The sequence below is a fragment of the Clytia hemisphaerica genome, unplaced genomic scaffold (assembly GCF_902728285.1).
Source record: "Clytia hemisphaerica strain Z4C2 unplaced genomic scaffold, Clytia hemisphaerica genome assembly, whole genome shotgun sequence".
In the NCBI taxonomy this organism is placed as follows: domain Eukaryota; kingdom Metazoa; phylum Cnidaria; class Hydrozoa; order Leptothecata; family Clytiidae; genus Clytia; species Clytia hemisphaerica.
Window position 1 is genome coordinate 1,087,900 of NW_027103595.1, and position 143,071 is coordinate 1,230,970.

At 36.1% G+C, this 143,071-nt stretch overlaps 11 protein-coding genes across 13 annotated transcripts in view; 8 read left to right on the top strand and 3 right to left on the bottom strand.

The window, feature by feature from the left end:
- Positions 1-204: 204 nt before the first annotated feature.
- LOC136801629 (armadillo-like helical domain containing protein 1) lies at positions 205-8,782 on the top strand. The gene is made up of 12 exons (XM_067058268.1): positions 205-434; positions 698-766; positions 1,287-1,368; positions 1,830-1,914; positions 3,698-3,786; positions 4,143-4,250; positions 4,342-4,549; positions 5,168-5,216; positions 5,645-5,690; positions 6,445-6,528; positions 7,864-7,941; positions 8,501-8,782. The coding sequence occupies exons 1-12, from the start codon at positions 250-252 to the stop codon at positions 8,588-8,590; spliced, it is 1,173 nt and encodes a 390-aa protein (XP_066914369.1). The 5' UTR covers positions 205-249; the 3' UTR covers positions 8,591-8,782.
- A 643-nt stretch (positions 8,783-9,425) lies between these two features.
- Positions 9,426-44,228, top strand: LOC136801631 (serine/threonine-protein kinase Nek8-like). Its single transcript, XM_067058271.1, has 18 exons — positions 9,426-9,567; positions 26,885-27,090; positions 28,391-28,452; positions 29,149-29,322; positions 30,504-30,553; positions 31,654-31,735; positions 32,571-32,779; positions 34,220-34,404; positions 34,904-35,082; positions 35,813-35,966; positions 36,692-36,847; positions 38,021-38,059; positions 39,227-39,377; positions 39,944-40,107; positions 41,579-41,737; positions 42,181-42,342; positions 43,219-43,281; positions 44,141-44,228. The coding sequence occupies exons 1-17, from the start codon at positions 9,509-9,511 to the stop codon at positions 43,254-43,256; spliced, it is 2,229 nt and encodes a 742-aa protein (XP_066914372.1). The 5' UTR covers positions 9,426-9,508; the 3' UTR covers positions 43,257-43,281; positions 44,141-44,228.
- A 1,474-nt stretch (positions 44,229-45,702) lies between these two features.
- LOC136801634 (fatty acyl-CoA hydrolase precursor, medium chain-like) lies at positions 45,703-48,230 on the bottom strand. The gene is made up of 2 exons (XM_067058275.1): positions 48,161-48,230; positions 45,703-47,513 (listed from the first exon to the last, which is right to left on the bottom strand). Exons 1-2 carry the CDS (start codon positions 48,174-48,176, stop codon positions 45,802-45,804), a joined length of 1,728 nt encoding a protein of 575 aa, XP_066914376.1. The 5' UTR covers positions 48,177-48,230; the 3' UTR covers positions 45,703-45,801.
- Positions 48,231-51,617: 3,387 nt separating this feature from the next.
- On the top strand, positions 51,618-61,555 carry LOC136801632 (uncharacterized). Of its 2 annotated transcripts, XM_067058272.1 has the most exons (12): positions 51,618-51,734; positions 52,063-52,282; positions 53,035-53,147; positions 53,938-53,967; positions 54,441-54,628; positions 55,009-55,159; positions 56,304-56,478; positions 57,319-57,440; positions 58,013-58,045; positions 59,582-59,617; positions 60,827-61,085; positions 61,422-61,555. In XM_067058272.1, the coding sequence occupies exons 1-11, from the start codon at positions 51,683-51,685 to the stop codon at positions 61,072-61,074; spliced, it is 1,368 nt and encodes a 455-aa protein (XP_066914373.1). In that variant the 5' UTR covers positions 51,618-51,682; the 3' UTR covers positions 61,075-61,085; positions 61,422-61,555. The 2 variants fall into 2 exon arrangements, with proteins under 2 accessions (XP_066914373.1, XP_066914374.1); XM_067058273.1 differs by lacking the exon at positions 58,013-58,045.
- Positions 61,556-65,415: 3,860 nt separating this feature from the next.
- LOC136801630 (uncharacterized) lies at positions 65,416-80,096 on the top strand. Its single transcript, XM_067058270.1, has 4 exons — positions 65,416-65,692; positions 70,775-72,967; positions 73,395-73,589; positions 78,270-80,096. Exons 1-4 carry the CDS (start codon positions 65,650-65,652, stop codon positions 79,817-79,819), a joined length of 3,981 nt encoding a protein of 1,326 aa, XP_066914371.1. The 5' UTR covers positions 65,416-65,649; the 3' UTR covers positions 79,820-80,096.
- Positions 80,097-90,075: 9,979 nt separating this feature from the next.
- Positions 90,076-103,140, top strand: LOC136801640 (cystathionine gamma-lyase-like). Of its 2 annotated transcripts, XM_067058282.1 has the most exons (15): positions 90,076-90,298; positions 90,833-90,914; positions 91,580-91,675; positions 92,250-92,362; positions 92,535-92,618; positions 97,851-97,898; positions 98,163-98,220; positions 98,810-98,887; positions 99,390-99,542; positions 100,121-100,242; positions 100,772-100,824; positions 101,552-101,618; positions 101,990-102,064; positions 102,684-102,757; positions 103,050-103,140. In XM_067058282.1, exons 1-14 carry the CDS (start codon positions 90,140-90,142, stop codon positions 102,720-102,722), a joined length of 1,227 nt encoding a protein of 408 aa, XP_066914383.1. In that variant the 5' UTR covers positions 90,076-90,139; the 3' UTR covers positions 102,723-102,757; positions 103,050-103,140. The 2 variants fall into 2 exon arrangements, with proteins under 2 accessions (XP_066914383.1, XP_066914384.1); XM_067058283.1 differs by lacking the exon at positions 102,684-102,757.
- On the bottom strand, positions 93,209-96,988 carry LOC136801770 (neurofilament heavy polypeptide-like). Its single transcript, XM_067058437.1, has 4 exons — positions 96,614-96,988; positions 95,803-96,112; positions 95,195-95,382; positions 93,209-94,639 (listed from the first exon to the last, which is right to left on the bottom strand). The coding sequence occupies exons 1-4, from the start codon at positions 96,914-96,916 to the stop codon at positions 93,209-93,211; spliced, it is 2,232 nt and encodes a 743-aa protein (XP_066914538.1). The 5' UTR covers positions 96,917-96,988.
- Positions 103,141-107,075: 3,935 nt separating the features above from the next.
- On the top strand, positions 107,076-108,014 carry LOC136801791 (trace amine-associated receptor 9-like). Its single transcript, XM_067058457.1, has one exon. It carries the CDS (start codon positions 107,076-107,078, stop codon positions 108,012-108,014), a length of 939 nt encoding a protein of 312 aa, XP_066914558.1.
- A 3,869-nt stretch (positions 108,015-111,883) lies between these two features.
- On the top strand, positions 111,884-130,512 carry LOC136801641 (glutamyl aminopeptidase-like). Its single transcript, XM_067058284.1, has 21 exons — positions 111,884-112,537; positions 113,263-113,388; positions 114,825-115,164; positions 115,849-116,125; positions 116,400-116,520; positions 116,837-116,991; positions 117,750-117,863; positions 118,421-118,555; positions 119,249-119,314; positions 119,651-119,716; positions 119,841-120,025; positions 120,574-120,683; positions 121,279-121,406; positions 121,908-121,963; positions 122,940-123,093; positions 124,243-124,316; positions 124,433-124,537; positions 126,187-126,354; positions 127,681-127,824; positions 128,642-128,717; positions 129,470-130,512. Exons 1-21 carry the CDS (start codon positions 112,339-112,341, stop codon positions 129,623-129,625), a joined length of 2,955 nt encoding a protein of 984 aa, XP_066914385.1. The 5' UTR covers positions 111,884-112,338; the 3' UTR covers positions 129,626-130,512.
- Positions 130,513-138,363: 7,851 nt separating this feature from the next.
- LOC136801792 (peptidyl-prolyl cis-trans isomerase G-like) lies at positions 138,364-141,680 on the bottom strand. Its single transcript, XM_067058458.1, has 2 exons — positions 141,093-141,680; positions 138,364-140,943 (listed from the first exon to the last, which is right to left on the bottom strand). The coding sequence occupies exons 1-2, from the start codon at positions 141,678-141,680 to the stop codon at positions 138,364-138,366; spliced, it is 3,168 nt and encodes a 1,055-aa protein (XP_066914559.1).
- A 331-nt stretch (positions 141,681-142,011) lies between these two features.
- The window catches only part of LOC136801643 (uncharacterized), a 3,884-nt gene continuing 2,824 nt past the window's right edge, over positions 142,012-143,071 (top strand). Inside the window, exon 1 of the mRNA XM_067058285.1 lies at positions 142,012-142,187. Coding sequence (XP_066914386.1) covers positions 142,025-142,187 — 163 coding nt within the window. The 5' untranslated portion in view covers positions 142,012-142,024. The remainder of the gene's footprint in view (positions 142,188-143,071) is intronic.

Genomic DNA, 143,071 nt, shown 5'->3' on the forward strand with positions numbered 1-143,071 from the left:
AGATTTGATACCCTATTTTTTCGTCTTTTTTCGCTCTTTTTGAAAAAAGATTTTTTACTTATTTTGTCATAACTTTTGGTCTAGTGAAGCAATTTTAAAGTTTGATACATAGTTTGATAGATTCTCCCCAAAAATAGTTCCCTTATTACGGTATCCAGAAAATTAACTTTAAATTCTGAAAATTTCTACAAATTTGTTTTATCCAAGATTGTATAAAAGTGATAAGAATATGGTTTTGGCTGATAAAGAATGACAGGTGTGGATGTGAAAAGGTTTCTTCAGAAATGGGATGATTCATCAAAGCAAAGTCGAGTTGAAATTTTGCAAGATTTCAATAAAAAACATTGCAACAAAACAGCTCCTGAATTAGACCAAGTGCTTGGAAATTGTGCTAGTTTGTTTTTTACACGCATCACTGCTTGGCTCAGATTATCGTATCCTTTCAATTTATTACTTGTGATAAACAATCTTTAGCTTTTGTTAATATTATACACAGGAAACATTTTAGCAACTACCATTATATGAAATTTTGATGAACCAAATAGATAGATTTTTTTTAGTAGATTAAGTGATGGTTTCTGGGGTAAAGTAAATGAACAATCAAAAGCATAATTGTAATTTTGAAAACCCCAACTGTACATTTTATTGTTTTGTATTTTTTCTTTGACCATAATACACATTTGGATATATTTTGCAGTTACATGAATGGATCATATTTAGATGTTCAACTGAAAACATTGAATGTGTTTTTGAGTGCATCTAGTGGGTAAGATTTTTCATGGTTCCGCCCCCCCCCACTTATTTTACACCCCGTAAATCTAAAATCGGCCTAAAAGTGGGTGGGAGCTGTCTCAATTTTTAAACTCAGCGGGGCCTAAAAAAGTGGGGGGACCTGAAGGGCTGCACTAAAGTCCTGGGGGCTAATTACAATAATTAAGAAATTGTAAAAATTCCTGGGATGATCTAATAAAAGCAGATGCAAAAGAAAAAAGATTTCAACTGGGACCTGAACCTTACTGAAAAGTGGGGGGACCTAAACCTTAGGGGGACCTAAATTTGTTGGGGGGACCTAGAACCCCATTCGGAGATTTTTCATTTGCATCTTGCATTTTGACATGAGATTCATAACAATTTTCCTGTGAATTTATTGAGTCATCGTGAGATTTTTTTTTACAATTTTAAAGTAAACGGTTTCATACTGAGTCATCATGAGATCTGTATAAAACAGTGCAAACCTGCACATGGACTAGCTATTATAAAATTATTCTTTTTTTTTGCAATTTAAGGCAGAAGTTCTTATCTGAATTCATCGAAGTTGGTGGGATACTTACACTGCTTGAAATCATTGGACTTCCAAAAATTAGTGAAGTAATTTGTCAGTCAAGGATTATTAATTTGTAAGAAACAATAAAAGAGAACTAGAAACAAGAGATGGAAGAAAGGGCAAAGAACTTAATAAAGATGGTGGTTAAACCTCAAAAGAACCCTCCTCTCGCCAGTCCGAATTTCCTCTTCTTACTTGTTTAGATTAGTTCATAGCTAACCACCTGTCTAGTCCAGATATCCAAGTTTAGCTTTATTATATAATAAGTAGTGACTAAAATTCTGATTCCAATCTCTGAGTTGCATGGTGCTTCCATACCAGTCTTCAGTGAAAAAAGGTTGGTATGGAAGTCTTTTTATGATACTACTTGTTTAAATTATCAAGCATTTATGGAGAGATACTGAAATGATTTAATGTCAAACAGATAGATCTTTCATGTTCCATTAAATAAATAGTGAACTTAGACAAAAAAGGAAGAGAATTAAATATTACTTTTCATTTTTAGGTGCACAAGGAGCTTACCTTAAAACTTTTGAATAATATCGCGTCAACTGGTAGGAAGTACAAAGAGCTTGTCTGTGAATGTTATGGTATGTATTGCGAATAACAAGGGTTGTTTTGCAAGTGATTATTTCAATGATCTTTACAGGTGAAACTTCTTTAGCGCATTGTAGAACTTTGAGTGGAGAGCTTCCAAGGGTATGTACTTACTACCGGGTGCGCCACAAAAAAGTTTCTCTCTTTGAAACTGATTTTCTCGAAATCGAAAGATTCTAAAAGAATTATTCCTATTCCATTGGAATAAAGGAAGATAAACTTAAATTTTGATGGGTCATTTAATAAATTCGGTTCATTAGATCAAAAGTTGTGCTCAATTGAATAATAAAAGTTACTTTCAGAAAGTGCCCGAAAACGTTAAAAATCGACCTATCAAAATTTTATTTTAAAACTAGCAATCGCAATAGGCTTTACATGATTAAGAACATTTTTCAATAATTAAACACATAAATTTTGAAACTGATGGGTCAAAAGGGTTTAGAATCTTCATCAAAATCATTTTAATTTACTTTTACCGATATTTTCTTCAGATTTTTGGTTGTATGTAGACTGGATAAAGTCTATGTAAGGCTTGATGTACCTCGAAACCCATATTTGATGTATTTTTCTGAATTTTACAAGATTTTTGGGCTTTTTTCGACAAATTTTCTTCCTTTTAATGTAATTCAACCTTCCTTTATATAACAACAGGTCATGTAGACAACTAATTATCATTTTTGATAATAAAATACTGATGCATCATGTAATTATGCTTCTGTTTGATTTGATAGGTCGATTTTTAACGTTTTTGAGCACTTTCAGAAAGTAACTTTTTTATTCGATTGAGCATAACTTACGATCTAATGAACCAAATTCAATAAATGACCCATCAAAATTTAAGTTTATTTTTCTTCTTTCCAATGGAATAGGAATGGTTCTTTAAAATTTTTTAGATTTAGAGAAAATCAGTTTTAAAGAGTGAAACTTTTTTGTGGCGCACCCGGTACACTACTAGGTCAAAAAACATTGATTCAATGCTTTTCATTGACTGTCAGCAAGTTTTATTGACTGTCAAAATCAAATTATTGACAAAAAGTACTTAAAGCTGACTGTCAATCAATTTTCTTGAAAACTAAAAGAATATATATATTGACTGTCAATATTGGCAGTCAATTTTTTGTATTGACCGTTCATATACTTACATTGACAGCTGGCAACAAAATAATTGACAGTCAATAAAAATCAATGACTATAAGAAAGGAAATATTGATGTTCAATGTAAACAATTTTTTGTCAATAATTTACAATTGACAGTCAATAAAACTTGATGACAGTCGATGAAATACATTGAACATGGGCCTAATCAATGTTTTTTGACCTAGTACTTACTTGTACTTGCATCTCATGTGAAGCATACATAGTTGTTTCTCCATTTTCCACATGGCTGTTGTGTTGTGAGATCTATCTATGCCACAATGTTAGGTCTACCAACTCGTCTATCTTCTTGGGGGGATACAGCTCAGTAGCTTTCCAGTAGGTTCTTCGTGTCTTTCAAGGGTATGATTATGAAATTCCTGAGTACCAGTATTTTTATATGAAATACCGGCATACCAACCAAAAATTTCTCAAATTAGCAGATTCTTAGAACCTCAAACTTACATACAATGTGTACCGGGCTCATTTAAATATCTTCAAGTCAAGCAAATCAAGGTGCTCTAGTTATTTTAGAAGCCATAGGACATGATTAGGGTTTGAATATTAAAATTATAAATCACATTGTACTTTAAGTATTTTGAAAAAAAGTTCTTTTTTAAAACTTCAAAATTTGATTGTCAGGAGTACGAGCAGTTTGCGAATGTCTTGGGAAATCTCAGACTCTTGGATGTCAAGAAGCATGTCGACTCATAATAATCAACCTTTCCAATGTAAGTATCTAAAAAACATATATATCAAAATTCACGAAACAGCTTATCCACAAAACTATGAACAATACACGCTTGTTTTTTATACGAACCAGTAAATTCTACATCAGGCTTGGCTGTGCTTAACCTTTTGAAATTTTCAGTGCTTTCTTAGTAATTTCTGAAATCTGAGGCTCATATTGTTCTTAATTTGTTCCTGGATTTTGGCCAATTTTCAGCTTTGTGTTCTTATGAAATTATTCTTATAAAAAAGTGTGTATTTAAAAAAAAGGATTCTTTTCATTGTTTTTATAACTTACCAAGATTAGATATATGTTACAATTAGATTTGGAATTCAAACTTTCTCTTTTTCTTGACAGGGAAATCCCAGATACCTGCAGCAACTTTACAAAGCTATGATCATTCTTTTGAAATCTGCTTCTCCTGAGGCACAAAGGATTGCTGCACAAGCCCTCCAAAAGATTCAGGTGAGATATTTTACTATTCATGGTCTCAGACAAAATTTCTTCTCCTAAAAGTCTTCAGATTACCAACAAAAAATGTTCTTCGTTTTTTCAGCCATCATTAGATACAGCAAGTCTTAACATAGTGGATCCTACCTTAATGTTATTGAGTTCATTGCATATAGAGGTTCAATATGAAGGTTGTGTACTGGTCAGAATGTTGATTCAATACCAGAGTATTCGTCAAGACATACTGGTGGGATTAGTTGCTTTGTTAAAGCCATCACAAATGGAGCTGCTTGAACAATCAGATGTCGTGTCAGGTTAGCAAGTTTTTAATCTTTTTTTTTAATGAATAGGCCATTTCACAGTCGCAAAGCGTAATGTGTAATCAGGACCACTGCGCACCAATAACGACTTACTATTGGTCCAATGTTTTAAAAATTTTTGAAGATTTTTGCATCTAACCAACGGAAAACGGTTATCATGGCGCAATCAGTCCTGATTACCCATGATCCATTTCACTTTGAAATGGCCTATTGTCTGTAAACGAAGTAAAAAAGAACGCCATGTTGGCCATAATTATTTTATATTTAATTGCCATTCATATTTTCTCGCTAGTTCCAGACCCTTTTTGTAGATATCGTGTGAGCACGTCTTTAGCTCATTCCCGTCTTTCTTGGACTAGGGACATGTTCAGACGTGTTTAAAACTTATATAAATTCTTGTGTCTTATTTATTTGTCCTGATTCCATCTATGTCTGACAAAGATTAAATTGTCACTTTAAAAAGCTTGATACTGTATTAACTATGGTTCTATGGACATGTTAAAAATTCTGTTTGCTTTCGGAGAGTCTCTGAAAGCTCAAAGTCACCATATCAAATTTCCACCATGCTAGTACAATTATTCGGTTTGTTTTATAAATTTTGATTTTTTTTAGCTCAAGTTCCTGTTTTTATACAACAGGCAGTTACAGCAAAACTAATCGGGTATGCTTTTTTTCGTTAATGGCTCCTTCCAGATTGTTCTTTCATTTTCTGTCAATAGATCTTCTGGGATTGTTTCGGGGGTATTACTACAATAGAAATGTTTTAGGAATTCCTCGACGGAATTCTATTGTAATACCCCCGAAACAATCCCACAAAGCATCGCTGTTTTAGAAAAATCAAAAACTCCAATGAGGTCTATTTTTCATTATTTTATGTCGCCTTAATGAAAGGCTAAAGTTTCTTTGAAATGCAATTCATTTGTTAACAATACTATAAATTTTGGCTATTCCATAATGTAAGCTTCTAATTTTAGACTGATAACCCCCTAACTTCCCCCAATTTCTATTTACAGACTAAAAGATTAAAAAGACCTGGCAGTAGATTCTTTGTCCAAGTCATCTTATATTGTTTTTTTCTTCTATTTCTAGAGTTTTGTCAAAAGAAGATTTTGATATTGCAAGAAACTTTTTAGAGGTTTGAGATATCGCTCCTTTGGTGATTTTGATCATGACTTTAAATTATATCAACTAAATTAAGAAAAACAATTTTCTCTAGAAGTTACAAGTACACTTTTTTTTTACAAGAACAAACTTTAAAGAACATAAGGTTTCGATGACCAAATTGCTAAGAACAAGTTAAGAACATTTTAAGGCTTTGTAGACCCTAGAACACTCAATCTCTTAGGAAAATGGACAAAAACACTCAAGAAATGGTGAAAATAAGAACATGTTATAAGAACATTTTTAGGCTTAAAACTCAAAAAGTTAAGAACTTCCGAAGGCTTTTTGGATGTTCTTATAAAAACAACGTGTATTTGTATTCATGGAGAGTCTTTTAAATCAGGTCAGTTTTTTGCAAGAGTTTCTTTCTGCATCATTTTTAATAGTGAGTTTATTTGTGATGTGTTTCCGCGACCGTGACGGTTAGATACTTCCCGACTGAAGACGAGATGGAGTTTTTACAAGCTCTCTTGTTTTATTTGGTTGGTCGTTCACCAGTAAAAAAAACAATTTTGTTACTTTATTATTACACATTATTTTTATAACTTCTAATGACCAAAAAGTAACTTATAAAAACTCCATCTCAACTGATGCGATAGTGAATCAGCACTTTTGCAGTTCAGAAGTGCGGGATTTTCAAACTGTTTCAGTCACTCATAATAAGAAAACTTTAATGAAATATTATATTATTAGTACACTAACTTGCAGTCTCCCACTTTTACTTTTAGCTTGATTGCATCACAAGTTTACTTTTTGCAATGTCCAACGAGAAATATGCGGACAGTCAGAAGCAAGCTGGTATTACGCTACAAGTAAAGAGTTAATTTGTTGTTAACACACTCAGGCTTACGGCCGGTCTCCACTTGCGCGCGCTACGATCGCACTTTTTTGGCTTCAATCATTTTTGTTTTGAAAAAAGATTACGTCCTAAAAATGTAGTGCGCGCTCGAAAAAAAAGTTGAACACATTTCAACTTTTTTCAACCGTTACCGTCAGATCGCGCCAATGGAATTACTTCATTTTTCTCTTGACCAATAGCGTTGTAGCTTTGTTCGAAAAAGTGCGATCATAGCACGCGCAAGTAGAGACCGGCCTTTACCCTTTCAATAGAAAAGTCGCGAGATATACGTTCTGAAACTGCCGTTCTTTTTCACGTCATTCTGAAGTAGACTGTCGTGCGTATGAAAAAAGTACGTTGATATGTATAAAAGATTTTCAGTTCATTACATTATACTCACTATGTGAAAAATGACACCATAAATTGTATAATTCTGTAATGTTACAATAGTACTACTTTCCACAGTACATGCGATGAGCCTTATGTCTGAATTTCTCAGGTGTGGCAACTGACAATCATTGTTGTATCACAGCGAGACACACGTTCACTTCAGAATGACGTGAAAAATAACGGCAGTTTCAGATTGCAACTTAGCTGGAAATTCCCAAAAGGATTTATCAGTGAGGGTATAGTTTCGAACATGTATGTTCAAGATTTTCAATGTTTGTGTCAATAAAAGGGTATAGCTTTCTGTTGAAACTTTTGTCATTTTTAATTCTTTGAACTACCACGACCCCATGGATATCTGAGTTTTGGGGGAATTACTCCCTGGATATTCACAAAAAATAACTTTATTTTTTGAGTAACACACCCTAAGCGTCCGTTTCTAATTATCCCCCAATAATTTTCTTATTTGAAAAAGCCCATAATTCTTTCAATGTATACATTAGATAGTAAGTAACATATTTCGTTATTTTTTTCAAAACTTCATCAAGTAGTAAATTCTTCACGAAACAAATAATACATAAATGCATGTATGGTCAGAAACTGTTTTGTAGAATATGCATTAAACTTATAATGTGAAATAATTATGTTAAAAAAATAACTATGTTATGTACTGTAGAATAGAGCTTTTCATAAATTACGTCACGAACATCACTTACCTCGTATTCAAACAATTTCCATGGTGATCACATCCCATTAAATGATATTTTTATGAATAGAAAGTAGTTGTAATAAAATCTGCTGTGAGTTAATCACCATATCAATAATTTCAAAACGAGACAAGTAATGTTCGCGACGTAAATAAAAAGGTCTATTGTTTCTGTTTTTCATAGTCATAACACAATAGTTTGATTTTGTCTTTCAGTATTTTATTCATACCTTCCAAGAAGTGGAACTGGGTGTCAGAGAAGCCATTGGACAATCCTTCTTCTTTGAATATATGGTGAGTGATTCAACCCAGCATTAAGCATAATCTTATAACGCTCACGTTTCTTTTATCTTTCCTTTTCATAAAACAATGAACCTTCTGAATATTTGCCCACAAATATATTGTCAGGTTAATTAACAGTATTCCAACAATGGGCTCTTCCAGAAAAAATTTGAATATGGGGGGTGGAGGATATAACATTTTTTGGAAATTTCCCCCGGATATTGTGAACTTTTGACCCCCCAGACAACGTATCTCACCCCCGGACAAGGATTAGTTTACCCCCCGGACATTCAAAATCACCCCTATTCAGAGCAAGTTTGTCCTTAATAAAACAAGGCAAATTTTGCAGATTTTTCTCTACCTCCCGGATAAAATATCCAATATATCTTCCACCCCCCCATGTACAAAAAATTGCTGGAAGAGCACGATATAGGAAAATCGTTTTCAAACAGGAAAACTTGGCCCTATCTTTATAAGCAAAGTAGAAAATTACAAGCACTGGCCATTTGTTCTGAAAAAACGTCGGTTCATTGTTTTATTTGACAATAGAATTTCTTATTTTACCTTTCAGAATGATCCATCAGATTTTTATCTGAAAATGACATCTGTGCAAATTGATATTCTCAAGGGAAGCAAAGTGAAAATACATCAGAGTTCTTAATTTTTTCATTTAGTGTGCTCCTAGTTGTTCGACAGTAGTTCAGTTGCACTGTCGAACAATAAGGTTTTCTTACACAATTTGGTGTGTTTATTAATATATATTTTATCATGTAAATAGTTAATCTGTAAATTAAAAATTTTAATTTATTTTTAAATCTGGTGAATCTATTTTTTTAAATAGTAAGGTTGTAAACGGAGTGTCCATGATATTTTGTGTTGTTGTTATTGATAACAATTTTTTGTTTTGAAGTGTAGAAAATTTTAAAATTCTCTTGATAGGATGAAGTCATAGGGGGTCTGCCTTTTCAAAATTTAATATCAAGAGGGTGTATAAACCTCCTCCACTTTAGGGGTATAAAATCGCCAGAATCACCCAGCGGCATGAAGGCCCAGCGACAGTCGAATGTTTTCGCAATTTTACAAGGGGCCGTTTCTTCCTGAATGAACCCTGAAGCGCTGCTTCTTCCAAAAAAGACATAAAATTCTGATGCTGGGCCAATTAGCCTTATGTGTCCACGAAACAAAACTTAAAATTGTCATTTAAGTTCACATCCCTTTTATACAACTTATAGTTTTCACAATCGGTGAATTAAATTTTCTATGGGGGTAAAATTTATAAAATGGGGTTAAAAATTTATATTTCTTTTACCCTGTCCTCAACTAAGACTGATTTTCGGCGTTCAAAATACTCTCGACCGGTCAGCATTTTTAATGTTTCTTATTCCTTTTCTATCGTTTTAGAAGAAAAATAAAGAAAAATAAATTGAAAATAATGACTAAAAGTAGTTTAAAAAAGGCTGGAGAAAATGGAGTAAACTTGACTTACGACAAAATGACAATCGAATGAAGATTATTCTCGATTATACAAACATACATTGTGGTTTATGAAGAAGAATTTGATAAATTAATCGAGGCAAAAATGGGAATGGAAAAGTATGATAGAGAAACGAAGAAACTTGTTGGGCGTGGCGCTTTTGGGTAAGAATCGAAGGATTTTAAATCATTTTATTCTTTTTTAATGAATTCCCCTTCGCAGGCATTGCTGCCATTCCGAAAAGATCTACAATAAGGTTGCTTAGAAAAATTCATTATGTTAAGTCCGGACTTCCAAAGTTCTCTTCTATCCCGTTTGGTTGCTGGAATCTTTGCGGTCTTTCTTTCCATGCTTCGTCCAGGTTAACCTTGAATTAGAACACCGTTTTAGATTTATCGACGTCAGCTGGTAGATTATTCCAAGTTCGATAATAAAATGAATTGAACTGCGCTCCTCTCACACCATCTTTTGGGATTCGCTTAACGAGTTAAAGGTCGTGTTCTAAAGATTTTAAATCATTTTATTTTTGTTTTGATTTTGTTACTAAAGAAATATGCCTCAAAACTACATCCTCTTTAGCAATATTTTGACAAGTGGTTTTAGCATGAAGGTAGAGTATTCAACTACAATGCGCAAGGTTGTGGGTTCGATCCCCAGCCGGGTCATACCAAAGATTTCCAGAATCACCTAAACGAGACGGATCAAGGGTAAGTGGAAAAATCCAGGGAAAGGAGTGGCGCCCTCTCCTACCTTCGGGTAGACAGTTAAAGAAAAGGGAGCCTTCGGGTACTTTCGTTGTCTGTACACAGACCCGATATCTACGGCTAATTTCAAAATTCATTGCCGTAGAGGGTCTGTTATCATTGTCTTTTCTCAGTTGAGCTTTTTCTCATTTGAGCTTTTTCAAACCGACCGCTGCGATGGAGTGTTGGTAAAAGAGGTGAGGCGGTGAGAGAAGTGTTGCTATTTATAAATCATACTTCATCGCAGAGGTCTCCGTACGGGAATTTTTTTATCAGACAGACAATGCGCACAGAGTGTACTAGATAGATAGATATAGATATGAGCCCCCGAATGCATTCGGGATGGGTCCTACCCACGAAAGAGTAAGAATCACGGCGCTGACAGACACTGCAACTTGACAGACGCGAGCTGCCAATCCATGGCGTCTACCATGACGCTCGAACGACACTGGGAAAGCGATGCTCACGCGAGGCTGAACCTTGTGAGTGCCACGGCACGTCACAATGTCTGTCTAATCTACACACACTCTTGTATCAGAGTAATGGTACCCAATTCCCCTCACATGGCATGGGTTGACCCGGGCGACACTTGCTAAGTGAATCGTAGAGACACGGTGGATATCGATCTCGGGCCTTCCAGGCGAGAGTCAAGGATTATAACCACCATACCACTACGCCTAGTAGTGCACAGAGTGTACAACAAAGCGATAAACGTGAGATACACTCTGGTACAGAGTAGTACTTTTGGGAAGGCTACTTTCTGATAAGCAGGTTTTTCGAGTTGACCTCATTATTGACCTCACCAGAATGGATACTATCGATGTCTTGATGTCAAAAATATAGTACAACTCTCACATCGCAAATTGTCTACACTGTGGAACAATTTCGGCTATCGGTGGTTTCGGCTAACCAGTACACTTTTATATAAGAACAATTTTATAAGAACAACGAGGCTCAAAATCTGGATATCTAAGCTCAAAAATTTAGAAAAAACAAAATTTACCTTATCATACTTAGTTATTCAAGAAGGCAGTGTCTTCGAATTAATGGTATACCAAAAGCGCCAGAGAGGAATCTAGTAAGCAATGTGTTGATAAGGTAATCGAGGTATGTAAAGAATCTTTGAAAATTGAAATCAAGAAAGAAGATATTGACAGGGCTCATAGAGTTGGCAAAGAACGAAAAACTATGATTGTGAAATTTTTTTCTTTTGGTAAACGCAGTAATATCTATAGAGCAAGAAAAAATGGTGGTGATAAAGTGAAGGTGTACTTAGATTTGACAACTAAAAGGTTAAATCTTCTTGACAAGGCTCGTGAAAAAATCACGCCAGATTGTTATGTTGAATTTGTTTTCTCAGATATAAACTGCAACACTGTGGCTAAAATGAAAGATGGTGGGTTCCGATTCTTTGACAGCGAAGAAAAGTTTGATAAGATGATTGAGTAAATACGCCTTTACGCCTTATGCTTTTTTTTTTCTTCTTTCACTTAAATAAACACACTCTTTAACCTTTGAAATCTCGTTTTCCAACAAAAATCAGTTTTTTTTTCTTTTTAGCAAACTTAACTTGATATAATTAATCGCCTTTTTTTTCCCTGTTCTTAACAACTTGTAACAACGTTTCGAGTCCTTTGTTTGATACATTTTTCGTGTTTTTTTGCAAATCATCTTTTCTGAGATGATTTGCTTTTCAATTGTTTTTGTCATCTTTTTATGTTTGAATATAATTAGTGTATTGAGCTTTTATCTCAATAATGGTTCTTTACGCATTATACACTTCTTTTCTTGTTTTACAACTTTTTTCGGAATTATCTTTTTGTTTTTTTGTTTTTACTTTTTCGGCTTAGAGAGCATCGAGAGCAAATTTCCTATGTCATGTTGTTTGATGGTTGTTGAAAATAAGAGTTTGTCATGGGGGTAAGTCTTAGTCAATACACGTTTTTTTTTTTATAAGGAACATGTTTATAAGGAACTCGAGGCTGAAAATAGTTAAAAAAATAAGGAATTGTTAAGGAACTGCTCAGGCTGAGAATAAGTGGATTTGAAAATAATGTACCTTATTGGGACTAATTTGACCAAATTTTGATCTTTCAAGGGGCAAAAAGTTCAAAATTTCCTACGTAGTAAGGAACTCGATAAGGAACTTTGAGACTGAAATTTTCTGTAAAAATAAGGAACTCCAGGCTCAGAGCAAAGTTAAGGTTCCTTATAAAAAAAAAACGTGTACAGAGCATGCATCGGATTTTTCAATATTTTATGTTTGAAATATCGTGAGCCTAACCACTCCTTTAGTTTTTCCATCCTACAAAATTTTCTTTTTACACTTATGCTTCTATGCCTTCTTTTGTCCGGAGATATTGAGGTTAATCCTGGGCCGGAGAGGGAAACCACGCTTAGTGTTTGTCATTGGAATCTGAATAGCGTTTGGGTTGAAGATTCTATGGGAGATTTTATTAAGATTAAACAACTTTCTGCATTTCTAAACATTCATAAGTTCGACATAGTCTGCTTGGGTGAAACTTTTCTTAACTCTGAGATAAAAGATGACGATCCTAGGCTGGTTATTGAAAATTATGAGATCAAAAGATGCGACCATCCCTCTAACAATAAGAGAGGCGGTGTTTGTATTTATCATCGAGACCACCTAGGTCTTGACGTAAAACCACAACTCACTACTTTAGACGAATGTCTTGTAGCTGAGATGAAAATCGGTGGGAACCGGTTTTTTCTTTGTGTCTGTTACCGTTCCCCCAGTCAGACTTCTGACGAATTCGATGTTTTCTCTCGTAAATGGGAGGAGACTATAATAAATATCCAAAATTTTTCTCCTACTGCTACACTTTTTCTTGGGGATTTCAATGTTAAGAATTCTGATTGGTGGAGCGGTGACGTCACTGATCCTAGAGGTAGAGAAATTCAAAACTTAGCTACCCAGCATGGTCTGCAACAATTAATTGATGGGCCTACTCATCTCCTTGATAATTCAACTTCTTGCATTGATCTAATTTTTTCATCAGCTGATCATTTTATTCTGGATAGTGGTATCTTTCCATCCTTGAACCCTAAGTGCCATCACCAGATAACCTTTTGTCAACTAAATTTTAAAATCCCCTTCCCACCATCTTACAAACGAAAGGTTTGGGACTTTTCCAAAGCAAATCCCGATCTTATTCGAAGGGCGGTGGACATGGTTGACTGGGATAGGTTTTTTGAGGGAACTGATATGGATGGCCGGGTCTCCTTCTTGACTGAAACCATCATTAATATCATGTCAAACTTTGTGCCTAATAAAATCATTACCATCAGGAATAAGGATGCAGTATGGATGACAGCTGAGATAAAGAGATCCCTACTTGAAAAATCTAAAGTTTATGAGCGGTATGTAAAAAATGGGAGGAGAAAAGAAGACCTCAAAATCCTCCAAGAACATCAATCTAGGTGTAGAAGGGCTGTCAGAGATGCTAAAGAATTTTATTTCTCTCGCTTAGCAAATAACTTCAATGATCCAAACTTGGGTTCTAAGAAATGCTGGTCTATTCTAAATCAATTTCTTCATAGGAGGAAGTCACCAAGGATTCCACCTGTTCGAGATGCCAGCAATATAATCTTATTGCTGATGTTCCAACGAAAACAAATATTTTTAATCAATTCTTTGCAAATCAGTGCTCTCTCATAGACACTGATAGTGTATTGCCGCAACAAAACTATGTAACTAATCTCAGAATAAACAATATACCTCTAGATCAAGTCAAAATTTTAGCCCTCATTCGCGGACTTAAAACTAACAAAGCGCATGGTTGGGATGACATCTCTATACAGATGGTTAAGATCTGTGACGAATCCTTGGTTAAACCTCTTATGAAGATCTATCAATATTCTTTAGATTCATGCATTTTTCCATCAAACTGGAAAAAGGCTAATGTTGTTCCTATATTCAAAAATAAAGGGGACAAGAGTGTAGTAAAAAACTATAGACCAGTGTCTCTCCTGCCTATTTTTGGAAAAATCTTTGAAAAGTGTATCTTTGACTCCGTCTACACCTATTTCGAAAACAACAATCTTTTCACAAATTCCCAGTCTGGGTTCCGCAAGGGTGACTCCTGTGTGTCTCAGCTGTTATCTATAACACACGACATTCTGAATGGTTTTGATGTTGATCCACCTCTAGACACTCGTGGAGTATTCCTTGATATTTCAAAAGCTTTTGACAGAGTTTGGCACGATGGTTTGTTATTCAAACTCAAGTCATATGGTGTTTCTGGCCCCCTTCTTTCATTAATCCAGAATTTTCTTCATGGGAGATCGCAGCGGGTGGTTCTTGATGGTCAGGCTTCTGATCGGACAGAAATCTTGGCCGGTGTACCCCAGGGATCTATTCTCGGACCCCTCTTTTTTTTTGATTTACATTAACGACCTCCCTGAGGCAATCCTTTCCATAATCAAAATTTTTGCTGATGACTCGTCCCTGTTTTCACTCATCCTAGATCATATTCGCTGTTCTCAAGAGTTGAACAGTGACATGCAGAAGATAAGTGAGTGGGCTCATCAATGGAAAATGTCCTTCAACCCTGATCCTTCTAAACAGGCAGTTGAAGTGTACTTTACCAGGAGGCTAAATCCACCTGACCCCCCAGAAATTACATTCAATAATGCAGCCATTGCAGTTCAGGATCATCAAAAACATCTTGGTCTCATACTCGATCAAAAGCTGGCCTTTGACCGTCACCTTGATGAAAAAATAAAAAAGGCTAATCAAGGTATTGGTCTTATTCGCAGACTTCGCAAGTTTCTTCCCAGGGATTCTCTTGTCACTATATACAAAACCTATGTTAGACCACACTTAGATTATGGAGATATCGTATATGATCGTCCTGGTAATTCCTCATTCTCTGAAAAACTCGAGTCTGTTCAATATGATGCTTGTCTTGCAATAACCGGATGCTTCAGAGGAACATCCAGAGAAAAAATCTACCTTGAGCTAGGATTTGAAAGCCTGGCAAACAGGCGGTTAACTAGAAGACTCGTATTTTTTATAAAATAATCAATGGCTTTGCTCCTGCTTATCTTACGAATATTCTTCCTCCCCAGAGAGGAGAGGAAGAGCGCAATGCAGGGCGAAGGATAAAACCACCACTCGAGGCACCTTTCTGTAGAACCGAGCGCTATCGTGCCTCTTTCTTTCCTTTTTGCATAAATGAATGGAATAACCTCGGAGATCATATACGGAATCTTCCAACTATTAAGTCCTTTAAGCAAGCAATTCTCCAATTCCTCAGACCCAGTGCTAACTCAGTTTTCAAAGCTAGTGACAACAAGGGCGTGGTTCTCCTTAACCGATTAAGGGTTGGTTTCAGTCATCTTCGTGAGTTGAGTTAAGTTCAGGCACAATTTTGCTGACACAGTCGACCCTTTTTGCAACTGTCGACAAAATTCAGTCGAAACAACACAGCATCTTTTGGTGCATTGCTCTGATTACTCTAACGACAGACTTGTTATGTTTGACAGCCTTCTTCAACTTGACATAACTTTGTTTCCATTTAATCCCAGAACATTGTGTAGAATACTTCTTTATGGTGACCCCGAATTTAGCGTTGTCCAAAATCATGATATATTGAGCATAACGATAAAATTCATCTGCGATACTGGACGTTTTGGGGGACCGTTATTCTAGGCTTATACTCCAAGTGCTCTCCTAGCTCTTTCTGTTTATTTTTATTTTTGTTATCAATTATTTTCTGTAGTTAGTTTTTGTTGTTTTTTTCTTTTTATATATATTTTCTTTTTATATATATTTTCATTTCTTAGTCATTATTGCTCATTTTGTAAGCTCATTTGGGGTTCCTTCCTCCTGGCGGTATGATCTGGTGGTCCTTTTGCGGGAGGATAGGAACCTTTAGATGTGTACTATTTGTTCGTGGGACTATACTATAGATAAAAAAAAAAAAAAAAAACTTAGTTCTGAAATTATAGAGCTTGGCCTCCCTAGAGAATGAAAGTGAAAACCCATGTTTCCAAAACTCTTCATAGCCAACCCAGGGCAGACCAAACAAAAGTTGATAAAAAGGAGCCTTACAAGATCTAAACCCATTTAAAACATCTAAAGATTACACCAAAGTCCATAAACAAGTTTGCATGTATCACCATGACCAACCATGTTTTCTTGGAAAATGAACTCGCCTCTGTTTCTTCTTTTTCATGTTTTCATGTAACAGAAAGCTGTATGTTCACTTAGCAAATAGGTAGTTACCCTATTTTTGTTGCAGAATTTCTCTGTGCCATGTAGATCAGCCTTTACGGCTGTAGCGAAGTGAGCGCAAGCAAGCGGACTGCATTCTGATCTGAGAATGCAAATTGTTCTAGGGAGACCAGGCTGTAAACCAGAACATGAAATATCAAAAACTAGACTGTGAAATATATTACAGCCAGGATGATATCCAGGTTAGAGTTAGCGATGTGAGTGGAGGACGCATATGTTTTGAATAATATCTCAGCTTTATGGATAAAAAGGAATCCAAACAGAAAACAGAGAACAAAAAATGTAAAAGGAAACACCAATTCTTGAACTTAAACAAACCTAAAATGTCATCAAACCTAACTTTAGTAAAACGCACCTCTCCCACACAAGTCTAGCCAGGATATCCAGACCGTAAACTATTTCACCGTCTAGTTTTTTATAATCTTGTCTCTGGTTTACGGTCTGGTCCAAGTAACTCATCTGCAGGGATATCTGTCCCTGCATATGCGAATGTCTCTAATTGGTCAGTACGCGCCCAGTCACTGAGCAGAATTTTCGCGGGGTTTACAATCAGTAGCGGCGTGGCAGGGGGGGGGGGGCAAGGGGCAATGCCCCCCCCCCCAGCGAGAAATTTTTTAAGGGGGTGCCAAAAAGGATGGGGTGCGAACGAATCATTACAAACAAGAAGCCGCATCGGCGTGAAGGCCCAGCTGACGTGGCAATAACTGATTGTTCATTCGTAGCGAGTACCGGTAATGTTGGCGGGACTAATTTCTGCGTTTTGGGTTTTGCGAAAAGTACCAAATTTATACTCTCGAAGCGCAAAAATGAAAAGCTAAAAATGTTCCAAACTTTGCCGAACAAAATATCAAAACAAAAGAAAGCAGATGCGCTAAAAAGTCAGAAATGGTAAATGAATTCGATTTAAGTGTGAAATGATGGATGTGACCAGAAGAGTATTTTAATAAAACAAAAAAGCTATGCAACCGGCAATCATATTGCTAGAAATGGCCGAGAAAAAAAGCGAGACGCTTCTGTATGACCACCCAACGTTCTAAATTTCCTTCTTTGGCTATCCAAAAAGTTTTTATCTTTTTCCGTTTTCAAGTGGCAAGTGGAATTATAGTCCGGGAACCGGAATCTTATGCAATTTGACGGTAATATGAAAGAAAAAAATTGGTTAATAAATTCAAACTTCCCATGTCACTGACCTTCAAAATGATCAAGAAAGGATCATCATTTTCACACGCTAGAAAATGTTTCAACCTTATTCAATTTAACACATGAGCTGCATTTTAGTATCCATTAATAAATTCCTGAATCAGTTTACTTAGAAAAATTCTGTGTCGAGCTTGAAAAATCCAGTCACCGAACGTTAAATGTAACAGATCTAGAAATGACTATTTTCAAGCTTAGCATCATGAAAAATATTCCGATCTTTTTCAAATTTACACATGAGCTGCATTGTAGTATCCATTAACAAATTCCACAATCAGTTTACTTGGAAAAATTCTGTGTCAAGTTTGAAAAATCCAGCCACCGGCTGTTAAAATGCGACGAGGAGACAGCATGCAGACTGGCAGATCCAGAAATGACCATTTTTCAAGCATAGCACCATGAAAAATCTTCCGATCTTATTCAAATTTACACATGAACTGCATTGTAGTATCCGTTAACAAATTCCAAAATCAGTTTACTTGGAAAATTCTGTGTCAAGTTTGTAATAAAAATTTCAATCCATCTTGAAAATAACCATGTTTTCACTTCATCTCGCAACCAAAAATAAAAGAAATTTGACTCTGTTACTAAACTCCATCCCATATGAGACAGGCTGAATATCACGCGGGTAGACGAGACAAAAAACGGGCGGTCGGGCGGTTGGGCGTTGTTTAGCCTGGATTCGTTAACTTATTGCGCTCACAGGCCCCGACAAAGCCAAAATCTTTTCGTCCAGTTGCTTTTTAAAGGCCCACTTGCGCTGCGTGGCTGGGCCAATAAAATACTTTGCTCTTCTCTCGTACGTATAAGGAAGTACGCTCATAGTGGCGCTTAAAAGTTTGAAAATTGATAAACAGTTTATTATGAATGGGAAAGTAAAATCCATCAGGTGAGCCAATTACTCCTTTTCTCAGTACGTCGTTTGAATGATACCAGTGACAGTGGGTTAATAAAAGTAAATAAATGCTCACAAAAACAAACAGTTGAGTGTTTCGCGCCCTTTTGCTACCACCTTTGGAAGATCCACAGTGCTCAACTTATGTGGATTCTGAAATTGCGGTTTCTATCTCCATTAGACGAGGAAGAGCAAAGTGCTTCCGAAATGATTGACGTTGAGGAGAACTATGACATTCCAAATCCTAACGCTAACATACCGGGTGCGCCACAAAAAAGTTTCTCTCTTTGAGACTAATTTTCTCGAAATCTAAAAGTTTTAGAAGAACCACTCCTAAATCATTGGAAAGAAGAAAGATAGACTTAAATTTTGATGGGTCATTTATTAAATTCGATTCATTAGATCAAAAGTTATGCTCAATTGAATAAAAAAGTTACTTTCTGAAAGTGCTCGAAAACGGTAAAAATCGACCTATCAAATTTTTACTTTAAATTTGGCAATTGCAATTGCATTAGCCTTTACATGATTAAGAGCATTTTTCAGTAACAAAACACATAAATTTTGAAACTGAAGGGTCGGAAGGGTTTAAAATCTTCATCAAAATCAATTTAATTTAGTTTTACCGAAATTTTCCTCAAATTTTTTGTTCTAGACTGGATAAAGTCTATGTAAGGCTGGATCTACCTCAAAACCCATATTTGATGTATTTTTAGGAATTTTACCAGATTATTTGGCCTTTTTCGACGGATTTTCTTCCTTTCATTGAAATTCAACCTTCCTTTAAATAACTAAAGGTCATTTAGACAGCTAATTATCATTTTTAATGACTGTAACGAAAATACTGATATATCATGAAATCATGCTTATGTTTAATTCTATAGGTCGATTTTTTACCGTTTTTGAGCATTTTCCGAAAGTAACTTTTTTATTCAATTGAGCATAACTTTTGATCTAATGAATCGAGTTAAATAAATGACCCATCAAAATTTAAGTTCATCTTTCTTCTTTCCAATGAAATAGGGATGGTTCTTTTAAAACTTTTAGATTTCAAGAAAATTAGTTTTAAAGAGAGAAACTTTTTTGTGGCGCACCCGGTAGATGTTCTAGACGATGTTTCATCTGCTATGTATACTTAAGAAACATTTACATCAGAAGGCCATTCCTTTAAGCGCATTAAAACGAGATTGAGATCCACTATGCTTCAGGTCAGGCTAGAAGGACTTATGTTGATGTCTACAGGAAAAAAAGATCTTATTACAAATTGACACTGATAAAATAATTGACCTACTCGAAAAAGTTCTCCAGAGCTTTCAAAGGCGCTTAATTTGTAGATTATTAGGGCATTTATTTCATACCTTAACTTTTCCATTTTTAGAATCGAGTTAAAGCGTCCTCTGCCTTCGCATATTTTCTCTACGTAGTTCTTAGATTTTTGCATTAAGGTTGATTAATCATCATTCATCAATCAAGTTTAAGTTCACAGAAAACTAAACTAAAATGCATATCCAACAACAAAGCGTGGAATAAAAATCACAGGTTTTCCTAGAACATCTCAAACGATAAAGAAGGGTTTTATTTGAGGATTTTATATGTCTTATGATAGAGCGTTACGTTTTTACCGTGTAAACAGTAGATTTTTTAAGAAAATTTATTCTTAGGATCTTGAGAAAATAATCTTCATTCGTATTACCTGCATTTCCTACTCCAACAACTGAACAGGCTTAAGACAGTAAGAAATTGTCTTAAAGTATGAATAAATCCGTTGATCAAGTACTTAAAGGGAAGGGTCGAATGGGGCGGGCGCCTAAAAAAATAGGGGCGCCAAAAAGGTCAAATGAGTTTTGTCCCCCCAGCTCTGAAGCACCCACTCCGCTACTGTTTACAATATTTTTCTATGCGCGCGCATAATTTATGGAAAAAAGCTGACATTGCAAAATAATATAAAATGAAAATGAAAACACAGGTTCATTTCTAAACAAAATGGCCGCTGGAAAGGAGCCTTTATAAATGTGGCTGATGTTTAGCTTAAAGTAGTTTTGAAAGTTTATTGAGTTTGTAAAAGAGGTTTTATGGTAAGTTAATTATGTGTGTCTGCCTGGGTTTCCAAAGTTTTGATAGTCTGTCAACAAGGGTTCACTCACATACAGTATCAAACAAACTGTATCAGACTTTTTTAGTTGCACCAGACTCTAAAATTTTAGAAACTTTGTATATTGAGGTAAGACTTTTTTTTCTGAAATTTTGAGTCTGGAGATCAGATTGTGATTGTTTTCTGCCCACCACGCTGAAGCTCTAAAGGGATGGGTGAAAACATACAATCTGACGAATATGCTATCTCAAAATCGTAAGGATCGCGTTCGTCTAAAAGGACTGGGGATGACAACAAAGTTGCGTGATTGTGTTTCCGAATAGGGCGCCGTATCAGTTTTTGACTTTCTGGCGCACAACAAGATTCTTGTTGTAAAATTTTCCGCGGGAGGACTATTTTCCTCAGATGTATAATTTTCAAGTGCCTTCAGAGGTTTACTGTGCACGTAAGAAAATTATGAACAGCTGTTATCAGGTTAGGATACCCAGGCTAACACAAGTCACTCACTCACGTCTCTTAGTGTTGAACTGATTTTTATGTACAAAACTACAGTTAATAAACATAACCTAATTTTCATAGAGGAATTACAAATGACATATAAAACGCAATTAGGGAATACAAAAGACACTCAAAAGAAAGAGGTCACTAAACAAAAGAGGACTCAAGAGACACATGGAAACTAAAAGACTCTACAGGGAATACCAATTAAACATCTAGAAACATAAACAGAACGGGCAATTAAATGCTCACGTTAAGGACTGGCATATTTCAATTTGAAGTTCATGTATCAAAAAATCTAGACAATGTGATATAGCATTTTGTAGACTGTGAAAGTGTTCATAGGAATTGGGCTTTTCCAGAAAGAAATTTTGCCCCCACTGTTGAGGATATTGATTTTTCGAAGTATCGAACCCCCTGGATATCCTACTTTATTAGTTAGGACCTCTCTGGATATCCACTCTTAAAAAAATGCTCAACCTCCTGGATATCCTCTCTTATAAAGACGCTTACCTACCCCTGGATATCGTATTTTTTACTTGAAAATACACTTTGGATATCCGCTCCTGTGTAGATATTTAACCCCTTAGATATCCACTTTTAAACAAAAATCGTTAACCCCCTGGATATCCCATATCCTCAACAGGAGGGGGCACGGACTATTTCTGGAAAAGCCCATTGATTGGCACTCTTTTTCATGTGTTACACGTTTTTTTTTTATAAGAACGTCAAAAATTTTCGAAGCCTTCGGATGTTCTTAGTTTTTTGGATTTTAAGCCTAAAAATGTTCTTAAAACGTTCTTATTTTCAGAATTTTTTGAGCATTTTGATGTAATTTCTTAAGAAAATGCATGTTTTTAAGTCTCCAAAGCCTTAGAATGTTTTTAGAATGTTCTTAAATTTTTGGGCCTCGAAGCCTTATGTTCTTATATAGTTTGTTCTTATAAAAAAAAACGTGTATCATGCTACTGAAATTCGACACTTTTTAAAGTGTTTTTATTGCAGATTACATTATGATTTACAGTACTTGAGTATTTGAAAAGATGTTATTGACTTTTCATAATATCTTTTAGTGTATTTTTAGTACAAACTCTACATACCTTCTCAGTGTTATAAATTGTCACATGCAGTCAGTTTTATGTTCTGAAGCAGAATTATTTGGGTTATTCATCGTTAACAGAATCAAAAAAAAATTCAGCCACATTTTGGACAATATCGAAATTTCAATCTTACCTATAACTGGATCGTATTAAGTTGGGAAACAGAATTTTTTGGGTTATTCATCGTTAACAGAATCAAACAAAAAATGAACGAAGCACACAGCTCAGTTGACCGCGAACGAACGGTTCACGAAGAAAATCGAAAACTGAAGCAAGAAATTGCTGAATTGAGGACAAAATATGAAAAAGAGACTTTGGAAAACAAAATCAAGACTCTTGAAATGACAAATGAGATACAAACACTCCAACACCAAATGGAAATCACCAAGTTAAAGTCGCAACAGGAGAGAAACGAAGCTGTGAGCTCATCGGAAAGCGCTTTAAAAGAAGAAAACTTACGTCTGAAAGAGGAGAATGGATCACTGAAACATCAGATAGAAATCACCAACGTAAAGATGCAGCAAAACGGACAAAACAACCTTGACAATGAGAAAGTGAAGGAAATTGACTCACTCAAGAACGAAATCAAATATTTGAAGGACCAATTTCAAGCTCTGGAAAAGGCAACCCCAAAAGGTGATTTGGAAAAGAACGTTTTAGCTCTTGGTGAAGAAATGGATAGATTGAAAACTCAATCCAATGATACCATTAAACAAATTCAAACACAAAAGAGCCAATCAGATGCTGCATTCCAAACTCTAAGGAAAGAATGCGAAGATTTAAAACTTCATTTAAATATCCTCGACCAATCACGCAACAACGATGATGATATGAAAAAGGAGGTCCAAACTCTTAGAAACGAGTTCGCGATTTTCAATGCCAACATCGAGCGAAAACTGTCGCTGGTAAAAATTCCTGATCGATTTTTCGAAGGAGCTGAAAGGTTTTTGGTGAATTACAATACAGATGACGGAGATTTTTCCGGTGAAGATTATAAATTGTGGTATGAAGATATGTCACGTTCTATGGAAAATCGTAAGCAGTATGCCAATGAAAAGTTGGTCTTGATTCGTAAAGAAACAAAAATAACTTCATCTCTGTGGTTTGCATCGAAACCAAAAGGTGTTGAACATGGTGAGAGAGATAATAATTTGATAATTGAAGGGTTGTATGAAAAAACACCTGCTGATGCAAACGTTTTTCTTCTCCATCCAAGCGATTATAGAAAGTGCATGAAGATGGTATTCTGTGATACTAGCACTTATATCGGATGGTGGCATTCTGGCGGAAAGGCAAAAGATTTCAGTTTTGGAGATACTTCTTCAGTTATTATGCTTGCTGAATTTAAATAACGTACAGGTTTTTTTTATAAGAACATCCAAAAATTTTGAAGCCTTTGGATGCTCTTAACTTTTTAAGTTTTAAGCCTAAAAATGTTCTTAAACTGTTTTTATTTTCACATGATCTTATCTTGATCATATCTTATCTTATAACATGTTCTTATTATTTTCACCATTTTGTGAGTGTTTTTGTGCAATTTCCTACATTTTCCTAGGAAATCGGTTGTCCATAAAACCTTAAAAAGTCCTTAGCTTTCAGTCATCCAAGCTTTATGTTCTTATGTAGATTGTTCTTATAAAAAACATGTAAATGTGAAAAGCCTATACCTTAGTGATAACATCGAGTGTTTCAGAGTCCATATATAAGCCTTAAAATGTTCTTAACTTGTTATCAAGATTTTGGCCATTGAAGCCTTATGTTCTTATATAAAGTCTGTCTCAAAATAATTTGCAGCTGAGACAAAAATGGCTGTAACTTTTGATAGAATTGGAATCAAGTTGCGATTTTGCGGAAAGTTTGTTATTGGTTGATCGACAAAACGCTGTTTTTTGTCGTTTTTTACTACTTTATAGAGTCAACCAGCAATAAACTTTGTTTGATATCTTTTGATTGAATGAATATTTTTGAAAATTTTTTTCACAGTGATGATGATCTAAGATTTACTCTAGGGGCTGAGTTAGGTCTCGTATGCACATCGGCGTATAGTCATTTTTTCTTTTGATCATGAAAGTATAGTCCTTGAAGAGTCAGAAAACGTGTGTAGCGTTATTTGGATCAGGCACAAATTTCCATAATGGCGGATTTTAGATTTTCAACCCTTTTTAGCCCTCTTGCTTGAAAAAATTTTTTTTTAAACAACATAGACATATTATGCTGATTAAGAAAAATGTCAGAACCATGGTCTGAAAATTTCGTTATCTGGAGATATGAAGCACTTTCGATTTTGATTTTTTGAAATGACTACTTTTGGTTCCAAATTTGCGTGGCTGTAACATTTGATTGGCTTACTTGATTTACTTGAAATTTTCGGAGGGTCTTGCCTACCGTTCAAATAATAAAATTCAGGAAAATTTATTTTTCTACATAAATTTCGAAATCCATAATGGTGGATTCAAAACTTTCTTTCGTCACATGGGCTCTTAGGCTCTGCTAGCCTTTTTTGAGCTTAAAACCCTGCATACTATATACCAATCGATCAGAAATTTTATGCTGATTAAGAAAAAGGTCAGAACCATGGTCTGAAAATTTTGCTATCTCGAGCTATGAAGTACTTTCGTTTTCAAAACTTAGAAAACGTAATAAGTACTTCGTATCTCTTGACAATTTTTTCAAGCAAGAGGGCTAAAAAGGGTTGAAAATCTAAAATCCGCCATTATGGAAATTTGTGCCTGATCCAAATAACGCTTCACACGTTTTCTGACTCTTCAAGGACTATACTTTCATGATCAAAAGAAAAAATGACTATACGCCGATGTGCATACGAGACCTAACTCAGCCCCTAGAGTAATTGAAAAATCACTCCTGTGAAAATGATAATTATACCACATTTCTACAAGAAGTTGATTTTTTTCTTCTTCATTTTTCATTTTCATTTTTCTTTTTTTTTCTTTTTTTCTTTTTTTGCTTGATAATATTCCACTCACAAATATCTTTTGAACAAGCACAAAATCGCAACTTGATTCCAATTCTATCAAAAGTTACAGCCATTTTTGTCTCAGCTGCAAATTATTTTGAGACAGACTTTAGTTTATTTTTATAAAAAACGTGTAACATGATATCATTTAAATTTTTTTTCTCTCTATGTTTAAGGAGATTTGTTATTCGTCTTGAACGTGAGCCATTGAAATTGTAGTAAAAAATTTTTAAATTTGCCCCTTAATAAAGTGATAGAAATTATTAAATGTGGAAAATGTGAGAAAAGAAGATTTTAAGAAAAGTTTGTACTTTGGGAAAGTAGTTAAGCTGCGAATCTCTCAAACCGAAAGTACTCTCGGGTACCTAATAGCCGTCCCCCCCCGCTAATTAATTTTTCGAAAATTTTCCACCCAGGACATTCTTATTCCAACCCCCCCCCCCCGCTTATTAATTTTTGGGAAAATGTTTTTGAAAATTCCCTTTTTTGTCTTAATTCTGCTGTATTAGCCTCCTTTTCAAACATTTTCCACCCAGGACATTTTTATTCCAACCCCCCCCCCCCCGCTTATTAAATTTTGAGATTTTTTCCAACCCCCTGCTTATTCCAACCCCCCCCCCCGGCTATTAGGTACCCGAAAGTAGTCAGTCTTCTTCACGGCGTTCCAGCTTTACACTTCAAACAAAGTACAATTTAAAGGTCATGCATATTTTAGATTTTTTCTTAAGGTCAAAAATAAGTAGACTCTGGTAGCCAGTTGACGTGATAACCAAGTGGGCTTGAATTTCGACTTTGAATACTAATTGAACAAAATCTATGGCGTTTCAAAGAAAAACAGGTTCGGAGGCTTAAATGGGTATCTTTTAGTTGCTTATAAAGAAAAAAATAGGAATAAAAATCCACCATAGCAGTTAGGTGTGCACAATTTTTTAACAGTAATTTGAAAAAATGTAAATTTTCTCAATAGTTTTTATTTTTTCTACTTTTCTATAAAACTTCAATTGTAACTTTTTTTTTTCCGAATTTACTATGAATTAATTTTTTTGTATTTTTAAATCGCATTTTTTAATTAATTTGCAGTGTTTTGGAGCTTAAATTGAAAATAATTTCCATTAAATAATAACCAAATAAAAGATTATCGTTTGCACACAGTTTCATCGCCGAACCTACCATTAGATCCTCTATTGAAAGAGTTTAAAATTGCACTCCGAATTTAAAATCAATTTTGGAGTGAAATCCCATGCCAAGTAGATAAAAGCGAATTTAGTTATCTGTGTTTTTCAGCGACGGAGATGGTTAGCTTTTGATAAGTCAAGATCCTGATTGACTGAGGACAACTGTAATCAGCAATTTTTCCATCTTCGATTTTACAGGTTCTTCCCAATCGCTTCAGTTACTCCGTCGGTCTTAAAAGTGTAAATACATAAGCTCGCTAGGAAACGGAGCCGTTCCGTTCCGATGAAAAAAGTAGAGCGAAACTGTTTCGATCTGTTTTGCTTTGTAACGTCTTCTTTTTTGACGTTTCGAATTTTGACGTTAACACTTGTTTCGGAACCGTTTTGGAAGGGAACGGAACCTTGACGTCTGAACATGGTCTTAGCATGAACATGCACTTAAAACTTGAATTTGTCCAATAGAATGGCTTCGTTTCGAAACGAAACGGAAAGGAACGGAACCGTAACGTGTGAACATAGTCTTATAGTTTTTCCTCTCCTTTTTTCCACAGACACGTGTACCTGTACCAAAGCCTTTCGGATCGAAAAGAAATCATTATCAAACAAATCACAATAGACGATTTGACCACGGACCAACGGAAGGGTGTTATGAACGAAATTAATTTATCTAGTATGTTTGACCACCCAAATATCATTAAATACATGGAGTACTTTTTGGAAGATAATGTTTTCAATATTGTAATGGAATATGCAGCAGGTAATCTATCAAATCGGGCTTTGGATTGGAAAAATCGGGAATTTGTCCTTCAAAATTTTTAAATCGGGGAATCAACGTAATTCTAACATCAAAATAAAAGGGCATTTTTTGGAAGGTGATGTTTGATGTTTTCAAAATTGTTATGGAATAAGCAGAAGATAATCAGTCAAATCGGGTTCAGAAATCGGGTGCATTTGGGAAATCAGGAAATTTATCTAAAAAGTCCATTTGCTTTAAGTGTGCACAATCTTTTACTATCTGGTGGAAACAATGTTAGCGTATAGGCTAAATCCCTTGAGAATGGTTTTCATGTGGTAGTAAAAAGAATGCACGCTTAACCCAGAAAATGCCATCACTCTATAAGTTCAAATTTTTAAATTATTTCGGTTTTCAAATGCTGGAACACCCTAAATGGGCTTTTCCAGCAGAAAAAAAAACCGTATACCCCATGTTGAGGAGGTTTATTTTCGTTCCAAGGGGGTAAGGTTTGATATGTGGCGGAATTCCACAGGAAGAAACAAAAATCTGTTAAAAATAACTGGAATTCCATGGGGTAGCTTTTTAAATCCTACTAAAATTCAGAATTCCAGAGGGGTTTTAACCTGTAATTGCCTGGAATTTCAGGGGGTTACAGCATTTCCAGCCACAGAGGGATGGACCTCCTCAACAGGGGGTATACGGTTTTTTTCTGGAAAAGGCCGATAAGAAAAAATGCCACTCTCAACTCAGAGCTATATAGGTCGCGGCACTTCTTATGACCCAGACCTACCGGCACAGGACCGAAAAATATGGTGATCCCATATGCTCCCATTGGCACATAATGGGCAATGGACTTTAATATGTTTGGCCACCCCACAATATCATTAGGCTTCTGGTATACACGTGCTCCTTATACTACCTTTTTGTTTTTGTTTCTGTTACACGTTTTTTTATAAGAACATCCAAAATTTTTGATGCCTTCGGATGTTCTTAACTTTTTGAGTTTTAAGCCCTAAAGATGTTCTCAACATGTTCCTATTTTCTCCATTTCTTGAGTATTTTTGTCTATTTTCCTAAGAAATTGGGTGTTTTAGAGTCAGCGAAGCCTTAAAATGTTCTTAACTTTTTTTTAATATTTTGGCCATCGAAGCCTTATGTTCTTATATAGTTTGTTATTATAAAAAACAAACGTGTACGCGGTTTTTTACAGTGCGACTCATATGCGATTCGGACTACAATATCTTTTAAAGTACATGGGGCTCTGGTTAAAATGATTTACTACGGCACAAACATATGATGTATGTATTGCTTCCTATTTCAGGTGGTAATTTATACGATTATTTACATCAAAGACAAAAAGAAGACAGATTTCTAGAAGAGGAGGTATTACAGACATTATACTCTTTTACACACTAGAAAGGCTCAAAGGTTTCCCGATGAAGTGTGTCCAGTTTTGTAGTCGACTAGTCCGCCGTGTTGTTTTCTATTTTACCCTGGATTTTCGAACGTTCGAGTTTCAAAACATTCGAATCGGGCTGTTGACGACCAGAATTGAAAACAAGATGGCGGACTAGTCAGCTCTAAAACTGGACACGCTTCTTTTATATGGGTAGCCTTATCCAGTCAAGAAATTAGAGATCATTGGGGTGAGGTCTCTGTATTCGAACACACAAAGGAAAATCCGTATTTGCTCGAGAGAGTAGTTTTCAAGGGTTTATTAATTAAAGAATTTGACTTTTTCGAATTCTGTTTATCGTTTTTTCACGATATCATCCGGGGGGGGCACTGGGCTTACAAATCGATGCTTTTTTGAAAACACACCCTTCACTGCCATAAGGTCAATTTGTCTAAATGCCCCCTTTCCTCGGGGGATATCACCATGCCCTTGAGTGGAGTTAATGAGGGCTTGTATGATTGAAATGATTTGAAGTTTTATCGACATTGTTTTCACAGTGTCAAGAATTCTTAAAACACGGACTTTAAGAGAAACGAAGCTTCGAACTAGCTGAACGAACCTCAGCTGTTTTTTCCATTAATACTTAATGTCTTTGCATTGATTTCTTTCATGTTTTCATGTAGGAAGTCACTAAATTTTTCGTGCAAATCGTGCGTGCGTTACACCATATCCATCGGTACTACATTTTACACAGAGACATGAAAACACACAATATCTTATTGGACAGGAGGAAAAAAGTCATCAAAATCTGTGATTTTGGAATCTCAAAGTTTTTAACACAAACCAGCGCAGAAACGGTTTGTTTTAATACTAGATTCTTTTCAGCAGTAGTACCACTACTAGGTAGAAAAACATTGCTTAGGCCCGTGTTCAATGTTTTCCATTGACTGTCAGCAAGTTTTATCGACCGTTTAAAAAAACAGTTTTTATTGACTGTCAATTGCCATTTATTGACAGTTTGAATTGACCAAAATTATTTTCTTTTTTACAGTCTATGTTGAAAAATTGACTTTCAATGGTTTTGTTGGCAGCTGCCAATATAATTTATGAATAGTCAATGCAAAAAAATGACTGTAAATATTGACGGTCAATATTTTCTTTCAGTTTTCAAGAAAGTTAATTGACGGTCAATGTAAAATATTTGTTGTCAATAATTTGTATTTGACAGTCAATAAAACTTGTTGACAGTCACTGAAAAACATTGAACATGGGCCTAATCAATGTTTTTGACCTATACTGTAATGCGGTGTAATGTCGACATCCACAATCTTATTTTGTCATTTTATTTTATTTTGTTTGAAGGTCTGACTAAATTACTGATATTGAAAAAAGATTTTTTCCTCACGGAGTAATTGGAATCTGCACGGAGGTTGATATTTTAACCCCTCAATTTACACTTACAGTTACACGAACTATTTCTGAAATTTTAAAACCTTTCTCTCAAATTACCTTATCGGGGAAAAAAATGTCGGGGGAAAGTGACGAAAATGCCTCTAGGTGACGAAATTTTGTCCCAACACAAAAAAAATCTTGACTAAATAAAACTCTGACATTTTTCCCCCAATAAAGTATGCTAAAAAATGTACTTTTTATGAATTTTATGTGTTTTATCAAACATCTATCACCTCCCGTCGCCGACGGATTTTTTTTTCAACGAAATTAAAATTAATCAAAATATTAAAGATCTGGACTAATTTGTTGTTCTAGGTCCATATTTTGTTTGAGAAGAAAATCTCTTCGACAACTGATCTATACAGCTGACCCTCAATTTTCGATACGTTCCATTATTCGATAATATTGAACATCAACGTTAACAAGAAGCTCTCATAAACGACGTTCTACTATTCTATACGCTCCCTTATTTGATGAAAATCCAATCCCCCTTGAAAATTGATTTAGAGAGCATCATCTATCTATATATGGAATGATTCTGTTCAAAACATACGTTGTAAAAATTCTTTTTCATTTTTCTCTTCAGACTGTTGGAACTGCACATTATATGTCTCCTGAAGTTGTGGAAGGAAAATCGTATCTTTTCATTCGTTTTACAATTGGTGAATCAATCGGGCAATGAAAGTCTGAAACCATAAGTGCTCTAATCTACTTCTACTTCGCAGGACCCAAATGCTCAAAATTACCGAGTTTATGTATGGGTGTTTTTCTGCGACGGTGACGGCGAGGGTAAATTAGCAATTTTATCGTCCTCGATTTTGTGGGTCAAAACTGTCGCTTTAGTCACCTTATCAGCCTAAAAAGTGCAAATACATAAACTCGCTATTGTTGCAATAAGACTGGGAATATAGCCTAAAAGCCAATGAATCCCTACAAAATTGAAATATCCAATGAAATAAAGTGCAAAGCTCTTCGGCAAACAGGTTTTGCTGTGTAATCTTTACCACGACATCCGGCCCATGGAATTAGCTTTTCAGCATTGAAACTGCTAGCTGATTGATCGAAAAGAAATTTGGTATACCTCGATTTAACTCGATCTAAAGGGATTCTATCCATAGATTTATAAAGATGTCGTACTTTGGCTGAAATGTGTGCCGTTGTTAGGTAGGAAATCCTATCTAGGTCACGTGACATTACAATAGAATTTCAGCGTTTGACCAATCAGAAGCTTCTCGGATTTTCAAAAATATTTTCTTGCGATATTAACTTTTTTTTACCTGTGATGGCTTAAAGTACGACATCTAGCTCTTTGGGCTTTACAGAAATCTATGTGATTCTATCCACACGCTCAGGTCAAATAATGTTGGCTTGTTCAGTTTTTTTGAGTTTTTTCAAACTGTTTTTTCGGTGGTGCACAATGTTTCAGCACAATGTTTCAGATCATACTTTACTTACAACTCAACTTTTCTCTACAATTCAACGTTCTACTATTCGATACTTTCCATTATTCGATAATATTGAAAGCCACCTTCAACAAGAAACTCTCATAAACGACGCTCTACTATTCGATACCCTTCCTTATTCAGTGAAAGTATCATTCCCCATTTGAAAATCGAATTAGAGAGCGTCAACTGTATTTTTATCTATAGAAAATTTTCTCTTTTAATGCGCTATGACGCTCCAGCAAGTTTTGTAATTTTTACCTTAACATATTTAATCTGTTCATATATATGAAGATACAATTACAAATCCGACATTTGGTCGTTAGGTTGCATTCTTCATGAGTTAATCACGTTGAAGCGAACATTTGACGCCGAGGTATGTACGCCTTGCTTTTTAAGTCAATTCGTCGGAATAACCTTATCGGCCCCTTACGTCGGCCCTAATTTAGCACCGGCCCTTATTACGCTAAAGCTCAATTGCCCCATTTTTAGACCAGGCCTAATTTAATTCTTATTCCCTACGCCGGGGAATAACGTCAATAAGGGCCAGCGTAAAAAAGACCAATAAGGTACTCTCAGGTACCTCATAAACACCCCCCAGCTGCTTTTTAATTTTTTGATTTTTTAGCCCCTGGACCTTATTAGGACCCCCCCCTCTCCGTTTATTTAATCTTGGCACCTGAGAGTACTTCTTTTGTTTCGATTGTAAAACACAAAATTGACCATCTCCAGGGAAACATCATTGACTTTGAAGAAAATAACCTGACTCTTTTTCATTTTCAATTTTTTTGTCATGTCTTGTCTAATCTTGATTTCTGTATTTTTCTTAATTTTAATTGTTATTATATTTATTAATTTACTTCACCTTGAATTTCGTACGTTGAGTGCAATCATTAGCATGAATTTTTAGCCTACCCAGTGCCATTAAACTCCAACACTGACGCTTATCCTTTTATACTATTCGATGGCTGCTCTTCTTTGAGTTTTTTTCTCTGAATTGCGATCATCAGCAAAATTTTACGATGTGGCTACTCCCCGATGCCGATGAACTATCCAAACCTTACCGCGCCCCGATTCTTTTGATTTTTTCTTTTGATTTTTCAGTTCTCATGTGCTGTCATTTCATTTATGCGATACGAACGACTCCTGCCAGATGTCTTTACGAATTCCCTTGCATGTTTTAATAACTGTTTGACTCTTTTCGATTTCAGTTCTTAAGTGCGATCATTAGCAAAATATTACGATGCGACTACTCCCCGATGCCGATGAACTATAGCGATGAATTACGACAACTGGTCAAAGACATTTTACAAATCGACCCAGCAAAACGGCCCGATGTGAACGCCATCTTAGCGGCCCCTGTATTGATCAATGCGTATTTCGATTTGGAAACTGACGTCGGAAGAATCCCTTGTTATCAGTAAGGATCTAGTCTCGATTTCCAGACCAATATTCTTATTACGCAAAATAGGGGCAATTCTCCTACAAAGTAAAAAATAGGAGTATGTCTGCCATAAAAAAACCGCGCGAGAGAGTGTTTTGAATAATTTTTGACGAGCGCACTTCTTATTTGCAGTACTGTTCACCTTTTAATGTTTGATAATTAGGTGAAGCTGATTATTGACCTGGAATTTTAAATTATTAGTCTAGATCTAGACTAGTAAGGATCGGGCTTTTCCAGAAATATTCTGTGCCAGGGGGTTAACAATTTTTGTTCAAAAGTGGATATCCAGGGGGTTAAATATCCACAAGGGAGCGGATATCCAGGGGGTAAAGTGTCTTTTCAAGTGAAAAATACGATAGCCAGTGGGTAAGCATCTTTATAAGAGAGAATATCCAGGGGGTAGACATTTTTTTAAGAGTGGGTCTTTACTAATAAAGTAGGATGTCCAGGGGCTTCGATACTTCGAAAAATCAATATCCTCAACAGTGGGGGTAAAATTTTTTTCTGGAAAAGCCCATTTTAAATGATTCAACTCCTGGCTAGAAAAACTCCCCCCGCCATTCTTAGTAGACCTTCTTCCTTCTCCATGGGGCTTCTTGAGATAACATTCTCCTTTAATCATTCTTGACCTGAATAAGTACCGGGGGGTTCCCCCCTATCTTGAGGTTACATTTTTATTCAAAGTAAGATGGCTTGGATATGTACTACCACTATAGCTTTCAAAGTCGAATCCCTTTCGTCTTCTTTCATTCATATCGCACTATTTCGAGTAATAGATCTTCCCCTCGAGGGAATTCTATTGTAATACTCCCGAAACAATCCCACAATGCATCGCTGTTTTAGAAAAATCAAAGACTCTGATAAGTTTCTAACCATAAACACTGTATGGAGGACGGAAGGGAGGGAATTAAGCAACCCATTTGTCAGGTTGATGCTGTGGCTCACTGTGTCCCCAAGCGAGCGTCCCGGGTTTGATTCTCGAAGATGTCGTATGTTATTTACGTAATATTATACAGCTCGCGACCAGAGCCGGATCAGCTCTCTTTCCAATTTCGGTCACTAAGTGAGTACCACTGCAATTAATGGGTCAATCACGAGTCTTCAACAACCAAAGGTTTCACTTTGTTGGCTTCACCACAAGTGAATTAAGTGCTACAAAAATCCTACCAGGCAAATCTCAATCTTTGAAATAAAAACGATAGCAGCTCAAAACCCTGGAAATTTGCCTGCTCTACCCGGGTCATAGATTTAGCCAATGAAGCTTCTCAGTTACGGAAACGGCTGATTGAACCCTTTGGACAGGAAACAGTTTGTAAATACTGGCCCAACAGAATTTTCGATTGGAGTGTCTAAAATTTCTTAATGTTTCTTAATAAGATTACGGTAACACTCTAACTCTAACCCTTACTTTTTCAGCTGGAACAGTGGCAACAACGCTCAAAGGCGGAAACCAAAGAAAGGAGATAAAAGTGACAGGAGTGGAACCAATCAGTCGGCCGGGTCCGATTCAGGTGGTAGTGGTAATACGCCCACGAGTGGAGGGCGGACGATTGGCGCCGTAGATGATTCAGTTTACAGAACACAAAGTTTTACATCTTGGGGTAGGTGATTTTAGAGTTCTTCGTAAATAGCCAAGCCGGCTGTCCGTGAAAACAATTGAAAAGACTGTCTAAAAGTCTTAGATTACATAGACTGGAGTCGTTTATAATGCGCGTGTAATACAGTAGTATAGGCGTTATATGATAATACGATTATTGTTACGGGATTTAGTTTGTATAACTCTTTTGTATAAGACTGAAATTGTTCCCTTCATTACTTTTTGCTTTATATCTACTGTGTCTGAATTAGTCGTCTAGCTTGCTAGACTATAGATTGCCGGGCTATCCACTCTATCTCTATCCACTTACTCTTAGGTTCCAAAAAATGGGGGGGGGGGTTGAAAAATTTTTCAAAATTCTAATTAACGGGGGGGGGCCTAATTGCCGGGGGGTCCTAATAAGGTCTGGGTTGGAAAACTTGCGAAAGATTAACAAGCGGGACCGTTTATTTGGAACCTAAGAGTACGTGAAAATTATCCAAGTATCAATGCTCTGTTCACAGGTGACGAAGCTACACGTGCTAATCACGAACAAACTTCTATTGTCTACATGTGGGGTTCAGTATCTGACACGCCCACTTTACTCACTCTACCTTTCCATGATCAACTTGTGACGTCAGTGTACACAGGCAAAACAAAGAAACTTGGATTGACGTCATACGGTCGTGTCGTGTCTTGGGAGGTAAGTCAGGAATTAAATTTGTAATGCTTTTTCTTTCATTTTTCTCATTAGTTAGGCTTAGTAGTGTAGTGGTTATAAACCTTGATACCCGTCTAGGAGGTTAGGGCTCGATTCTCACTCGTTGCTATGATTCACTTGGCATGTGAATGTACCTTCGCCCGGGTCGACCTATGCCTTGTGAGTGGTACCGTCACTCTGAAAGAGTATGGGGAGTATGTCATGCATTGCATGTGGTGTGGTGACGATACCTTGTAGGTTCAACACCTGCGAAGATGTATGTCCTCCCGTAGATGTAGTGCGAGTATCATCGTCCATACACCAATAACTCTATCGTGCCGCGAGCGCAGGGTTAGCAGTGTCTGGTAAGCGTGGTAACTTCCCTATCCTAGGGTAGGTATCTATCCAGGGACAGGGTCCATTCCGGATGATTCGGAGTGTTCACTTCTCTTCTGTCTCATTAGTAATTGGTTGACTAAAATTCAATGCCACCTTCGGTCCAATGCGACTGTACTTAGCCCGCGAAAATAAGTCCCCTCAAAATATTTGAAAAGTCGTTAACTGCGAAAATAATTTCCCGCGAAATCTTAAAATTTCGCAGATAGTTTAACCGTTGAATTCAATCTTCGTGAAAATTTATCCCGTCAAAGTAATTTAAAAACCCAACATTCAGAAGCAATAAATTCCAGCTCGTCGTTATATTCATGTCCTCTACGATTCTCATTTTCTCCAGAACAGTTTTGCTACGACTGCTTCCACGGCTTCATTCAACGATCAGGGATCACGGGCTAATTACAATGTCTTCAGTCCAAAGATCATCGGTGACTTGACACAAAGTAATATCCAACAAGTGTGTTGTGGAGATAAGTTTGTCGCCGTCAGATCAGGTACGTAGTACATCAACAGTGTTAAAAGTTTTTCCGTCTCAGCGAAGTTTTTTCGTCTCGAAATTCTGCAAAATCAACGAAAGTCTTAAGAATATGTGATAATCTCATGTCTATTATTCGTTTTCCGTCGCACAAGAAAAACCTTACTTTGATCGTCAACAGTGCGATTCGAATGTTTTGAAATTCGAACATTCGAAAATCTAAGGTAAATTAGAAAACAACATGGCGGGCTATAGCCGACGTCAAACCGACGTCAAACAAATCTGTGTGTGAAGGAATAAGATGTCTGTGAGCAATATCAACTTTTTAAAGTTATTTCACTTTAGCAAGTTTATGTATCTACTTTTTTGATGAGGAAGGAAAGACTAAAACGATTAAAATAACCTGCAATTTTTTTCCAGTGAAATCTAAAATTGTTCAAAGACTACGGCATTAGATTCCTCAGAAATATATAAGACGTAAAATTACAGTGTGCCAAAAAAAAAAATTTTGGGCCCAAAAATAGAGTTTTTTAGACTTTGCGAAAAATCTGTTCATCAGTTTTTCCTAATTTTTTGTACACAGGCTTAGAATTACAGTGTGCTAAATAGGAGTATTTTCGAGAAAAAAAATTTTGGGACCAACTTGCAAAATTTTAAATTATTCAGTTTTTGTTTCTATATTTATTCGTTTTTATAAACAGGTAGGTCCATAAAAGTATCGTTTGTTCTTCAATATTTCTCTAGACCAAGGTATTTTGATGACTTGGGGTAGCGGTGAAGATGGTTGCCTTGGTCACGGAAACACAAATGACGTCAGCCATGCCAGAGTTGTAGAAGATCTTGTTGGTTCAACAGTGGCACAGATTTCGTGCGGTTCCGCCCATATGATGGCTTTGACCAGTAAGTTATCAACGCCTTTTTTGTTCTTCTTTCTTGCTAGCGACCGTAGTGCAGTGGTAGAGCGCAAGGTTGTGGGTTCAACCCCCAGCCGGGTCATACCAAAGATTTCCAAAATGGTACTTGATGCCTCTCTGCTTGATGCTCAGCAATTAAGAGAAGGATCAAGGATAAGTGGAGCAATCTAGGGAGAAAGAGTGGTGCCCTCCCCTACCTTCAGGTAGATAGCTATCGAAAGAGGAGCCTCCAGGTCGTCTCCGGGTCACCTCCGACCTCGGTCGCAGGCTTACTTACTTCTTGCTTGTTTGTCCTTAATTTAAAGAAAAAAATTTCAAAGGAGCTTCAAAGGACGACTTCCACTGTTTTTCTATTATACTAACTGACAATGCTTTGTAACCATTTAAATTATACAACTTGCTATTTCTACAATCGGCGCCGAAATATATTGGCAATTTTAGGTATTTTAACGTTTTTCAGAATTTAAAGATCGGGTGAGAATTGCAGTTTCAGTACTTTCAATTTGTTTCATTGGATTTTTCGATTTTGGAGAGGTTAAATGGCTTCCATGCTATATTCTCAGCCTTATTGAAACATTTTTGAGTTTTTAGATCCTGAGATCTAAACTAAGGTCCTAAGTCTTAAGTCTAATGTTAAAACTCAGAGTTTAACTCTACTTTCAAACCGTACTTCAAAGCACTTAAAAATCACTTGCGGTTTTAAAGTTTTGAAGGAATTCCCCTTTTGTGCCAAATATTTCGGCGCCGATTGTAGGGTCTATGAGAATGTGATAAATCTTTTCGTAAAATTTTTGTTCTGTTTATGTACTACTGATTTCCTCCCGTAGTTGAACACAGTAAATGATTTTCATCCCAGCAACGTGGGCCCCGTCACCGGGAGTGGGCTTGGTGCAGGAGGCATGGCCCCTCACTTGTTTGAAGATTGAGTTATTTTTAAAGTAAAAAACCTTGCCGAAATTATGTTTTTTATCCAATTAGATAGCGGTTCCATGGTGATTGAAAGGGACAGGGAAAAATTTTGACCCCATCACTTCAAACGGTTCTACGAGGCCCATGAGCAATCTAACTCATTACAGCTGATAATCTCCTAAGTATAACATGTCACTATGGAGCAGCATTTTGATGTATGCGTAGTTTAATCTTTTCTATTTCGTTTTAGCTGAGCAACAGGTGTTTGTATGGGGACGAGGCTCTCACGGTAAGATCATCATATTATTTCAACAAATATTATGCATTTTTGTTATTTTCCAAGGTCAGTGATATAGTGTAATTACCTGGTAGTAATTTTTAATTTTGTGATTTTTTTGAATGTTGTAAATTGAAATTCGTTTCGAATTTTTTTTTTACTACACTTATGATCATGGTGCAAAGAAGACACCGAAACGTCAAATAATGAATAAAATTAAATTTTTTTAGTTTTCACTTTTTTTATCAAATTTATCTGGCCCAGCAAGAAATTTTTCAGTGATATAGTCCTACAGTACTGAGCTCGGAAAATGAAAAATTGCAGAATAGAAATTTTCTGGTCGTCTTCCAAACCTCCTTGTTTTGAATTTTCTGATTGGGTGATCCACTCCGTTTCGAGAAAGCTGATTGGCTAATTCCGTATCAAAAGATTTTTTTTTGTTAACAACAAGGGATACTGACACAGAACAGGATCCTTTTTTCACATCCCCTGATTTAACTTTGCTATGTTTCTTACTCTGCAAACGAAATATATTCTCTAACGCTTGTATGTTTGCAGCGGTTTCATAAATTAATTTTGCCGAAGGTTACTCAAAAATTGATCTAATTGGCTTGCTTATCCTTTTGAACGACCGGGCCCTGGGACTTTCTTCATCAGGAATTTCAATCTGGGCTTTTGTAATTTCAATATGGATTAGAGAAATAACACCTTACAATTACAATTTTGTGAATCGCAAAACTGAATGGTTTGAGCTCTCTCTAGCGACAACTTCAGTTCATTTTGTATAAAGCTACAAGAGCATGAAACTGCCAGTAGTAGAATAAAAAAGTGTCTTTCCTTCCTTACTGATATGGCTCTTCATATGTATGGAGCATTATAAAAAAACTGAAGAACTACTTACAATGTAATACACGTTTTTCTTTAAGAAACTAGTTTTACCAAGCAGCCTCAATATTTCTTAAGAATCGGCCTTTTGAGCCTTAAATGTTTCTTACATGTTTCCAAACTTTTTGACATGATCAGCATTCTGAGCCTCGTGTTTCTTAAAAGTGTGTTTCTTAAAAAAAAAACGTGTATCCTCTCATCTTTCTACTGGGTTCAGTTGTTAAACTTTTTCTTTTGTAAATGTAGTTTTTGGCCTTCATTAACAGCTCTGTATTGCTTTCTTCATACTCCCAGGTAACTTTGGCTTGAACGACCGTCACAATAGATGTAATCCAACCAATGTCCCGTTGCCCATGGATACGAAGCCTCGATCCGTTGTCTGCGGAACAGATTGCTCTTTCATTATTACTGATAAAGGGGCTGTCTATGCTTGTGGAAACAATAGGTGGGTTTGATATAGGCTGTACGCATCCCCTCTGATATGTTTTGATATAGTGGCTGCGTGCGTATCGTGTATCAAATGCCTGTCCAAAAGTTACCCCCGTCTTTGTGTTTTTGAGTTAAAGAAAGTTGTTTAGCTTGATTAGTAAGTTGTATACGAGAGATCTTCAAGTTTCATTAAATTCTAATTAAAAATTTGGATGGCTAGAGGATTTGAATTTCTGAGGCTTTTCTAAGAAAATTGAAACATGTTGACTCTCGGACGGAAATTTTATACAATGCGCATCCCCTATATCAAAATCAATACATGGGTATAAAGCTTTTCATAAATTACGTCATGAGTATCGCATACCTAGTTTCTCAAAATATTGCCTATGGTCATTGATTCCCAGAGGAGTTCAACTTCTTATGCTTCACTTATGTAAAGTAACGCTTGAAAACTCAAGGTATATAATCACCTTGGAAATGTTTTCTAAACAAGGCAGTCGTTGCATTCAAAATTTATAAAGATTTTGCGAAATTAAATATCGCAAAAATTTATCCGATTACAATATTTTTCTTTCTCCCCAGAAACAACAAGCTTGCATTACTCACAGACAATGAATTAAAGAAAGGCAATTTTTCAAAAGTGGAAAATGATTGCCTCGTTTTCAAGAAGATCACATGTCACCCCATATGTGAGCATCGCATTATTTCCATAGCAACCGGTCCAACCCATTCTTGTTTCTTGACTGGTAGGTTTGCTGTAATCTTCAATGTTTTCTTTTGATTTGGTTTTACCTGACGTTTATTCGGCCTAAGATCGTGACTTCTTATAACGTCTCACAAAATATAGTTATAGGCCAATAAAAAAGTAAAAAAGTAAAAGTTATTTTGTAAAAGTTATTTTGTAAAACGGTAATACGGTTATACCTTGGAGAAAAAAATGTCGGAGATTTTATTAGTTGGGGAAAAATTTCGTCACCTAGAGGCATTTTTCGTCACTTTTCCCCGACCAAAATTTCAAATTCGTCACTTTTCCCCGATCAAATTTACAATTTAGTCACTTCCACCCGACTAAATTGTCCAAATGAAATGGTTTCCTTTACTAGCTTGAAAATAGATCTTGTAATTCGACGTTTAAAGCACTAATTTCGATTTGAAAAATTTTAAAATTTGGATTAGAATTCTGGTTGATGGAAAAAAAAATCAAGTAAAGGTTTTGGTCGAGTGATAAAATGTCGGATAAATTTCGTCGGGGAAAAATTACGTCACCCCCTCTAAATTTCGTCAGTTTCCCCCGACTTTTTTTTCCCCGATAAGGTACGTTGATTAAAGGACGGGGCCCATAAAGTACACTCTATAACAAAGTCTCTTTACTCTTAGGTGCCAAATAAACGGGGCCCCCCGCTTGTTAATTTTTCGATTTTTTTCCAACCCCCCGGACCTTATCAGGACCCCCCCGTTTATTGATTTTTGAATTATTTTCAACTGTCAAAGGGAAGGTCCCTTATTTTGCTCAAAACAGCCTGATTTTAGCCTATATTTACCCTGTTTTGGGGTTTTCAGAAGTATAATTTCCAACCCCCCCCCCGGCAATTAGGTCCCCCCCGTTTATTAAAATTTGAAAATTTTTCCAACCACCCCGTTTATTCCAACCCCTCCGTTTATTTGGCACTAAGAGTAACTCTATAACAGAGTCTCTTTAACTCTACTATAACTCAAATGTCTCCTAATCTTGAACAACTTTTATGGTTCCTTCAGTTAACAAAGCCTTATAAATCTTACTCCATAACTCGAATAAATTAGCGTTCGAGTAATGGAGACTTCAGTGCACCAAAGCACCAGAAAAAAAGTCTCATAATTATCTAAAACAAGAAGATTGTGCGACGGACGCGACGCGACGGATAAATACAACACTTTTGGTGTTGTCACTGCGCAGTCATTGTATCATTAAAAATTATGTTTCGTTGATTTTCAGCATGAAAAATCCTTCACTTCTTACACTTTAAAAAAAAAATCTTTTTGACTGTCCCCCTTTACTTTTCAAGAGTGACAATAATTATTTATTTTTTATATAACAATATTCCACTCCGGATTATCTTTTTAACGAGCACAAAATCGCTACTTAATTCAAATTCTATCAAAAGTTAAAGTTAAAAACACTGCCAGCTAATTTGAAACAGACTGTAATTTTCTATTTTTTTCTTCATATGTTTATTATAGAATCAGGACTTCTAATCACTTGTGGTGCAAACTCAAGTTACCAGTTGGGTTACGAGAGGCAAGAAAATGATTTACGACCAGGAATTGTTGAATTATCGAGACAAAATCCGATACATTTGATGGATTGCGGTGACCTACATACCGTGGTTGTCACCTCTGGTACGACATTGACTTTAAGTGTGCGCTCTTTCTCTTTTGCTGCGTGGAAATATTAGCATGAAAAATAAGTTTAAAAAAGATTGTTAAAGGTTTTCTTAATTTTACATAAGTGTTCCCGTTTCATATCAGACATATATTTCATATCAGGACAATGTCTTGCTATTGTTATATTATGCTTATTTAAGCAAAAAATGTTTTTCTTTTCCTCTTTCTGACAAATCTTGCTCCACATCCGTGTCAATCCAATGTTAGAAAGCTTTTGAATTAAAATTGATGAGTAAGCAAACGATATCACTCTTATTTAAAAACAAAACCTTTAAACTCAAAAAGTGAAATTTTGGACCTCCCTCTATAAATTGCTATGTGCGTTGTGCGTGCATTTTTGCTTGGGCTGATTATATCATGAAATAGTCTGGAGTACTCTGCCTTTTTGCTTCTTTTAGACGATCAGATCTACAGTTTTGGTAGTAGCCGCCACGGGCGTTTAGGGCGCCGAACAGATGAAGACTATACTTGGAAACCACAGCTGATTGAAATTGAAGAAAATGACGTCACAATACAATCACTTTCAGTTTCGCATCGAACGACGCTGTTGGCTGGAAAAGGTACGATTATAACTTGGATAAAAAAATGAGCCCACTTATTTCCCATCCATAATACATGGCCTGCGTGCTTTTAACAGATAGATAGAGTCGATATTTTACGTGGATAGCCCAGTATTCTAGGACTTTTAGACAGTCATTCGATTGTTTTCACGGGGTCCACGGCCAGAGGGCTTGGATATCTATGAACTGAACGGAACATTGGAAGGAGCGGGGATTCGAACCACGAATCCCTGGTTTGAGACGCTGACGCCTTTACCACTTGGCCATCGCTCCTTAACCCAAATTGCGGATTGGAAATAAAATATATCGCTAGATTTCGAAAAATGTGCCGCATGAAAGCAAAAAAAGGGCTATTTTCCATCCACCATTCCGAATACGTTGCAAGGCTTAAAGCATTTTGCTTTTTCTTGCTTGGGTTGAAGATTTCACTCTAGGGCGTGGTCTATGATTTCTTTCTGGTCTCTTTTGCACACCATTTTAACAGTAGGAACAGATCATTTATCAACATTAAAGTAAAAGTGGTATAAAATCTAGTCCGATTTAGTCACAGACCTCTATAGATATACATGGAAACGTTCTTCTATACTTCCCATGTAGAAATTCAAAAAGAAAATTTTTCGCTGAAGCCCTTTGAAAATTTGTTAAGTGGTGTGGTACAAAGATTTTTGAAAGTTAAAGTTATTACATTACACGGAAAAAATTTTTTGATCCCTTAGGCTATGGCAATGTATATTTCCAGATCTGGAAATGGATTTTTCCTTGAACAATCCCTAGCTAGGGAAGGTGCAACAGTTATGTAAAGTAGTTTTGCCTGTAGTTTGCTAATAAGAAAATTTGAAAATTCATGTGGTTGAAATTATCTTACTTTTTTTTCAGTTCACAACGCTTCAACGTTGACTCCGATGAACTATTAAGAACCGTCGTTGGTTATTTTCACTGGTAAGTCAGCAATATTTTGTTTTCAATAAAAATGATAGATATGATTAGTTCCAATAATCAAGAGGGAACTGGTTTTTGAGCATTGGGGTCCATTAATATTAAATGGAAGAGCGACATTCTTCAATACCAGCATCGTCAAAACGTTCAATGAATATCAAATGACACCTGAAGAACGCAGTATGAATATCAATGTTTTGGAAATGACTTTGAACATCAAAGAACGCTTTTTAGCGAAACGAGTATATTTGCACTTTTGAGGTCAGCGGATTGACTGAAGCGATTTGGAATAACCCGCAGTTTTGACTCGCGAAATCGAGGACGGTAATAGTGCTGATTTACCGTCGTCCTCAGTCAGATTCAAATCAGAACACATATATGTACACAACCTCGTTTTTATCTAAATCAAAACGAAAGGACTTTTTGTTCCATAAATGTGACTTATCTACTTCTTTTTCGAGGAAACTGGAAATGATTTAAATAATTTTTTTGGCTGATGTTAAAATCTGTCAAAATGGCGTCTTGTTTTGCGGTCCATTTTCAAGTTCCTGCAATACATGTAGAATGTAGAATATATCTTAAAGGAAGAAACTTTGGCTGAATGAAAATTTAGAATTTTTGGTGGAATTACGCCAAAATTTCTTATTTCCGCCATCCGCTCCATTAAATTCGCTCTAAATTTTATTTATTTCATGTATTTTCGAAATTTGTTTTTCCGGGTTTGAGATGGGTTTTTTGTTTCTTTAACAACAGTTTTTGACCGAAGGTGAGTCCTTCAACCGCCAAATTTATTTTTTCTAGCCACCAACCAAATTAGTAGTCATCACCTTCCCACTAAATTAAATTTTACATTTATTTTAAGCGTTTGTCGAAAGTCATCAAACGTTACCGCAGGGTGACGTGCGAAGTGCATAAAGTGCAAAAACATGGAGCGCGAAAATGAAGACTACCATCATGATCATGATATTTTAGAACAAAGGGAAATTCCCATAAAATATTATAACCACGAACGATTTGGAAGCGCTCAAACTTAGGTAAAGTTTTATCTCTAACAGGCTACCAATTTATATTCCCTCTGAAAAACTTTTTCGACCATCCGCCAGATTAAAATTCCCACCAAAATATTTTTTTGATAAACAATACACTCTCCTACATAGGATCATTACGAAAAGAAAACAAGGAAATACACCTTTTCGACCGTAGCCGCTAATTGCCGCGCGGGCATTTTTTACCACCCTAAAACCGTCCCAGTCTTTTTTTCGCGCCTGAAGACAATAGAAAAATATGTAAAAAAAGGATTGGATCGAGTTTAGGGTGGTAAAAAATGCCCGCGCGGCAATTGGCGGCTACGGTCGAAAAGGTGTATTTTACAAACATTTATACCTATGCAAACCATGATGTTTTTTTACATGCATTTTGATTTTTAGCAATTTTTTTTTACTCACTGTATTTTATTTATAAAGATGTGTAGAATTTTCTGATTGACTTAATGTTACTCGAATTTTGGAAAATAAAAATCAAAATTAAGTTTTCCTCTGACTGCAATTTTTCTTTTATGAAAACACGATACCAAAATTTTGCCAAAACCTAAGAACAAATTGAGAAGAATCTTTTTCTAGAAAATAATGATTTCAAGCCTCTTTGATAAACATTATACTTAAACCAGTGGGACCTCCAGCCACTGGATAATTTGGCCAAAATTCTGTCCCCGGTGGAAATAAACCCTTCAATTTCAGCCCCCACTAACTAGGATATTGGCTATGATTACATCCCCATTTAAAATAATTCAATTGAAAAAATTGCTCTCCAAAACCATTCCCACTTGAAACAATAGAATTACTTTCCTTATTTTTGATTGAAATTTTCATCCCCACTGTGTTAAAAAAGTTCAAACGGTTTTGAGATAAAGCGTATATAAGAACATAAGGCTTGGATGGCCAAGTTAAGAACATTTTTAGGCTTAAAACTCAAAAAGTTAAGAACATCCGAAAACTTTAAAAGTTTTGGATGTTCTGATAACGAAAACGTGTATGGTAAAAATAAGAACATTTCGTTGTACAAAAGCTTAAATTCAGCTCAGTTTTGGCTTTTAGGAACTTTTTGAGGAAAATTCAGCATTAGAATACTGAATACTGAATACTATTTGTGAAAATTTGTTGAACGTTTAAATTAAATGATGATTTCTAACCCGGGGGGGGGGGGGTGACTTGTATGGTCCGACCCACGGCATGTGCCGCCCTTAAGGGTAGGTTATTCGAGACACTCAAAATGCACTGTAAGGGTGTGTAAGGGTCTTCTTTCTTCTGTAAGGGTTCTATTTTGAAAGCCATGGCGGCACATGCCGCCGTTTAGAAATCCAGTCCCCCCCGGGTTTCTAGCTTATGAGGGTTTTACTTTATAAAAATTATCCACTTTGTTTTGGGACACACTGTTCGTCCTATGCAGTTCATATGCAGTTACGTTTTATGTTTTAGTTCAATATTCGTTTCGTGTTTCCTTATCTTCAAATTCATATATTTCAAATCAACCAAGTTGTCCCCAAGCTCTTTTCAAAAATCCATTATCTCCTAAAACTTTACATTCTTTTTCATGATATGGTTTATCCCAAGTCAAGATTCGATCATCCCAAAACTCAATGGTTTTGTTTGTATAGGTGGTCTCAAATTCAGGCGCACCATAAACAAAATCCTTAACAATTTGACGGAAATTCAAAATCAGTTTCTGGTCACTGTCCGTAATATTATAATCGGGGTAGTAATACTTGATCCCGAATAAAACATCGGTATCAATACCATGGTACGCTGTTGATTCAAACTCATTATCGTCATTCTGATTTTCCGATAAAGGCTGGCTATGGAGATACCGGTAAACCGTTAAGTTAGATTCTAATGATATGTTATGGACAATATCATTAGTCTGGCAACTTAAAACAATATCTGCAGCCATCTGGAGGTAAACCAACTGTGGTGTTATATCAGCTGGAGATGTTTTATCATCAGGACGTTTCTGGCGATACAGATTCATTAATTCCTCATAAGTATCCATATCGGTGAAACTCAGAATCCTTGGTTTGAGAAACTCCTCAAGTCCTTGGATTGTCTTAGTTGCATTTTGTGGAGGTAACTCCGCAGCAGTGTTTCCTATAAGAACTTTCAAGTCTTTTTGGAGATATTTCCCTGGTGAACCCAAAGGAGTATTGATGATTTCATCATCAATGACGCGAATGGGGTAATCGTTTAGTCTTCGATTGAAGGGGAATACCCAGGAGGATTCATTTAAGGGTCTCATCATTGAAGGATCCTTGTCAAGAATACTGGTCATTGTTTTCTCACGAAGACAGGTCATTACATCTCCATCATTCCCGTTTGAGCATCTTAAATCTTCTTTGAAACTGGAACCATATCTCGAATCAGCTCTTTGATAAGTCGTTTCCAAAGATACTGGATAACCACTTGCTGCAATAGCTTTATTAAAAAGACCATCCGTTAGAGGTGATGTTATTAATGAAAACACTGCAGCTCCACCGCCAGATTCACCAAGGATTGTCACTTTGTTAGGATCACCACCAAAAGATTGGATATTCATTTTAACCCATTTCAATGCTTCGATCATATCCAGGATTCCAAAATTGCCATACTGTCCTTCCTCGCCATCATTGGTTGACCATAACTCTTTGATAGATAAAAAACCAAAGATTCCTAATCGATAGTTTATGGAGACAGTGACCATACCGAGAGATGCTGAAGTTTGTTCATCAGGGTAGTACCAATCGCTGGATCCTCTAGCTAATGCTCCACCATGAATCCAGAACAATACTGGTAGAGGTTGATCAGGAGTTGCAGATTCCGGTTGCCTGATAGTTAATATGAGACAATCTTCTGTTATATTGATGATATTATTGGGTGTCTGAATCTGAGCGCACCAGATCTGTTGATCACTATATTTCAATGTTTTACTTTGTTTCTGTATTGGTTTAGGAGCTTTCCATCTTAAATCTCCGATAGGTGGTTCAGCATATGGGACATTTCGAAAGCGATACACATTCTCTGTTTTGCCATCATCTCTGGTCACTTTGATGATTTTCCCTTCGATTCCACCTTGCTTTGTTTGTACGACTTTAAAGGAACTTGTTGGTAAGCTCTTGTTGTTGTCATCATCTTTCTTCAATGTGAAGACAAGAGCTAAAGTTACGGCAACGACAATGATGAGTATGATAAGGGTCGCGATCAGCAGTCCTATAAGTCAAAATAAACAACAGTCAATAGCCTAGTTAACTAAGCCCGTATTCACAAGGCTAAAGGCCGGTCTCCACTTGCGCGCGCTGCGATCGCACTTTTTCGAGCAAAGCTTCAACGCTATTGGTCAAAAGAAAAATGAAGCAACTCTATGGGCGCGATCTTACGTAACGGTTGAAAAGAGCGCGCGCAAGTGGGGACCGGCCTTAAGACACACGGCTGAGGCAATATAGCGTTTTCGGCGCTTTAAAGATTTTTTATAGTTACGGGTTTTAAGTTTGCCTTGGAATACTGTTATTCAGTCACAACTTTACATCAGATTTATCCTGGTGACCGAATCAAACTAGTTTATAACTCTAGGCGGAACAGTCAACTCTCGTTTATTCGCACTTCTATTATTCAATCACCACTGAGTTTTCTGTCTTGAGATTCAAATCCCTTGCCATAAAAAACCATGGGAATATCAATCACAATCGAGTTTCAGTCCTTTATTTTTATCCCGAATAAGTGAAAAAATCTCACCGGCGTCTGTGAGAAGGGGGAGTAACATATCTTTCGAAAGGTATGGAATGTCACATAAGGACTTAAAATTAGTAACCGTATAAATATTCAAATTTCTTTCAAAGCCAGTTATTTAGCCAACTTACCTTTTTTGTTAGCCATTTTTCTAAGAACATAAAAAATACTTCGTGTGTTGCCAAAGTCAAAGCAGTTGTAAATTCATCAAAACTTTTTCAAGGGTTTTACAAAAATACTTGCATTACAAGCAAAATTTTGCTGTTTTGATAGTAAACAAACACTACATTTACTTTTGACAGCAACACACTACACGTTTTTTTTATTAGAACACCTAAAATTTGGCTGAGCCTGGATGCGCTTATTTTTTTAGCAATTTTCAGCCTAAAATACGACAATATCATGCAAAATAAAGAACATATAAAATTGGTAAAATTTGGACAATATTTGACTCTCGATTTTAGGAAATCCATCCATAAGTTCGGTTAAAACTGCTTGAAAAGAGGAAAAAAATTATAGTTTCTTGTCATTTTTTTTCCATACTGAGGCTGGGCATGTTCTTACGATGTTCTTAATTTTTCGACTAATTCCAGCCAAAATGTTCTTATATATTTACTTTTCTGTAATCAGATAGAATAATATCTTACATTGGCTGCGTCACCGTCTATTCTAGGCTACGTCATATCTCTTCCTCCGTTTCTAGCGTAAAACTCCTACTCTTCGGGATATGAGCACTCCTCTTGTTTTGAATATTGAAATTTTCCGGATAAATCGCATGCGCACTGAGGTTTTAATGAAACAATAGAGAGTTTCAAAACCTAAGCCAATCAGCTGTGTTTTAAACATTCTTTTATTTGAAATTGTAAACATCTTTTGTGAAAGTTTTCTATTTATAACTTGATTTTAGGGAAAAAATAATTTCCGAGTCAAATTGGTTGATTAAAAAGTCAGCTTAGTTCCAATAATTCATTCCTATTTTTCTGGGTCACTGAGACAGGGGTGTAAATAGAAATTTTACTGCCAAATCATTGAAGAAAATGTCAAAAGCAGATAGACACAATGATATATACCTTTTTTTTATAAGAACCAGTAAAATTTTGTTGAGGCTCGACTTTACTTATTTTTTTGACACTTTGAGCCTCAAATTGTTCTTATCGAGTTCTTATTCATATGGTGTAATTGAGGTATTTTAGGCGTTTTACCTCTAAATTGCTTGAAATTGAGTAATTTCAGGCTCAGCATTGTTCTTAAATTGTTCTTATAAAAGAAAAAAAGTGTACTCTCCAGACTAAAATTTGGTTGTGTTGACGTTGCCCCAATGAGATAGGTGATTTGTACGCTTTAACTTTTCCGTGTGTCTTATGGTTGGTCCCAGGACATTGTGTAAATATTGTAAATATTTATATTTATCCAGAAATCCTCCTTTTAGATGAAATTGAAAATTAAAATGAACAGCAAAAATCGAGCTGAGCTTCTCAAAGTGATAGCGTTGAGCGATCGGGGTTGAAGATTGTGACACGAGGATGTCACCACGATACGCAGTTTTTATCTACAATATAAATCAGGGTTAAACATGTTTGGACTTTTGAAATTTAAAATTATAAGTTTATGAAAATAATCCTAAAATTACGCAGCACATCTTACGTGTGTCATATGGTGTTTCTCCCAGGACATTGAAAAAATATTGATCCAGAGAATCCTCTGTCTAAATGAAAATGAAAATGAAAATGTATTATGTACTCAAAACAAACACAGACGCTAAAATTCTCCTTATGACCTTTTTAATGTACGAAATGAAAATTTTCTAAGGCTTACTTAGCTAGGCGAGACCGATTTAATTTCTTGTTCTATGGGTAGATCGTTAGAAAAATATGGGTCGGTCAGTCGGTCGGTCGGTCGGTCGGTCGGTCGGTCGGTCGGTCGGTCGGTCGGTCGGTCGGTCGGTCGGTCGGTCGGTCGGTCGGTCGGTCGGTCGGTCGGTCGGTCGGTCGGTCGGTAAAATAAGAATAGATTTTGCATTTATCAGGGTTGGTAACGTACCGAAAATATTTTCCGAAAAATATCCGAATCAAAATTTCAAGATCATAATAAAATTTTAGTGTATGGAATGCTTGATTTTCTTAATTTTTCAAATTTCTTGAATTAATTTCCAGCTTTATTCAAATTTAATTCTTACAAATAACTAGTGTGTAAAATATATTGTAGTGGAAATTCAATATTATTTTTTTGATTTTAGACGGGTCGGGCCCGTAGAACAACAAATCAAATTGGTCTCGCTCTACACCCGCTGCTCACTGACCCGATGGGACCTTCTCCAACTGGAAAATAAAGTCGGCCAAAATAATGTCCCCAGTGGAAAATTCTACTCTAATATTTGTCCTGCTGAAAATGATTAAAAAAATCGAATCCTCACTGCAAAAATATTGTGCTATTTTTTCCATTCCTACTGAATTTTGTGATTCGAAGACAATGGAATTCAAATCCCAATCGAATTTCAGTTTGTTTTTACCCCCATTGACTGAGAACATTCGAAGAAGGGGTTGTATTTATGGGTATGATGATGATGTTTATGACCTACGCATAGGGTCCTCCAGGGTTCAGGTACCCCAATCATTTTGGCACTCTCAATTTTTTTTGAGCTTTTGAATTTAAGAATACTTCCAGGTATCTGGCTTTTTTAAGACTTTTTTTTAGGTACCCCCAAATTTCTGGGGGGTGGACCCTATGCTACATTATGATTTGACACTTAGAGGACCCTATTGATGTCAACGTATCTAATTTAGGAGGCAAAGATAATGAAATGTCAGAAATCTAATTAATAAATTTCGTTTTTGAATAGAGGAGATTTGCCGTGAAAAGTAAAGAAAATACATTTCAGAAATCCCGCCCATTAAATTTGACCAGCTATGCAAAGTGAAAGACAAATAATTATTTCATTGATATGAAGGGCCCCCGGGGGGGGCAGCTGGGCAAAAGGACCGACGGGTATGTGCGGGCACTAAGGGTGTCTTTTTCAAGGCACCTCAAATGCACTGTAAGGGTCGGAAAAACTAGAGATGCACTGTAAGGGTAGAAATTTCAGAAAATTCTTGAAAAATCTAGATATTTTGACCAAAAATGCTAGAATTTTGACCATTTTTTGCACGAAAGGGATCGAAAATTTGGCGGAAAATGCACTCTAAGGGTATGATTTTCACTGATTTTTGCTGCACTGTAAGGGTGCAATTTTAAAAGCCAATTTTTGGCCCGCACATACCGTCAGTTCGCAAACCCAGTGCCCCCCCCGGGGAAGGGCCCTTCCCCAACGTTTAAAAAATGATCGAATTATTTACAAAAGGCATTTTATCACTGGCGGATTTAAGACAATAAAGCAGCTACGTCGGAAACATGCGAAGGAGTGCAACGCTCGTTAAAAAAAAACAATAAAATTACAATTACAAATCTCTTCTTCTGTTAAGTTAGACGTGGTCTAAAACCGCCTATTATTTTTTGTACGACTTTGTGTTTTAACCAATCAACAAGCTTGTAGCTTAGAAATACAGTCTCATTTAAAATCAGTATAAAAGGTCCTAGTTGTGTGGGAAATCAAAAATTGTGAGGTGCATTGGATGCTCATATTTTGGCAGTGATTTAACATTTTACCAGAAACCAAGATGACTTCATATTCACTACTATTACTTGCTTTGGCTGCAGTTTGCATATCTGGTAAGAGATGTATTTGAAATAATATATATCTGGCATATCCAATATGACAACACCCCGCTGGGACCCCAGCCCCACTGGAAAATTTGCCCCGGTGGGAAAAATATCCTCCAATTTAAACCCCACTGGGAAAATGACTTTGATTTTATCCCCATTTGAAATGAGAGTGAAAAAATTGATAGAATTTACCCTAATGATTTAAGAGCTGACAATATATTATGGATACTTTTTCAATATACTGTGAGTACTTTCCAATAATTGCCAGCACTCACCAATATACTGTCTAACACAATATATTGCGTAGTGTATGTAGCCCTTGATTCATTTTCAGCACAAGATAAACCTACAATACATCACCGATATGTATGCCGCAAGAACTATCCAAGACAAGAGCCAGTCAGCTGTCAACAAACTGCCAAGAAAGTTATCAAAATTCACAAAGCAACTTACGGCAGACAATGGTCAACACCTTGTAAATATGCATTCCCAATTAGAAGTCGTTGTACTGATATTGTTACTGAAGGCATGAAAAAAGTTTGCGATGGAAAAAGGTACTAGTATGCTTCTTCAGTGATAAAGTTCTTCCGTCTTAGACGGATTACCGACTTAGTACTCTGTACCAGAGTGTATCTCACGTTTATCGCTTCGTAGTACACTCTGTGCGCATTGTCTGTTTGATAAAAAAATTCCCGTTCAGAGACCTCTGCGATGAAGTATAATTTATAAATAGCAAAACTTCTCTCACTGTCTCCCCCTCTCACCAACACTCCATCGCAGCGATTTGAAAAATCTCAAATGAGAAAAGACAATGACAACAGGCCCTCTACGGCATGAATTTTAAAATTAGCCGTAGATATGGGTTTGTGTACAAACAAACGGATTACCGACTCAGCGAAGTATATAAAAACGCTTTTCTGTTTCAAAATTTTGTACAAGTCACCGAAATTCCAAGAATAGTTTACCTGCTAATTTGCTGTGAAAACGACAGTTTAAATGAGTCTGACGTCAGATTTCGTCTAAAATGCAACTAAGAAAAGTTTTTTAAGGATTTAAGGTAAAGGGCTACATACACTAGACAATATATTGTCGGCAATATATTGAAAAGGTGTCCGCAATATATTGTCAGCTCGATTTGCAATATTCCAACAATATAGGGGGATCGTTTACAGAAAGAAAATTCCTTTTTATAATAGAGTACCAGTTGTTTACTTCGTACATTATGGTCCGCAAACCATATTGTGAGGACTGATTTGTTGACCGTTTTTCTCACCCGCTGAATTTTACTTCCCTTTTTTCAATACAGAATCTGCAATCCAAACGATCAAAAGAATCAAATCTTGGACATGCACTCATGCTGGGGTGTCGATAGTGCATCCAGTCGATTTTATTTCGAAATTTTCTACGAATGTGTTGATGGTAAGTTATTTGATTATTTTCTAAAAATTCTCAATGTTTTATTTTTCCACGATTGTGCAACCCATTTTTTCTTTTATAAGAACAATTTTATTAGAACATTAAAATCGCCAAATAATAAGAACAGTTTAGGAACAATCCTGAGCCTGAAGTTACTCGATTTCAAGCAATTTAGGGGTCAAAGTACGTAGTAAAGATTGGGTATAAACCACTAAAATATCTCAATTACATCCTACAAATAAGAACATGATAAGAACAATTTGAGGCTCAAAGGGTCAAAAAAAATAAAAACAGCTGAGCCTCGGCAAAATTTACTGGTTCTCATATAAAAAGTGTATAGTACAATAATGGTCGAAATCTATTGAGAACTAAGCTTATTTCCTCGTTTTTCTAAATTTTGAGTTCGGGTGAGAAAGTCGATTTTGGGCCATCTCTTAAATTTAATCGGACATTTCAATTTAGCTCGGGTTTATAGACTTTCAGGCTATATTATGAGCATTATTGGACCATTTTTGAACTTTTGGATCCTCAGATCCTAAGATCCTAAAATTCAGAGTTAAAACTCTACCCTGGAAGGGTAGGCTACGTAGGATAAAGCGCTTCCAAATCGATTGTGGCTATAAGATTTCGTGGGAATTTCCCTTTTTTCTCAAATATTACGACCGTGATTGTAAGTAGTTAGGTAGTCAACAATATTGCCAAATGCATATTTGTCTCGTGTTTCTTCACTACTCTCCATCCTCCGAAAGTACAAGTTTAATCTTTGTTCGAAAAATCTTATTTTCATTTTTAGCAACTCCAAAGCCTGAAACAAAGCAAAAAAGTAAGTAAATCAGAGCTGGTATAGAGATCCATAATTTCTTATCAAAACAACACATTGACTTTAGACAGCCCACTCTATGCCAACTTTAATTCACAATTAGAATAGGCAGGGCAAAAAGTGGGCCGTCTAAACTAGAGCTTATATGCAATAAATCACATCAAAAGCTTCTCAGCGAGAGTATGGTAATGCCTCAATTTGAATTTGTCTTACTTCTCCCTTCCTATTTTATTTGTTTTTATTTTTCCTAAAGGACTGTATACACAGGGACAAATTGTAAATATAGACAGTGTCTCTCATCCTAGCTATGAACGGTTACCAGGAAATGTATTCCGTGCTTAAGGATATTATTAAAAGGTACAGGCATGTTTCAGCCAGTAATAATACTACACTCCGGCTTTTTTTTCTACGAAATAACGGACATGAAAAATCCCGGTTTTTGGTGAGGTATTGTTAGGCATGTTTTACATTTCCAGCATTCCAACGACAAATTTGTAAAAAGAATCGTCCAAAGAAACCATTGTTGAGCTGTGCACAAGATGACTTATATCCGAACATTGTCAAGGCTTCATATGGTCGTCATGGTCCCAACGCACAGAAAGTTTGTTTGACTTATCGTCCTTGGGGATACATTCCCAGATGTTACGAGGAAGTTACAACCAAGGTATACTTTTATTAAGCCTACGGATGTTCTTAACTTTTTGAATTTTAAGCCTAAAAATGTTCTCAACATTTTCTTATTTACACCCTTTTTTGAAGATTTTATTCCATTTTCCTTTGAAATTGGGTGCTTTAAAGTCCACAAAACCTTAAATGTTCTTAACATGTTCTTGCTTAAACTAAACACGTGCTATGAGTAGTGGTGAACATTATAAAGCTGCAATCTGATTGGATGATATCAGAATTAAGAGATCTTGAAATGGCGTGCTTTCTATTGTTTTTCTAACAGCCAATCAGATTGCAACTTTAATAATGTTCAACATCAAGCTTATAGTAAGGATTTAATTGAGTTCATAATAATCTTCTCATCGCTAATAATCACAGGTTCAAGATGTTTGTAAAGGAAAGAAAGTTTGCAATCCAGAAGCACACAAAAACGCCATTTTGGGAACCACTAGTTTCTGCTTGAAACGTGACGGTCAAACACCGTACAGACAATACTACTTCGAAGTTGACTACAAATGTTCCGCTCAAAGTAAGCTTTTATCCTTTATTTTTTTATATGGAAAATGAGGCTCACTGAGAACATAGGAAAATGCTGAGCCTGGAATGACTGAAGTATAAGCAAATGTCAGCTATCAAAATCGGGTATAAAGCCTGAAATATATCTCAATATCAACGCGAAATTAAGAATAGGATAACAGCAATTTAGGAATCAAAGTGACCAAAATTAGAGAACAGCTGAGCTTCTTTTTCTTCTAAAAGCAATTTCGGCAAATGAGGCAGAATGAGGCTCACTTAGAAACAAATTAGAAACAGACTGGGGCTTTGAATGACAGAATTTTAAAGCAAATGTCAAATTATTTTTGAAAATATTGGGTATCAAGTCTAAAAAATAGCTTTTTTTCCAAGAAACTAAGGCTGAAAGAGGTCAAAAAATGGGAAGCACTGAAGGGTGGAGCTGCAAAAAGCTTTTGTCTATTTACGATAAGTTTCCATACATTTATACTACTATGTTGAGTCCATTCTTCAGGAAAGGATTCTTCCTGACTAACACGATTTCCACATGAAAGCGGAAAATCGTGAGCCAAAAAGGAAATGTTTTATAACTATGAAATCATATTTTCCTTATTAAGCGACCGTAGCATAAAGGTAGAGCATCCAGCTACGGTGCGCAAGGTTGTGGGTTCGATCCCCAGCCAGGTCATACCAAAGATTCCCAAAATGGTACTTGATGCCTCTCTGCTTGATGCTCAACAATTAAGAGAAGGATCAAATGTCATAAATGGTCCCCTACAGGACACTTTTTTTGTCTGGACAACAAAATGGCCATAAATGGGCCGTTTTACCCCCTGTGCTCACTTTGATTATTCTATACCCTTTGTTACGTCCATTTAAATGTACCCTGAAATTACCATTGAAATTTGACCTTTCTTGAAGGAGTTATTGTCAAAAAATAGTTTTTACCCCTTTTTTGGCATGGTGCATGATTTGTACCATTTAAATGACAGTGTCCTGATGCTCAGCAACTAAAGAGACGAATCAAGGGTAAGTGGAGAAATCCAGGGAAAGCAGTGGCGCCCTCCCCTACCTTCGGGTAGACAGCTATACGAAAAGGGAGCCTTCGGGTCGCCCTCGACTGCGGTCGCAAACTTACTTACTTATTTTCCTTATTTAAGTTGCCTACTGTCAAGATACCAATGTGGAAACTGCTAAAAAAGCCACCTGTCAGAATAAACATGCTTTATTTATTGATAACGCAAGACTTGTTGCTAAGCTTGGCAAATGTACAAAGAACTGGGCCAATTCATCCAATTATATTTGTGAACAAGACATTACAAGTACCATTGCAAAGTAAGATATTGTTTTCTCACCCAAAAGATTGTTTTTATACCCAGTTTGACGTTGTTTCAACGTTCCTCTGACGTTCAAAACCGTTCATATACACCTTCAAAATGTTATTCAAAGTTCATAAAATGTTATATTCCCGCTTTAGGCGGGCCTTGTTTCTTCATTTTTGTACCACGTTGGGTTTGCTGATTTAGCTGTGGTCAAATACCGAGTTCGTGAATGTTTTGAACGGATATTGGATCAATAATTCTATGTTAAACAGGTCCTATTTAGGTCGGAGATTCTGACTTTAGCCTGAAACACATTCAAATCACATAATATTAAAAAGGCTCCTCCAGTGATAACTCTGATCACGATATCGCGCAATTTTTGTCTTCCATCACAATCACGCAAAACAGCAAAAAAAAATTGGATAATCTCCCGGGATGAGCTGGAGTTTTTATAAGATACTTCACTAATTGGTCATTTGAAGTGATAGAGATGACGCGTTCTTTAGAAAAAGTAACAAAATTGTTTTATTACTGGTTAACGACCAACCAAATCAAATAAGAGCTTGTAAAAACGCCAGCTTGTCCCGGATAATCACGCCTCCCTTTGAAAAAAGTCTCAATGATGCATCACAGCTCAAGAATCTTTCAAATCACGATCATGTTTTGACCTTTGATCACGCAATAACGAAGAAAAAATTTCCAAATCACGTAATCACGCTAGAAAAAAGTCCCTATCACGACATCACGCAACTGTTTGCTGGGCCTCCTGAAGATTAGCCAGTACCTAAGAAACTATATGTGCCTGGTGGTTCTCTTTAAAGGCTCAAATAAACTCCGCTTGATTTCTTTTCAGATATTTCAACGGAAAGCAGAAAATTCAAGATGATATTTACGATTACTTTGCTTATTTGTGTCCATCATACAAAATGTTGAAATTGACTTACGAATGTCAAGATGCAGCACAAGATAACCAAGGTTGGTTTTAGCTTATACGTTTTTTATAAGAATATCCTAAAATTTTGAAGCTTTTTCATGTTCTTAATTTAGGCTGTGAAACGCCTAATTTCATATGAAATCGCACAAAAAACAATCACAAAATGGTGACAATAAAAGCATCCAAAGGCTTGAAATATTTTAGGTGTTCTTATAAAAAACGTGTATTGTACATCTCCGGATTTTGACAACAGCAGCGGACGATTGGATATAGGAGTTTTTTGTGACTGGCGCTCTCGGTTATAGAATTGTTAGTTAAAATAGCTATGGCAGAAAAGGCCCGCCGATTTGACCAGAAAAACGAGGGGTTTGTTTTAATTGCACTTATTTATCGTCATGTTTACCGTTTTTTTTAATCAAATTCCAGCTGGCACAAAACGTTGTTTCAACCTTTATCTTACGTTATATGAACTTTGTGAACATTGGATAAACGTTAAAACAACGTTGTATGCCAGCTTGGATAAAGCATTTGAATAGTCTTATTCGTCTAGTACTGACTAGCTATTCACATAAAATATGCCGCAATAAAAAATCATGCACGTTTTAACTTTCAGATAAAGATCATTTTGTCTATGATGACAATTTAGGTGAGTTTTCTTATAGGGGAAAGAAGTTGTTTAAATCTTACATGGCTATTCCAGAAAAAAAATGTACCCCCTATGTTGAGGAGATCTTTTTTTGGTAAAGGTGACCCCCCTGGAATCTTTTTTCAGTTTTTCAGGACCCCCTTGGATTTTTTCATCACTTTTTGGACTACCCAGGATTTTCTCATTTTACTGACCACCCTGGTTTTTTACCTCATTTTACTGACTCCTTGAAAAACCAGATCCGGCTGGATTTTTCATTTTCCCTGGATCTCACACCTCCTCGAAACAGGGGAAACAGACTATTTCTTGAATAGCCCATTCACTTTAGCCCACTTTTAATTTATCACAGACTCGCAAACAGCACAAAGTGCTAGAACGCTCATCTTTTCACAAATAAAAAAACGACCTCTTGAAATTTCGTGGAAATTTTGGCTTTCAGAGGTTTCTTGTGCGAGTTTTGCTTCCAAATTTTTTGTATAAAAAAATATATGGTATAATTAGAAGTTATGCCGGTGTTTTCACCTTACAATATCAATAAACTCAGTAATGGGCAGTGAATGTGTTTATACTACTTACAGTTGACTCTCTCTCTAATTCGATCTTCAAGGGACCAAAATGTTTCTTCGAATTAGAGAAAGATTCGAATTACAGAGAATAATTTATACCACTCCCCAGATGAGGGGTCCAATATTCTAGTTCGAATTACAGAAGTATTCGAATTGTAGAGGTTCGAATTAAAGAAAGTGTTGACTGAGTTTGTAAATAATTTTAAAGGGTTTTGTGAAAGTTGGGAGGTCAACAAACCTTTGCCCTCCTTTTTCTGACGTAAATCGAAAAATGATCAAAAGCATCTATCTCCTTAGCTACTAAGTGCTCGAAACCGTTCATCCCACAAAAATGGTACTTAATGTCCTCATTAAAATTACCGAAAGGCAGTCAGTCGGCAATCTTTGACAGCATGAAGGCTATTTTATAATGATTTTCTCATAATTTAACTAAGGTATACCTCTGGATTGAATTAGTCAATTTTTGAAGTTATTTTGACTCATCATAGCAACTCTCACTGCTCTAACCATGAATTAAAATCACACGGAAGAACAATATGGAATAAAAACATTTCATAGATTAACCGAGATTAATACACCTTTTTGTGACTCGAAATAGTTTAACTCTTAACACTTTTAGGTTTAAAACTCGTTTAAAATCCTCTGGAAATCTTGAATTTTGCAGGGTATTTACAACTCGTTAACAGAATTTCATGAACTCAGTCGTTCTTTGGTTTCTGGGTTTCTTCTGACCGATAATTCAACCTTTCTCAAGGCAGATGAGATGGAGTTTTTATAAGATAATTTAATAATTGGTCATTATGACGAAGTAACAAAATTGTTTTAATACTGGTTAACGACCAACCAAATTAAATAAGAGCTTGTAAAAACTCCATCTCGTCCCTCACAAGCAAAAAAAGTGAAGCCTTTAAGCTCACCCCTCACTTAGAAATTTTGTTTGAAATCAATTTTTTTTACCTTTTCTCTACAGGTTATGGTAGCGGTGGTGGTCCTGGTCCAGTCACTGGTGAGTGATACTGATGATATGCACCATTGCAATAGCTTCCACGAACCCAACAGCTGATTGATGGATAGTGATGTATTGAGCGATTTTACGTCACTTACAACCAATCAGCTGTTGGGTCCGTGATGTAATGAAGACATTGTAATGGCGCATATTTTGAAGAAGCTTTGATCCTTATACTTTTGTTCATTCGCTTTGAAGTTTGCACTCTTCTTACTAGCATGTGGGAACCACTCTAAAGGGAATTAGTATGGTTTAGCTTACATGGTTTCCATATGTTCGAAAAAAGATTCCACACTTATAAAAGCGACTGGACTTTAAAAACTTTAAATTCTTCTAAAGTCACAACAATAATTTCTGCTTTCAAAATAAAACATTACCAAAGTACTACGCAATAAATACATCTTTCGCTACTTTTGAAGGTACAGTTGTCGCTCTCAAATTCGATTTTCAAGGGGAATTTTCATCGAATAAGGGAATGTATCGAATATGAGCTTCGTTTATGAGAGTTTTCTTGTTGACGGTGACTATCGAATATTGTTAACCGGTTACTTTTTCGAAGCGGGCTACATGGCTTTTTGCGCAATGCAATTGGTTCTTTTCGCATGACGACGGGCCTACATTGTCCAGAGTTGCCCGTCGTTAGGAAAATTCATTGTGACGTCACTTTTTCAAAAGAAAATGAACAATGCGTTGATATCATTTCTCTCATTTTTTATTTCTGACGTCAGAAATTATAGCAATTTTTTATCTCTTTTCGCTTGTTTTTTCTGCTTTATTTCGCTATTTTTCCTGGATAAAGCGCTAAAAGTCAATCAAAGTTGAAGGAAACGGTTAACAAATACAATAATGGCCGGGTTTTTTCGGGCTGTACTGAAAATATTGCCCTCAGTCAACGCAACAACCTCGCAAGCTCGGTCGTTACTTGACCTCGGGCAATATTTCTCAGTACAGCCCTCACTAACCGGTCATTATTGTATTAATAGAGCGTATCGAATAGTAGAATGTCGAAATAGAGAGCTTCAACCCTATGATATTTAGTAGAACTTATGTCACATAGAGAAAGTGTCTATCTCGCATCTATTGTTTCAAGGGATGGTACATTCAGTTCGGTCGGGGTTGTGGATGTTGAAATTTGTCGTTTTTTTTTAATGTTGCAAAGTAGGCACTTTCTCCCCCCTCATATCATATACCCCCTTTTCTATTTTACAGAGGAATTCAGTGAAAAGGAGATATACTGCCCAGCTGGTGAAGAATTGAACGTCTCCAAAGCCTCTGTAAGACATTTCAGCGACACCGATACCCAGAATGCTGTGTGTGAGGAAGATGCCACGGCCTTTGCCAAACAAATGTTCGATGGTCAAAATAAGATCACAGCATCAGTGGATTTATTCAAACACGTCCATTGCCATGTGCAGAAAGGATTGATGATCAACTATAGCTGTCAACCTGATGTCTGAATGAATCGAAGGTAGAATGTTTTAGATTTTTATTTCTATTCTATGGAGGGCGCGTACGTATTTCACGGTGTGACGGTATTTCGCAACCCCCGTAGGATCTGAGGATCCAAAAGTCCAAGAATGGTCTACTGGGGCTCAGAATATAGCCTGGAAGTCTATAAACCTCTCCCAAATTAAAATATTCGAATAAATTTTATCAATTAGCCCAAAAGTGACTTTCTCGCCCGAACTTTAAATTGCTAAAAACGAGGAATTGACCCAAATCCTCAATACATTTTGACCGACATTGTAGTATATGCTAAAAGATTCTAGTAGATCCAAATCAATAAAACCTTTTATCATTTCAGGGAATGCAGTAAGACACCTGGTGCAATCTCTCTGGCAAAACCCACTTTGTCGACCCCATAAAATCTGGACCATGAAATAATAAGACGATATCTGTATCTGTAAATATAATCAAAAACTCAAAAATTCAATTAAATCATCTGTTTTAAATTCTCTTTACCTCAAAATGTCATGTTTTGAAATATTTGAGCATCATTAGCCAATAATTAGATGCGTGGTAAAACCTCAGATTACCCAACGTGAGGAAAATCCTTCATTTATTACCTTTTGACAGAGATGGCGAGGTGTCTTAAGTTTCTCTACACACCATTATTTTCGTATGCGACCCAAAGGTTCGGCTTTTTTAGCTGTATAGCCGAAGCTAAAGGAGGATGTCAATCCTTTCTCTTGATTTCTCCTCTTACCGTTGAACCATCTCCTTAGTTGTAGAGCATCAGGCAGAGAGACATCAATCAAATTTGTCAAGGCTTTTGTAGGGCCTAGCTAGGGGGTTGAACCATTGAGTTTTAAAGCCCGAAGGACTAGAGTTCAATCTCTAACCTTCCTCAGGCAAGAAAAAGTGAAGCCTTAAAAAATGCGCCGCATTTTTGACGACAAATTGAATCTAGCAATTCCTTTGTTTACGATTGATATTTTTTTCGAAATTTAGCGGTAAATTTTAATTTCCAACCTGTCATTTGTGTAAAAACCAGGCGATCCGCTCAAGGCCGCGCAACTTTGGTAGGATTTGTTGGCTTCAAATCCTACCAAGGAGATTGACTTCTAGCCCTTCGGGCTTATACTTCATTGGGTTGAACTCATAACTTATGCATTTTAGCCGGAGTTTCTACTTTTCATCAGAGTCTCGTCTAACCTCTCTTGTCTTATGTATATGTATATTATCCGATTTTCTACAATAACAGGATAAATTCTGCAAATTGTTTTCTGTATGATGTTCTGGGCCTGGCTTCATAGACTATTTTGTATATTAAGTCAAAGATAAAATGATAGAAGTCTTCTATTTTATAATTTTTTCTAATTTTTTCCAAGTGTCCAGTTTCGGTTTTATTCGTTCATGAATTGGGCTGTTCTTGCCCCCTCCCCCCTTTATAATTTGGACGCCCACGTACTTTCTGAGGACTTTGGTATCCATGGTGAAGGAGTACTGCTTCTTTTGAGGAATATTCATGAAATCATTTCTCAAAATAGTATCCGGCGGTCAATGAATCTATCGAAATTAATTGGTATCAGAAATTAACAATTTCCTTGTCACCGCCATCATCAGAACTATCTCGTTGAAAAATCTCTAAATCCTTTTTATGAACAATTGGTTCTTTATAGTTCGATATGCAAGATGAAAAACCTCTTGTTTCGAATTCCGAGGGGGATGCTGGGGATGTGCCGCTGGTCAGGGTACCTTTTTTCACTACCATGAATCCCACTTAGGGTCGTAAAAAAACCAAAATAGAAATATTAGCCCTTCTTAGGTTACCTTTTTGGGGGAATTTGGGAAGAAAATTATTCACTGGGGATGTGCCGCTGGTCAGGGTACCTTTTTTACCACCATGAATCCCACTTAGGGTCGCAAAAACACCAAAATAGAAATATTAGCCCTTCTTAGGTTACCTTTTTGGGGGAATTTGGGAAGAAAATTATTCACTGGGGATGTGCCGCTGGTCAGGGTACCTTTTTTACCACCATGAATCCCACTTAGGGTCGCAAAAACACCAAAATAGAAATATTAGCCCTTCTTAGGTTACCTTTTTGGGGGAATTTGGAAAGAAAATTATTCACTGGGGATGTGCCGCTGGTCAGGGTACCTTTTTTACCACCATGAATCCCACTTAGGGTCGCAAAAACACCAAAATAGAAATATTAGCCCTTCTTAGGTTACCTTTTTGGGGGAATTTGGAAAGAAAATTATTCACTGGGGATGTGCCGCTGGTCAGGGTACCTTTTTTACCACCATGAATCCCACTTAGGGTCGCAAAAACACCAAAATAGAAATATTCTTCCTCTTAGGTTACCTTTTTGGGGGAATTTGGAAAGAAAATTATTCACTGGGGATGTGCCGCTGGTCAGGGTACCTTTTTTACCACCATGAATCCCACTTAGGGTCACAAAAACACCAAAATAGAAAAATTGTTCCTCTTAGGGTAGCTTTTTGGGGGAATTTGGGAAGAAAGTTTCAAGTTAGAGAAACATTCGAATCACAGGGAGTGATTTTTACGATTGAAAGCCTTACTAAGTTGTAGGGGTTTTGTGTTAATTGGGATTTGATGCAAAAATAAACAAATAGTTTTCATGGATTCAGCAACTTTTCCGTTTACTTACTCAAGAAACACACTCTAGTTTTAAATCCGATAAAGATATCAAAAATGCTTTCGAAATGAAAATTTAAAATGTGTTTTATGATGCAGCAGATTGCCGACTGATAGATTGATAAAGAGTTCAAAGCCCCGAATAAGCTAGAGTTGAAACTGTTGGAGGATGGGAAATGAAGCCACTTAGACTATTTCCCATCCAAAATAAGTGACTCGCACCAGGTTTAAAAACATGCATCGCGTAAAACAAAGAAAGAGCTAGGTTCAATCTGTTATCCCTGAAGACTTTTTATCTACTTAAGAAAAGATTCTTAGTCTAGAAGATTCTTCTCTAGCCTTCGACTTTAAACCAAATGGATAAACGTTAATTTAGAATACATGTTGTTTTTTTATAAGCAAGTGTATGCCCCTTGGTCAGGCTCGTGTATGCTTAAGTTCTCAAATCATTCAGGCATAGATTATGCTTATTATATGCTTAAGAATCATGCTTATGATTCACCCGGAGTTTTTAATGAAATTTCAGAAATTTTGTAAAAATTTGTTCAGATTTTGGGAGCAGTGGAATGTAGCTAGCCGTGGAATGTCTTTTTTTACTTGACCTCTACCAAACCTTTTTAAATAGATAAAAATGACCACTTGGAAAATATTTTAGGCTAACATATATATGTTCTGCAAATCTGAGCCTTCATATGCTTATAAGCGTTATGCTTATAAAAAAACATGTATGTACTTTGAGAGGAATACCAAACCACTTGACTCACTTACATAAAATACGAAGACCTGAGGCGGGATAAATCTAGAATTGATTCATAAGTGATTAAACCTTTCAAAGTAAACTTGTTCAATTTGCCAAAAAAAAAACGAAATAAGCAATCGATCTTTTACAAGGCTTTATTTAGAAGGTTGACGCCACCATATAAATGCCTCCAGCAGGGTCCATTCGCTTTAAGTGTGCTAAAAGGCTAAGCTTTGGGCTTGAAAACAATAGATCTATTGTTATAGAACAATAGAAATTTTAGGCATATGCCTAGTCTGTGGGGGGGGGCGTACGGTATTTCTGAATTGCGGAAATCGATCCTTTTTTCTTCGGAATTGCGGAAATCGGGCAAAATTCCTTCGGTATTTCGGAATGCTGAAATTGTTTCGGTATCAGAAATCCATGAATTTTTGCTTTGGAATTTCGATATTATAAAGTTTTTATCCCCCTTTTTCGGAATTCATACATGAAAAATCAAATTTGATGAAAAATTAGTCAAAACGAGGAAAAATACCCAAATCGGTATCGGAATTGCAAGTATTTTTTTACGGAATATCGGAAATTTTAGCAAAATTATTCGGTATTTCGGAAATCGCAAACCCTGTACGCTCCCCCCTAGTCTCAGCTCAGATGAACCCTATGCTTAAGCAAAAATAAAAGTGCATGTAAAAAAGCGGCTTAAAAAACGGAACATATTTGTCAACAAGTGAATAAAAAGTCGCAATTTTTAATAATCCAGTCAGGACCACGTATCACGTATTTCGCACAACCATTTATATTTTTACTGCCAGTCAGCAATTATTGAGAAAAATAGGTACTGTAGTAAGCATTGTGTAAAACTATAATTTAAACAATGTCGTTTGTAATTAAGACTTAATGATAATGGGGTTATTTCAAATAAAGAATGTTTGACAAATGAGAAAAACAAGTTGATTTGCTCGCATCAGGAAACTGAATACAGATAAGTTTTGACATTTGAGATTATATCTATCGACCATAAGTTGTTACATGCTTGCTGCAGGAAGATTTTTGCATAAGATTGTGGAGATAAATTCAATTACGGCAATAAATTGTACAACTCGTGTATTTTTATGAAGATATGACACTTTAGTTGGTGGACAAGTTGTTGATGGTTGTTTTTGTTGATTTTTTTCAAATTTTCGTTTAACCATGGCTTTGATTCTTCGTTTGTTTTTATTGTCATCTATTACAGGTAAATAGCAATTTGAATTTTTGTTTTTGAATTTATTATTTTATTTAGCAAATTTGTTTTTTCTCTCTGCGGAATTTTCATTTTCTATAGGGGTTAAATCACGACTGCGTTCTAAAATTACATGAAATTAACTTTTTACACTATTCAGTTTAGATGAAATAGAGAAAGTCCAATTTTTGTCAAAAATATTTCCTTCTTCCAAAAAAATGCACCTTGAACATTGAAACTATTTGCCAGATATTACTTAGAAATTTTCATTCTGGCTGATATTGATTTCCTTAATTCTGTTCAACCAATAGACTTATAGAACAATAGATGATTTTATATAATGCGATATTGACTGATAAATTATTTTCAAATTAAAAGGTGGTTACCACACTATATAAAAATAGGGACAACGTTTTTAAAGTAGTAGTTAACAATATCTAAAACTAATCAGAATTAATCATGTTCAATTTAACTGTTATTGTTGATAAATTTGATAGCATAATGTTCTAAACCGAGATACTGCGTTTTCCGGAGGCTGCTGTCCGATGTCGGAAATTTTGGGTCAAAACTCCAGGAAAAAAATGTCGAAAAAGCCTTTTTAAGGGACAAAAATCAGGATTTTTCTTGCTTGCTTGATTTTTTAAACTTTACAACCCTTTAGGGTTTTGATGATTCAAAAAATGCATTGTTTTATTGTTCTCGGTAAAGATTTTTCGTACAAGTTAACATCTAAAAATGGGGAGCATGACAAATTATCAAACTTACACGTTCTTTTTATAAGAACTAACTATATAAGAACATAAGGCTTCGATGGCCAAAATACTAAAAACATATTAAGAACTTTTTAAGACTTTGCTCTAAAAAATTGACAAAAATACTCAAAAAACGGTGAAAATAAGAACATGTTAAAGCTCAAAAAGTTAAGAACATCCGAAGGCTTCGAAAATTTTGGATGTTCTTATAAAAAACGTGTATCTGATCATCTGTAGGGTATGGAAATCTCTTAAACACATTACAAGCACTAAAAAAGGTACCTCCAATTATATAAGGCATCATTGGAGCATGGAAATTATCTCGTAAATAAGATTTCGATAAACTATGGCATGAAAAAGGAAGCAAAATATAATTTCCATGTTAAGATTAGCCTTTTTTTCATTCGTCGCGAGGCTATAGATTATGAGAGCGATAACACAACTGTTAAGTCATGGTGACTAGAGTTATCAGGTCTGACTTTGTTCTATACTTTGATGAAACTTCTTCTAGCCCCGGTGAGAATCTTTTCAAAAATGCGAATGAAAGTTTTTATGGAAATCTCGATAGGAATAGCAATTTCATTTTACCTGAGTCAAAAAATCCAGTGAGGATGGTTTTCATGTGCAATTTTTCCCTTGGCATTGTAGGGTGATTTTTCCACCGGGGGCGGGATTTTTGCAAAGTTTTCCAGTGAGGCGGAGGTCCCAGCGGGTCTTTGACAAGAGGATGTGATCCACAAATAAAAAGTGTGATAAAACTTTCGGCGTTTTGCCCTACTGTATTCTGCTGAGTCGTTTTCTACTACACCCCGGTCTCACAGATCCGCACAGTGGGGATGAAAATTTCCATCAAAATCCCGATGGGGATAGCAATAAAATTGTTCTCAGTGAGATGAAACTATTTGAAAACAAAGTCAGTCCTGTTTACCGGAATTTTACTAATATCATAGCTGTTTATAATGCTGTCTAACTTGGCCTTTACTTGATGTGTCTCTGACTGGAATGCATCAGAAGTGATCAATGAACAAAAGAAATTAATTGATCACCCAAGAAGGTAGACATTCATAAATCATCAAAAATGTTTACATTTCATTGTAATTAGGAAATTTAGTTTAAAAAACACACGCATTATTTCCGAAAGGTTAAATATTTTTGGTAATTGAATTGTATCGAAAGTTCACCACCTATGATAGGGTGTTTCAAAATTCTTTTATGAAATTTTGAAATAGTAAGACGTGCGTGCGCCCCCAGTCGACCCTCAAATCATGTATTCACGCGCTAAAAAATCCAATTCACGTATTCACAATAAAAAATAGGCTCATTCACGTGTCACTCCAGCCCCTGGGGGGAGCCCCTAAAACGTTTGTGCGTATCATTGACTGCTTGCGCTGAGCTATCTTTGGATAACATCAGATTGTTATATTCTCGTCAGTAAACTTTAGAACGAGGTATTAGGTATCAGGAGAGGTTGAGGATTTGCTCGACCTTTGAACTTTGAACATTTATTGGGTCAAAAAGTGATGTAAAAAGAGGGTCTTTATCGAAATGTGGATTTTAAGACGCAAAAATCTAAATTTCTACATCCTTTAGAGAGACTGAATTTAAGGTTAGTATGATCGTCAAAATTGAATTTTTCAGGCATTTTGCGCGAAATCTGAAATGAATTTTGGGCCCATTGGGCCTCTTTTACTGTATACCGGGGGGAGGGGGGTACTTAGGCGAAAAAGGGTCGGATTTTTCACCTTTCAAAGTCTCTAAGGGTCAGGCAAATCATAGGGTTTTAACTAGTCTCTCTAAGGGTCAGAAAATCCACGATTTTTAGGAAATTCTTTTGATTTCGAGAGAAAAAATAGTAAATAATTCTCTCTAAGGGAAGGGTAGGATTTTTTCAAAGATCGAAGAAAATCTTTCAAAAAAGTCTATCTTAGGGTCACCTTTTCAGCAATAACCTCTAAGGGTCGGTTTTCGGAGGTCCCATCCGCACATACCCCTCATCCGCCAGCCCTAGTACCCCCTCCCCCGGGACTGCATAATGTGTTTATTTTACAAGGAGAGCTCAACGAGCTTGTTGTTCTCAAACACGTTGTTCTGTTAGGTAATTGCTAAGCTGTTTCGAGGTCATTTAGAGTGCTGAGCGTAGGCTTTTTTAAGTAGAAATCGAATATAATTTGGGAAAATAATGCACCTAAAACAAAACAGAAACCAATCATTTCTAAAAATATATATCAATTATCATTTAGTCAAATCCCTGTTACTAAGTACGTGACAAGTTTGTAGCGAGCGAATTAATCGTTATGAAATTTTGTCGTGGGTAGTAAAACTGGATAGATTTATCTCTTTCTTGACTATTTTATTCCATTCTGAGCAGAAACCTTGGTCCTACTTGAGAGTAATTCGAGCTTAGTTCTACTTCCAATCAAATTTTCTTAGTCCCGAGTAGACTTTTTGGTTGATATCAACTACGTGACAGCTTTAATCAAAGTTTGTCACGAAATGATTACTATGAAATTTAGTAGGGGTAGCATAACTAAATACATTATTTTCCTCTATTGGGCTTTTTCAGAAAAAAAATACCCCCACTGTTGAGGATATTGATTTTTCAAAGTATTGAACCTCCTGGATATCTACTTTATTAGTAAAGACCCCCTGGATATCCACTCTTAAAAATATACTCAACCCCCCTGGATATCCTCTCTTATAAAGATGCCTACCCCTGGATATTATATTTTTTGCTTGAAATACACCTTACCCCCTTGATATCCGCTCCCTCGTAGATTTTTTAACCCACTGGATATCCACTTTTGAAAAAAAAACGTTAACCTCTTGATACCCGATAGCCTCAACAGAGGGGGGGGGGGGCACGGACTATTTCTGGAAAAGCCCATTTCGAGACCTTAGTCTAATCCAACTAAAAATAGTTATTTGAAATAAGCTAAAAATATTTTCAAAAATTAATAAACAAAGGGTCCTGATAAGATCTGGGGGGTTGAAAAAATCCAAAAAAACTAACAAGTGGGGGGAGGCGTTGATTAGGCGCCTGAGAGTAAGCTGAACAAGATGAACGTCCACCTGTTCATTTGTGGTCAGAAAATATCTTCTAGAGAAGAGGAGCTAGGGGGTTCTCAAAAATCTCATGTCTTTAGGGGGTTCTATATTTGGTGGGGGGAGGGTGCCAAAAATATTTTGACTCAAGAGGGGCTTGAAATTTTTGAGGATATCCATAGGGGGATTTGGAAATTTTGAAAATATCCTCCACCTCACCCTATACTGGCGAATTCAAGACAATAGAACAAGTACGTCGGAAACATGCGAAGGAGTGCAATGCTCGTTAAAAGACAATGAAATCACAATTACGAATCTCTTCTTTTGATAAGTTCGACATGGTCTAAAACCGCCTATACCCTAGTAGATACTTTCTGACCACTCCCTTAGAGCCAAATAAACGTTGAAACAATGTTTTTTAGCACTTGGACTAGTGGATTAAAGACAGACCATCCTTTGTCATTTCATGTTCGCACGTAACGGTTCTGTTTCGCTCTGAAACGAAAAGAAGTCATTCCATTGGTTAGAATTGACGTAAATCTTGAATTTAACCAATAGAATGGCTTCATTTCGTTTCGGAGCGAAACGGAACCCCGTAGTGTGTGAACGTGGTGTTATTCTAAGCAAAATATCTATTATCAGGATATTTTCTGGTTGCCAAAGGTTTTTAAATGATTAATTACTGGTTCATTAAATTTAATTACAAAGTCAGGACTTCATCTTTTTTTGCATAATGGACAAATTATGATTTGGGTCTTTGGTATGTTGATGGGACTATTTAGAGTTTAGGCAATTAATTTATCGAAACTAAGAGTCGAATAAAGTAACCAGGCCAGCGTACAATGTCCTAGATGGTAAATCACTGTGCTTTCCTGAGTCTGTTAACTCGTGCTCCCGAAACACATAGCTACTGGTGTATAGTAGCTTTACTCGAAAGACTCAGACGTCAGAGATCCTCGCATGGTCGAATCTGACAAGCGGCCACATCACACAGTGGTAGGCATATCTCCCTGTAGGTAACCAAGCCTCCTCACTATGGCGAAGTCATATTAATTTGCCGAGTGACTACCCTACTTCATCTATCAAAACTAATCGATGACCTAATGTAACTTGAATCTCAGGGGAAGTTTTGGGGGTTCAGCACAAAAAATCAGGAGAACCGGTGCCACTTATCGGGGCTTTTGGATCATTTAAGGGTGGACATTTTGAATGGTTAAGAAAATTCAGAAAATTTATCACTCAATTAACTGGAAAGCTCTTATATATTATAAATCTTTTTCAAAATTGATTTCTCTTATAGATCTTGCCCTGGCAAAAATCCACGTTATCCCTGTGACAAACGAAAACGACCAATCAAATTGTAGCTCGCTACCGAAACCATACCGAGTTTTTCAAGAAAAGCTTGATAGTGACGTCATTCAAGATGGCGATACGATTCACTTAGAATGTAATGTTATGGATCATTTCTTTGTTCCGGATACATTGAAAATCAAACAGAAATCGTTAACAATAAAGATGGTAAATCATCAAGACACTGAACAAGCCTTAAACACTATTACAGGACTTGATTGTCTTAATAACAAACCAATATTCGAATTTATTAGTGACAAAAGCACCGATCACAAAGAAATAAAATTTATTGGAATTAGATTTGATAACGTAACATTGTTTCAAAACATTTCGCATAATGTCGAACTGAACTTTGAAAATTGCGTATTCACAGGATCTCAAAATCTATTTGAATCAATAGAGAAAGCTAATGGTTTGACACCGCACAATAATTCCACATCAAAATTTGAGAATGCCACCGTTACAGACCATACACAAGATGTTTTCTCGCAAATTTCATTCACCCAAAACACAAATGCATCAGAAGACACCAAAAGCCAAAACAAAAACAAGGTGAAACTAAATGAAGAAGCAGTTGAATCAAAACAAATAAGCATTTCAATGCAGAATTCAAACATTGAAGTTGAGAATGCTATCTTGATCAACTCTGGCCATCTTCATTCCTTGGTTTTCAATCTCCAAGGCACGACAATCAAGTCTGGAACCATCCAAAGCTTAGATTCAAACATCAGTCTATATTTCAAGAATGTCTCTTGGAATGGAGCACCTGGAAATACAACTTACCAAGAACTAATATCAGTCGAACATTCAAATATTATATTTGAAGATATATCAATCGAAGGACAATACAATGATACAGATTTCCTGAAATGCCATTATTGCAATATCAAAGCATCAAAAATCAGCTTCAGTAAAGATTCAACCATAAGACGAGGCTTTCATTTGAACCACACCAAAGGTTCATTTGAAAACATCCACATCAATAATGCTGAAATCAAGGATACATTCCTCAACTCGACCCATAGTAACTTAACATTCAAGAATCAGATTATTGTCAAGTCAAGCATCTTTGGCAAACCGTTATTTGTTTTTAACATGACCAATGCTATTGATATGAACCAAATAATCATCTTAAAAAGCACATTAAAACAACGAATCTTAACAAGCATGGATAACTCGAAAACAAACATCAAAGATATTGAAATCGGCCAAAGCCTTTGTGAATACGAAATGTTCCGAACAGCTTTAAATGGAGAAATTCATATCAATAATATCAATGTCCAATCAAGTCGCTTCCATCAGGCATTTTTAGCATATGGGAATAACTTAGAGACATTAGCAACATCTGGAATAATAGCTGTATCCAGAGCTAGATTCAAGGATAACCAGCTCTGGTCAACCTTCTTTGGTGGTGTTGATTCACCAGGAATCATGTTAAAGAATGCAATCCTATTGAATAACACTGCTGAGAATTTATGGCACTCCAGACGCAGTAATACCACTGTTCAGAATCTCACCATCATTGGCAATGATTTTGTATCTGGATTCATCTTCTTTGCATCCGATGTCTTCATCAATGGTATAACGTATCGTGAGAATCTTGCACGCAGTCACGGTAAAGCCCTCATATACGAGAGTACCTGTAACACGCAGAAACGTTTCATAGATATTCAAAATTTTGATATTTCAGTTATAGATCATGACGAATATGATGTTAAAAGTGCCATTATGGATTTAGAAATTAACTCTGAGTTCCATCTCAATATGGAGAATAATACAATCGATATTGAGGAAATGAAACATTCTAAAATCTCAGTTCTGCATCTGAAGTTCCCTACCAAGAACCCGAATGTACTATCCATCAAGCATGAAAACCCAGCTATTAAAGTTATCTGTCCTCCAAGTTATAATCCAACAAGCTCTCCAAAAACACGTGAACAGTTCTATTCGAATCACGTGGATTGTTTACCATGCCCACGTGGGTCGTACACTTTAGCACGTGGTTCACACGTGATCGATTACGTCAATACGACAGATTTTGATGTGATTCTTTGGGACAATGATGGACGGAAGTTGGTTATTCAGAATTCACCAACAATTGGAGAATGTATCGATTGTCCTCCTGGTGCTAATTGCACTTATGGTAAGCTTTGATTGACTACTATGAGGGGAGAAAGTGCCTAATTCGCTACATTAAAAAAGAACGACAAATTTTAGTTTTGAAAATGGAACAATAGATGCAAACCAGACACTTTCCCTATCAGGTTTGTTTTGTGAATATATCCCTGTTTCGATAACCTAGTGAGAGAGTTTTTAAGCCAATTAAGGTGTACAATACAGGAATGACAAATCACAAGCTGAATTGCGAGCTCAGCAATTCATATTCGCTTACAGTTCAGAATTCCAGGTGGGATTCTCAAAAGTTTTTCGGGAACGAAAAGGGGCTGATAATGTTTTACTAAACCCTTTAAACTTGTTTGAAGGCTAGACTTAGTAAGCGTGAAGCAATAAAAATCAAATGATCTTAATAACTAATCTTCAAAACTTAATTACACATTTCCAAATTTCAGGAATCAAAAGCCAAGGAAACTATTTCGGTCAAATAACGACTCCCACTGAATCAACTAACAAAAACAACAACATCACTGTCGAATTTATGCCATGTCCACCAGCTTATTGTTGTTCAAACCAGGGCCAAAGATGTGAAAGTATTACAACTTGTAATCATCATAGAGAAGGAACACTGTGTGGATCTTGTATGGATGGTAAGACCGTTTGATTGTTTTGACTACTTATATCTAACTACTTGACTGGATAGGGCTTCCTGTATAAAAGGAAAACACCCCCCTTACCCCTTCTCACAACCCACTGGAAACCCTTCCCACTGGAAAAATGGGCTAAAATATCGTCCCGGTGGAAAATTATCCTCCCATTTTTGTCACCACTGAGAAGAATCAAATAAACCAATCCTCACTGCAAAATAGTATGCTAATTTTCCTATCCCCACTAAATTTTCTGACTGAAAACAAAAGAATTCAAATCCCCGGCCATTAAAAATATGGGAATATCAACCCCTATCGAGTTTCAGTCCGTTACTTTTACCCCCACTGGCTGAAAAAAGCCTATCGGGCCTATGAGAAGGGTGTGTAGAAAATGTGTCCGCCATATTGTATTTCTTCCGGTTGTCAACAGTGTGATTGGATTGTCTTGAAATTCGAACGTTCAGTAATCTCGCTTAAAACAGAAAACAACATGGCGGACTGGTCGACCATAATAACTGGAGACACTGTCATACTGAGTAATCTTTAGCATTCACACCTCAGCTTGATGTGACGATAAGCTCTATTTCGTATTTTGGTGTTTGCAACTCTCGAACGCCCCCTAAAAAGGCCCAACCACGGTGTAAACTGCTTGGGGGACCTCGATAATGCCTTACTTCAATGTCCATATAGCGGTCAGTGACTTTTATATAACGTAAGATGAAGGTTATCAGATCAAGGATTTATTATACACTGGATATACAAGTAACAGATTTTTGCCGATTTCTCGTGTACTAGCTATGTCCGCAGTAATGATATTATTGTTCACTCTCCTTCCCTCATTAAATGATTTTTCGAAGCATTTTTATTGCATTTCTTATCGAAAATCACTCATCCAATTCCCAAAAGAGACTTAAAACTTTCCTGTGAGAGTCAGATTCTTCCACTTAATGGCTAATTACAAGTCGTTATGACGTTTCAAGCTGTTTAAAAGATGCAAAAGACGAGTTGTGTATAAGAAATTTTATGTTGACACCGGGAAGTTTCAAACTTCAACCTCAAAAAAACCACCTTGCCACCACGTGCCTCCAAAGGATTTTCATACCACAGTGGAGCCAAGACACTCAAGTCTTATGTATGTTAATTTCAGTTCTTCTGGGGACAGTCTTGGAAAGATATTTCCAATTGAAAATTTCGTGTCACTATAAGCATTTTGTCTGAATTTCTGGTCTAATGATGTTTTTCTCACATTAGATTTTACAGATGTATCCTGCTTGGTATGCTAGCCCTACTTTCAAACTTTTTTTCTGCAAATGTACAAAAAGAAAGAGCTAGAGAACTTTTTTAAAATAAGACTGATAAACATTTTTTTAATTCAGACATCTTCGAGACGCCATGACAGTTGTCCTTTGCGGACAAAGCTAGAACATCAATTGTTTTCTGAAACAATGAAAATACAATGATCGCTCTCCACCGTTTTATGAGTCGTTTATCCAGTGTATAATAAATCTTTGATCAGATGACTTGAAGTACCTATATATTTTGCCTATAGATTTCTTTTATGGTCCTAACCAAATATTTTTGCCTCACCTTTTTTAATTTCGCTTAGCGAAAGTATTACGATAGCCTTCCGTGTGTCTGGCTGGCGAGACATTTTTTGGGGCGCAAATTATGGCGTGGGCGTTTGGCTGCGGGCGTACTACGGCAAATATTCTAAAGGTGGACTCACTCACAAAGATAAAAAGTGATAAAAAACAGGGCTTTTCTTAATAAATAAAATACGCTAGTGCAAAAAGTGTAACCAAGCCTTTGTAAACAATCATTGTGAAACTTTTTAATGGCTGCTTGATTATGCACATCAGACATGCTTTTGAAACTTGCTGCTGCTGTATAAATTTTTATCATATTTTCTGATCTTTTGTAGAGTATTTAAGGGCTCTGACCATAGTCAGAAAATTAATTTTAGTATCTGAACATAAAAGTTATGTTTTAGATTCTTTAACACTTTTAGCAAAGAATTGGCTTTTTAAATTGCTTTTTAATCAAACCCCTTAAGAGTAATTAAGAACTTAATTGCAAAAATGACGTTATGAACTTTAAAAAGACATTAATAATATGTTGCATCACTTGCTTTAATAAAAAGTGCTAAGTTTTAATGGGTAATTAACCTTTTTGTTTCGAACTTTTTTCAAACTGTCCGCAAAGAATTGAACTATTTTAAATTTTGCGGAAAATTTTTCTAAAAAGATGTGTCAAAAGTTATGACTGTTTTTTTAAGCAAAATCCAGATGAAAAATTGATGAAAAACCACTATTTTGAAGATTTCGAGACAAAGAAGCATTTACAAAAATTTTCCGCAAAAATTTTTATTGTTCGGTAAAAGATACACCAACTACTGCGAACATTTTTTCAAAATGTTTCTTCTTCGCCGAAACTAAGCTCTTCAAAGTTGAAATACTCTTTCTCGCAAAAGTCTTCATTTTCTTCTTCATCAAATTTTTTCAATGCAATTTTTGAATTTTCAGATTCAGGAATAGTTTGTCTAACAGAAAATGCCATAGTTTTGTTGGTTACATCAGTCAGAAAACACATTTTAAACACGGCAATTATGAAAAATTCACTATGGTCAGAGCCCTTAAAGAGGTTTGATATTTGTTTACTACTAAGTATTTTGTGTAGTTAGTGAATGCACCAATAAATTGATCATGCTCAGTAAGCAGTACAAGAAGAGTTAATTTTCCACAACTTAACAAACAACAACATTATTAACCCTCTCTCTCTTCTTCATCAAAACTACAAACAGCACAGGTATGATCTTTTTTTCCTTTTTTCACCAGATAGTTATGTGTTAATAGTGAAACTAGTTGTGACAAACAGTCAGTTTTAGCAAGTACCGTGAAGTCGGGTGACTTGCATCTCAGTGGAGGGTAACTTGCACAGCCATCAAATGACTGACCAATCAAAGCGGCAAAATTTCAAAACAAATGAACTACGCAGCTCCGCTTGCAGCGGGTCATTCATTTGAGGGCTTATGCAAGTTACCCGATCTCACAGTATTTCTTAGAAATCATGTCAATTGAAATTCAGCAATCATTTTTGTATAATCGAAATGACCCTGCCTAGACACTGCCGTACATTGTCATTGTACGGTGATTTAAGGTAAGGTAAGGTAAGGTGGGGTGTACAGATAATACAGCAGATTTCAAATTAACCTATTTTCACCGCCGTACAAAGCACATTTAGATCCAGCCCCACCGTACACCACCGCACAATGTACAGCGGTCCCTCGTTTTAATGATGACAGTTTTTTATCCAATGAAGTTTGATAGGTGTTCGGTGAGTTTGGTTAGTAAAAGTTCCAGATTTTCCTCCCTGATGGGATGATAGATATTGGCTCGCTCTTTAAACTTTAGCGTGGGCGTCTGCTAAATAAGCCGTCGGAATGTAAAAAGAATGGAAACAAGGTAATAAATCAAACTAATCAAGCTTCAATCAAACTTCACCGATCTTGATACACATTTTGCTAATTAGGATTTTCATTTTGAATCATGCTACCGTTGTTTGTATAAGATTCCCATTTCTGCACTAAGAATCTTGTTACTTTTCTGGAATCTTTCCCCTTTATTTTTTCACGGGATAAACATCAAGAGATTGGGGAGGGTTTGTTTAATGGGATGCTGTTTAAAGCAGTTATAAAGGAGTCAAAGTTTAATCTCAATGAGTATTATTTCTTTAAAGCTTAAAGTTGGCTAGTTTTTACCCTGCCATTTTTTAGTCCAGAAGCTGGAGCTCAACTACTCAACTGATGTCTGGGGCGGGGTGGGTTAGACTTGCTGTCCGGGGGATCAAAAGTCACAATGTCCAGGGGGGGGGGGTAAATTTCCAAAAAATGTTATATCCTTCACCCCCCCCCCCATATTCAATTTTTTTCTGGAAAAGTCAAATGATTTTGATGGTGGTGGGCCATCATTCATATCAGAAAGTAGTATACAACAGATTTTTCTGACTAGCCATTTTTCTCAGTTTTAGATAAATTCTACTGTTTATAGAAAGAAGCTGATATAAACTTTGCGCAAGTGAATGAAGTCTTTATCACAAGTTCCTTCAAAGCACAAAATGAGGTTTCTGGCACCAAAGAATGAAAAGTTCATTTTTTCTTCTTCATTTTCAAAAAAATTTAAAATTATTTTTCTCAAGTGTATATTGCAGTTCTCTGAATTGAAAGATTTTGTTTACGCTTTATAGAATGGAATTCTTTAGTCGCATTTTTTAAGGAATCTTTTTTTAATGGATTAAGATTTTTCATAAAAAACAGAGTATCTATGACCTCGTGTAGCGCTTCATTCAAAATGCATAATGCTGCAGGAGTCACGTTTCATGCGTCTTCGTCGTTGATGTTCAAGTATTATGCGAAATTTTCGACTTTAAGTCGTCTTGTCAAAAGTTGGAATAAGTAAGATACAAGTTTTTTTTACTTTTAGCAAGAAAGCATCAATAAGATTTTGACGTAAAAACTGTGTAAGAGCCTGTTCTAAGATATTTAAAATCATCGACCTCTCAACTTCGGACAAGACTTCGACAAGAAGATCTGGATGTTTTGTAGAGGACTCTGGATGGAATCCACAGACAAATATTTTAAACTATCTTATCATCCCTTTCAAAATCCCCTTATTTTTGTCATTCCAGGATATTATGAAAGTTACTTCTCTCCCAAATGCATCGACAACAAAATATGTACACCGGAGAATCAACAAAAGTTCTGGGTTATCTACATCTTTACCGCGTTTCTTATCACAATCGTTATCTTTGCTACTAAAGATGTGGTCTTGATTTTAATCGCCATTATGTTGTATATACAAAAACGTTGGGTGAAAGTTAAACGTAAACTTTCTCGAGATGGTATAAGACATTTCCCTAAACACGCATCATGTATTATGTATCACAACCAACGGGTCGTTAATAATTGCTTATTATCAGAAGAAAAACCACGAAGATTTATTTTCTCTGCAGTTTTACAAATCACGTTATCATTCTTCCAAATTGTCAGCTTATTGACCTTAAGGAACCACGCAGAAGAAAATAAAACACTGACCCGAATAATTGACTTGTTTAATTTGCAGATCGCAGTAAAGGAAGCTGAAGAGATATGTCCTTTCCAATCCATCAATATTATATGGATTAGTTTAATCAAGAATCTCTTATTCATCGCGACAATGCTCTCCTTCTTGTTCATTTTCGCATGTTGTTTTGCAGGCATCAGTTATTTAAAATGTAAGACCAAGATAAAGAAAACATCTTCGATTTCCAAGAAACCCATAGATGAAGAATCTAAACCAAACACAATCAAAAAAGTCGCACAAAATCAATTGAAGACCATTCTAGATCTATCAGTGATTGATCGCATCCTTTTATGCAGTATCAAAATCCTCATGTTCGGCTACAAAAACATATCCCTTTTCACCATCGTTTCAATGCATTGTGTGGAGGTTCATGGTGATCAAGTTCTTTACATCTCTGGTGAAATCAAATGCTACCAAATGTGGCAATGGTTGGTCGTTGTCCTCCTCGTCATCTGGATCGTACCATTTCCAACAGCTTTGGTACTATCCTATCGATTATATGATGCTGGATTTGTGAACCGATTCTGGTTCATCGTTTGCCTCTTATTCCCACCACTTGCATTTGTATTAACGTATTTTTATCGGAAAACTAAAAGTCGATTATTGGAGGAACGCCAGGGTTTACATTTAGCATTGTATGACGTTTTTGAGGCACCTTACAGAGTTATTGAGACACACAGTACTGGCGATGATAGCAAGCAACGGACGTTATATTGGTGGACTGCCTGGAGACTTTACGAACGATTATTCATAGCCATGTTAGTGACATTCCTTATTGAGCCGTTATTCAGAATGTGTGTTGTTGCACCAGTAATGGCGTTCCTATCCATATTCCATTATCAGATCAAACCATATAAAGAGACTATGACTTTATTATCGTTGCTTGATATTTCGTCGTACGTTTTCTTGACGTTTTACGTCGTTGATAACATGTTCCGATCGTTTGCATACACGTTTGATTTACCGTTGCAGAACCCTATTGATCGTGGTTTGAAACTTTTGGGCGTTTTTGAGGCGTTGTTGACGCCATTGACTGTGATTTGTTTGTTTGTCGTGACTTTGTTACTTGAAGCCTTGTATGAAGTCTCGAAAACTTTGTCTAAAAAATCTGAATGATACAATACATAGCACTGATGTATATATTTTCGTATGTAATCATTAGACGACCTGATAAATCAGATATTACCCTATTTCATAAGATCTTGTTTTTAGTACATAATATTTTTCTGCGTCACTGCAGTAATCACTTTTTATGGCTGAACACTCTTGTGTGAATTGAGATATACGTTTTACAAAATCAACAACGATGCAAAAAAGTTCTTTCACTCCTGCCATACTCTTCTCGAGTCATTTGAATGATGACAAAATCTTTTTTTCAATGTCTCTCTGTGTTATTAAAGGGGGGGGGGGCGTACGGGGTTCGCGATTTCTGAAATACCGAATAATTTTGCCAAAATTTCCGAAATTCCGTAAAAAAATACTTGCAATTCCGATACCAATTTTTTGGGTATTTTTCCTCGTTTTGACTAATTTTTCATCAAAATTCCGAAAAAAAGGGATAAAAACTTTACAATACCGAAATTTCGAAGATAAAATTCATGGATTTCCGATACCGAAACAATTTCAGTATTCTGAAATACCACGGGAGTTTTGCCTGATTTCCGAATTTCCGAAGAAAAAAAGGTTGATTTCCGCAATACCGAAAAACCGTACGCCCCCCACATTAAACACTCGAACACAAAATTATTGATGTTAATTTTAAGTTAGTCTTAATTTATTTAAACTGAATGTAAATATTATATGTCTTTTGAGGGAAAATAGTATTGAAAGTTTGATTTATGATATAAACACCCTTACAACTGACATTACGTCACTCTTGCAACTGCTTATTGGTTGAAAGTCACTTTGCCTTTATCACTTGGGCAAAAAAATCCAAAACTAAAAATTAAAATTCTTCACAGTGTTGAACATCATATAATCATAAGGAAATAAACTTTAGTAAAATGTTGCCTGTGTTGGTCAAATCTTCTTCACACTAATACACCCCCTTCTCACAGACCCACTGGGACCCCTTCCCACTGGAAAAATTGGCCAAAAGATTGTGCCTGGTGGGAAATTATATCCTCAAAATAAACAAATATCTACTATTTTCCCCATCCCCACTGAAATTTTTGACTTGAAAACAAAAGAATTGAAACCCCCAGCATAAAAAATATGGCAATATCAATCCCCATCGACTTTCCATTCAATCTGTAATTTTTAACCCACACTGTCTGAAAAAGTTCCTACTGGATCTGTGTGTGGATGTATTGGAACTTTTTTGCACGAATTCAGGCAACCAAGTCTTCACCGAAAATATGATATAATGCACAGTTTAACAAACTAGGGGTTAAGTTTTATTTGAGAAAAAACACCTATTTAGCAAATTTATAGTTTGCTACTTATGTTTATACTGCCCGGGGGGGGGGGGGGTACTTAGGCAAATGGAGGTTATAGTATGTGCAGCCCTTAAGGGTACCTTTTGCGGACTTCCAAAGTCCCGCTAAGGGTCGGAAAATCAGAAAATCAAATTTCAGTGCTAAGGGTCGGAAAAATAGTAAAATTTCAACTTTTACACCCTGAACACCCTGAGAAAGATCGAAATTTGGTCAAAATTGGTCAAATTTGTCCCGCTAGGGTCGTAAGTAAGATTCCCAAAATTTTCCTTTGTTTTCTCCTTTTTAGTCCCGGTAAGGGTCCAAAGTTCGAAGTCGGGCAGCACCCCCCCCCCCCGTCAGCTCGCAACCCTAGCTAGTACCCCCCGGGCGGGTTATACTGACTTGCGTATTGATATCATGCACCACAGTGTGCGCACCCACAGTACACCTCTTTTCATTTTCCCGCCTTTTTATTCGGACGTAAAAGGAAGCACATAAACAACGTGTGCGTGCAGACGACACGAGCAGCTGTCTCCGAATCTGAAGGTAAACGGTAATTGCTATGAAGTTCTTCTTATTTTGAGTATATATTTATATAGAATGGAATCCATTATCCATTGCCTTTAAAGACGTCTATTTTTTGAGAAGGGTTCGATAGAGCGTATGTGTGTAATGTGTGTATAATTAGGTATAGGACAGATCTTACATTGACATTCATTTGATGTTTTGCTCCTCAACACAGGCACAGCAACAGTTATAAACTAGCTAGTTTATTCACCGACATTTTGAAAAAAAGTGAAACGTTTTGAGGTACCTGGCCATGGTCTACTAGGTTTGTATTGTATTGTCTAACCTCTTTCTTCTTTTCTTTTACCGCGGCCTTTCAGTATCTTGGACAACAGACAGCAGCTTAGCCTAAGAGTTAAGAGATCAATGCTATGATTTCGTTATTTATACATATTCTGATGGCAAAATGAATAGCATATGGTCAGGGCTGACCAGTTACGACCCATTTGGGCCTGTTCGGACCATGCTCGGGCCACAAAAAGGTATTTTTGAATCGGCCCGAACATTTTCTTCAGACCATTTTCGGGCCATGTATTTACAATTGATACAGATTTTATTTACCTTTCCTGGTTTATCATCATCCATTGTTGTTAACTATTTTCATTAGACAAATTCAAAGTTCCAAATACCAGTTTGATTCACAAAGTTGTATAACAGTACAAAAAACGATCCAGAAAAATTTTGCTTCGAATAGGAAAAGACCACGAGAAAAGGGAACGGGATAAAGAATAAAAAGAAGACCATATTATGTAAGATTCAAATCATTCTTTTTAATACTTTTCCTAACTTAATTGAAAAATAGATGATTAACTTTTATATTTGAACAATATATATTTGAATAAAGATGAAGATTTTTAAATTTGTTTGGCTAAAATAAGGAATTAAAAATATAAATATTGGGTCCTGGAATTACACGCGCGATCGTAGCAAGTTTTCGAAAATCTGGCCCGAACATGGTCCGAAACGGGCCACGCGCATGAACATGTTCGGGCTGTGACCAGTTTTCAGAGTATGGCAGAAATAGACCTTTTCGCCTTTGCGTCCGCCATATTGAATTGTATGCAAAAATTATGGTTGCCGAATTGCCGTGGTGAAATTCCCTTAGAAAGTATGCAAAACATATGCAAAAAGAAAGTATTAAATAAAAACTTACATGCATAATTGGCATTATATTAAAGTGTAATCTTGTAGAAGAAAGATTAAATTTGCTTCTCTTGAAAACTAAAAACAATTATATTCACTCATCTCTTAGAACAAGTACTTCAAAAGACCATAACATTAGACAGAATCTCAAACTGAAAAATCACCCGCGAAGGTAAAAAACAATCCTTATTCGGCTGACGGCAAATTATTCTCCTGGGAATAGAGCCGCCAAATGATCAAATCAAAACATTGATAAAGTGTGACGTCATAATTACTGCTTTCAGTTTGCGTGTTTTGAAAGTTTGATGTGTGTACTCCGTCTTCGTGGAATTTCTTAATCGCATGAAAACAGAATATGCAATGTCTTTAAGAACAAATTCCTAAAAGGCTTTTGTTGTTCTGTAAATATTTCCTTTTGGATTAAGAAATCCCATCTTTTATTGTTCTAATGATTATAATATTTATTTATAAGATGCTTTTTTGTCTTTTTAATCTTTGTGTAAACTTGCATATGTTTTGCATACATTCCAACTAAATCCAACCACGGCATTTTCGTTCCTGTATTTTTGCATACATTTCAATATGGCGGACGCAAAGGCGAAAAGGTCTATCATCAAGATCTCGAGGGCAGAGGGTCGTGGCTTCTTCGTAAAGACGAAAGACAGATCTGGACTTATTTCGTACTTTCCAGTCTCTTGTTCGTAGTTTTTCTGACTTTCTGGTTCTTTGTGAGTTATTTTCTATGTTTTCTAACTTACTGAATGACTTACCGACAGATCGCCACCGGTGGGATTCGAACCCACTAAATGCAAAGTTCCGATGTTTTGAAACCCAATGCCTTATCCACTGCCCCACGGATTCATGCCGAAAGAGCGTTTCTGACGGCTATTTATATTGTACAAACTACAGACCAGACTGTATTAAGAGAAAATCACAAAAGAGTGCTTTTTTCGAGCTCCAACCATAACCCTAACTGATAATAACCAAATTCCTAGCCAATCTGATACGTAACCACACCCATACCCAACCCTACCAGGTCGCCTGCAGGTCCTGACACTATTCCCGCATGCCGGATCCGAAAAATAGATACATGTCTTTCGCTTTTACGAAGAAGCCTTCACCAGGGCAGAGATTGCTCAGTTTTCAAGGGCAGGGGCAAAATTTTGATAATATCTACAGTTCAGGGGCAAAATCATTGAAAACTGGCTATATATTTACCAGTTTTTCTGGCTTTTTTTTTGTGGTGGGAAACGGATCTTAGGAGCAGAGTTTTATGTTGGAAATTTTCCTTGGCTGGGGGCAACCATGACATGCTCTGAAAACTGGAGGGCTGATAATTTGAAAGTGTTGATACAAATCTTCCACTTTATTGCCAGTGGTGCAGTGGTCACATGCACTTTCAGAAAGAAGTAAAACTTTTTTTCGGGAAGTGAGTCCTGCGAAAAAATATATACCGTAAGTTGGTTTAATCTCGACATCCATCTTCTAATTTCGACACCCTTCTTTTGAGATAGGAATAATATGAAAGTCGGAATTGGTGATTGAAAAAAGATTTATCCTCCCTTACCAGTTAAGCAAATAAAATAATTTCGCCTTTTTTTAAATTTTTCAGCTCTAGAAAAGGGTGTCGAATTTAGAGGGATGTCGACATTAGACCAAGTTACGGTTTAAGCTATTCTGACCTGTTGTCAACTACCGTGTAATCAGGTAACTTGCATCCCTGGGAGGGAAACATGACATGCATAGGCCTTGATTAATTATATAAATTGGGCTCTTCCAGAAAAATTTGATATAGGGGGTGGATGACAGGAATTTTCAGATGAAAAAAGCACTCGGAAATCCAGTTAATTTTTCAAAGTGCTACAGAAATTTGGCTTTAATTGTTCTATAAATTAGAGTCCATGCATGTTTCTTTCTCTCCAGTGATGCAAAGTTAACCGATTTCATGGTATACATCAATTTGAATACAAAGATGGGCTCTCCTTTCTAGCAGCAGCTGTGAAATTATTATCTTACAAAACACCTCTTTTAATCCAGGCCAAGGGGCGGGGTCGGCTAAAAACTTTCAGACATACCAAAGATCAAGGTTGTCTAAAAAATCCATGTAGAAATATTTGTTAGAATGAAGAAAAGTTTTCTCTACAGGTTTTTTTAATGTTTAAACAAAAGATTGGAAAAGGGATAAAACAAAAAGAAGAAAGAACTTTATTATTTCACTTTCTTTCTCTAAAGATATTTTGCATTATATTTGTTAGCTATTTTTTTCCAAAATCCTTGGGGGATAGGCATTTTTAAACGTTTGCGGGATGCCAAGAAGGGGATCAGACCTCTTTCCGACTGGTTTTAGTCAATTTGAGCTTGCTGATTCGAAATTTAAATGTTATCAAGCTTGAAAACCCGCAGTTTTTGCCTAATTTGCGTTTCTAGGCAAAATTGATTTTTGGGGGGTCTTCAAAATCAAAAAAACCTATACCACATGATAGAGCTCTTCAAACAACAGCAAACAAAAAATTGTATTATATCAAAGTCTCAAATTTTTTAGATTAAAAGTTATGGGCGTTTTTGTGGGAAAAAAGTTAGAAAAAAAGTTATATAAATTATGCAGATTCTGGGGAAATTCCCTGTTTTCGATCAATTTTTGACTTTGTGAGCATTGGCTCGATAGCTCCCATTCGTTCTGTCATGTAATTGCGCTACTTTGAGAATCCCGGCACTTTGAAAAATAAATCCCACCCAAAAATAACCACATTTTACACCCGGGGAAATCCCAGGCCTGGATAATGCTAGGCCATTTTTTGGGCTGGGATTTTAAGATTTGTTCCTGTGTAATTTTTTTGAAAAATAATGGCAAGAAAACCTGGAAAATTATGAAATTCCAGACAAGAGTGTTTGTGTTGAACAGCTGGAAAAGAACAATTTTCACACCCGGTTTTAAAATAAATTCCCACCTGAAAATGGTAATTTCCAGCCATGGAAATCAAACATTTTTTCCTGTGTACAATGGTTACTCCGAAGGCCAATTTCTAAGCTAATTGGGCCAGTTTCACCCCATACCATACCCAAATACAAAAAGACCAATTCTGTATTATTTTATTGTGTTATGCATAATTTCATTGAATTTTGACGACATTGACTTTGTTCCAGGGATGCTCATCAGGTCATAAAGGGTTAGATGTCTCAGAAAATGTTGGATTTTTTTTCAAAAAAAGATGTCATTACAAATTATGTCATTATTTTATATGAAAAATTACTCATCTTTAGCATAGATTTTAAAAGTAAATTTCTTTGGTATATCAAAAACCGGTAAATATGTTAAACTTAAAGATATTGTTTTTGGCTTTCAAAAAATCAAAACACAACTGAAAAATCTTTATTTCTTCAAATTTAATTGCAAATTTAGTGAAGGGTTTTTTTATTATTCAGCTTTAAAAATAAAACTTTGATGATCAACTCAAATTCTTTTCTATGATTTCCTTAAATGGCATATAAAAGTTTCAAGTTTATAGCTCCTCTAGATCAATAGTTATGAGAGGATGGTGGAATTCCCCATAAAGAATAAGAACCCCCCAAAAAGCTTGGTAATGATAAGGTTATGTAAACATGGTTCCAGATATTTGGACAGGAACGTGTAATGTATCCTGTCTCCGTGTTAATTCAAACGGAAGAAGGTTAGTAATTAAAAAACCAATATTTAGTAGAAAATTGTGTATGCTGTTGTAAATAACATGAAAAAAGTTATTTTGATATTAGAGTTTGTTGACGTGTAATCGTGGTCATTTGGAAGCAGTTTTCATTCTAATTACATACAAACAAATGCTAGATAATGGGGTATCAAAGATAGTCTTTTATTTTCTATATACAATGTTCTAGTAATTTATGTTTTGTAATTTGTTACATTATTTTTGGTTCCTCTTCTTTTGGAAATTAGAGTATATATGTTGACGTGTAATCGTGGTCATCTAGAAGAAGTTTTCATTCTAATTACAAGCAAACAAGATAATGGTGTATCAAAGATAGTCATTTATTTTCTATATACAATATTCTAGTATTTTCTCTTTTGCAATTTGTATCTTGTTCTTAAAACATGGCATTGCAATTAAATAAATGATGGAGGGGTAATTTTATTTTGATATAAAAGGGTTAATAGGTAGCCAGAGGTATAGAATGTATTTTTTTATGAAGTTGTCGTTTTAGGAATGCTTACTGAAGTGAAAATTCAATTTATTTTTCTCTTTGATTGAAATAGTAGGAGTTTTCATTCTAATTATGCAAACAAGATAAATGGTGTATCAAAGATATTCTTTTGTTTTCTATATACAATGTTCTAGTAATTTAAGTTAAATAGTTTTGGGTTCTTCATAACATAAAATTGCAATTATGTTCTAGTATTTTCTCTCTTGCAATTTACGTTAAATAGTCTTGGGTTCTTCATAACATGACATTGCAATTCTCAACTTCAGTTGAGCTAGAATCTGAGAATGTCTGTGTGTGTGTCTGTGTGTGTGTCTGTGTGTGTGTCTGTCACCAAAACTTTGGGGCAGGCTGGAGACTTCAAAAATGGTCCGATTGGGCTGAAATTTTGCACACTTGATCCTTGGGCAAATCCCTTGGGGTGTTTTTTTCATTTTTTCAAAATTTTAATTTTTGGGGCCTGGGGACGAGTTTTTAGCCTAAACGAGGCTAAAACCCAAAATGCTATATTTTTCTTAAGCCATTAAGTTTACAATTGGGCCTACGAATGATTTCAAAGATACTGAAGTTGAGCCAGTGCGGTTAACACGTTCGACAGTTTATAAATGATTTGAGAAAAATTAAAAGATCTAGCATTTTCTCTCTTGCAATTTATAAATGACTCGAGAGGTCATTTTATTTTCATTTTCATGTCAAAAAAATTGAAAGATGCATCTTGATGTATTGGATTGACAGTCTTTTGATTTGAGAACTTTTCTTGTTAGTTTTCTTGTTTAATGCTACACGTATTTTTATAAGAACAAACTATAGACTATATACTTGTTCTGAAACTATATTATAAAAACATAAGACTTTGATGGCTAAAATGTTAAGAACAAGTTAAGAACTTGGGCTTTGCAGACTCTAAAATATCCAATTTCTTAGGAAAATGGGCAAAAATTTTCGGAAAAAAGGTGAAAATAAGATATGTTAAAAACATTTTTAGGCTTCAAAATTTTTTGATTCTCTTATATAAAAAAACGTGTAACAGAAGTGAAAATTCAATGTTTGTTTCACTATTGTTTCTTTTCTTCGATTAATAAAGCCCAAGTTGAATTTGCCTGCTTCTTCAAATGGTAAAACCAGATCAAGCCATTGCTAAGTGGTCTTATTACTTTTTGATTTCTTTTTTTGCAATGCTAATAAAATGGGTTGCACAAAGAAGAAGTAATCGGATCCAAAATTTATTCATAAAAGCTACCAAAATCTTTATTACTTTCATTTATTAAAATTACACCTTTGTGTGAATTAATTTTTCGAATGGCAAACTTTTTAACTTTAATCCATAGACTGTGGAAAACATTATTTTTAAATAAAAAAATTGATAAAAAATACTACTGTATGGTGGCCCATCGTTGTAACGTCTTATTTCATTTGGAAATAGAAATACATTTTTAAACCATCTTTAAAACTAAAGCTTTCATTTTAATTCACCCTGATACTACTGAGTACAGTGATCAAAGTTCTTCTGTCTCAGACGGATTTCCGTCTCACAGAAATTTTTGTCAAAGTTTTCCGTCTCAGTTAGAAATGGTCATTTAGCAAGAAATAGTGATTTTATTCTCTAGAACAATTTCATCAAAGTTTTAAGAATTGGATTTCAAGCAGGTCTTGCATATACCTTGCATATATAGTATGACCTTCAAATTTTTTTATTTTTCAACCTATTTTAGATACTATTTTAAGAACACTCTGAGTTGTTTTAATTTTAAATTTTAGTGTCTTTCTAGCCAATCTAGGGGGTAAAAATCTGAAAATTCTCTGGCCCTCTGCCCCAAACCATGGTGGGCCTGAGGGTGTCACTGTATACCAAAGTTTCTCTATCAATAAATTTTCCGTCTCACAGGAAAAAACTGCTTTGACCACTGTGAGTAATACTAGTAGTTATTATCGGACAGCTTAGAATATTTTAACTAGTGAGTTTCTTAAAGGTCAGTGTCATAAATTTCATAGATGTTCGAAATATTTTGTCTAAAACCACCCCCCGCTGACACCTATTTTTATGAATGAATGCAATTTATCTCATTTAGGTCACTTAAGATGGTTTTATACATTTTTATTAATAATTTTAACAGACTTTATAACAGTCACATCTTATTACTGCATATTATGCAATCTTTTACAATGTGCAGATTGTATGCAGCTGTAATGAAATTTTCTATATAATCATATTATGGTCAATTTTTTTTCTTTTTACCATTATGTGGCTGTGTTAGTGGCTAGAGGAGTATTTAACGTAACCTTGATAAAAACTCAACTTATTAAAAAGTTGTAGCCTTGATGGTTTGATGAAATTGAAATTACTTACATTTTATATGATTTTTAAATGTGGAAGAATTTTTTCACGTTAAGGGCCCAGCTGGCACACAACGTTGTTTTAACGTTCATCTAACGTTATATGGACGTTGGGAGCGTTAAATAAACGTTGAAACAACGTTTTGTGCTGGCTGGGGGAGAGTTGTTACTTCTTCTGACTGAAATATTTGCGAGCTTCCTTTACTCAGATTAAGTTGTTTTGTTCGGTTATTGGCCTTTTCATAAATTATTTTATGTGCACCGACTGCTTCTTTTTGAGCCATTTTTACCAAGGTGACTTTATCCAAAGCCTTCAAGTTTTACTTTTATAAATATATGTAAACTTAACTTCTGAACTCCACTGGGAAAGCAATATTTTGAAAAAGAAATAAGCGTTGCTGGTGACGTATTTTATGAAAAGGTTTATCAAAATGTATTCACTGTAAGCAATGTTTTGAAAAAGAGGGTTGAGCGTTGCTCGTGACGTAATTTATGAAAAGGTCTATGTATAAATTTTATTTTTCTTGAACTTAAGATCAGAATGCGAGCCAATCGTACTATAATAAACAAGAAATTTCTCTCTTTTAATCATTTGCATTCTGAACAGTCTCATCTTTCTCGATAAATACTTCTGTTTGGTTTTCAGAATGTTGTAGTTTTCATTGAAAACTAATTAAATCAAGAAAGTTTTTACAATTTATTCATAAAATAACACTGTTGTCTATTTTAGATCTAATTAAATCTTTCTCCTAAAACCACCACCTTAAAAAAAAAACATTCAAAGATGGCATCCGAAATCCCAGAATGTCTTCCTCCTTTCAAAGGCTTTGCAACAACAGTGATTCATGATGGACAAGATCCAGACAAGTGGACCTCCAAAGCTGTTGTGCCACCAATCTCGATGTCCACTACCTTCAAACAAGCAGGCCCTGGTGAACACTCTGTAAGAATGACTTATTTTCCTATGAAATTGTGAAAGTTTTCATTTTGTATTTTAGGGATTTTAAGATTTTTCTCCTGAAATTTTAAAAGTTACTCTTAGGTGCCGCGCTTGTTAATTTTTCTTGTTAATCTTTTTACCCCTTCATTATAAATTGTGTATCAGCTGTCACAAGAGAAAAGTCCCTTATTTTGCTCTTAATAGCTTGGTTTTAGTCTATAATAACCTTTTTTGGGGGAGGGGTATTAAGAGGTATCAAATTCTGCCATTCCAAATTGTGAAAGATATTAAACAGGACCTTTTCTTAACAATTAAATTAAAAAATATTTCAATTTTCTTTTTTGTAGAGTTTTGTGTCTTACAACTTTTACCTCGAGTAACTTGCAGTTTGAATCATAACGATGAAGACATTTTGAACCTTAGTATTTAAAAGATAACGTCTTGGAAACGTCTTTTTACTGTCAGCCACTTGATGGATGGTGTCACTTAAGAAGGGAGTGTTTTAACATTAATTTACATTTTTTTAATTCATCCAAGGGTTATGAATACTCCAGAAGTGGAAACCCAACCAGAGATTGCTTCGAAGCAACTCTTGCCAGTTTGGAGGGAGCTAAATATGGTAAGGACTTATCAGAATATCATGTTTATTTTGCTTAATATTTATAGTGAGTTTTGTACATGCTTAACCTCCCTGGCTGCAGGGTCGGGGGGGGGGCTATAAGGTTAAGCCTCAGCTAGCACCTGAGTTGGCCCGAGACCGGTGGAATGGCTTACCTAAAAACTGCGTTTGATCTATTATACCGACCGCCATTTATCTCGAAAAAGTAATATACGCGTGAAAATGCATCTTTCCTATCTTTCTCTTACACCATAAAAACCTGTCCATTGCAACTTTGTATAATAAAACATTTCCACGTATAATCTGTTAGCAGTTTGCCTATCTACAATCAAGGTCATAATATTTGTCAAAAAAGGGAAATTCCCCAGGAAGTTTTGAAACCACAGTCGATTTGTAAGTTTTAACGCGATCTGAGTATCCAAAAGTTCAAAAAAAGTCCAATAAGGCTCAGAATATAGCCTGGAAGTCTGCCAACCCCTCCCAAATTGAAATATTCGATTAAATTAAAGAGATAGCCCAAAATCGACTTTCTCGCCGGAACTTTAAATCTTAAAAAAACGTTAAAATATCCGGAATTCTCAATATATTTAAATCATGATTGTAGTGTGTAAAAGAACATGATATCTGTAATTGTAACTTTTTATAAAACTTTCCTTGTTCTTTAGGTCTTGCATTTGCATCTGGTCTTGGAGCGACCACCATCTTGATGATGACGTTGAAAGCCGGCGATCACGTAGTTGTTTCTGATGACGTCTATGGAGGTTTGTTCCTTGAGTGTTGTGTGTTATTTATCTGGCACCCAGATGCAGAGCTTGACTCTTCTCACCTTTGGAGCTCTGAAGGCGGGAAATTTTTCAGCATCTAGAAGGTTTGGAATATGGAATTTTGCAAGACTACGTCAAGGATTTTGCAGCGGGAGAAATGGATGCGGCACGTCAAAGGTCTCTCCTCTCCTTTGGAGCTTTAGCGTGGGCGGCCGCCAATCCGCCATCGAAATATCAGATAAGTGTGTTATCGACCAGGTTAAGTATCACGAGATGACGCGCGACGATGGATGCAGTTTCTGTAGAATTCATTTGTACCACGACACTTTTCTCCAGGCTAACTCGGAAAGCAAATCCGAAATGCCTCGTGGAAAGTATCGGCGTTTCCCCGTTTTGACTTTATAAAGTGCCGTAACGCAAGCGAAGGAACGCCATCGAATAATTTCTGCTCTGGGTTGTTTAGCGATAATTAGTTTTGGCATACTATTAGCGAGGTAGGGTTTTAGCAAATTTCGTTTAAGCCACGGCATGTTTAGGAAGGAAATGATGAAGTTTCTCTCTTTGTTACCAGGAACTAACCGTCTTTTCACCAAGATCCTCACAAAGTTCGGTTTGGAGTTTGATTTGATTGATTGCACCAACTTGGATTTGGTTGAAAACACCATCCAACCAGGAAAGACTAAGGTATATCTATCTTTAATTCAATCCATTTCCAACGCAATAACTGATTGATCGGAAAATTTTGAAAGTTCTACTAATTGTATGATAACAGTATTTTAGACGGAAATTTTCATTGTTAATCGGTAATTAATATACAACGCAACTAACTAATGACTGTATGACTTTAATTCTTTAGATGGTATGGATTGAAACACCAACCAACCCGACCATGAAATGTATTGATATCAAAGCTGTTTCGGATATCGCACACAAACAAGAGGTAAGAGAACTTCAGTCAACTCTCTCTAATTCGAACCTCGATTATTCGAATCCCTCTATAACTCAAACTAAAATATTGTTATGATTCAAAAAAACATTTTGAGAAATATTTTTCAGCATAAGCTTTCGTTTTATTAAAAAACATCATCCAAAGTATTGACCCCCTCAGCTGGAAAATCATATAAAATGCCTTCTGTTATTCGAATCTTTCTCTAATTCGAAGAAAATTCTTGGTCCCTTGAAAATCGAATTAGAGAGTCAATTATATTTAGATTTAAAAATATACTACATCTTGCATCTGTCAATTTTATCAGTTTGACATCAAATCTTTCATGAGAAAAATTTTCCCTGTCTTATCGCAAACAAGAAAGGTTCAAGATAAGACTATCTATATTTAGGAGCGACAAATTTGCCATGAAAAGAACCCCAAATAAAAAAAGTGCACTTGAAATCATTTTAGTTTTAAAATTTTTATTGACATTTTAAAATAAAATAGTAAGTTTGTTTATACAGAGAAAACCTTATTGAAAAGCAAAAAATTGTTTTACATACAGTGAAAGTCAAAAATGAAAAAGAAGAAGAAAAAAAGATTCAATTATCGGCTTGTCTATCCGATACTGAGACAGGTTCTCCTATAGTATGAACGTCTTCATTAGTATTTGTATTGACCGTTCCAGCTGCGTTATTTTCGAACAAAGCAATTACTGTTTTAATGTTGCCACCTGTTGGGTTTGAATCATCTCTGGCGATATTACCAACGCTGCATTTGCCAACAAGGTTGGCTACTAGAGAATCTACGCACTCTACATTAGTTTGAATCTTAGGATTCGATTCACTATCGATAGTCTCGCATGTCTCTGTCTCACGTTTGACGTTTTCGCGTGATTTGGACTCAGTTTCGTCAACGACGCAGTCGTTCTCTTTATTGTTGCATGCTTTGCTTTGTTCATTATTTGCTTTGCTTGACCCTTTGGTGACTTCCGAGGGCATACATTTAGGGTCTGTTGTTTCAGCAATATTTTTTGTTTCCGCTTTTGTGGGTGCTGGAGTTTTTGGCTCAGCCTTTGCGTTTGCTGGAGCTTTGGGATCCGCGTTTACGGGTGATAGAGCTTTGGAATCCGCGTTTACGGGTGATGCAGCTTCTTGCTCCGAGTTTACGGGTGATGCAGCTTCGTGCTCCGCGTTTACGGGTGATAGAGCTTTGGGCTCCGCGTTTACGGGTGATAGAGCTTTGGGCTCCGCGTTTACGGGTGATAGAGCTTTGGGCTCCGCTTCGGCGGATGTAGATTCCTTGGTGTCTGCTGTGTCGGGTAGGGAATCCTGGATTGCCACTTTAGTGACTACTGGAGCTTTTGGTTCCTGCTCAGCCTTCTTCAGAGTCTTTGGCTCTTCTTGTGGGAACTCGGTAATTCTAGAGTCCACTTTATTTTGTTCGGAAACCTGGATTCTCACTTTAGCTGGTACCAGAGCTTGAGGCTCTTCTTTCTTCGCTTCTACTGGAGCCTTAGGTTCCACTTTAATGGGTACGGGAGTTTGAGGTTCTACTTTCTTCGCTTCTACAGTCTTTGTTTCTGATTTAGCTTTGGTCCCTTTCGTAGTGGCCTCTGAAGCCTTGTGTTCATTTCTGGTGACGTCAGAAGCATGACCGAACCTTTCTTTAACGCCAGGACAATCGACACCGTCTTTGCGTTTGGAGACATTCGAAGTTCCTGGTTTCTCAGGGCGTTCATTATGCTGCCCCTCGTAGGCTGCGCGCCTTGAACTGCGGCACCCAAATAAATTTTTGACTTTTCGACCAAAGGTTTTATTTTTGTAGCGAGCTACATCCATTTTGAGTAATTCAATAATCTCTTCTTTGTCTACGAGATCAACATTTAACTGCTGATTGGCTTCGTCAAGTTTGGTAATTTTCATTTCTAGAGCGGCGTTTGTTTGCTTCAACGCATCGTTTTCCTCCAAAAAGGTTGTTTGCAACGAATGCAAACCTTCATTGTCGGCTGTTAATTTGGTTATGCGGGCATTCTAAAAATGGATAATGACGTATATCAATTAGATTTGGTAAATAGACAAGAAAAAGTAGATTCAAGAAAAAAACTTAAAGTATTTTGGCGTTAGCTACCGCCTTACGCCCCACTTGTTTATACCCCCAACAATTTTTGGCAAGCCTTCAAACTCTTCGATTGAAACTATTGGCTAACACACTCATCCGAAAGATGGGTGCATCAAACCTATTTTAATCACTTTCCAAGTTTCCAAGCCATAAGCATGGATATTCCCGAATAAACCTCCCCATGCAGCTATTAATTTTCGAAAAATTTTCTGACCCCCTGCCCCATTTTAAATTTATTTTTGAAAATATTTTCAGCTTTCACAAGATGGATTGCTGGTTTTAGCTTATAATTCCCTTATTTTGGGTACAATTTCGAACCTGCTTTTATTTGGACCCCGCCCTCGTTTATCATATTTTGAAAAGATTTCGGACCCCTACTATTCGGGACCTTAGAGTATTTTTTTTATGAATTTGAGAAATACAGAATTCAGGTTAACGAGTTTTTTATTAGGAACCACTTTGCTTACCTTTCCGGCTAAGGTCTCTTCATGAGTCTTTACAAGGTGTTGCAATGTAGTACTCAAACCTAAGGTTTTTGTATTTGATTCTCGTAGACGCAACAAACTTTCACGCTTGTATTCCGCTAATTGTTCTTTCAAATTAGCGATCTTCGAATCCTTTTTATCGACTTCCTCGTCTTTATCTTTTATTTGACCTTTGGTAGTAACAGTGATAGTAATAATTATAATACCATACATTTAAAAGTGGCATGCTCCGAAAAATTCAAAAGCTTTTAGACAGCTAAGGAAGTGTTTCCACGAAAGGCCACTAAATAGAAAATTAAAAAAAGAACTGGACACAATAACATAAACAATATTATACAGCGGAGTCTCCGTAACTCGATCATGCACGGCCGGGGACACTAATTTATCCGAGTTAAGGAAATGTCGAGTTATGGAGTATAATTTATAAAGCATTTTTAACTGAATGGACCATAAAAGTTGTTCAAGATTAGGAGACATTCGAGTTATAGAGGTTCGAGTTAAAGAGATTTCATTGTAATATAATGTATAACAATATTATATGATAAATATGGAAGAATAAATAGAAAGAGAAATAAAGAATCAAAAATCACCTTTGATAAGGCTTATGGTACTTCGACATATGTTGACCTCCTTCTGAAGCTTGGCAATTTCAGCTCCATCATTAATTTCCTTCATTTGGTACTCTTGTATGAAGAAGTCTCTTTCCTGTACTATTTTGGTCAACTCGTCTATTTTCTCGGCTTCTGGTCTTTCGTCAGTGAGTGCATTCAATCGGTCAATCGATTGGTTGTTGGCAATAACCAATAATTGAGAATTGACCTGCAGGTCTTCCTTCTCTGCCGATAGCTGGCCAACAGTTTCCAAAAGGAACTTGTGTTCGTGCTCTTTAGTCGTGTATTTCTGAAAAATACAATTATTTATTGTTTAAACAACTCTATTAAAGACTTAACTTGTTCAGTGCTAATGAGATATTTAAAGGTATATAAAAGCCAAGTATAGTCTCTTAAAAGTTTAACGAATTCTCGCCAGGTTGTTAATATCAAATAAAATCAAAGTCTTAAAAGATCTCCCGTAAAGCTCTAACTAAGTATCGTAAAGGTCTAACCAATTCTCGTGAAGGGTTAGCCATACCTCGTAAAACTCTAACCAACCCTCGTAAAGCTCTAGCAAACTCTCGTAAATGCCTATCTAACTTTCTTTTAGTATCTAACTCTCGTTGAATGTCCAAGGAAGCTTTCTGTTAGTATTGACAAATTTTCGAAACTGAAAAACTTTCGAAAGGTCTTTTGTGCCCGATTCTCACTTAACGTTTACGCTAAAACAATTTTTGTTATATATTCGAACCTTAACCTTATACAAAATTTGGCCGTAAAGATTAAGTAATGATCTAAAATTTCATACCTCCAACAGGTCGAAATAACTTTTTTCAAAGTTAAAATTTTTTGGTAATCGTTTTTTCGACCGCACGTTTTTCGATAAGGTCTTATGAACCTCAATTGTAGAGGATTTAGGTCTGGCGCCTCTCATCGCTTTGTTTGCCCTGCTTGTACTGGCTGTTGGCTCGGTTTTTTTGCAAACTCCTTCACTTGATCGCGATTCGTGAGAATTGCTCACCGCAGATGAAACTGGTGTTGTACCGACCTCGCTCGATGCTCCCGGCTCGCTGACTGCACCATCGGGTACGTCCGCTTCGACCGCAGCCATCTTGGCCTCTGACCTCTCAGACTCTGCTATCTCCTCTTGTTGTGCTATTTAAAACTACTATACTATCAACGACTTTCTTTGAAATCTTCTTGTATTTATGTTGTTGGAAACCTGCTGTGAATGTGATACCGCTACTATTAGTTGCGTCTGCTTTGTTTATCTGCTTCTTCACTTCCTTACTGCTATGATCCGAATCCAAGATAATATTTTTCTTCTTCAACATATCTTCATGTTGTCATAGAATCACCTTTTAATTGACGTCACTTAACTCATTTAACGTCAAAAATTTAAGGTATATTTGACGTCAGTTTGCTTTTTTGAAAAATCAAAGATGGTAGACTAAGCTTCGAGAGTCTTTTTTATCTCTCGTGAATTCTTGACACTTATAGCTTACAAAATTATAAATGTTTTGCTTTTAAATAGTCAATTGACCGACTAAAAGGCGGTTTACACACACCAATCTTGTCGGCGTTATTTTTTAATCCTAGATCTACCCCCTTGATATATTATAGAAATTCTAGGGAATCTTGCCTGGGTGATATTGTCCCGATATCACACCTGAAAAAAGATTATGACGTAACGCGACGTATCCATGAATATATTCTCAATCGCTGCAAAATTTCAGATATCGTATGAATGCAAGCACTTATGATACGTAATTCTCCCTTTGATTTCATAAATAAACATCAAATTCTCTGAAAAGATCTAATTCGCCATCTTCGAACGATTCGCGGCAATGTTTTTGTCTCGCTTATCCAAATCGCTTCGCTAAAAATGTGGTGCACTTTGTATGGGCTATCTAGGCAAACCAAAACAAGTTGCTGTGGTCGAGGACTGGTTCTTTAAATCCTCCCATCTTTAGGCAAAGTTTTGTTTTGATAATATTTTATTATTTTGTTGCCGTACTAATGTTTATATATTTCTCCTTTTTCAGGGTGTGATTGTTGTTTCAGATAATACTTTCATGTCACCTGTTTTCCAAGTAAGATATCCTTCTTCATTTTATAGTCGGTTTCAAGTTTCCGAGATTACCTTCTCAAAGCATTGTTGCCTTTAATGGAGATGCTTACCCCTGGATATCGTATTTTTTTACTTGAAAAGACACTTTACCCTCTTGGATATCCACTTTTGAACAAAAATCGTTAACCCCCTGGATATCCGATATCCTCAACAGGGGGCACGGACTATTTCTGGAAAAGCCCAATTAGTGAGAGAGGACTGTAAAACTTTTTCTTGAATTTTATAGAGACCTCTGATGTGGGGAGCTGATGTTGCATTTGCATCTGTCACTAAATACATCAATGGTAATATAACACGCTTTATTGTACGGCCTATACCAATTAATTTTATAACGGTTTTAACACCAATTAATTTTGTTAAAATCAAGACAAGGTAAAATTTTGCTGCCGTCGAAGCAAAAAGTCCAAGCTCAAAACTAGTATAAACGAGTATAGTAGTATCTTGTCCAGATAGGATCGTCCAGATAGAATCCTGTTATACTATATGCTCCCGGTTATACTTAGCTCCAAGGGGTTATAAATTTACTTCAAATAACCGGGAATCTACTGTAGATTCTGAAGTTATACAAAAATTTTGAGTACACTCCCTCCCTGATTATCAACCAATTCTCAAAGAACTCTCCTGGATGCTTGTCAATTTTTATAATAATGATTATTTAATACATCCCCTTCTCACAGATCCACTGGGATCCTTTCCCACTGGAAAAATTGGCTAAAATATCGCCCCCGGTGGAAATTATACTCCAATTTTTGTTCCCACTGAAAGTTATTAAATACCATTCCTCACTGCAAAATATTATGCTATTTTTCCACTCCCCACTGAATTTTATGTCTTGAAAACAAAAGAATTCTTTTAATTGTTTTCTCAATATAGGTCATTCTGACTCTGTTATGGGATCCATCGCTACCAACAACGAAGAACTTTACAATAATTGCAAATTCCTTCAAAACGGTAATAATTGGAATGACCTCAATGAATGTCATATCTTTTTTAATTAGCAGCTAAATCTATCTCCAAAAGCCTTCATTTCCATGTCTTCCAGTAATAGTATAGTATTGTTGCCATTCCACATGATTAGTAGTGTTTGCAAGGGGTCCCTTTTTTATCAAAACTATTAGCAAGCTTAGCTTTTCATAGTGATTCTGACCTCCTCTCAATACCGTTAACTTACCTTTAATAGCGAGTTTATGTATTTGAGATAAATCGAGGGAACGGTATAGTTGACATGTCTCTAAAATCACCGTCCACTTTGCTCGACGACGGTAAAAACACCAAAATACTGTTGTCTGTTTAGTCGAGCAAAGGCAATATAGAGCCGTACATCAACTATCGACCTTTTTTGTATCAATTTCACTTACCGTTGCCCTCGATATCCTCCGATACATAAACTCGGTAATATTGTAAGGGTTAATACATTAACTTCTGTGATTAACCTTTGTTTTTCCCCATTTAGCATGTGGAGTTGTTCCCAGTCCTTTTGATTGTTACCTTGCCAACCGTGGTGCTAAAACATTGAAAGTACGCATGCTTCAACATCAAAAGAACGCAATGGCCGTTGCTAAGGCTTTAGAAGCTCATCCATTGGTTGAACGTGTTTATTACCCAGGTTTGTAAAATCTATCCATCGAGCATTATATTCCATTTCTATTGGCAAATGTAGCCATTGAATAATTTCTGATATATTACATCTATACCAATCTATTACCACGGCAAAAAAAAAATTATTTTCATACTTGTGTATATGACTTGACCAAGATTAGCATTGTTTTTGTTTCGAAAGTAACAGGCGAGTAGTAGATGAACACATCAAAAGCCCTTGGAATAGTGCATAATTATATCATTATTGTTTAAAGTGCTGATTGCCTGAAATTTAGGCAAAAAGGGCAAATATCTGAAATGAAAGAAAATCGTCCTCAGTCGAGCTCGACCACCCTTGGGTGTAAGCGGGAAATGTTGTAGATAAATCCGACAACAACGGAAAACGAGGGCTGGGGGCTCAGTCCTCCCACTGCGAAATCCTTGATGGGGACTTGAGAAAAATTCCGTAATCTAAACCTTTCAAATGTTAAAAATTTCTACTTTGACTACTAGATAAACACTCGCACCGCGAAATAAATACCGTGAAAAGAATTTCCGTGAAAATAAGCTCCCTTATAGTATAGAAACTGAACACCTTTTCTTTAGGATTGAAGAGCCATCCAGCTCATGAATTGGTCAAACGACAATGCACTGGCTTCAGTGGTATGGTTTCCATGGTGATCAAAGGAAACTTGGAAACCGCTTCTAACTTTATGAAAGCATTAAAGGTACGAAGAAAAGGGTAAAGTACCCTTAAGGGAAATTAATTAAGTCCAACGAAATGACATTTTTATTATGAATCTGTCAAAATTTAGGTTGAGGTTGAGGTAACCGTGAAAATTGATCCCGAGAAAAATAACATTGCGTACTTAAACTCAATGAAGCTACTGTTCTGGTAAAAGAAATCGTAAATTTTGACCTTTGATATATTTTAAAGGGGATAGAATCTCGCGGCTATTAAATGCTGAAATATATTAAAGGTTGTATTGTATATTCAACGTTGTAGAAATTCATTTTTCGAATTACGGAAAGATTAAAGTTATAGAGAGTAATTTGAACCACTTTCCAGCTGAGAGGATGAATATTTTACATTAAAGGAAGAAATTTTGGCGGGAATTTAATTTGGCGGATTTCGGCCAAATCCGCCAAATCCGCCAAATTTTCTTCCCGCCAAAATTTCTTCCTTTAAGGTAGTTCCAATAACAATAAGAATCGAATGAGAGAGGGTTGACTGTATTTTGTTCACTTATATTTCAGGTGTTCACTTTGGCCGAAAGTTTGGGAGGATTTGAGAGCTTAATCGAGCACCCGTAAGTATAGTGTCATATTCTCCCAAGAATCACCCATCTTTAATTTTCACTCTATTACGAAGACTAACTATGCTCCACTCCAATTATACCCCTTGCCTTTTTATAACACTTAACGAAAGACAATCTACGCGATACTAAATACCTCCTAGTAAATTTCGTGGTTCATAAGGACCAGTCAATTCTGGCTTAAGAATAGCTGTTCCTATTTTTTTCGTAATTTCCATGCTTAAAGGTTCTTAAAGTTTTCCTCGAATGTTTTTGATAAGCTACTATATTGATTTATCGAGACTGAAAAAGCTTTCTTAACCATTCCTAAATCTTTGTTCTTCGAATTTGAGCCTCATAATGTTCTTATGAAATCGTACTTATAAAATAGCTTATAATAATTAAAGATATCTATATAATAATAGCCGTACACGTCTGAAGCCTTTTTTGCACCGTTTTTGTTTTCGATAGCGATTTATAGCTTGGGATGTCACAAATTAATTGCAAAATAGAGAGAAAACACAGCATTACTCCAAACACATTTCGTCAGTCATCATGTAAATTATACGATAAAAGATGATTAACAATAAAAATTGATGATATTTTCCCAACGGATATGACTGGGTTTGAAGGCTCTAAATGTGAAGCTGATAACTTTGCATCGAAGGATAAAGTTGATTTCAAACGTCTTTGGCGACGTCTGGGACCGCTAGTTAAAAAAATGAGTTGATTTTTCTTCTAGTGCTATCATGACCCACGCTTCAGTTCCAGAAGATCAACGAACAAAACTCGGAATCACAGATACTTTCGTATGTTAATTTTTTATTCTTTCATTTAAAATATCTCATTCTAAAGGAGCTAAGATTTTTTGGGTTAGATCTCCTTGTTATTCATTGCAAGGTCACACGTTTTAAACTTTCTGTTCATACTGCATTTTAACTTTTTTTATTCGTTTTCAAGAAATATAAATCATAAGTAAATTCCGTTGAAAAGGAACTTAAAGGTTTGTATAGTTTAAACACAACCTCGTCACCGTGTATCCCAGGCTTTATTTACGTTACTGATTGACGTGTGTAGCGCTAACAGTAAGCATAAAAAGCTGATAATACGCAGGGAACGAGGTTGGTTTAAACATAGATGTTGTTAAAATTTTGACGCAAATTTATTCATTTTCTTCTAGTTGAGAATGTCAGTTGGGCTAGAGGAAGCAGAAGACCTCGTCGCTGATATTGAACAAGCTTTAGCTGCTGCCAACGTAAGTGTTAATTCGTTTCTTTAATTTGTTCTCGTTAGGTTATTCTCTCAGTTAAGGCCATGTTTACACGTCACATGTAAGCGTTATTTCGTCTCTTTAAGACCAAGTTCACACGCTACTTTTCCGCCTCGCTCTGAAACGAAATGAAGTTATTTTATTGGTTAAATTCAATTGTCATTTCTAACCAATAGAATGGCTTTATTTCGTTTCTGAGTGGAACGGAACCGTTGTCTGCCAACATGGTCTAATTAACTTCAAGTCACTATACGAATACGAATACGTCAGTGTTCGGTACAATTGACGCTTTCTAATTTGATTTTCAAGGGGAGTTGGACTTTCATCGAAAAATGTAAGCGTCGTTTATGAGAGTTTCTTGTTGACGATATTTCGCCAGTTGATTTTTTTAAACTATATGAGCACACGCGGGCGACCTCCGTGATATACACTATGCAAAAATTCTACTTACACCTCCCTCCCCCCCAAATACATTGAACGTATGTAGACGCAAATCAAGTGATAAGCTAACAAGTTTGAACAGAAGAGGAAAACCATACGATTCTTGCTTAATTATTTACTCATTCATTGACTCGTTCATTCATTCATTCATTCATTCATTCAGTCTGAAGATCCCCCAAACAAACGACAAAAGATTGCATAAACAAAACACGCACACACACTTCTTATAATAAACAGGTACTCCCTCTCCCACCCTGACTGTCACTTCTTTCAGTAGGTCACAGAAAAATGAGAAAATGAGAAAAATATACATGAGAGAGATATACATTTTATGTCATTTCCAGTCAATGTTGAAGCCAATTTAAAAAAAAAGTTATCTTTTTTTACGTAATAATGAATTAGAGGATTCTCTTTAAAAAAAGATTGAAAACTCGAAGAGCTGTTACAATCTGCTCTCTTCTTTCGCAGAGGGGGGACTGAAAAAATATTTTGTAGTTTAATTTTTTTCTTTTTTTTTTTTCATTCTTAGAATTAATTTTGGGTGACGGTTTGTAATTTTTTTGGTGTTGACGAAAAAAACGACTGAATTTTATTTATAAAATGGACATGTCTAATTTTATTTTTTAGAAAAAGAAAAATCTATTTTATTTTTTATTTATATCAGCAATTAAAATCCAACCAAAAATATTGTAGGTATTTTTCAGTTGATGATTTGTTTTTTATGAAAGTAAGTTTGAAAAATTCGGTTTCAGGTTTATGTTTTAAAATTTGCTTTTTGAGGGACACTTTTTATCATTGAAGGATTATTTTCCCTGTTTTTCTATTTCTAAATTTCCTTTTTCAATTTGGAAACCTTTCACACTTAAGAACCATGATACTAATTTTTAGGGATTTCTAGATTTTTAAAGAATAATAAAATTGATAAAAAATTTAAAGATAAAGATCTAATTGTGACATTGCAAAAAAAGTTTTTTTCCTGTTTGAAACCATCCCCCATTTAAATCTTTTTCCTATTTAGGGTTGAATTGAGATATTTTAAGCGTTTAGTCACCCAATGCTTCAGTTTTTTACATAACAGCAAGGCTAAAAAACGCCGAGAAATAATAACAATTTAAGAACAAAGCTGAGCCTGGAATTTCTTAATTTCAAGTGAGTCAAAAAATAGTAAAAGTTGGATCGAAACTTAAAATACTTCTATGGTATGCTTAGATCTTTATTGTTACGTTGTTCTAAGTTTTCTAAAGCTGGGTCATTCCATTAAATTTCCATATAAGGGGGGGGGGGGGGTGTTGGACGAAACTTTTCGAAATGTGTGATATCCACTGGAAAATGTCAAAATTTGCAAAAAAAACCCTTGGTTAAAATCATACTTTTACCCCCTGAATATTTCAAAATAATTTTTTACCCCTGGAAAAATGAAAAACACTCGTTTCAAACCCCCTGGATTCTCACATTACCCCCTGAAAAATTTATTCTAAGTGTTAGAGGCTTTGTTTCTATCATGACTTCGTCTTATAAAGCACCACAAAATTTATTTAAATCAGCTAAAGGTGCTTCCCTATCATGAAAACTTAATGCCGATAATCTTGAAGGAAACGCCCTAATTATACACTCTGTCATTCAAAATCAAGTGTTATCTTCAAAGCCCAGATTGTACCTTTTTTTTTCATTCTTTTTTGTCTTGGTGAAAAGGTGAAAACATTAGACCTTAATCTTTGTTTGTTAGATATTTTGTTCTTGCCTACACTTTTTTCTTTCATAAGAACTCGGCTGTTCTTATTTTTTGACACATTGAGCCTCAAATTGTTCTTATCCTGTTCTTATTGTAAGGTGAAACTGAGGTATTTTACGATTTATACCCAATTTGTACTACTTTGACCCCTAAATTATTTGAAAAAAAAATTGAGTAATTCCAGGCTCAGAATTGTTCTTAAATTGTTCTTAGTTTTTGGTGATTTTGAGCCTCACTTTCTTATAATACTGTTCTTATAAAAGAAAAATAGTGTATGATTTAATAGTGTAAGCATCTTATTTCCTTCCTAGAAACCTTTGAGTAAAATTTGATAAAATCTGAATAGATCTTTTTAAATTTTTCTGGATTTTGAAATTTCCCTATCTAATATCACCTATCCTTTGTATTTATAATTAGGACACTTAATTTATCTCTCTTTATCACCCTATGGGTTTGAAGCTGTAACATCCTAAAGGTTCAAGGTGTCTATAGTACACTTTTTTTATAAGAACCAGTAAACTTTTGTTGAGGCTCGACTTTTCTAATTTTTTCGGCACTTAGAGCCTGTAATAGTTCTCATCCTCTTCCTGAGGCCCAGTCAAACTGAGGTATTTTAGGCTTTATTTATGCACAACTTTTAAAAATGCAACCCTGGAATTGTTTGAATTCAACATGATCAACATTGTTCATAAACTGTTCCTATAAAGGTCTAGCATCATCCTATTGTGCTTTTTATAGCGAGTACATGAGTTTATAAAGCTGTAACACCTAAAAGTGGGAGGTGTTTGTGGTATAACGGGATATATTGTAAGGGTGTAAGGGGCAGCTGAATAATTTTAAGGGTATGTTATCTAAAATTAGCAAACGTAATTTAGCTGTCCTTGTCACCCTATGGGTTTAAAGTAAGTTGTGACGCATTAAAGTGCAATCTGTGTGTGGTTATATAAAAGCCAGCTGAGTAATTTTGCGGGGCAGTTGCAGTCAAAGTGATGTCATGTTTGGGTGTTTGAAACGTAATCATATTTATTCTCAATAAACCAAAAATTGTTTATCAAAAACTACAGTTGAAATATGTTTTTTAAGCGACTAAATTTGAGTTATAATCTTAATGGCCCCTATAATGTAGGTTTGACTTTTTTTTGCGATTTTTCCAGGATTATTTTTGACACTGGATTGAAATCTTGTATCGTAGTATCACGAGGGGGAAATTTATGTAAAAGACCGTTCAATCATATCTCGCTCGGGTTTTTAGAAGAAAAGTAATCTCAGGGTCGTATTCATTATTTAGCATTATCTCACTATGTATTCAAATCTACATCCTTGCTTCCTGAGCTCAGGCAAATTAAGGCACGTCCAAATTTATCTTAATTTTTTATCACCGTTTCCACGAAAATGTTCCTATTATTGATATGCAACTTTTGTCCAAATTTCATGTTTTTACCATAAGCCGAACTTGAGTTATTCAAAAAACAAGTTTTGCTGACGTCAGCATTTTTTGGTTTTTGCCTAATATCTTTTTTTGGGTGAAAAAATTAATTATGGCACAGCAATTCCAGTGATCTACACTCCAATACGCTTCTTTCGATGTATGAAGTGATATGCTATGACAAGTGGAAACGGTGATAAAAAATTCAGGTAAGTTTGAAAAATCTGGACAGGCCTTAATTTGCCTGAGAGTGTATTTTAAAGGGATAGATGGATAGAATTGCGTAATAAATCTAAACCTTTTTTTGGACCTACCTGATCCATTGTCCCGATGGTCGTTTGATTATTCACTGTTTGTAAGCTATCAGGTAGGTCCAACTAACTTAATAGTTTTAAAACATGCATTTTCTTCTTCTAAAATTCTCTTTAGTTTGTAAAGTGCCGCGAAGTGATGAAATTATTTTTAATTCTAGGTGTGTGATTATTAAGAAGATAAGAAAATATCGACCCGTAGAAATCTAAATCCTCTTTAAATTTTATCTAGCTCCTATTTTTCTTATTATTAGTATAATATCGTTCTAAAGAATATTAGATACATAATTACACTCTCCCCAAAAGGATTATAAAGGGGGCACTCTCCCTTTTTCTTTCAAAATTGTAATTGGATAAAACTCTCTGACTCTCTCCTCCATTTTCTATTTTAAAAATAGTTGGTACTATCTAGATATGCCGCAGATAAAAATATCTTTTAATGAGGCTAAAAGCCTGTGGCATCAGTCGAGACGTGATCTTCAACTAAAGTACCTACCATGTTGAAAATCGAGCGTCAGTTGATTTTAATGGACGGTAAGAAGTAGTGTTGTAGGAAGCATTTTGATATTAGGGTAGGGTATATAAGTTCAGTGACACCGTGAGGGCCAACCATAGTTTTGCCCAAATGGGGAAATTTTGAAATCTAGAGCTCTAAATTGACTAAAAACACACTCGAAAAACTAAAATAATTCGAATAAAGGCAAATTTTAAAGGTGAAATACTCCATTTTATGAAAAAAATCACTAGTAGAAATTATGGGGGGGGCTAAGCGTATGTGGTTGTTTTGCTACCAAAGAGCTATTTTACAAATCGTTTACAAATCTAGAGTCTTTTTTTCATCGAACTAATTTTTTTGGTAGACATGACAAACTACAAAGAATTGTTTGCTGAGGTATTTGTGGCTAAGGTGGCACAGCAGAGCACCCATCTTGCAATCTGAAGGCTTAGCACATTCTCATGCAGGCAGACAGTATTTGGATCAGTAGCTAAGCCAAGCGTTAAATTTTTGTATTTAGATATTCTTGTCTTAATAAAAAATTGAAAAATATATTATAAAATTTTTTTTATAGAATCTAGAAATCAGAAATGGAATTCACTCGGTCAACAGTTCACAGTCTATTGATCACAGGCTACAGTTTAACAATCGCAGGTGGAGTACCGGCTAATATTTTTATTTTGTATCTATTCATACGTTACAAGGAAATCCAGACTTTCTCCAACTCCTTGTTAATTTCCTTATCCATTGGTGATTTGTTGACAAGTGTTATTTTATCACCCTTCACTGTTGCTGAGATTCAAAAAGTTCAAAGCAATCTGATTCAAAATTTGGCTCGGTATTTGACTGGTTTGATCGCTATCTCCGGATATACTTTGATCAGTATATCTTTTTATCGGTTTATCAAGATTTCACAAACCGAATTTCATCAACGAATCAAGTTGAAGAAAGTTCTACTATTTGTGGTACCATGGTGTGCACCGGCCCTTTACATTGCTACCAAACGTCTAAATAGGGTTTTAAATAATTTCATCGTTATTTTGAGTATCCCGGCGTGTTTCTTGATCGTCTATGTGTATTCGAGGAAAACACAAAACATCTTGAAACGGAACTGGGTGGACGCACAAAATGACGTCATCAAACAAAAGGCGTTGAAGCGTAACCAGAAAGCGTTAACCCTCATTAACTGGGTGGTTGCCATGACATTTCTCTCTTCATCCGGTATGGTTGTAATGCGGTCTATTCTGATAACGGAAGACTTTATTGATCCGGAAAAATGGACTTTAATCGAAGCTTGGGAATATGAGATTACCCAAACAGGCCGTTTAGTATGGTGCATCAATGCGATTGTAAATCCATTGTTATATTTTTGGAAACACCCAATGTTTCGAAAAAAAGCTAGCCTCGTTTTGAAGAGAAAACGTTTGAGGTTGGTGATGCACCCCAAAATAGCTGTTGTGGAACCGACGGATCATGGTGGTGAATGCAAACACGAAAGCGCTACCGATGAATATTCCAGATTCTCTTAACTTTTTGTCATATTTCGATCTTATTATAAATGATCCGAAGGGCAAGAGTTAGCCTAGTTAACTAAGCCCGTATTCATCAGGCTATAGGACACACGGCTAATGGCAATATAGTGTTTTCGGTGCTTTAAAGATTTTTTATATTTACGGATTTTAAGTTTGCCTTGGAATTATTCAGTCACAACTTACCACCAGATTTATCCTGAATCAAACTAGCTTAGATTTCTAGGCTAGGCTAGAGTGGAATCTTAAATATTCTCAAGCAAGAAAATATAAAACAAGTTTCTTCGTTTCCATGCGGCACATTTTTTTAAATCTAGTGGTAGATTTTTATTTACAATCTATCGTTTGTTTAGCGTTAAAAGCCGGGGCCGTGAGTTTCAACGGTTCGCTCAGGGAAAGGTCTCTAGCCCCTCTAAACTAAATGCCAAATGATGCAATTTTCCATGACAAAGGATGGTCACACCAGACCAGCTTCGGGACTCTAGGCTGAATGCCAATGATATCAGTATCCATGTCAACGGATGGTCTCACAAGGCTAGCTTCTCGATATCCCACAGGAGCAATGATGAACAATAAAATCCCTTTTCACAAACTTCTGCACATAGCAACATCTACACGTTTTTTGATAAGAACATCCACAATTCGTAAAGCATTCGGATGTTCTTAACTTTTGTCCTAGAAATGTTCTTAACCTGTTCTTATTTTCGTCATTTTTCGGGTATTTTTGTCCATATTCCTAAGAAATTAGATGTTTTAGGTTCCACGAAGCCTTAAAATGTTCTTAACTTGATCTTAACATTTTGGCCATCGAAGCCTTATGTTCTTATATAGTTTTTTCTTATAAAAAAACGTGTACCTTATTGGAACTAATTTTCGCGGGAACTAATTTTCGCGGGAACTAATTTTCGCGGTCGAAAAAAAATATCCGAAAAATTGCATTTCGCGGGTTTTAATTTTCGCGGTTTTTTCCATTCTCGCGGTTTTTTCCATTCTCGCTGTTTTTTCCATTCTGGAATTTTCACGGGTTTTGCCCTTTTTTGGACAAATTTCGTCATTTTCCTAAGGATTTTTCAAATTTTTCGTTAAAATTGGAAAAAATTGTATTTCGCGGGAATTAATTTTCGCGGTTTTCAACTCTCAAAATTTTTCGCGGGATCAAATTTTCGCGATTTTGACGAAAAACCGAGAAAAACGCTAAAATTAGTTCCAATAAGGTATACTGACGAATTTTTCAATTTAGGAATTGATTATTTGACATTGTAAACGTGTACACGTTCTTTTTTTTTAAGAAACACACTTTTAAGAAACACGAGGCTCAGAATGCCTAAAAACTAAGAAACATGCTGAGGCTGAGAATGAGAAAATAACATTTTCTAACTCGGTTTTTTTAGAACCTTCCAATCTTTGCATGAAAAATAGGCTGATTATGTCAAAAAGTTTAGAAACATGTAAGAAACATTTAAGGCTCAAAAGGCCGATTTCTTAAGAAACATTGAGGCTGCTTGGTAAAACTAGTTTCTTAAAAAAAAAACGTGTAAACTAACATTGAATGATGCTGATGACGTTATACAGTATATAAAGTTATGATTTGAGATCGACTCTCTCGTTGAAATCAAACTAACAATTCACAGCTGCTTTAACACATGTAAAATTGAAGAAAAAAAACTGATATTTTGAACCTTGAAAAGCTGATTTTTTTTTCATGGTGAATTTAATCCAAAACTTCGTAACCTGGATATTCAATCTACAATCATGGTCGAAATATATTGAGAAATCCGGTTATTTCAACGTTTTTCAAGATTTAAAGTTCCGGTGAGAAAGTCTCGTTAATTTAATCGAATATTTAAATTTGGGACGGGTTGGCAAACTTCCAGGCTATATCCTGAGCCTTATTGGACGAAGTCTTAAGTCTAGCGTTAAAACTCAGAGTTAAAATTCTACCCTCCGAACCTACTTTAGAACATTTACAAATCGGTTGTATTTTCAAAACTTCCTGGGGAATTTTCCTTTTTTCTCAAAATTTATGACCTTGGTTGTATCAATTATTTTGATCTTTCTAGTAGGTTGGACTACCTAAATGCTTGTTAACCAAGGATCGGCGCAATTTTAGTTCTGTGCAACATTTGAATACTTGAATCGTAGAAATTTTAGCGAGACTAATTTTAGCGTATATTAGCGAGTCAGGAAAATCTTGATTTTTTTTGGATTTATTTTAGCGAATCACGATTTCAAAAAGTTTCGCGTGGATAAATTTTAGCGAATACTCGTTATTACATTATTGATTTAATTCGTTTTCTAGCATTTCTTTGCACTGAAACCCTTCCTATTGATAAAAATGTATCAAGGCAATATAACCAGAAATCTCGCGTGGATAAATTTTAGCGATCTGTCGATTCGGCGTGTTTTAGCGAGATTTATTTTAGCGAAAATAGGGAAAACGCTAAAATTAGTCTCGCTAAAATTTCTACGATTAAAGTACACGTTTTTTATAAGAACATCCAAAATTTTTGAAACCTTCCGATGTTCTTACCTTTTTGAGTTTTAAGCCTAAAAATGTTCTTAAAATGTTCTTATTTTCACCATTTTATGAATATTTTTGACCATTTTCCTAAGAAATAGGGTCTTTTTGAGTCCAGAAAACCTTAAAATAATCTTAATTTGCTCTTAACATTTTGGCCAGCGAAGCCTTATATAGTTTGTTCTTATAAAAACACGTGTAGTTAAAGTACGTGTATGCATTGAAGACGACCCCTTCTTTCCTGTGATTTACTTAAAATCTTTCTAGGAAAATCTCCGAAATTTCTAAAGACAACACCCATTTTCCTTATCTACTTTTCATGATCTTTGAGATAAAATTGTCGAAATTTTATTTTAAAATATTGTCCTGAAAATTGACGTCATAATAAAATGTCCTAAAGGTTCCAGAACTTTTCACATCAATAGGCTCTTCCAGAAAATGTCCGTAATTGGGGGGGGGGGGGGGGGGGTGGGCTGGAGTATATAGTGTCCGGGGGGGGGGTAGGAAAAATCTACAAAATTTTTGAGGGTAATTTTGATTGTCTATGGGGTCAACTAATGCTTGTCCGGGGGGTTAGACCTGCTGTCCAGGGATAAATTTCCAAAAAATGTTATATCCTCCATCCCCCCAATATTCAAATTTATTCTTGAAAAGCTCGATTGGGGTTTTTCTGTTGGTTCTAGCACCTGAAAACTCTGAGCGTATACTTCCTGCAGTTACAGTGCCTACAACGTTTGTATGTGTTATCTCTTTAACGAGGATATAATCATCTAAGAAGAAGGTTCTAAACCCACAAAAGAATAAAAATCATATCTTGTTTACATTGCCATATTATCGTATCCTACACTATATCGTATTTCATTCCAAAATTGGAAACTCTTAAAGTATTATAATAACACATTAACCCCCTCGAGTTGAAGTATCTTTAGTGTTTATTGCTAATAGATACTGCATAGCCAGTCAAAAATTCAACTGTATTATTGCGAGTCTGTTACTGTTTGTGTAAGAGGCTATCTTGTGGATTTATTTATCACACCCCTTTCTCACAGACCCGGTAGGATTCTTTCAACCAGTGAGGGTAAAAACTCGATGGGGATTGATACTTCCATATTTTTTATGGCTGGAGATTGAAATTTCATTGTTTTCAAGGCAGAAAATTCAGTAGGGATGGGAAAAATAGCATAAAAGCTTGCAGTGAGGATTGTTTTATTATATTTTTTTCATTGGGGACAAAAGTTGGAGTATAATTTTTCATCGGGGGTGATATTTTAGCCAATTTTTCCAGTGGGAAGGGGTCCAAGTGAGTGGGTCTGTGAGAAGGAGTTGTTTTTTTCTTTCAAGACTTGTTTCAGTTTCTAGATTAGATTTAACACAAATTACGGATCAAAAATGATGTTGGATCGACATTGAATGTAGACTAGATAAATTTCGGTTTTTTGAAGTTCGTGTATACAGTGGTGAAACACGTTGAAAAGATAGCACTGTAATTCAAAGTTTTTCAAAAGTCCCGTTTAGAAAACGTCCATACAAAGTCCATCTATCGTCCATACCTCTATATATTGCTATTTGAACGTTGGAAAAACGTTAGCCGATCCCTGGAAGAACGCAGCTGGAACACAACGTCATAAAAACGTCCGGATAATAACGTTGTATGAACACTAGAACAACGTTGTCCGTGCTTCGTATATCGCTAGCTGAACGTTGAAAAAACGCTTGACTCCTAGAGCGACCCGGTAGACACAAACGTCATAACAACAACCAACCGTTTTATGAACGTTGGAAAAACGTGTTTTGTATGTCTTCAAGATGACCAAAACGACAGTCCATATGCTAACGGAAGATGTCGAATTGAAACCTGGAAATGTAAAACCGGACCGGAAGAATGTCTTTTTCTTAACTATTCTGGCGGTTGCTTTGCTGTTGGTGTTTTTGTTCATCGGTTTGTATATTAGCAGTAACAACAAGATTGATGATCTTGAATTGAAAAATGAAGAGCTTCTGAAAAGTAAGTTTTTGTTTCGATTTTGTGTTTGTTTGCTTTTGAGGCAGCTTTGTTCCTAGGCTGCACGCATCCCCTAAAATAGTTTTTGATATATCAAAAGTAATCAGAGGAGATATACAGGCAGTTTACTTTGTTCCCTGCCTATAATCAGTTTCTTGATGTTTTCTGATAGCGCCTGATTTTCTCTGGTGTCCATCAGTAACGTAATTAAAGCCTGGAATACACGGGGATGAGACTGCTTTGGAAGTAAAACTAGATGGCACGTGTCGTAAGCCCAAAATATAAATTTTCATCCGACACCCTAAAGTTCTCAAGGTCGGGAAAATTTTCAACATTTGGAAGGTTTAGATGACGGAATTTCGTTGTACTTTCACAAAATAAAAGGTTTAAAAGTATTACAAACACACTTCAAAGATTTATCTTGTCTAAGTCTAATATTTTTTTTGAAATATAGACCGATTCGGCAAAATCCAGTTAGACACTATCTTCAGGCAACCCTCAAGCAACGCAACAAAAACAAACAAAAAGCTATGCGCAGATCTAAACGGGAAATATTAGAATACTTTGAGCTATCAAGCTGTTACTAGATCACCCTGTACATATTCTTTCTACCAGTCCTTAGGTATAAATGGCTGATCGTGGGTGAAAATGACGTCACATGGAATCGGTCTATTTAGGTATATTCCAATCGTAAATAAAATAAACCAATTCATTCTTTGTCTTTTCAGGATTGAAGAAAGGCGGTTCAAATAAAACTACCATGGCTCCAACGACTGTCCCAAAAACACCAGGAACAGAAGTTTATCATAATATTCGTTTACCAGAATACATTAGACCCATACATTATGAAATAGGTGCGTATTGCAAAATTTCTCTCATTTTTAATATTTTCAAAATTTTAGAAAATTCTTTGAAGCTTTCCAAAGATGTATTTTTCTGAGCTATATATTTTTCAGACATTTTAGTTGGAAATTTCTAATCGTTGAATCCAATTTTTCAACGTTTTTACACAATGAAAGTCTAATATTTAATATAAAGGGGAATTCCCTGCAAAATTTTAAATACCACCATAATTTTCAAGTGCTCTAAGTTGGGGGGGGACTAAGTTACTTGTGGAATGTAGAATAAAAGGATATCACTCTTATTTAAAAACAAAACCTTTAATTCGCAGGAGACCCTTCATTTTAAATGAGTTAAAATCAATAAGTGTAATCCTTTCTGACAAAATAAAAACTCAAACGAATCCAAATTTGATATTCTGGTGTAACCACCCAGTTTGAGTTGAAACTTCAACCTTTCTCAAGAAAAAAAAAAGTGAAGCCTTAAGATTTGCCCTGCATTTAGAAATTTTGTGCAAAAACTACACGGGTCAAGTGTGTTGGATGGGAAATAAGTGGCTTCAATTGCCATTCAGAAGTTTCGTACCAAGCCCGTTCGGGTCTTTGTCATTGGCATGACGATAGTAACTCTTTGAAAAACTTTGATTCAATTTGCCTTTGACTTGGGTTAGGGTTAAAAACCATTAAAATGTATCCAAACCAAGCCAAAATCTAGCATTAAAAACATAGTTCAAGCAAAGAGAATTCTCTTTGGTTCAAGCAAAATTTGGCAATTTAGTGGAAATGCTCTAAAAATGGCATTCTTAGGTTCAGTCGCCAAATTCTATGATGATGGAATTCTTACATTTTCTTATTTTTTAAGCCAATTTCATCATAATTATTCTCATAAAGTATATTCTTATAAAAATGCTTGTATAAGCGTTTCAGAGTTTTCCATGGAATTCGACTGAAACTTTCTTAAAGTAGTTTCAACGAAGACATTAATGACCATTAATATTCGTACGTTTTTTTTTTTATATATAAGAACAAACCAGTGCCGTAGGAAGCATTTTCTTATTGGGGGGGCTTAAGTTTAGTGAGACCGCGAGGGCCAACCATGGTTTGGCCCGAGGGGGGAAATTTTGAAAATTTAAGCTCTAGATTGTTTGAAAATGCACTCAAAACAAAATGCTTTCAAGAAAAAACAAGAAAAATTTTGCATTTTGCAAAATAACCATTTTTGAAAAAATTATCGGGGGGGGGGGCATAGCCCCCTTGCCCCCCCCCCAGCTGCTACGGCACTGCAAACTTTATAAGAACATAAGGCTACGCGGACTTTAAAACAGTCTTAGGAAAATATATAAAAATGGTCACAAAATGGTGAAATTAAGAACATTTTAAGAACATTTTAGGCTTCAAAAACTTTGGATGTTCTTATAAATAAAAACGTGTATTGTTTTCTCTGTCTTTAGATTTGGAGATCAATATGGAAAAAGATATTGTTGATGGTACAACAAAAATCAAAACTGAAGTTTCTAAACGGACAAAATATATCATGGTCCATGCAATGAAATTCAATAACATTGATGTTATCGTTAAACGTTTTGATTCTCAACTAACATACCCTTTGGAGCAAAAGCATGGAAGCAACGGGGGCTTCTTATATAAACCAAATCTGTATTTTGTTATTGAAGCACAAGATTATTTTGAAATTGGAACTTATTCTTTGGAATTCAAATTCGATTATAATTTGCGAAAAGATTTGGCTGGTTTCTACTCGTCAACTTATGAAAATGAGAAAAGGGAAACCAGGTAGGTCCACATTGACCATTGACTTTTAAAGCCTCGAAGGGGCTAGACCCGAAACTTTTAGATAAAAAACAAAGCCACTTGTCCCCATCTGAAAAGCCTGACCCGCGTGGCTTTCACACAAACGCCAGATTTCGAATTGTTTCTTGTTCTCCCAAGTTCTTGGTGTTTTAATTTTTACAATTAAAAAATCTTTTTGCTAAATTTTAAAATTACAACCTTTGTTCGTGTCAATATCCGCTATCAGTGCCAAATCAAAGGACACCATTTATCGTACCTCCTACCATGTGTTTACTCTTACATCATAAAAAAGAATATTTTTAGATTCCTGCAAAAGTAAAACCCTCCAAGTATTAAGATATTTAAAGTGACATCAAAATATCAAATTATTTTCCTAGGGTAAATACATTCGATAAATTTGCAAAGGGGAATAAACATTGACGTCTAGTATAAGCTACTTACTTCCTTTAAAGATATGTTCTATTTTCCCGTCATAGAAAAGTAGCCGCCACCCAATTCGCGCCCGTGGACGCCCGTTCAGCATTCCCATGTTTGATGAACCAGAAGCAAATTTCATGTGTTTTTTTTTCTGAAATTTTATCATACTCCTTCAATTGATAGAGCACTATTGTAGCAACACTTAACCTTCAACTTATAGTCTTCACTGACAAATTTATTTTTTTACAGGAAAGTTGCTGCCACTCAATTCGCGCCCGTGGACGCCCGTTCAGCATTCCCATGTTTTGACGAACCAGCAATGAAAGCGACTTTCGATATCTCAATGAAACGAGATAAAAGTTATCTTGCATTGAGTAACATGCCGGTCATCAGAACTAAAGCTGATGGAGACGAAGTGACCAATTATTTTAAAACAACTCCCATCGTGTCCACTTACTTGATCGTGTTTGTAATTTGTGATTTCGAAAGTAAAATGGTTGTTGCAAATACTACGGTTCCTACTAATGTATGTACATCAAATTCCTTCAAAAATTGCACAAAAAATACTCACAAAATGGTTAAAATCAGAACATCTTAGAGCCCCCCATCGTGTCCACATACTTGATCGTGTTTGTGATTTGTAATTTCGAAAAAAGAATGGAAGTAGTGGGAAGAACATTTTGGTGGATCTGGGTTTGCATTTCTTTTTTCTGTTATCCGCCAAATTAAAATTCCACCAAAATGTCTTCCTTTCCGTTTTTTTTTTGGAATTTTTATTTCTATTTACATTGCTCTTTCAGATGACGTATTACGCCCCATCATCGCAAATTGATCAAATCGATTATGCCATGGACGTCGGCAGCAAAGTTTTGCCACATTTGGAATCTTACTATAATGTCTCATATCCTTTACCGAAAGCAGGTGATTAATAAACTTTTAGTAAAATTAGTACGATCATTTGATTTTCAAGGGGGTGTTGTCTTCCGTTACAGTGATAGTATAAAGGCGGGAAATAATGGCGGTATGGCGTTATGGCGGTATACGGAAAAAAATCGGCTATTCGCCCTTGCTCTTTCTTTCCAGATAGGTTTGCCAAACCATCTTTACTTTACCAAGCTCAGCATAATTTACTACAATTTCAAGAGTATGTGCTCATTTGTAATGTAAAATCCATTTTCCGTCACAGACGAAAAACTATGCTCTGACCACTGTTATAAAAATCGTGATTTTTTTTCAGATATGATTGCCATACCATCTTTATCTTACCGAGCAATGGAGCATTGGGGACTCATCACATACCGAGCGATCGCATTGTTGTATGACGAACATAATTCCGCTTCGTCAGATAAATTTCTGGTCAGCAGAATTGTCGCTCATGAGTTAGCTCATCAGGTAAGGCTTATCAGCACTGATCTCTAACTACTTGACTGGATCGGGCTACCTGTATATCGGAAGCGTGTCCAGGTTTTGAGCTGACTCTAGTCCGCCATCTTGTTTTCAATTCTTGTTGTCAACAGCGCGATTCGAATGTTTTGAAATTCGTACGTTCGAAAATCTAAGGTGAATTAGAAAACAACATGGCGGACAAGTCGATTTCAAGACTGGACACACTTCAACGGACAATCTGCGGTGAGAAGTTAGCCTATCTAGTGTGTAAAGGAGTATGATATCTGTGATTATCAAGTATACGACAGAAGCTTTTGAAATCCTGTACCGACTTTGTTTTTTATAAATGTTGACAATTTTGGATACTTTAAGGGAACTAATTTTCACGGGAACTACTTTTCGTGGTTGAAAAAAGATCGAAAAAAATTGCATTTCACGGTTTTGCCTTATTTTGGTGTGGCCGTTTCATTTTCCTACTGATCTTATTAAAAATAGTTTGAATAAAAATGACCAAATTTGTAATTCGTTGGTTCTTATATCCGTGGTTTATACAGTAAAATTTAAGTAAGGCTTTCTTTTATACTATAAAAAAGAATCAAAAAAAGGTTCCGTGAACTCACAATATATTTTCAAACCTATGAAATTATTTTTGGTGCACCTACGGTACAATACTACAGAAGAGGAAATCTCAACAATTTTACCATTTATCTAATATAAAATTGATGACTTGGCGTTAGATAATATTTTCACCCTTCTTCATACAGTGGTTTGGTAACATTGTGACAATGGATTGGTGGAGTGATTTATGGTTGAATGAAGGATTCGCTTCTTACATTCAATTTATCGGAATGGATAAAGTCCATCCGGATTGGAAAGCGGTAAGCTTATACAGCTGATACTCTCTTATTCGACATTCTACTTTTCGATACCCTTCTTATAATTTGATAATACAGTTGACGCTCTCTAATTCGATTTTCAAGGGGAATTGGATTTTCATCAAATAAGGGAGCTTATCGAATAAGGGCGCGTCGTTTATGAGAGTTTCTTGTTGACAGTGACTTTAGATTTCATCGAATAAGGGAGCCTATCGAATAGTAGAACGTCGAATTAGAGAGCGGCAACTGTATCGAAAATCAACGTTAACAAGAAAATGTCATAAAACGACGCTTTAGTTGTCTTGGAATACGGTGAAATGCAAGGAATGAAATATGCTTACCTCTCTAGCTGGCCAACAGCTTTTCCTTTTCAAATTTAAACTTAAAGCCACTTGTACGGTATAATCTTATTAACTCTCGAATGTCTCCTTAATATCTCGAACAAGTTTTCCTTACTTCATGATTCAAATTTCCTTAACTCGAACAAATTTTTGTCCCCCGTGCAAGTTCGAGTTATGGAGACTCTACTGTACAACGGTTCTTCTTTTGATATATTTTAGCTCGACTTCCAACTAACACGAGATGTAGCAAACGCGATGAGCCTTGATTCTCTTATTTCGTCACATCCAATCTACATTGAAGTCGAAAGACCTGAAGATATTGATCAAATTTTTGATGCCATATCATATGCAAAGGTATGTCCTAGTTTAGATGGCCGACTTCTGCCCTGCCTATTATAATTATTAGCGTAGGCAAAAAGTGGGGCAAAAGTTGGCATCTAAAATCTTTGCTTGAAAAAGATTGAAAGAAATTATTGCTGTTGAATGACTTCAGAAGTCAGAAGAGGGCGAGGCATTGAATTTATAGACAGCCAACTTTCTGCCAACTGTAATTCCAAATTTGAATAGGCAGGGAAAAAAGTGTACCGTCTAAATCCGATCTAATGCTCAAAACGTTCATATAACGTTATATGAGCGTTGAAACAAGGGCTCTAAAATCCAAACAATCAGTACAGTTGTTATTGGCAGTATACCCCAGCTTCGATCCCCGTGTATCCTAGGCTTTGTAACATTGCTAAATATTATCTAGAATCCACAGTGATCATTCCCTTGAGAAAGGTGTCGGGAAAAATCAAAGTATAATAGCCGCATTCTTTTTCACCATTCAACACATCCAAAGATTGATAATAAGCTGGGAACGAGGTTGAACTGCATAACAAATATTGAAATACTCTTTTAGTCCCAAGGCCCCCAAACTTCAAAATAATTGTAGCTTCAGAGAGCTGAATCCAACTATTTCAGTAAGGGGAGGGAGTTTCGCATAATTTAAGGGTATACTGACGAATTTTCTGGCTGGATCATTTAATTCTAGTTGTTTTCTTTTTATAGGGAGGATCAATTTTGCGAATGTTGGACAATTTTCTCGGCGAAGAAGTCTTCAAGAAAGGGTTGAACGTAAGATTTTTGTCAAGGAATTTATTTAGGATCGTGATCAACCAGCACTTCTGACCCGCAAAACCGAGGACGGTAAAAGTGCTGATTTACCGTCGTCCTCAGTTGGTCATGATCTAGTCAAATTAGAACCTTACCGTCTCCGTCGCTGAAAAACACATATACATAAACTCGGTATTGATTTTAGGAAGAAAGACTTGATCACGATCCTAAATAAATTCCTTGACAAAAATCCTTCGGATGTTCGATGTTCTTATAAAAAAACGTGTACTGAAAGTACTAGTAAAGGTCTTGTTACTACATGGAAGAAATCATCTTGTCACTCTTTCTTTATTTCAGATATACCTTCGGAGATTTTCGTACAAAAATGCAAAATCAAGTGACTTGTGGAAGGCTTTATCAGAGGTAAAGAGCAGGGGCCCTTTTATTAGTTAGACACATCAGACTGTGTGCGAGGTTAAATAGCACTTGTCTTTCACTTCACTGTGGGCGAACTTTCTTTTCTTTACTTTTCTTATTTTCTTTCCAGGCATCCAAACTCGCCGGAGATAATTACAATGTAACTGACGTCATGAATTCGTGGATTTTCCAAATGAACTTCCCAGAATTGAGAATCAAATCATTAAACAATGGAGAATTCAAAGTGGATCAAGTTCGATTTTTGAGAGATCAAAATCCTGATTACAGTAAAGAGAAATTTAACTCTTCATATGGGTTAGTTTATTTTAATATACAGTTTACATGTAGAGTTTCCACACCTCGGATACTCTCAAGTAGCAAATTTGTTCGAGTTATAGAAATATTTCAGTATGCGGATACTTTGCTCTTTGGGCATTTTCTCAGGATGTATTAATGCTACATCAAAAAGTAATACACGTTATTTTTATAAGAACATCCAAAATTTTTGAAGCCTTCGGATTTTCTTAACTTTTTGAGTTTCAAGCCTAAAAATGTTCTTAACATGTTCTTAATTTCACCATTTTTTGAGTGTTTTTGCCAATTTTCCTAAGAAATTGGAAGTCCACAAAGCCTTCAGATGTTTCTAACTTGTTCTTAACATTTTAGCCATCGAAGCCTTATGTTCTTTTATAGTTTGTTCTTATAAAAAAACGTGTACAGCAAGTCCACCAGATCTTTTTTTTAGTTTCAATGTAGACTGCTAATATGTTTTCTGAGTTAGCCCCATTTTTAATCAAGTCAGTAATGGTCATTTAAACTCATCTTTTTCTCCAACTAGAGGGGGTGTTTTCTTCAAATTTCAGCTACAAATGGAATATTCCTTTTAAATACACAACGTTAAAACTCGATGACACCGCAAAAAGTGTTGAGCTCATAAGGAACAGTACACTTGCCTGGATGAAGTATGAAAATAGTAAGTTATAACAGATCTCATATTATAATACACTAAATAGGGCTACCCTATCTTTCCTAAGCCATAACAGGTGAAGCAAAATAGTGCCCCAACCATAGATTTAAAAGCCCGAAGGGCTAGATGTCGGACTTAATATTGTTGCTATTGTTTTCGAAAACCCGCGAAGCTTCTGATTGGTCAAACGCTGAAATTCTATTGTAATGTCACGTGACTTAGGTAGGATTTCCTACCTAACCTCGGCACACTTTTTAGCAAAAGCACGATATCTAGCCCTTTGGGCTTTACAAATCTATCGCCCCAACTTTGCTGAGTAGATCACAGCTGAATCAGCAGGCTATTAGATAAAATTGATAATCCGTTCCATCTAATTATGAAATGATTCTCGAGAAAAAGAAAATCCCTGCGAAATTTATTTCACTTTATAAGGGGCAATCAAAGTATTAAAATTCTCCGTTTTTATTCATTTTCTTTATTTTCATTATATTTGAAGCCACTGTGGACACAGGATCAACAGATTATTTGATCAAATCTTTAAACGTTCATTAGTTTTCAGTTAGAACTGATATCTTATCAATTATTTCACTCATTTTCCCAGTCAATGTGGACACAGGATCAACAGATTATTTGATCAAAGGAAATGCCGGACAATACGGATTTTATCGAGTCAATTATGATGATGCTGGATGGGCCAATATGATCAAAATTCTCAAATATAATCATAAGGTATCTAGGCGGTTTTAGACCCTGTCGAACTTATCAGATGGAGAGATTTGTAATTGTAATTTCATTGTATTTAAACGAGCGTTGCACTCCTTCGTATGTTTCCGACTTACTTTCTCTCTCTAAATCCGCCAGTACAGGTATCTAGTGCCTTAAGGGGATTAAATTTCACGTGGATTGATTTTCGCCAAATTTATTCCTCGCCAAGGATTTAAAATCCGAAAATCTCTTGGAATGAGAAAAATTATTAGGAAAAAAAGAGGCTCGTTCAAGAACTTAATCCACGCGAAAATTTTAGATTCTCAATTTGCAAAAAACGGAATAATCGGAACACCGGTTATTTTCTCGTCATATACTGGAATGCGAAAGGCCACTATTTTTCTCTAGATTTTCTGTTCATCGTTTTAAAGTTTGTGTTTTATTTGAGAAAACCTGTCGGCATTTCAATGTTGGCAATCTACTTATGACACTCACTGAATAGTGATTTTCAATTCGCTTTTATAGATACTTGATGTAAAGGATCGAGCTGGGTTGATCAGTGATGTATTTGCTCTTGCAAAGTAAGTTTTACTACACCCTTGTCTCACAGCCCCGGTCGAACTTTTTTCCTCAGTGGGGATAAAAACTCCTATTGAAATCCCAATGGGGATAGGAACTCTATTGTTCCAAGGTTAAAAAATCCAGTGGGATGGTTTTGGAGTGCAATTTTTAAACATTGAATTTCGAGTGGGGATGAAATCAAAGTCATTTTCACAGTGGGAAATATAGTGGCAAGTATTCGAAATTTTTGCGAAATTTTTCAGTGGGGCTTGGGTACCAGCGGGTCTGTGACACAGAGGTGTTTTACTTCAACGAGAATATTTGATTCCAATCTGATAACTGAAATCACGTGAACTTTGACCATGCTTAAAATCGAGGTACTTCCACTAACTGTCATTCTATTTCATTGATTATTTCTTATTTTTCAAGAGACCTACGGGTGGGTAGAGGTCAACAGCCCAACAGCCCAACAGCCCAACAGTCCAAACCTTTTTTAAACCTTCACAGTCAGGCAAATCCTTGCAATGTCAGCGCTTGACAGGTTTTCGAAAGCAATAGCAACAATATTTTTTTCTGATATTCACTTTTTTCTGCCTGCGATGGTTTAAAGCACGACATCTAGCCTTTTGGGCTTTACAAATCTATGGGCTGAGCCTCAGTTTACAAAATTCAAAAAAAATAAATTTATTGTACTCTTTTTTCGTGACCTGTCATATACTATAAATTAATAAAGTAATGTCTTTGCATAAGCATAACTTAAGGATATTTGAGACTCAAAAAATAATTTACGAAAATTTACCCTATGCTTATAAAAGACGTGTATGATATAGCTGATAATTTCTTCAAATTTTAGTTCCATTCCAATTTCCAGTTTTTTTTAATTTGAAAAATTCATCATCGTCGTTTAAAATAACCTCTCATCTCAAAACAATTTACCTGCAAGTCTCCAAAGTTAATTCTTCCCTTCCCGTGGTAATTTTCAAAAATTTCTTTCAGCGCCGGTCGTTTGAAAGAATACACAATTGCTCTTGACGTGTTTGATTACATTGATGCGGACACAGACTATTTACCATGGAAAGCGGCTAGTGATGGTATCAATTTCATCCCGGGTACGTTGACCTCTACACGACCTGCTCAAAAGAAAATTACGGTGGGTTTAATTTTACATACTTACTCGTTACCCAGCTGACACACAACGTTGTTTCAACGTTCATCCTAACGTTATATGAACGTTGTGAACGTTAGGTACTCTCGGGTACCTAATAGCCGGGGGAGTTGGAATAAGCGGGGGGTTGGAAAAAATCTCAAAACTTAATAAGCGGGGGGGGGGGTTCAGCTATGCATTGTGGGATTGTTTCGGGGGTATTACAATAGAATTCCCTCTAGGAATTCCCAAGAGATTTCTATTGTAGTATCCCCGAAACAATCTCACAATGCATCGCTTTTTTAAAAAAAAATCAAAAACTCCGATAAGATCTATCTCCTAGGAGCCTTGGTCAAAATTCGGATTTTAAGTTTTCCGAAGAAACTATATTTCGTGAAAAAGTCCAAAACTCGCGAAAATTAATCCACGTGAAATGTAATACATTTCAGGATGAGTTTTCGCTAAAATAATTCCCATTAGAATATGAAATGAATTATACGTTTATTATAAATTTTCAGTTCACGAGCACATACTTTGGCGAGAAAATTTTCTTCAAAATTATTTAATTTTCGCGGGATCTATTTTCGCGAATCGCCTCTTTTTTAACTATTTTTTTTTTTCATTTTCCTAAAGGTTTTAGCAAAAATCTAGGGTTTTTGAAATTTTCGTGAGCATTAAATTTCGCGAATTTTCGGAAAAACTTGGAAACTTTGCAAAATTTAATCCTTGCGAAAATTAACCCTTAGAAGCCAGAATACGTATATATACGTTTTGAAAAGGCCATTTTACCGATACACAGTCTTTTGGTCATAACTCCTGACCACTTGAGATTCAGAGAAAAAAAAATCTGCTATTTTTTGTAGCTGAGAGAAAGAGCTTTCCAACGATACCAAAGTTGATACCTGAATCGTTTGTCCTGGTCGAGAAATTGCCTTTGAAAGAAATAATTTCCAGAAAAAAATGATGAAATTTTTGGCCTTTTTCAAAAAAGAGAGCGGCTTCTAAGGGTTAATCCATTTAAGGAGAATTAACTTTTTATAAGTGTCCCAGAAATTATTGTAACTTTCACTATAACTCTCTCTAAGGGTGAGAAAACCGTGAAAAGCAAAATGGTTTGTCTTTGGGTCAAACATATGGTATTATTTTTTCCTTCAGAAATACATTTTGAGAAAAGTGTCAGCACTTTATGAAAAATACGGATTTGAAGACAATGATAACTTCTTAGAAAGGTAAGCTATGGTTTTCTGTTTTCGTTTGTTCGTTCATTCGTTCTTTTTTATATGGTCGTTCGTTCAGACTTTATTTCTCTGGTTATTCTATTTTCTGCAAATAACTGATTTTCTAGGTATCTTCAAGTTGAGATCGTCAATCTGGCTTGTAACAATGGCCATATTGGTTGTCTTGGTAACTCTACAAAACTTTTCAAAGATTGGATGGAAAAAGATACACCGTATGTAAACGTTTTTTAACGATTTTTTGAAATCTACTCACGTGAAAACCTATCTTAAAGGCTATCTAAAAAAATGAAAGAAACTGTAAAATCCAACACATAAAACAAGTAAGCGCCAACAGGCCCGAGTGCGGAAGTGAGGAGTCTGGGGAGACTTCAGCCTCCCCACTTTTGAGCTAATGAGATTTTTTTATCAAATTCTTAGCGAATTTTATCTCATTTTCAGCCTTCAGCCTCCCCACTTCTACAGTTGTTCCGCCGGGCCTGGCCAATTGCAAAATTACAATATACTTCTTTAACCCTTTAAGTGCCGATGTCGTATATATACGACATGGGCTATATAGGAGGGCGAAGCCCTCCTGTAATGCCCAGTTTGATTTAGAAATCGTTATTTTTGGTCGAACTCGTAGGAATTAGATTGTCCTTTATGGTCAAGCAAAAAAAATTTCAAAAGTGAGTCTTTCCAGCGAGATTTTAAGCGAAAAAGTCAAAAAAATGCAAAAAATTGACAAAAATTCACTTTTTTGAGATTCTGACCGTTTTTTGACTATTTTTGGTCAACGAGTGATCCAAGAACCTCCAAATTTGGCCCTGTTTTACTTTATTCTGTCTTCTAGTGAGTCGATTTGAAGTTTTACCACTGAGCACCTTTCCATCAGTTCAGTCAGGTCCTCGCAGCGGGCCTGACTGCTTTAATTCCCTAACCTACCCCCCCCCCCTTGGCCGCCGCCCACCACGCCCTTCCTAAATAGGGCGGCGCCGAAGGCGCCCAAAAGAAAGAGGAGACTCTAAGCTATCCAACGAGCTATATACGAGCTTCTAATTCATTCTAGATCAGAAGATATAAGCCCTTAAAGTTTGAACTAGCAATTTTAAAAAAAAAACTTAGAAAAAAGGACCCTGGCACTCAAAGGGTTAAGCGTATTACCAAGTTGGCACACAATGTTGTTTTAACGTATCATCTTACGTAATATGGACGTTGTGAATATTAGAAAAACGTTGAAAGAACGTTCTGTGCCCAGGTGGGTAAGGAAGCCTACTAATAACAGTGGTACACAAAACTGTCTCCATAGTTGAGGTTGGCACACAACGTTGTTTTAACGTTCACCTAACGTTATATGGACGTTGTAAACGTTAGATAAACGTTGAAACAACGTTGTGTGCCAACTGGGGAAGATATATAGTGTTTAAGAAGATTTTCTAGAATTCCAAGGATGTTACAGTCAGTGGCGTGGTGGAAAAAACTTTCCTGGGTGACCAAGTAGAATTTGGTGCCCTTTTTAGAAACTTTTTGATTTTGGTGACCCCTCTTCATATGTTAACTTTACTGAAGAAAATAACATAAATCTGAATGAAAGCACAAAGGTTGTGCTTTTTATAGAGCGGTCGAGAAAGAAAATCAATGGCCCTTGGTGAACAGAGAATTTTTTAATGGCTTTTTTAATTGCTGAATTCAATTTTATTGTTGTCAGTTGTCAGAGAATTGTCCGGTCGGGGAGTTGTCCGTTCGGGGAATTATTTGCTCGGGGAATTGTCCTGTCAGGGAATCGTCTACTCGGGGAATTTCCCGGTCGGGATATTGCCCGGTCGGGGAATGGTCCGGGATTCATTGAAAATAACTTTCTGAATTTTCTTCCTTTCCTTTTCAGAGTTCCGGGTGATTTCCGTAATCTTGTTTATTATTACGGTATCAAGAATTCTGGAATCGAAGCTTGGGATGAAATGTTCGAGAAATTTTTGAACAACAAGATTGCATCAGAGAAAACGAAACTTCTTTACGGATTGTCCGCTATTCAAGAACCTTGGGCTTTGGAAAGGTGAGGAATAACCAATGAAGTATAAGCCCGAAGGGCTAGAAGTCAATCTCTTTGGTAGGATTTGAAGCCAACAAATCCTACCAAAGTTGCGCGGCCTTGAGCGGCGCGCCTGGTTTTTACACAAATGACAGATTGAAACTAAAATTTACCGCTAAATTTCAAAAGAAATATCAATTGTAAACAAAGGAATGGCTAGATTCAATCTGACGTCAAAAATGCGGCACATTTTTTAAGGCTTCACTTTTTCTTGCCTGAGAAAGGTTAGAGATTGAACTCTAGCACTTCGGGCTTTAAACTCAATGGGAATAACTCTTTAAATGTTCATGTGAGATGATATACGGTTTTGTATAAGAATATTCATCCTTGGGCTTTGGAAAGGCGAGGAAAAACTCTTTAAATGTTCATGTGAGATGATATACGGTTTTGTATAAGAACATTCATCCTTGGGCTTTGGAAAGGTGAGGAAAAACTCTTTAAATGTTCATGTGAGATGATATACGGTTTTTTATAAGAACATTCAACCTTGGGCTTTGGAAAGGTAAGGAATAACTCTTTAAATGTTCATGTAAGATGATATACGGTTTTGTATAAGAACATTCAACCTTGGGCTTTGGAAAGGTGAGAAAAGCTAGTATAGTGTGGTTGAGTTCTCCTGACATACTTTCAACACCAAATGGGTCGTGCATACACAGGTTTGTCTTCATCTTATAGTTATTTTGATGTTAATGATGTTTGCTTTTCATTTTGTGAAGAAACTTTGTGGCGTAAAATTCTCACAGAACCGCTGGGAACCCTTCTCACTGGAAAAGTTGGCCAAAATATCGTCCCAAGTGGAAAATTATACTCTAGTTTTTGTCCCGCTGAAAATAATCAAATAAGCACATCCTCACTGCAAAATATTGTGCAATTTTTTCCATCCCCACTGGATTTTCTGGCTAGAAAACAATGGAATTTCAAATCCCCAGTCATAAAAAAACATAGAAATATCAATCCCAATCGACTTTTGGTCCGTTATTTTCACCCCTACTGGCTGACAAAATCCCACCGGATCTGTGAGAAGAGGGTGTATAAATAAAGTAATTTGCCTGAAGAATTCTAAACTGTAGTTTTCACTTAGCTGAGAAACAACACTACAGTATAACGCTTTTTAAAAATCATACACTAATTGGGGGGGGTTGTAGGGGTTCGAAATACCGTTTTCCTGTCTCTTTTTCTTCAAATCCCGTACTCCCGTACTAAAAAATGGATCAATCCCGTCACACCGTAATAGTACAAACCCCCGCCTAATTTACACTATGTTGCCTCCTCACTAATTTTATTTTTTAGATACTTGGATTATGCAATATCGGGTAGGCAGATCAGACCGCAAGATGCTTCATATGTTTTCGATTACGTAGCCAATCATAATCCAATAGGACGTCCAGTGGCATGGAACTTCTTGAAACAAAACTGGGACAAAATTTATGAAATGTAAGTAGTACTATCCTTCCAATGCCTCATTCAGTTTGAGCCAGTTTGCCGTAGACTGCTTTAAATTATAGTCCTAGACGATGGTCTATTTCGTTTCTAAATACTCAACTGGCAAAAATGGATTTTCGAGAAAGTTCTTTTCGATAAAAAGATGTTGGTTAAATAATGACAGTGAAAGTATTTTTATGCTGAATGCAATCTTCAAGTGTTACTCTTGGGTTCCAAATAAACGGGGGGGGGGTTGGAAAATTTTCAAAATTTTAATAAACAGGGGGGACCTAATTGCCGGGGGCGGGTTGGAAATTGTAACTACGAAAATCCAAAAATAAGGTAAATATAGGCTACAATCAGGCTATTTAGAGCAGAATAAGAGACCTTCTCTTTGAAAGTTGAAAAAAAATTAAAAATTAATAAACGGGGGGGGGGGTCCTAATAAGGTCTGGGAGGTTGGAAAATTTTCGAAAAATTAACAAGCAGGGGGGAGCCGTTTATTCATTTCATATTTTCAATTAGAAATTTATTGTTACCAGTTCTCGTTCTTGTTCTTGTTTAACTTAATTTAATTCATACTTACTTATTACAGTGGCCCCTGGGGGAGAAAATGGCTGAGCTGCCTAAAAGCTCAGTCGTTATTCCATGGCCAGCCACTTAAAATATTAGTTATTATTATTATTATTATTACCTAAGAGTACTTTTATAGATAGAATAATCTTTTTATGAAATCGTCTGGGAGTCAATAAACATAGGAGTATTTTGAAAACGAGGTAAGCGTTGCTTGTGACTTAAATTATGAAAAGATCTATTCATTTTGTTTTAGGTTTAAAGATACATTTTTTGGAAGAATTGTTGGTTCTGTAACTTCAGGGTTTACGACAAATTATGAACTAGATAAGGTCAGTTTAAGAAAACGCTACCGAGCAGCGAATAAATTTTTGAAAAGTTGCACCTTTTCATCATAAGTTCTACCGAAAAAGCTACGATGAATATTATCTTTATTTTAATGTGTATTTACCTCAAGGCAATTACCGGGTGTGCCAGAAATAAGTTACCATCTTTGATTTGATATTGTAGGCAGTAGAAAAAAGATTTTTCAAAAATTCTTTCGGAATTGTTCAGAGGAGATTAACTTTGAATTTGGTGTGTTACTTTTTATTTTGCTTAGACGATTGACATTTTTTAAACTGACGCTTTAGTTTTTTGGACATAACTTTTGAACCAATGAATTAAAAACAAAAAGTAATACACCAAATCATAAGTTAGGCTTTCTTCTGATCGATTCTAAAGGAATTTTTGAAAAATCATTTTTCAGTTGCCTACAACATCAAATCCAAAGAGGGTAGCTTGTTTCTGGCACACCTGGTATAATTTCCTCGTCCCCAAAAGCAGAATAATATCTTGAGTTTGTGAAAGTTTGAAATTTAACCGAATTTTTGTGGACCATATAATTAGTACCCTTCCCAGCTAGCACACAACGTTGTTTTAACGTTCATCTAACGTTATTTGGACGTTGTGAACATTAGATAAACGTTTAAACAACGTTGTGTGCTAGCTGGGTTAGCATCAATTTCACGAGAGAAAATAGATACCAACATGTGTCGTGAAATCACGAAAATGGTAACTAAATTATCCTTTCTTCTCAATCTAGATGCGAGAGTTCATCGCCGAAAAGAAGCCGAAAAATGGGCAACGTATTATTCAACAATCTGAAGAAACAATCAAATCCACAATCGAATGGTTGAGCAAATATGAAGAACCTATTGACCAATGGTTATCCACTAAAGTTCCTGCTGCTGCAGCTTGAAAAGCTATGAACTGCCAATAACTATGGGGCAAGCTGGAGTTTTTACAAGCTCTCGTTTGATTTGGTTGGTCGTTAACCTGTAATAAAAAAATTTTGTTACTTTTTCTAAAGAACGCGTCATCTCTATTACTTCAAATAACCAATTAGTGAAGTCTCTTGTAAAAACTCCAGCTCGTCCCATAACTATTAGATGTTATGGCAGGTTTGAGTATTTAAACTGAAAACTCGTCACAAAACGTTAAAAACGGATACGTATACGTATCGTTTAACGTGATAGATAATCATAACACACAGATAAATTATTGCAGTATAAGCAGAAATAAACCAATGCATCTGTATACAACAAATTAAAAAACCTTTGACAAGGCTTATCGGTAACAAACGTTCGCTGCTTCGTAAAAATGTAAAGTACAAATTCTACATGTATGCTAACACTTGACGTCAAAGGTTTTGTTTTTAAATAAGAGTGATATCGTTTGCTTACTCATCAATTTTAATTTACACGCATTTGCGTATTGAATTGACGCAGATGTGGAGCAAGATTGGTCAGGAAGAGGAAAAGAAAAACCGTCCTGGTATGCAACATGTGCCTGATATGAAACGGGAACTCTTATGTTAAATATTTTATTTTCACATGAGTGATCCCGTTTCATATCAGACAGTGTCTGCCTATTGTTATATCATATCATATCATTTAGCCCTTCGGACTTGGAAATCAATGTTCTGACCAATCTTGCTCCACATCCGTGTCAATCCAATGTGAGAAAGCTTGTAAATTAAAATTGATGAATAAGCAAATAATATCACTCTTATTTAAAAACAAAACCTGTAAAATAAAACCTTTAAGGTACTAAGCTACTAAAACTTACAAATATATTTTCTCACTAAAAAAAATAGAAAAAATTTACAAAACTGTATATATTTTTTATAAAACTTTGCCAAAAATAATAAAATGATCTCCAAAAAAGAAAAATGATTCTAAGATAAATTTATTAATATTTCGCTCTCAAAGCAGATAAAACTTTCAACCGAAATCGCATGCTTTAAGATGCGATTATCATGAAAATTCTCATTTCACTGGGGTTGAATGACTAAAAGCGGTTGGCCAGTAGATCTCTTTATGATAAATCCATAAAATTCTTGTCATGTAGAATAATAACTCATCACCCTTTCTATTTCCACAAAAAAACACATTTGCTTTTTCCCAGGGGGTACTAGGGTTGGGAGCTGACCGGGGGGGGGGGTGCCGCTCAACTTTCGAACTTTGGACCCTTACCGGGACTAAAAAGGAGAAAACAAAGGAAAATTTTGGCTGAATTTTCTGATTTTTCCGACCCATAGCGGGACTTTGGAAATCCAAAAAAGTACCCTTTAGGGCGGCACATACCTTACCCTCCATTTGCCTAAGCACCCCCCCCCCGGGCTATTTCCATTGAAAAAAAGATCATTTAAAAAATACTTGACGTTTGCCAAGATTTTTAATTGGATTTAAAATCACTTTTTTTATTAGACAAAAATAGTTAGAGCTTATATGTCTAGTTTCAGAAGTTTGTTGAACAAAAGATGTCTTGACTGAGAGTAAATAGAGCAGTGCAAAAGAAAGTGTCGAGAGTTTTCGATGGAATTTGTTCTACACTTGCACAAAAGGGATCTAAGGTGTCACGAAAATTGTGTCTAAATTTATGTTCATTGAGGTGACTAAATCCTACTCGAAGAAACTCGAAGATTGATGCTTTTTTGAAGGTATATACTGAAGGCATATCTCTTATACGACCACTCAGAATATTCCACTGTGATATGCAGTAAGGATAAAAGGAATTTCGGAAACGCTCAATTCGAATATTAAGTTGATAAATAGGATTTCTTGTTCTTAGATTGCCCGGTGCCGCAAGTCTTGCTGGTAAGTAGTTACGTAAATAAGAGGGGGCTAAATTGTTTTTAAAATTTTGTAGAAGAAGATCATTCGTCTACTAAATCAAGAAAAATATGTGCGGTACAGGAAAAATTTCATGTTTTGATCGTTTTTGAGGAATTGCTATGATGTTCTAGCAGTTGAACCAATTCATGATATGCACCACTGGAGAGTCTTCCGAGAACTTTTTAAATTTTCCGCCCAATACGTCACTTAAACAATAGAAAAAGTGACGTATTGGGTGGAACAAACAAAAACAGAAAAGTTGCATAATTTCGTGTCGTTGCAGTGTTGCATATCATGAATAAGGACCCCGCTGGCACACAACCTTATTTCAACGTTTATCTAACGTTATATAGACGTTGTGAACATTGATAAACATTGAAGCAGCGTTGTGTGCCAGCTGGGGATACAATTCTAATGGATACGATAATCGCGTTGGTGCAATGCAACATGCTCCATCCCATCAACACAAGGCAACTTGGCGCCCTACTACGTGTCTCATGGTTTCTTTTTTTGTTTCATGGGACAAAAAGTGAGGGAAATACCCAAAAGACACGCTGATTTTGTCCCTGGGACAATGGAGCAAAATTGATTCGAATCAGTTTTGCTCAATTGTCCCAGGGACAAAAGTGAGAGAAGCACAAATGTTATTAAACGAAAAATGGGGTTGAGACACGAGAAAGCGTTTCAGGTTGGTGGGATGGAGCATGTTGCATTGCACCAACGCGAAAAAAACTTCTCGTGTCCCCAAGCCTTAAAATTAAATCGGACACCATTTGGGGTCGAGTGACAATTTTCAAGTCATCCTACAGGTTTCCTGCGCTTTAATTTCAAGCATACTTCAAAGGGATGAATACACGTCAATTTCTTGCTACACATTCTTCGGGAAAGATTTTCTCACTATTACACACTTCTTTTTTTTTTTCGGATATCTTCTATAAGAATATCAAAGTGAAAATTGGCTAAATCATAAGAATACCCTTTAGCTTTAGGGTGAGTTTCACAGAATTTGATAAGAATACAGTCATTTTGTATTTGGTTAACAGAAAAAAAACTGCTTCCATTGTTAGACTTGAATTTAAACTTTGAGTCAGAAATGTAATTACGCACGGAGCGAGCGTTAGCGAGCGGAGTGCGACTCTTTTGGCAAACGCATGCGCGTAAGCAAAATTTACAAAATTTCAATGATATGCGGGTGCTAAAAATGGAAATTCACCTTTTTTTTCGTCTAGCCGCTATTCCACCATGTTTAGCCTCTGGAATGTTTCAACTTTGAAAATTTCGTGAAAATTAGCGTTTTTTGAGAAGAAGTCGTTGCAGTGTCAATCTTTCGCAAATTTAAAAACCCATTTTCCCTTGGAAAAAATTGACGTTTTTTGGTTTTTTGGGACCCTTGGGGCATAAGGTACCTGTTGACCGCAAAAATTCCAAAATTTTCGAATTGACCGTTGATAACATTAGGGGTAAAGGGACCCAATGACGTCACGGGTTTGGGAAAAACTTCAAAATGCGATATCTGGAGTTTGAAGAGGAGTTGGGAGGTCGTTGACCCCTCATTCTATCGGGAATTTTATGGGGAATGAGATGAGAGGGTTTATAAGGCTGGAGTAGGACTTTCAAATTTGGCTGAATTTTGGCCATTTTCAGTTGATGACGTCATCAAAACAGAAAACATGCGATATCTCGAGTTTGAAGAGGAGTTTGGAAATGGCTAACCCCTCTTTGGATCGGGAATCTTATGGGGAATGAGATGGGAGGGTTTATAAGGCTTGAGTATGACTTTCAAATTTGGCTGGATTTTTAGCCATTTTCAATTGATGACGTCATCAAAACAAAAGAAATGCGATAACTCGAGATTGGAAAGGAGTTTGAAAATGGCTATACCCCTCTTTGGATCGGAAAATTTATTGAGAATGCAATGAGAGAGGGGTGTTATGAGGCTTTAGGACGACTTTAAATGAAAATTGGCTAACATTTGGGTAAGCAGTTTCAGAAAATCAAAACAAAACAGCCGAAAAGAACTGAACTCTCGGAATAAATAATGGGAAAACGTAAAAAAACGAACTATTTTTTGATGAGCTCTTACTCCATTCTTTCCAAAAAGTCAGTGAAATTAAAACTGATGAAATATATAGAAATTATTACAAAACTACTCGACACACACGTGACACGACCCAAAGCAAATAAATTCAGCTTTCGGCACTTTCGTTTGTTTCGTGAAAAACCAAACAGTTCTTTTTATCAATGCATGCATAAAAACTTGAAATTCTTAAATACTTGTCATGAATATTTTCCATAACAAAACGAGGGAAATTCAATGTCTTTGATTAAACCAGGTAATGAGGGATTTTTGTAAAAAGTGTCTTGTGTCTCTCCCAATCCTCCACAAAACTGTGTCTTTGACTTTTCAGCATCAATTCTTCAACAATCAACAGTACAACACGTCTTACTTCGAAAATTCGACACGTTTACAGCTTGACGATAGTTGAAAGCCTTGAAAGTCGAGAAGTTCGCCCCAATTAGTTTTTGTTGCAAAAATGTTGTTTCAGACCATTCATATAGATTAAACCATTTTCTCATCTACTATGCATCGAAACAAAAACATCGAAAAGTGTTATCAATCTGATAGAGAAACGCAACAATAAAGAATTTCTTCTCAATCGAAAAAATACAATACATCTTCTTTTTCTGTGTACTGCAATGTATAATAATTCCACATCTCTGAAAAAGCTGCTGCATTTATTTTGAAGCTTCTGGATCGACAAAATTTTTCTTTATTTTGGTGTGCATAATTTCAGCGGGAACTTCAGTCGAATGTTTTTGTTCGAATCTAACATTCGAATCTAACAAGATTTTCGAACAAAAACATTCGAAATTCGAAATTATAGAGTAGAGACCCGGAAGTTATTTTTCATCTTTTGGATTTTTGCTTCCTTTTGCTTTCCGACTTATTTTTGATTTGCTAACTCGGGAAATTGTGATTCCATTAACTATCCGAGTTATTTTCCTTTTTTTAACTCGGGAATTTTTGCTTCCTTTAACTTTCTGTAAATAGATTAAATCTATTAAATTTTTACGTTTAATAAAAAGGCTCGCCTCGCTCGTAAAATATCTCTCGTATTGCACTCAAAGTCATGCGATAACTATTACTTATTGAGTCTTCATTGGATTGGTAATCATCGATAGAATCTATCGGATCAACTAGAAATCGATTTCATTTCAATAAAGTTAACAATTTATGTCAATCCATTTCGGTGACGACATTTAGGGCCAAAATGACGTCCTTGTCACAAGATTCACAGTATTTTGAGTTTTGATCCGTTTTAAAGATGTAATTTTTAGATTTATGGAATTTTGGATTTTCGGAATTTTTTTGGGATTTGGGATTTTCGGAAAAAGAGTACGATATTCTTTTGAGCAGCGGATTGATAGCTCTTCTTACATAACCAGTGGGCTTGGGGCGTCTACCTGGCGTCTATAGAATCCCTTTCGCTTTGCGAACACGAGACTCGTTCTCCGTGCGTAACCCCTTTTACGATTGATTTTAGTAAGAATACCTGACCCTCATCCAAAGTACACTATCCTTATAAAAAAAAGCGTGTATTTAAACACATTTTCCTGGAATTTTTATGTTTCAAGTCTCTTTAAAATCACCTTAGTGACAGCAATTGCTTTTCAAAAGAAGGCTACTAAGCGAAAACCACCATAATTAAAAAATGTTTCATTTCTCTCTTTAACTTACTGGTAAATTACAAAATTTCCGGAGGCCGAAGGCCGAAAAGGAAATTAAAATTTTATGAGCTGAAAATCAGACGAATTCATTATGCCTTGCGGACGCAGTCTAGAGTGAAGTGAAACGAAGGCTCTAGCCTGATAGTCCTTTTACCACCAATCTGATCTACTAAATATACCCTTACATTTTGTGAATCAGGGGAAACAAATTTAATAACAACGTTTTATAATTTTTTTTTTTTTTTTTTTTTCAGTAAAATAGAACTATCTTAGAGCCTGAACCTTTCATGTCAAAAAAGTCCCGAAAACACTGAAAACACTTTTACCTGAAACACCTTTTCTGAACCTTTCATGGTTTTCTGGGTGTTTTTGGCAAAAACATTTTACCAGAAACACCTTACCTCTCGAGGTGGTGTGTTTCCAGCATTTCCTGTGTTCCTGGTATTTCCATAAATCAACTCTCAATTTTCTCCACTAAACTCAGGCAAAAATGCCATTTCCCAGAAACACCACCATTTTGTGAACCATTCAGTCTTTTTCCTGGTGTTCCTGGTGTTTTTCAAGACGATTTTGAAGCTCTTGCAGTGTCCTGACTGAACCAATCAGATAAAAATCGGGTTAAAAATCGGGCTAGAAAATCGGAAAAAAAACGGGGAAATGGGACTTTTCGATACCGTTTCAGCCACTCGGGACTTGTTTTATAGCAGTCGCCTTCGACAGGACATTTGGTGTTTATGGTGTTTTTAAAAATTGAACCTTTCATGCTGGAAAGTGTTTTCTGCAAACCAGGTAAGCAAGGTGTTTTTAAAAATGGTTCAGGCTCTAAGATAAAATCGTAGATAACAATGCAATCATTTTCCTCTACCTCTGCCTCCTCTTCTGTTGAAGTTGTGACCTGAAAAATTAAGTTTTTACATGACATGAAAATCAAAATCCTTGATAAAAGTAGGGAGGTGGGACGGGAATGAATTCGTCTGATTTTCAGCTCATAAAATTTTAATTTCCTTTTCGGCCTTCGGCCTCCGGAAATTTTGTAATTTTATATCGCTGAAAATCAGACGAATTCATTATGCCTTGCGGACGCAGTCTAAGTGAGTTCACTTAGAGCTGCGGAACGCAGGCTAAGTCCTTATTTAAAGCTCCTCATTTAAGATTAAATTTTGGTACTTTTCAGCTGCGCTAAAGTCCTTATGATAAAACTTTTGCCAGGTTGATTTGTTAGTCCAATTCCCCATTTTTAGGATATCCTCTAAGTTCGCTCCTTTAGCGTAAGCCTTTGAGGTTGATGCTGCCCTCTTAGAATGTGGTTTAAAGATCTCTCCATCTATTCCTGCTTTCACTAAAGCTTCCTTTGCCCAACGCGCTGTGGTATCTTTGCCTACTGGTTTGTTGGGTTTCATGTAACTTAGGAAGAGTTTGGTTGTTTTATTACTTCGAATGTTTTCTGTCCTCTTTATGTATTCTTCTAAAGTAGAGTAGGGGCAAATATTCTTTTCTGAGTCATATTTTCTAAATTCTATTGGTTTATTTCTTTTCCCCTGTTTGGATGTTTTCATAGGGTTGATTAGTTGGAATATGTACGTGGTCTCTGACTTCCCCATCATGTCTATATCTAATTCTGATATTTCTGAGCCTCTGTTAGGTGCAACTAATCCCAAAAGTATTGTCAGTTTTATCAGTGCGTCACAAACAGCCATATAAACAAAACTCAACATTCTCACAAAAGTTGTCTTTTTGATTTCCCAAACATTCGTCTCAAGCGTTCCCTTCCACAATAATTTATGTACTTGCAATTGCGGTCAGTCCACAGTCGGCTTCAACATATACACGTGTTTTTATTTACGTGACCGAAGTGCCTACTTAAACAATCCGGGGGTAAATAGCGAAGCAACACAGCAGATTATTCGTAAGTATCTTTTGGCATTGACAATCAAATACAATATATTATATTATATTTCCCTAATTCAAAAATCAAAAATTCATTTTTCATTCGCGAAAAATAAAAATAAAAGAATAATGAATTAATATTACATACTAAGACGCCCCCGTCTTTTACTCTCATTTAATTTCCAATCTCGGCACGTGCAAAACGCCCGTCCGCCCAATATCCACCCAATCAGCTTAAATTCACTTTAATTGTCCTTTGACATTCAAAAAATAGTATTTAAAAATTATGAATTTATAATAATTACAAAAAACAAAAAGTTTGATACTTCATTAGTGAAATATTCAATAAATTCCTGGTTTCAATTTTCAGTGGGCGTTCTTCTAGGGCTTCGTTTATCGCGCAATTTTTGCGTCACACAAACTTTCTCGGCCGCTCGTAATAATTATACATTGCCAAATTTGGTTCTCCATTGTCGAGTCAGGATCGATGGTGACGTCACCTAAGCATAAAAAAGAAAGGATTTCGTCAGTTTTATGCATATATTAATTTGCGAGATATTCTATTCGCCGCGCGAGCGCACTTTTCGTAGACTAGTCGGAGTACTTTCTTTTACTCGCGGGATTGATGGTAACTTTTCATCTTCGTTATTTTTAAAATGAAGCACAACCGAAAAAAAACGAAACTTCAGAAAGTTGCGTATTTCCAGTGAGTAAACGACTCTGACAATTAACAAAATTGATGATGATTATTTTTTTTCGGTCAGGCCAATGTCTCGTATTGGGGGTTCTAGTCTTGAGCCCAAAGCCTACGCAGGATTGCAGCGTTTGGGTAAACGAGACAAAACTCTAAAAAAGCTGGTGTTTTGACGCGCTTCCGTGCTCTCGAAATATCGCGGTTTGAGACGCACTGTTTATTGATAGATTCTTGAGGTCGAGAAGTTGGTTTTCTGGTTCTTTTCTATAAAAGTTTAGGACTGTGTCTACGTCCCATATATGAACGTATTTAGGTTTTATGGGTCTTTCTTTTGATATTCCCTTCATTAAAGATCTTAACTTTGGGTGTTGTCCCACATGTATCCGATCCACGTGATGGTGTAGTGAAGAGATAGCTGATCTGTGTAAGTTGATCGTGTTATATTCTTTTCCCTCCTCAAACATGGAGCTCAAGTAATTCATGATGTCCTCTATAGGACATGAAAGGGGATCAACTTGTTAACCACCAGCACTCGAATTTGTTCCAGGCCGATTTGTAACGCTTTCTAGTTCCCTCTGCTCTGGATTTGAAGACAAGCTTCTCAGCTGTTTCTGATAACTTTTCTGTCTTTCTTCCACCCCCGAGATCCTCCATGCTGCTAGCCTTAGGGTCCCGTTCTCCAGTAGTGGATGTGGACTCCCTGATGGGTGTTTCAGGCTCTCTGTTGTTGTTATGATTATTCTGGGATGGGCTGTGAGCATACCTAATAGCACTGGGTACCAGGGTTGTGTTATCCATATTGGAGCTATCAGAATGATCGTTGCTGGAGATTTCCTTAATTTTTCCAGACACCTCCCTATCAGAGAGAATGGGGGAAAGGCATAAAGGATTGTTTGATCCCACTTCTGTACCATTGCATCCACTGCCAGACAAAATGGGTCTGGGTGCCAGCTGTAATACTTTGGTATTTGATGGGAGGTCCTTGAGGCAAAGAGATCGATTTCCGGTTTTCCCCAAAGGTGTGTCAGTCTCTGAAAGATTGTTTGACTTATTTTCCAATCCCCCCAATCCATGCAGTTCCTTGACTTGAAGTCTGCATGTTTGTTCAGTTCTGATGGTATGTATTCTGCAGTAAGGGTGATCCCTTTGGAAATCATGTAAGACCATATCTCTTTGGTTATTGACAGTAGAGTTAAGTTTGTTGGTCTCCCCATTTTGATTATGTGAGCTAAGGCTACTTGGTTGTCTATCAGTAGGTGGATTGTTATATTGTTCAGATTTTTTGTGAAGGTTCTGATTGCTAAGGAGGCTGCTTTCAATTCTAGAATATTTATGTGCATCTCCCTCTCCTCCGGGTCCCACTGACCCCCTGTCGAGATTTTCCCGCAATGGGCTCCCCAACCCCCTTGTTGGCCTTTGGCTGCATCTGAGCTCATTATTAGATCTGGTGGCTGAATTTTTATTGGTTTCCCATTCAGAATTTTCAGATTTTATATCCACCAGGTCAGCTCTTCCTTTGCTAGCTGATCTAGTGTTATCCAGGCTTCGTAGTTCTGGGAGGTTTTCCTCAGATTCTCTTCCATACACTTTTGTAAAAATCTCACTTGTAACGGGGCTGGTGTGAAGGCTGGGGCAGTGGCCATTAGGTTTCCTATCACACTGGACAATTTCCTCAGAGTCACTCTCTTCTCTTCTCTCAGATTTTTGTATAGGTCCTTTGTTCTCTCTAGTTTCTCTTTTGGAATGGAGAATGTCATTGTCTGGCTGTTTATGGTGATTCCTAGGTACTCCAATGTTTGAGTTGGTTCCAAGACCGACTTTTTGTGATTTATCACAAACCCCAAGTTTTGTAGGAGGTGAATGGTTGTATTCCTTGCTATTATTGCCTCCTCTGGTGAGGATGCTGCTATCAGAATGTCGTCTATGTAAATTACTATTCTTATTTGCACTCTTCTCAATAACGAAATGGGTATTTTTAATAGCTTCGTGAATATTTTCGGTGCTGGACCCAACCCAAACATTAGGCACTGGAACTCGTACAGGCTCTCTTCCCATTGGAATCTCACCCACTGTTTGGATTTTGGGTTCAATGGAATCGAGAAATATGCATCTTGGAGATCTATTTTGATCATGAAGTCCCCTGGTTTTAGTATGTCCTTCACATCTTTTAGAGTCTCCATTTTGAATTTCTCGTATGGGATATTTGAGTTTAACTCTTTTAAGTTTATCACTGGGCGGAAGGTCCCTTTTTCCTTCTTCTCCCTTAGAAACAAGTTTGATAAAAGCTGGTTTTCCTTGTGTGGGACTTTTTTCACAGCCCCTTTCTCCAACAATGTCAGGATTTCTTTCTCCACCTGTTTTCTCATTTCTGATCCAAAATATATTTCTTTTGGAATTTTCTTTTGTTTCGGTTGATTTAAGAGTGGTATTTCTAAACCCTTTCCCACTATTTTCAGGGCATTGGGATCTTGCGTTAGTTTCTCCCAGTTTTCTATGAAAAATTGAGTGGCTCCTGCTGGTTTTGGGGGTTTTATCGTTAAAGTTGTTAACAGGTTTTGTATTCCTGGAGATATTTTGTTCAGGTCTAAATTCAGGTGGTTTTCGTTCCTCCTGATGTTGGAGGAGAAAGAGTCTGTTGCCACTTTCGGCAGATAATTTGCCTGGTGGTTTGTTGTTTGTGGCAAGACTTTTTGAGTTTGTTGTGTCCCCTTTATTTGGGGTGCTGGATAAGAAGATCTTACCTCTTGTCTTGTGCTGATCCTTTGAGGTACCATTTGATTTCTGCTCCTCACCGTGGTAGTTGTGTCTCGATGAAGAGCCTCTTTGATTGGGCTGATTGGAATTTGGACGGTTCCTTCTTCCTACATCATTGAAACTATATGAGGGCATCAGTATTTGACTGGCCGTCTTGTTCAGTGTTTTAGCTTGTTTGTTTACACTCTTCATGAAGCTTTCTCCAAAGAGAAGTTCTTTGCTTTCCTTTAGTTCAGAGAGGTAGATTTCTCGAAGCATGGATCCGGTGTCAATTTCTTTGACACCCAAAGTTGTTAGGATTGACTTTCTTCTAAAGAAGTTTGTGGCATTTATTGCCTGTCCAAGAAGCAACATAGCATGTTGAAAGTTGAGGGCTAATTCCTCAAGATCTATATATTGTGGCGTGCCAGTGTCTTTCTGTGCACGTGTTCTCTCTACTCTCTGCCGTGCCAGATTTTGGCTAGAGGGCCCATGATGTCTCTCACTTTTCCAGCTATTCTTTGCATGGATTTGTCTCTCGCTATAGCTTTGGAGCCAGAGTATCCTTTCTTTCGTAAGAAAGTGTTGAAAGTTTGATCTAGTTTCATGATTGGTTCGATGTTTTCAGGGACTGGATTTTCTTCCAAAATGTCACTTTCCAATGTTTTGTCAACAATGTATGTCCGACTGTTGTCTCTGATGTACTTTGCTAATCGATCATCTAAGTACCACTCATTGGCTTTGTTGTTTACACTGAACAACTTTGTTTCAGGGTTCTCTTCCTCTACACTGTTATCATGTTTCGTTCTTTTGTGCTTTCTCTTCTTTCTTTTCTTTTTACTGCTCTTTCTCTTCTTTTTCTTCTTTTTCTTTTCTGGTGATGAGCTGTAGTCGTTTGAGCTGTATTCTGAGCTATTTGAGCTGCTTGAGCTGGAAGACGAGCTGCTTGAAGATGATGGTGATCTTCTTCTTCTTTTCCTCGATTTCGATCTGCCTCTTTTAGGTGATTTTTTGTTGTCGATTTCCGAGATATCCCCGGATTTATTCTGGTTGGTGGTATTTTTCACTTCTGTTATTCCTTCAGCATCCGCCATCTTGGAAAACAGAAGTAAACAAGGACTTAGCCTGCGTTCCGCAGCTCTAAGTGAACTCACTTAGACTGCGTCCGCAAGGCATAATGAATTCGTCTGATTTTCAGCGATATAAAATTACTTGGGTGTATGCCAAGATGATTTCATATTTGGCGAGAAAAATGATGATGACAGTTTTATTTTGATAACTTGACAGATAGAATTTTTACATTTAGCAAAATGTAATACTTTCTACAGAGAAAGTTATCAAGCTCGAGAAAATTACAATTACAAACTTAGAGTTTTTAAATCAGACATCATTTTAATCATTTTATTGAACTCTTTTTACAGATAGAACAATAACATAAATGAATAAGTACGAATTGGAGCAACGTGTGCTCAGATACCTTAAGGAAAGTTATGGGGATCCGGTGCTCATTGGAAACATTGATGTGGAGAAGGTTACCGAATTTATCATCGATCAGTCGACCGCTTTGTGTAATCTAAAGAAGCACGAGGCGTTAAAATCAGGTAAACTGTAGTTGATTGGTCGCTGTCGTGTTAGTCTGAAGTTTTGTATACAAATTTAAAGATATACAAAATATGATTCTTTAAGGTTCATTTTTCATGAAAGAGAAGCATTTGAAAACTGAAACAAGAAAAGTGTTAAACTTTGATGAAATACATCCCAGCTGGCACACAACGTTGTTTTAACGTTTATCTAACGTTCACAACGTCCATTTAACGTTAGATGAACGTTGAAACAACGTTGTGTGCCAGCTGAGCTCTTTTATAAGCATAACGTTTATAAGCATATGCAGACTCAGATTTTGGTACCTAAACAATGGCTCTATTGTTTGAGAACAATAGAATGCTAAGCATGATATAGGGGCAGACACTTTCTTGTAAACAAAAAGACATGTAGTTGCTACAATCATGGTTGAAATATATTGAAAATTCCGGTTATTTTAACGTTTTTCAGAATTTAAAGCTCAGGCGAGAAAGTCGAGCAAATGCCCCCCCCCCCAGCAGAGGTTTTTCAAAGGGGCACCGAAATACAAAAGGAGGGGGCGTACGGGGTTTGCGATTTCCGAAATACTGAATAATATAGCCAAAATTTCCGAAATTCCGTAAAAAAAATACTTGCAATTCCGCTACTGATTTTTTGGGTATTTTTCTTCGTTTTGACTAATTTTCCATCAAATTTGATTTTTCATGTATGAATTCCGAAAAAAGGGGGATAAAAACTTTATAATACCGAAATTTCGAAGCAAAAATTCATATGGATTTCCGATACCGAAACAATTTCAGAATTCCGAAATACCGTAGGAATTTTGCCCGATTTCCGAAATCCCAAAGAAAAAAGGATCGATTTATGCAATTCCGAAATACCGTACGCCCCCATCTACAAAGGG

Coding starts and splice junctions, on each gene's coding strand:
- LOC136801631 (XM_067058271.1), top strand. CDS start 9,509: ATGGGAATGGAAAAGTATGATAGAGAAACGAAGAAACTTGTTGGGCGT. Junction 35,083..35,812: donor GTCGTGTCGTGTCTTGGGAG/GTAAGTCAGGAA, acceptor CATTTTCTCCAG/AACAGTTTTGCTACGACTGC. Junction 39,378..39,943: donor TATGCTTGTGGAAACAATAG/GTGGGTTTGATA, acceptor CTTTCTCCCCAG/AAACAACAAGCTTGCATTAC.
- LOC136801770 (XM_067058437.1), bottom strand. CDS start 96,916: ATGGCTGCGGTCGAAGCGGACGTACCCGATGGTGCAGTCAGCGAGCCG. Junction 96,113..96,613: donor GTTATTTCGACCTGTTGGAG/GTATGAAATTTT, acceptor TGTATTTTTCAG/AAATACACGACTAAAGAGCA. Junction 94,640..95,194: donor AAGAGACCTTAGCCGGAAAG/GTAAGCAAAGTG, acceptor ATCCATTTTTAG/AATGCCCGCATAACCAAATT.
- LOC136801641 (XM_067058284.1), top strand. CDS start 112,339: ATGACCAAAACGACAGTCCATATGCTAACGGAAGATGTCGAATTGAAA. Junction 116,992..117,749: donor CTCATGAGTTAGCTCATCAG/GTAAGGCTTATC, acceptor TTCTTCATACAG/TGGTTTGGTAACATTGTGAC. Junction 128,718..129,469: donor CAAATTATGAACTAGATAAG/GTCAGTTTAAGA, acceptor TTCTCAATCTAG/ATGCGAGAGTTCATCGCCGA.
- LOC136801632 (XM_067058272.1), top strand. CDS start 51,683: ATGACTTCATATTCACTACTATTACTTGCTTTGGCTGCAGTTTGCATA. Junction 53,968..54,440: donor GCCTGAAACAAAGCAAAAAA/GTAAGTAAATCA, acceptor TTACATTTCCAG/CATTCCAACGACAAATTTGT. Junction 59,618..60,826: donor TGGTCCTGGTCCAGTCACTG/GTGAGTGATACT, acceptor TCTATTTTACAG/AGGAATTCAGTGAAAAGGAG.
- LOC136801792 (XM_067058458.1), bottom strand. CDS start 141,680: ATGGCGGATGCTGAAGGAATAACAGAAGTGAAAAATACCACCAACCAG. Junction 140,944..141,092: donor TGCAAAGAATAGCTGGAAAA/GTGAGAGACATC, acceptor CTTCTTGGACAG/GCAATAAATGCCACAAACTT.
- LOC136801629 (XM_067058268.1), top strand. CDS start 250: ATGACAGGTGTGGATGTGAAAAGGTTTCTTCAGAAATGGGATGATTCA. Junction 767..1,286: donor TTTTTGAGTGCATCTAGTGG/GTAAGATTTTTC, acceptor TTGCAATTTAAG/GCAGAAGTTCTTATCTGAAT. Junction 5,217..5,644: donor GTTACAGCAAAACTAATCGG/GTATGCTTTTTT, acceptor TTCTATTTCTAG/AGTTTTGTCAAAAGAAGATT.
- LOC136801791 (XM_067058457.1), top strand. CDS start 107,076: ATGGAATTCACTCGGTCAACAGTTCACAGTCTATTGATCACAGGCTAC.
- LOC136801630 (XM_067058270.1), top strand. CDS start 65,650: ATGGCTTTGATTCTTCGTTTGTTTTTATTGTCATCTATTACAG. Junction 65,693..70,774: donor TTTATTGTCATCTATTACAG/GTAAATAGCAAT, acceptor TTTCTCTTATAG/ATCTTGCCCTGGCAAAAATC. Junction 72,968..73,394: donor TGGTGCTAATTGCACTTATG/GTAAGCTTTGAT, acceptor TCCAAATTTCAG/GAATCAAAAGCCAAGGAAAC.
- LOC136801640 (XM_067058282.1), top strand. CDS start 90,140: ATGGCATCCGAAATCCCAGAATGTCTTCCTCCTTTCAAAGGCTTTGCA. Junction 90,915..91,579: donor TTTGGAGGGAGCTAAATATG/GTAAGGACTTAT, acceptor CTTGTTCTTTAG/GTCTTGCATTTGCATCTGGT. Junction 92,363..92,534: donor TCCAACCAGGAAAGACTAAG/GTATATCTATCT, acceptor TTAATTCTTTAG/ATGGTATGGATTGAAACACC.